Genomic DNA, 144,179 nt, shown 5'->3' with positions numbered 1-144,179 from the left:
AGTAATCTTAAGCAATCCATTGGGTCTTCACTGACAAAAAAGCTATTGGATCATTTCATGAACACGCAAAGCATAGTGAAAATATGTGTAGCCCTTTTGTCAGAGGACTAGCTTGTTATGCAGCTGGCAGATTTTCTTAGTTCAAGCTTTTCACAAGAATATGGGCTAATCTCTCCAGTGGATGGTCCAGTTGGCTACATTAATCCCCTAGTTTTAAACACAGAGAACCCATGGGTCTAAAGGGAATTTTAAAATATTAACAAAATTTAGTAAATATGTATCCCAAACACTGGGCCCTTTTTAAAAGATGTCTTCTGTCTCCTATTTTGCCTGTGACATTACCCAGGAGTGTTCACAACTCCAGAAATAGGAGACCAGGTGATTCTCCTTTCCTTCCATTTATAGTTTATTGCCTGGGAATACATAGCAGTCCCAAAATGTTTCCTCCCAACCTAAAACTTTCTCTTTTCCGAATTTCCCTAATGGCTCAGCTGTGGAAGAGTCTACAGCGCTGACTGTTTCTATTCAGAGTAGATGAAAACTCACTCCCAAACCTGAAGAGCTCCAGACTCTCAATAATAGGATCTGTGTGCCCTTTTTCACAACTTCCAAAATCAAGATGTCAGCAGAGTTGTACTTCCCCTGACACCTCTCACAAAGGATCCTTCCTCATCTCTTCCAGATTCTCATGGTCCCAGGCACTCCTGGCCTTGGGGCAGCAGAAGTCTAGTCTCTGTCTCTACCTTCACATAGCTGTATTCTCTCTGTGTCTATGTCTGTCTCTAAATCTCCCCCTTCTTGTAAGGATATCTCTCATATTGGATCAAAGGTCCATGCCAATGACCTCATCTTAACCTGATTTTATCTACAAAGACCTCATTTCCAAATAAGGTTACATTCACAGGTACCCAGGGTTAGAACTTCAAAATATCTTTTTAGGGGGACACAATTCTGTTCATAGTAAGAACCATCGTTGGTTAAAGATTTCTTCCTCCTGCCCCATCATCCTATATGCTTTCTTGGTTTTTGTCTTTCTATATCCTTTCCTATGGAATTTTGGTCCCCTCCCATAACTTCAAACTGCATCTTGATTCAGATGATCCCAGTGTGAATCCTTAGCTCAACTTCCCTCTGGAGCACTTTGTAACTACCTGCAAGAAATATCACCCGGATGACTCCCTATCACTTCAAACCCATTATTTCCAGAATGTTATTATTATGGAATATTCTTTTCTTATTCAGTCTAATTTTCATTCCGACTTTCCAATTTCAATTAGTATTGCCTTAATTGTCTCCCTTACTCTGGTCAGTAAATAGTCATTTTTGACTCCTATATTATTCATATTTTAAATTGCAGTCTTCTTGTCTCTTCCATAATGATCTACCTCTTAACTATCCAGTTTGTCACTTCCTTTCTCTTCATTCACATGACCCCTCCCTGGTTCCAGCTGCGTCACTTTTTGTATGATAATCAAATAGCTTTCTCTTCTTCATTCCAGTCTACCCTGGAGAACACTATAATCTCTGCTTTGATTGGTTTATTTACTAGATAAAACACCTTTAATGATTCCCCTTTGTCTATATGATGAAAATCAAAGAAATAAATGTATAAATGAGTGAATTAATTCAAAAAGAATAAAACTCTTAGCATGGTACAATAAATTGTGGCTGTTACTGTACTTGTTTTTTCCAGAAAGCTTGCTCATTTCTCATAGGATGACAGGGTGGGCATGTGATACAGGCCTGGCAATCATAATGGCAATTCCCATTGTTACGTGATTGGACTAGGGTGGTCATGTGACTGAAGTTAAGTAAATTAGAGTCCAATCACTTTGTTTCCTGATTTAGAGCAGAAGAAGAGGCAGCTTTGCCTCTAACATCATGACAGTAGAGGTATGTGAAGTGGGGGTTTATAGGTGGCCATTGTTTTTAACTCTATTCTGCAAAGATTTGTATAACAGAAAAGAATACAACTAAACAAAAGGGATAAAATAAAGCAAATGGAAGGGGGATTTGGAGTCCTGGAGTTACTGATTGCTGGTTATATCCCTTCTTCTGGTTCCTATAGTCTTCTCTTGATTCTTTGAAGTGCCACGGGGTATTTCCAACACCCTATTTTCCTGAAGCCTGGAATTGTATTAATTTTGAGTTCTTTTGTTTGTTTTCCTGAAGAGTTCTAAGTCATTTATTTATCTTGTATTTTGTTATTTACAAACTAATGAGTCCTGATACAGCTGCCATTCTTGACCTTTCTAGTGACTTTTGTCTACCTTGCAAATATTCCTCCTATTCCTTCTCAACATAAAAGCTCCGTTCTGGGTAAACAAGCCTGTATGCATTCCTGACACATTCCTATAATCTGTTAGCTCTGTCTCTTTGTTCCTTATTCATCTACCTTTTGGGAAGTTTCTCCCACCATATTTCTTTTACTCCATTGACAAAAATCCTGCCCATACTTCAAGGTTGAGTTCAAATTTCACCTCCTCCAAAGTCTTTCCAGCTCACTAGAGCCAGAAATGATCACTCTTTGTTTGTTGAACTCCATAAGGGGCATCATTTTCTGGTTTTGCTTGCATTTTGTATAATTGTATACAACCAGACTCTTATTTATCCAGAGCTTTGTTGTATCACTTTGCATTTTCCAGAATTCTTATCAGAGCCTTATGCACATAGTGCTCAAAAATGTTTGTTGAACAAACACTCTTGTAGGTATAAGTGATTGGTTTTAGGAACCAAATGAATCTCTCCAACAGAAACATATCTTATGAAAGAGGACCATATCCTAGAAATGAGGAAGGAAATCAGTGAAATCTTTTGAATAGTCAAACATAAACATTACTTTTCCACCTCACACACACGTGTGTGCCTATACACACATACACAAACACACAGACAAACTTCCTGTCTGAGAATAATGATGTAGGTTACTTGACTCATAAGGAGTATGTGTGGATTTAAGAAAACTGCATTATCTCCATGGGAAAATGTGGAAAGTTTTTAGATGGAAAATTGCACTGAAATATGGAGATGTATGTGATAGTACACAAATAGTTCAGGGCATCTTACCAGACACTTAGAAACAACAAACCCATAAGTATGCAATTGAGTTAGAGAAACTTTAACTTTGAAGGTGGACATACACACTTGCAGGCTTTTCTTACTCCAGACACATCCACTTGGAATTTTTTTAAATGTGCTTCCAAAAGTAATTTCTGGAATCCTTTGGGAATCGTTTTGGCTTTCCTGTTTTTCAAGTGCATCCACATGGCTCTAACACCTCAGGCAAAATATGAACTAACACCATGCTGCTATGTCCACATGGCAGTGAGTTTGGGAGCAGTTTTCTCACTTTGATAATGGGGATAAATTTAGGGAAACAGACTATGGGCAGAGAGAAGGCAAGCCATTGGATTGGGTAGTTGCCATGGCTGGTCAATTAAAAAAGTACATGGGGACAAGACCGAAACTTAGCTGGCCTGTCACTTAATGTGATATATCTGGAAAGCATGCCATCCAATTCTTTCTTTCCAAGTTTACAGGGATGCTGACAATGTGTTGTCCCAGACCTGGTAAGGAAAAACTTCTGTCTTTACCCAAACCCACTGCATACTTTTCATTTTTTAAAAAAGCAGCCAAACACATTTTCTAGCAGGGACACTTCAAAGCAATTTCTGACTCATCAATCCTTTCATTCAGCAAGCATTTATTGAGGATCTATTATGTGCCAAACATCATGGTAGACGTTCAGGGAAATTAATAGAAGTAAGATATGGCCACTACTCTCCAAACTTACTCATAATCTGGTAAGAGATGAACATAAATGAACAGTTAATTATAGTACAACTAATCAATAAAGTCAATGGTATTAATTATTAAAAATGTATAACATATGCCAAGCATCATGATAACTTCATTTACATATTATTTCATTCTTATCACACCCTATGAGTTTGATTATTATTATTCAACTTTACAGATGTGGAAATTGAGGCTTGGAGAAGTTAAGTAATTTGCTGAAAATCAGAGTTTTTTCTACATCCAGTATTTGAACCCAAGCTGATTTGCCTCTAGGGCTTACGATCTTAACTATTAGGTTAAAGGGAAAGGGCTATTGACCTTACAGACAATGGAAATAAGAGAGAATTTGTGTGTATAGTCAGAGAAAGCTGGGGTGAAGAAAATGGTGTGAATCTCCTTCTGCGGAGCTGTTTGGGGTGGGCCTTACAATAAACACCTGGTATAGCTGAGGACAGGCTATCTCTCAGCAGTGTGAATCCTCAGGCCAGAACAGGCAAGCTTCTGTACTGTCAGTCTTCATTCTTTGTGAAAACATGGATCATGTTCTCAAAGCCCCATGGGCCAGAGTATGAGCCCCAGCTCACTGCTTTCTAATCCCATTCCTTGGCCATGCTCAGATGTGGAATGAAAAATGGAGCAGGCTGCTTTTGAACTTAATACTTGGCTAGGGGTCTGTAGAACACACACAAAGCCTTGGATTATCTCTACAACCAAAGTGACAGAATAATTTTGGAGCTACTCCCTTGGTACCTTATATGTAGGCCCTTAATCCTCTCTATCTCTTCTACTTTAGGCCCCCAAACTGACTCCTTCTTTAGTTTTCAATCCCATTAAAGCTCACTTCTTTTAAAAACTCTTCCATGGTACCAAACGTGGGAAATCCTCTCCAAAAGGATGGCTTTCATATCTGGAAAATTAAGGGAGAGATTAAAAAAAAAAAAAAAAAAAGCAAAGAACAAACAATCTAGGATGGTTTCAACATCCATGCCTTGTTTCAAGCATTTTATTATAACACTTGTTTAAAACAAAAACAAAACAAAACAAAACAAAACCTTCCTGGCAATCGGATTTTTAATTACATCTGCAAAACCAGGGGAACTTCGACTTTGCAGTAAAACTCATCTTGTGTCTATCTTCCATTTGAAAATCAAGTTTTAAAATATATGTGAAGTGTACTGAAAACAAATGTAAATAAAGTCTATATCTATTTTCTCCTGCTGCGTAAGCACTACAAACATAGACGCTAATCACAATATCCATAATATAAGTTCACTATTCTGTAGATCCAAAGTCTAGATGGGCTCATCTGGGTACGATGTGCCGTTTGCCACAAAGCCAAAATCAAGGTATTAGATGGGCTGAGTTCTTATTTGGAGCATCTAGGAAAAAAATCCGTTGCCAAGCTCATTCACGTTTGGGCAGAATTCAGGTCCTTCAATTTTCCCATCTTCTAAGCTGCCCATACTCCTTATCATGTGGTCCCCCTCCATCTTCGAAGTCAGCCGTTGAGTGTAGAGACTTCACTTTGTCCCCACTTTGAATCTCTCTGATTTCTTCTTCTGCTCTCTTTTCTGTTCCCTCTTCCTCCATCATCCAGGGAAAGCTCTCTGCTTTTAAAAGCTTATTGGCTTAGATCAGGCTCACTGGAAAACCTTCCAATCTTAAGGTCAGTTGTGTTCTATAGAACTGTATATATCATCATCTAATCATGGGAGTGGAAATTCCTCGTGCTCACAGTTTCCAGAGATTAGGGTGTGGAGTCCTAGAGAGCCATTTTTAGAATTCTGTCTACCACATTAAGGTATTAGACTTAGCCCAAGGAAAAAAAAATAAAAAATAAAGTGTAGAATACCCACTTAAACTGAATTTTAGGAAAACAACAATATATATCTTTAGTCTATCTCATACTTATACTAAAGTATGAGAAACATACTTATACTAAAAATTTTTGTTGTTTATCTGAAATTCAAGTGTAATTGGGCATTCTGTATCTTACCTGGAAATCTTAACAAATATAAACCACTATTATCACTCTTTCTTTGCTTTATTATGCCAAAAAAGTAGGATTCCATATGAGTAGATACATTCACTTAATATATTATAACTCCTGGTTTGATGCAAAGTGATGTTCTAATGAATCTCCTCTCATGCAGAAACTAATTTATATCTACTAACTCAAGATTATTATTATATTTAAATATAAAAAGAAAAATGAATACCAAGCACCAAACTAGACGTATTAATAGGGGACAAAGAGAGAAAGAGAGAGAGAGAACAACATAAAATTATACACATATATTCTGCTGTATGCTTCACAGCACAACTATTACAAAACAACTTTATTACTCAGTCTATGTCCATTTCTCGAACTGTGTTAATCATTAATCATAGCTCTTTATTTTCTGTATTTTTGATGCTTTGATATCTTGAGGTCTTGCTGATGCTGGTTCTGACCAGCCAATTCCTAGAGATAGCAAACAGTTCACCTTTCAGTATGCCTTTCATTTGCAAACCAACAATTCTGAGCCCATATACCCAACCACCTGCTTCGTGGGCTCTCACACTCTGGGCCACTATCCACCTGCCCTAATCGCCCGAGGGTCAGGTACCAGACAACTCGGGACAGCTCCTTGGCCCCAGAGGCCACTGAAATAATTCAAAATAACTGATCCAAAACTCACTTAGCTTGTTTCATCCATTCCTTCCCATAGAAATCACAGTAAAGGCCCGTGCTCTTCCCCCACTTTCTCCACCTCCTGACTGACCTTGGTGTTTCCCCATGTGGCCCTGCATGACATGCTGTGGTTCTTGTTTCCAGAATCTGTGAGTGTAAAACACTTCTTTCTTCATGACAGTCTTTTCTGTGTCCACATATCTTACCATTTATAAGAAATATAAATCCCAGGTCCCCATAAAAAACAAACATTTAGTGAAAAGCCTACTTCACGCATGTTACTTTGAAAGTCACTGGGTAGTGGGAGGGATGGAGAACACAAGGAAGAGTAAGACCCCACCTCGGCTCTCAGAGGTATTGGTGTTCAGGATGGAGGGTGCACTCTTGTCTATACACACTTCTAGGCAGTGAATGGTTTACATGGGAGAAGAAGGACTGAGGGTACATTTCCTGTCTCAAGTTTCTGGATGGAAGCCTTGGTCTTGAAGCACTGCCTTGATATTGCACTATCATCTCATTGCCTCCTCTTCACTCAGATGCTGAAGACTGGACAGCAGGTCTGTTGTAGCATTTTCAAATCTTCCACCTCAGCCATTTTTAGGATTTTTTCAATAGAAATCATGGGAAGAAATCTAATTTTCTGAGTTATAATACATAAACATAATTCACATAGCGACTGTGTATACATATATAAATACGTAATCATGTACAAGTCTGAAACAAGTGAAACAAAAAGCTCACATAAGAAAATTTGTCCTTATTACGTGCACTTTGATATTTTCTCCTCATTTCTCTTTTCTATTTTGTCTTATTTTATTATTTTTAATCATGCAGGCCACAACCCACTAACTTGATTTCATGGCTCACTAATGAGTAAGGGCATAGAATTTAAAACCCATTCCTCTAAATACGGTGGGTGAGAAAAGTATGGTGGTGGCAGTTTTCTCTGTAAGTTAACAAATAGAACAATGTTCACTCGGGAAACACAGTTTTCAGAGTCTGGCACCCAGTTATAGATGTTTCTATCCTTGCTCCTTCACTAGCTATCAAGTAGAACTATTATTTGGGGGAAGAACTATTATTTCGTGCCCATTTTAATGTGGAATAATGATTCAAAATTTAAGATTTAAGGTGGAATAATGATTTAAGATTGAAGATCTAGAGGGAGAGAGAGGTTAAGGGCATTGTATAAAAACTTACAATAGGCTCCACTCGTGCTTTGTCACGTGTGAAGTCACGTTGGATTGTAGGTATGTGCTTATTCATTGTATTATTCTCCGTACTTTTTACATCACAGAATTATTTTATAATAATAAAATAGATGGCAAAAATTGGAAATATCAATAAGAGTGAGCTGTGAGAAGGGAGATTAGATCTCTGAACAAAAATTTTATATGTGACATATAAATTTGGAAACTTGGAAACTTAGCCCCCAAATAGCAGTTGCTTAATATGAACTAGAAGCTTATTTTTCAGCTATTTTCCCCATGTGCATTTTTTCCTCCTCCAAGACTTATTATATATTACGTGTAATTATATATTATATATATATTATATGTAACATAACTAGTTATATATATTAATAATAGCTAATATTTATTGAGTACATATTATATACCATAGACTATGCAACTCGTGCTACCTGCATTTTCTTAATACTCACAATAACCTTTAAGGGAAGTCACTACTATTACCTCTGTACAGGTAAGAAAAATAGGGTTAGGAAGATTAAAATCTGCACCAGGTTACAAAACCATTAACGGGCAGACAGAGCTAGGATCAAATTCAAGTGTATTTCCTTAACCTCTAAAGCCTACACCTCACAGAGGACGATGAAGGAAGAGTTGATATACTGTTTAATTCCTGATTAGAAAAGATCACCTGTGGGCTGCCTGGGTGGCTCAGTTGGCTGGGCATCCGACTTCGGCTCAGGTCATGATCTCGCAATCTGTGAGTTTGAGTCCCGTGTGGATTTCTGTGTTGACAGCTCAGAGCCTGGAGCCTGCTTCGGATTCTGTGTCTCTCCCTCTCTCTGCCTCTCCCATGCCCATCCTCTGTCTCTCAATAATGAATAAACATTAAAAAAAAAAAAAAAAGAATAGATCACCTGTTCAAAGTGAGTACATTATACTATTAGAATGCCCAATCATTAAATAGTAGGACAGAGATGGCTGTGCTACTTGAGACTTGATGATAGTTGTCCAGCAAACAGAGTAGTTGGGGAAATCTGGAATCTTCTAGGCAATCTGCAAGGCCAAAAGAGTTTATTAATAAGCTGGATATGACCACACTGACCACATCAGTCAGATACACATGTGGCACAGACTGCCTCAAAAGCGGCCATGGGGCCTGAGCTAGAGGATTCCAGTAATAGGTTTTACACGGAGTTGGTGGAGACTTCATGTAGCCACACAGTAGCAAGTTGCCTTCTTGGGACGGCCCTACCCAAGGGCTTTTTCGTATTTTTGTCTTTTACTCAATCTCTGTTGTAAAAGCGTCTAGTTCTCTGCCTTTTCCACCCTAATGGAATAAGAGCACTACTTAATCCAATATCTAAATAACGGAAGCTATAAGAATTGTTCTTACATATATAGAAGTATTCAGGCTTAGATGACATAAATAAGAGGCGCTGAGGAACAGAGGAGGGTCAAGTGTATAACAACATTGTGTTAGAACTTGGCAGAATTTGTTGCCACTTATCAGCTGTGTGAATTCAAGCAAACCAATTAATGACTGAGTTTTTTAGTTCTTCCTCTGGTGAAAAATTGTATCTGACTTAGTCCTTTAACACGCTTCCAAATTTCCCTCCCCAAAGGATAAAATGTAAAGTTTTTTTCAGTCAGATACACCTATTATGGGCTAAATTTTGTCCCTCCAAAATTCATACGTTGAAATCCTAACCCCAAGTACCTCAGAATATAACTATATTTGAGATAGGATCTTTTAAGAGTTAAAGTTAAAATGAAGTCATTAGGTTGAGCCCTACTCCAGTCTTACTGGCCTCCTTATAAGAGAGAAGTTAGACTCAGTCACACAGTAGAAAAACCATTTGAAGGCACAGGGAAAAGACAGCCATTTATAAGCCAAGGAGAGGGGCTTCAGGAAAGCCCAATTCTGCTATCATTTTCATTTTGGACTTCCAACCTCCAGAACTGTGAGAAAGTTCTGTTGGTAAAGCCTCCTGTTCTGTGTACTTTGTTATAGTAGCCTTAGCAAACTAATGTAACACTTGATAAAAAGTAGGAAATTCGTGTTATGGTAGCTAGGGGTCCTACTCAAAAGTGCATGGGGCCCAACTAACAAGAGTACCAGAGCCTTGTATGCTGCATTGTGCCCAGTGCTATCGTGAGCACTCGGTAAGGATTGAATAATTTCACCCTCAGAATGAATTCTGCAAGTATTACTATTACCCTCATCCTACAAATAAGCAAGTGGATAGTTAGAGCTTATGCTACTTGCTCTGAATTTCAAAACTAGTAAGTGGAATAGCTGAGATTTAGTCCAGAGGCTATTCTCCTAACAAACGCGAGGTGTTTTCGAACCTGCAAGAAAATAGTGGACCATCTCAAAAGGGCAGTTATGCTTCAACTGCCGCTCTTCCATGTTACTCTGCATTTCTTACCTATTCAGATCTGCTTTCAGATCTTACCACTTTGCAAAAACCATTCTTTCACGGGTCACATGTAACTTGTTCATCCCAAAATATTGGATAAGGTTAACTGATATTTGAATTTTTTTTCCAACGTTTTTATTTATTTTTGGGACAGAGAGAGACAGAGCATGAACGGGGGAGGGGCAGAGAGAGAGGGAGACACAGAATCGGAAGCAGGCTCCAAGCCATCAGCCCAGAACCCGACGCGGGGCTCGAACCCACGGACCGCGAGATCGTGACCTGGCTGAAGTCGGACGCCCAACCGACTGCGCCACCCAGGCGCCCCAAGGTTAACTGATATTTGGTATCTATTTTTCCTCAATCCTCATCCTCCTACTCAAGGTCGAAAGGGATGAAACGATAAAAACAATTTTCAGACTCCATTGCAAGTACAGTTCCAGGCACGGTTAGGTTTCACCAATGAGATGCATCCCTGTGAGACTCGGAAGTCTGAAGCGAGGTGATCACCATCTTCCTCCTGAAGTGGACAAGTGTGGTCAGCTCCCTGGGTAGAGGGGTGTGGTGACACCAGGAGGAACAAAAGCAGAACCATGCTGACCACCGATTTCCACGAGGACCATGTGAGTTTGAAACCAATCATCAGCCCCTGATTTTCACTATTCCTTCCCTGTCAACAACTTCATAAATACCTAATTTCATATAATAAGTCCCTTTCTGCTTGAAGTGCCCAAACAATGTCTATTCCTTGCCAAGAAATTTTACTCACATACATAGAATCTAATAGATTCTTCTCTGTCCTCATCACACTTGATTTCTGTGACATTTAACACTCACAACTTCCTCATCATCTTGATACTTATTTTTGCCCAAGTTTGCATATATTTTATTTTGTTCCATTCTTTTTTTTTTTTTTCTGGCATAACTTTCTCCCTCTCCTTCTCCATCTCTAATTTCTTTGTCTTTATCTCATTTGTTGGGTTCACTTCTTCTTTCCCGCCCTTAAGTGTTATCACCCAGGACTCTGGCCTTGATTCTCTTCTTTCTCTTCCGCATATTCTCCCTTGATCACATCTCCCATGGCTGTGTTTACAAATTTTAAGCAGATAATTTTCAAGTGTCACCCAAACTCTCTAGTCAAATGTTTTGTAACTGCTGGAATCTCCTCATAATGTACCCTGCTGTTACCGGACACCCAGTTGAGCTCAGCACCTAGCTTTCTGTGCTCTATCTTAACCTTTCTGTCATTTCGGTTTTTCCCAGCCTCCCACCATTTCCAGTAATGCCATCATCATTCATTTCCATCACGTGGGCTCAAAGTGCTCTTTGGCCTCTTTTTTCTCTTATTTTCTCTATCCAAACATGAGATAGATCTCTTTTATCTCTCTTCTATTTCCACAATTCTATTCACATAGTTTGAGCCTTATATAACATATAACATATAACAAATATTATATTTATGACAAATATTTATACATATTAATCACCCACTTTATACCTAATGGGGAAACAGTAAAACTTTCACTTATTACCATTCAAATCAGGAGAAAAACAACCATTCTGTTGATTAGTATCTATGTTACTATGAAAATTCCCATTAGCCAATAGGATCAGGACCATTATTTTGTTAGCGAAGGGCTGTTTAAGCAGAGAAATGGGTATATCATTTATACAAAATATAATCAATATAAAAAACATATATAATCTAACATACATACAAATATCTAGTCTAATATAAATTAGAAGTATTAGTTATTCACCAACCATGTCACCTTACACTATGTAATGAAATACATTTTACCTAACTTAAATTTAATTTACTTCATATTACTTAAAATTAACCTGTATTAATATATTATTCTTTGCCAAATTTTATAATTCAAATATAAATAAAAGCAAATATAGGAAAAAATTGACTTCACCCTTGGATGGGAAATAGATTTCAAATGTTGCAAAATAATGAAAGACCTAACAAAGAAATATATTAGTATATTGACAGAATATACTTTAAAACTTTTATGCTATATTTCTAAAATAGCATGGGTAAACGTATAGGGAAACAATATACTGTGGGAATATTTATGGTAAACATGGCAGATGATTAAGACTGTTGCTATATAAAGAACTACTTCATAGATTCAGAAAAATACATACTAAGATCTTAAAAGTTAAAGGAATACAGCATATACAAAGAAACAGTTTACAGAATACCAAGGCACATGGCTGTTGTAAACACTGGCTCCTACAGTGCAGATGAAAATAACACTTAATTTGGGTTGACTTGCCCAGGGTCTTCTCCTTGGTCAGGGTCTGCCAGTTCATGTGAACCCAGACTCACACTTGGCCACCATGCTCTACTGTCTCCTGGAAGCCAAGAGTGGATGGCAAGAGGCAACTGTAAGCAAATAAATTGGTTAACACACACTGATAATTTAAGACACACACACACACACCTAATTGTCCTGTCATTAAAAACAGGAAACAACAAAAGACAAATCCAAGATTGGACAAATGAGAAAAAAATGATTGATACCTATAATAAGAAACTAGCAATTTCATAGATTATGGAACAGCAGAGCATAGAAAGTTTTCAAGCAATTTTAGATATGTGTATGAGTAGCCTTTACCAGTATTATGTACTATAGACATTCCTTGAATTTATCACATATTTCTGAAAACCCACTCAAATGCCAAACATGGAAACGCTGACCAGTGGAAAAAGAAGTTTTAAGGGCAATTGTTTTCAAAATTTAAAGTGGTGAAGATTCTCCTGAGAAATGTATTAAAATGCCATTTCTTATTCCACCTCTCACTCCTGGTGGAAGCAGAGGAATTCACATTCTTCAAAAGGACCCCAGGTTATTCTAGCACAGACCATCCACAGGCCACAAACTAAGAAATCGTTCTAAAGAGAAGTTTCAATCCCCAAATTGCTAAAATCATTCTAATATCCCTAATTTCGCCTCACTGTTTAAGCACTATCTTTTACGTGCGTTTTCAACATTTCATATGTTTCTTAATTGTGTTTTCATTACTGAACATACACATAGTCAAATAACTGAAGGCTGGTGAGGGTCAAATGAGGATAAAAATTTGCCACTTTGGCTATACATGATAATTTCCATGTAGTTTTTGTCATTAGTTTTTGTAAAATAAATAGGATAAATACTATAAAATATTAAAATGATTGACAAATACCTGGTGTCATAGAAACAAATAAAAGTTCACTTAGAAATGTACTGGAACCTGGAAAATACCTGGAATTTCTTTTCTGGGAAAACAAGATGGAGACTGATGCACCACTCCGGGTCATAGAGGACCAAGGTACTCAGGCTTAGAAAGTGAGTTATATGAATTCCTTGCGGTTCACATGAAATTGGCTCTGTCTGGAATCCTCTCTGAGGGGTGTTAATCACCAATAAATAAGTGCACAAACAAATATTAAATTAAGGAAGATATTATCAGAATAGAAGAGCTTGGGGGTGCCTGGGTGGCGCAGTCGGTTAAGCGTCCGACTTCAGCCAGGTCACGATCTCGCGGTCCGTGAGTTCGAGCCCCGCATCAGGCTCTGGGCTGATGGCTCGGAGCCTGGAGCCTGTTTCCGATTCTGTGTCTCCCTCTCTCTCTGCCCCTCCCCCGCTCATGCTCTGTCTCTCTCTGTCCCCAAAATAAAAAAAAAATAATAAAAATAAAAAAAGAATTGAAGAGCTTGAAATATTTGTTAGTTAATGCACAGAATTCCAAATTTAGCAAGAATAGGTGGCTAAGGATGTCACAATGAGAAAATTACTGTTACTTAAAAGTTAAATGTACATAGGGCACCTGGATGGCTTAGTCGGTTAAGCGTGCTTCTTGGTTTCGGCTCAGGTCAAGATCTCACAGTTTATGGGTTTGAGCCCTGCATTGGGCTCTATGCTGAAAAGTGCAGAGCCTGCTTGGGATTCTCTCTCTCTCTCTCTCTCTCTCTCTCTGCTACTCCCCACTCGCATTCTCTCTCTCTCTGTCTCAAAATAAATAAACTTTAAAAAAAGCTGAATATACAAAAACCCAGAACCATCTCTCAGAATGTATCTTTTACGATATCCACAATGTATAGCTATTTTTATATAATAAAATGTATTTACAAATTTATTTATAATAGCAAATCTGATGATAATTCAAACGTCTGATAAGAAAAGTTGGTTTAATGTATTCATAACCTAGAATATTATGTAACCACAACATGCTTTATAAATAATTTTGTTTCATGGGGCGCCTGAGTAGCTCAGTCAGTTAAACATCTGACTTCAGCTCAGGTCATGATCTCATGGTTCGTGGGTTCAAGCCCTACATCATGCTCTGTGCTGACAGCTCAGAGCCTGGAGCCTGCCTGTTTCAGATTCTGTGTCTCCCTCTCTCTCTGCTGCTCCCCTGCTCACATTCTGTCTCTCTCTCTCTCTCAAATAAATAAACACTTAAATTTTTTTTTAAATAATCTTGTTTCAGATTTCAAATGTTCAAATATAATACTAAATAGAAACACAATATGGAAGTTTAATATAGAGTATGATCTCAACTGAGCAAAAAAATGAACAGTCAGAAAACAGAATACTAAAAAGTTAGTGATGGAATTATGGTTGATATGCTTTCTTTTAACCGTGCATTTAGAGCTTTACATTAGAGCTTTACAGTAAGAATGCATTATTTTTCTTATGGGCAAATATTTATTGCAAAACAGAAAGCATAAGTTGTGGAGTATGGAGAATTCAAATTCATATTTGAGGTCTTAAATTTGCTGGCTGGGGAAGCCTCTGATTTTTTTACCTGTAAAATGAGAACAATGCTATTTAAATTAAAGTATTATAGTTAAGCTTAAATGAATTAAACCACTGAAAGTACATAAAGCTTAATATACCCATAAGAGATGTTAGTTCTTTTAATTTATCCCAATTTGAGTGAAGATGTGGTAAGGAGTTATTCAGTAATGCAACCAACCATTCAAGAGGAGAACAGAGGGACAAGGTACTTCTGTTTGTAATGTGATTTGTATGAATGCCTTGGGGTCTCACACTAAACTCAACTCTGTCTTGCATCCTGTCTACAAGTGACTGTCAATACATACACGCATACATACATGCATAATGCAGGCACACACACGCACACATACATAAATATTAACTTAAAGAATATTTTTGATAATATGGAACCAAAGAATAAACTTTAGACCTATTTGCAAAGACACAGGGTATGTCTACTGGTTTTGATTTCTTTACCCACCCAAGGTCTAATTCCACTGCCTGAGTTAGAGATCAATGTTACCAATCAATTTGGTTCACTTTATTAACTCCTAATATGCTGACACTTGGGTACAGAAGTTTAATCAATATTTTCTTATGGTGACCACATGCATTTCTTCAATATTCATGAATTTCTGCATTCTTAAGACTAACAGAACATAATCCTATTGTTACCAAATCCCCATAGATCTGTGACTCCTTGACCCTGGTTCTGTAACTACCCTTGATGAGAAAGTCCATACAAAGGCACCAGCTGGGGAGGAGTCTGTTACCCTTGCTTTTCTAACAGGACAGCCCTGCAGCCCTTATGGGGCCAAGCTTGTTCTGAGGCTGGCCAGCTGTCCCCCTGTCACTGATCCCACAGGGAGATATGTCACTTTCGGAAATTCGTGTAGGGCAGCCTAAGATTCACATTAATATAAGACAGAGGTCAAATGCTGTTCCGTACTAATTTTTGTTCCCTTCCAAATATATCAGGAACATTTGCTTTGGGTCCTTTCAGACAGCAGGAATGTGTGTGTGGGAGAACAGAAGCGACAGTGATGACTGTTTTATTTTAATTCTGGCTCTGAACTGGAGAGGGGTGACCCGACCAATGTACATTTTAAATAACCCAGACTAGAGTTTAAAGAAATAATAATATTGTATATTGCCATTCTTAACAGAAATTAATTAAACATTAATACCTTCTACTATTATAAGCACAACCAAAGAAAATCACTTCAGAGTATTTAAGTTCTGGCTGTTCCCCCAGAAATTTTTCTGAGATGTAACCAATGGATGTTACACAGCAGTCATGGAACGTGTCTATTAAATAGAATAGACTAGAAGAGAGGGAAAAGTAGAGTTTCTTTCCACAATGGCACAAGCAGCCTCTTGTTCATTTAACAAACTTATTTGTATGTCTACTGCCAAGAAGTCTACCAGATACGTACATGAAGAAGGGTTATTGATATCCCTCTTATACATGGGGAACCGAGTCAGAGAGAGATTGAGACACTGATGGAGTGAAGGCTTGAACCTGGGCTGTCTGACTCCCAAATTCTTTGTCTTAATTGTGAAGTTAATCTGTCTGGGCAGTTTGCAGTAAAATATGGGCAACATATTATATTCACTAAGAATAACAAGACAAAGGGAGACTTTCTATAATGGGAATTTTAGAAGGAAAGGAATGTCTGATCCACTACAAAAAGAGGATGCTGAAGGACAAGGTGGCATCAGGCTGAGTCTACAAGGAATGGCAGGAATTTTCAAGGTGAAAAACTATTTCAAAAAGAAGAAAGTGCACATGAAAATCCACAGAGGTGTAAACACACATCACTGTTTGCTCAACACTTTGCTTATATTATGGATGGTTTTTACACAATGTCGGGTGATAAGTCTTAACATTCCCATCTTACAGATGTGGAAACTGACTTCTATAACAAAGTGTGATATATCAGTAAGTCTGGTAAGAATTAGAACAAACCTCCCCCCCCCTTTGCTATTGTCCTCCCTAGGAGAGTCACTGAAGAAGGGAAGGAGTGATCAAGACACATTCAGAGGTCCTGTTGGTGTGGATGTTCATTCCAGCATGGGCCCCTTCTGGAGCATCACAGTTGTCAACCCAATGTGTCCTCTGTGGCCTCATGTCAGGAAATGAGCTTCAGAAATATTCACCAAATGATTCCTGATTACACATGAGCCTTGTATTCAGAAAGTATATGGCACTGGGGTGAACAAAGCTTGAACACAGAAGGGAGAATTAGGTGCCAAATCTGATACTTCTTTATTAGCATTTCATTACATAGCATTTATATTAGTGTAATATCCAATGTAAGTAAGACAAGTGGATATTTGCCTATCAACAAGCATACTGGATCTTATCTATGCAAAAGAGCTCCGGTATCTTAAGTGACTTAAAAGTGTGTGGTATCAGTCAGCTGAAACTATGTTCTGTTACAGTCACTAGGTGATCACAATGTCACAGTGGTTTATGACAACTAAAGTTTATTTCTCATCCTCATATCTGTATCAATTTGGCTGTACTCATGCTGTCCTGATTCAGAGACCCAAGGACCTTGCTGGTCTCCTGGAAGAAAATCAGAGCCGGTGGGGAGCTGGGAGCCATGCGTAGCTCTAAAAGCGCTGTCGGGGAGGGGCGCCTGGGTGGCGCAGTCGATTAAGCGTCCGACCTCAGCCAGGTCACGATCTCGCGGCCCGTGAGTTCGAGCCCCGCGTCAGGCTCTGGGCTGATGGCTCAGAGCCTGGAGCCTGTTTCCGATTCTGTGTCTCCCTCTCTCTCTGCCCCTCCCCCATTCATGCTCTGTCTCTCTCTGTCCCAAAAATAAATAAACGTTGAAAAAAAAAGTTTTGTTTTGTTTTTAAATAAAAGCTCTGTTGGGGAAATAAAATGTAACCTATGACCAGAGTAAGCCAAATTGCCAAGTCTTAGTCAAGGAAGAGGACTTGCATAACTCTCTCTTAGGGATGGGTACAATAGAGTGGGGAAATTAGTATTTTGAACAATAATACAATCAAGCACCATTAACCACGTACTTCAAACAGTATTTCTCTTGGACAAAACCGATTGGAACCCCTTTTTTTAGAATTACATTCCAAGCCAATTTACAATCCATATAAAGAAGTTATCTTTCCATTAACAAACCAACTCATCAATCAGTCAATTTTCTCATAAAATTATTTATAAAATAAGTCATTCAACTAAACTTTAATGAGTGTCAGCTATGTACCAGGAACACTGGTAGGCACTGGATATAAAAAATCAAATGAGACATAGTCCCTGCCCTTAGGGAGTGTTGAGAGACTCATCATATAATTGTATTGTCTTAATTTATTCTAAAATAGAAATAGGCAGCCTAGTCTCTTCCCATATGGTACAGCTCTGAGTGATTTGGGATTATCTCTAAAAATCAAATCAGTAGACTACATTGTGGGTGTTAAAGGCAATCCCAGAGAGGACAACCTCTTCCCAATTCATTTTGAACATAGATTCTCCCATCCGCGTTCAAATGCTGGTTAGTGAATTTCTGCAGCTCTTGCTATCCATAGCATATGAAATGTCTGCTCTATTGAGTTTGGATTCCTTATCTTATTAAGTATTTTCTCTGGACCAAGCATTGTACAATCTCTCTGAAGCAAAATCTACTTTAATCTTCCTTGAAGTCTAGACTGTGGGTATTTTAACCTTATTTTATATATGTAAAAACCAAAACCCAAGAAGAAAAGCAGAAATCACAAACAGTAAGTGACTCAGCATTCACCCCTGTGTTGACATCAAAGTCCACATACCAAATGATAGTGCAGTCATGTCCATCGTCCAAAACTCAGCCTGCGGTTAATCTAAACTTTTCAGATTCTGGGAGCTTCCCCCATATTTCACTGCATTCTTTTCCTCTTGTAGTATCATTTCCAAGGAGGAGAAACTCACAAAACTTACCTCAAGCATTGGGAGATTTAGTATAAGAATGCATACAAACAAGAGAAATATAAATAGAGCCAGTGGAAGCTAAGAAAGATTGAACAGGACCTCATCTTGGCTTGCATTCTTGGTGCTGCATTCTTAGCCAAAACTTCATAAATGACCATTTTTAGCATGATCATAAGTAGGATATTCTCTTTTCTCTGATTTTCAGACTTTTTAACCTTATGTTATTGCTATCAATTGCCAACTATAAGTGGATAGATGGAAAGATATAGATAGATGGATAAATAGGTAGGTAGACAGAAAGAGAGATACATAAATAGCCTTAGTTCAAGATTCTCAAAAGAGGAAATCTCCTTGACAGTTTACCACCATTATCTTTGCATGGATTGGCTGCCATTGAGCCTAGTCCAGTCTGATATCTGTAGCGGTAGGGACATGAGTTTGATGCATTTACACTCATCTATGAAACTATCTAGTACTTCCTTAACTGGGCTGTGAGGTTGGGGAAAGAGCTGTGGGGTGGCAGGCACTATAATTGAGACTGTCCTGGCCATTATCTCAACTACATTTGTCATTACTAAATCTTATTTTAACTATCTCCTCTATTTGCCGTGTCATAAGCACATTGAAGTCAGAGGTGCTTCTATCTTCCCTTTACTCTGAATCTGCCCTCTTAGCTTCTTTCCATACATATCTCAGAACTAAGAGTACAGTGCAGAGGCCTTGCTGACATCTAATGAACAGGAACTAATGAATCAAAAACACCCACAGCCACCTGCTCCCTGGGTCTTAAGGGAAAATATAGAGCTTGAGCTGAATATGTGGTCATTCCCTTTCCTGTTAATTTCCCAAGCTCCTCTGTGGGTTGTGCTCTCTGCTCCATTGGGGTGACACAAACATGACAGATGGCACTCTCATGCTCAAGGAGTTTGTTCTGCAACCCAGTAAGGGCTATATTTTTTGCTATAAAACTCATATAAATCTTATAAATCACTTGTATGCATTTGGAGCAGGAAGATTGTGACACAAGAGAGATAAATGTTATTCCATACATGTAAACAGTAGAAATGTGTGAGTGGTAAAACTGTAGATTCATATATATCAGGGAATCATAAATATTATTTCATTTGGAGATTTTGATGAGAGTATACAACATTAATAAACAGAGTTTCTACCTTCTATAAAATGAAGATTTTTATCTGATGTATGACTATAAATTTAAATTGAAGAATTAAAATTTTTCACCTATAAAAATCATTTTAATAATTTCAAATTTAAACTGTCATAATAACCTAAGGGAAATTATTATAACAATAAAAGGACTAAACAGGCATTTATTTATACATTTATCAATAAATTGAGAGGTTAAAAGAAAGCTACTAAGATGAATATGAGATAAGCAAGAAAAAATATCAGCATTAAAAAGGTATCTAATATAAATTGGAAAGAAAATGATAAATAGGTATAGGAAACATCAAGTATGATGCTTATATTATTAGGAATGCAATCAGTCTTCAGTATGCTAGTTATGTGGAAATCTCATATCTTTGAATAGTAGAGAAAAATTGCAACCTCTTTTATTTTTCCCCATACATCATTTTTTATTTTTTTCCTATTATAAACTATACATATTATAATACCTGTAAAACGTTACAAGACTGCCTGTAGTCATTTTTAGCCCAGAAATATACTTAGATCATAATCAAAGCCTTTTTAAACTTCATAATATATCATGAAGATCATGTGGTGAAACTACAAGTTCTTTTATAATATCTAAAGGCCCATAACAGAATCAAAGATGCTGTCAAACTGAAATAGACCATGGATCATCCGGTTTGACCCTTTCTGTGATGCTTTAATCATCTCTTTCAATGAATGTGAGCCCTTTCTTGACTACTTCAGTCCTTGGCAAAGCATCGGTTTGCCAGGAAATCCTCACAATTAATTGCATCCCCTTATTATGAGAGATCTTACCCTATTTGGAACTTAGTTCACCTTCTTTACCTTCTCCCCAGAAGAGCCCTGGGCTTGGAATGTTTTTCAAGTTTTTCCCATCCTTTACTGGCTTAACCGTAACTAAATCATGTTAGTTTACTATCCTTTTCTATACAGACTTTATCTGTAACATCAGGCTAATACTACTTATCCTATATTCCTCATAGGGCTCTTAAAAGATTCAAGAAAATATTTGTGAAAATGACAATACATGTGAAGCATATATGGAAGATAAATATATTTCCTTTTTCACATATATTATTTGAAAATTGTTATCATGTTCACCTCAAGTCATTTCTTCAAGACAAGCTTCCCAATTCTCGCCATCATCTCTTATAAAGTATAATATCTAGAATCATTTGTCTTATTGACTCCTCTGGATACATGCCAATTTGTGAACGTCTCCTGTAAAAAGTGCCACACACAGTGACCTTAACAGGATGATCCTGATGTGGCTGAATGAGTGGAAAATAAAATAGGATTGTTCTGCCATTAATCTGCTGGCCGGTCTACTGTAGCGCACATTCTGAGATGCAGTTTTTCTTATTAGTGCCACCTATGTCATGTACAAAGAGCAAATTGGATTGCAGCATTTGAGAAAGGTATTCGAAAACTATCTTTTAAGAGTAGCAAAATGATCAAAAGAATAAAATGTAGAAAAATAAATACTAATTTATTTTCTCTTAATCACGTGACTAATTGGTTAGAAGAGGTGTCTCTTAACCATCCAGTTTTGCTCCTCATTAATGAAAAGAAAGAAGGCTTGAGTTATCACCTAGAATAAAGTTTAAGATTTCTCTGTGACTTTAAGTTATCCATGATTTTATTTACGCTGTCTTTTCAGGGATACAAAGAGTGATAGTGAACCCCCAATAACAAGCAGAAAATATAATAACCTGCTTGTTTTTATCAGTCAATTCTTTCTTTCTAGAAAGACAACTCTAAGAAACTACAAATTATTGGCAATTTATCAGAACATATCATGACATGTCCTGGAATAATGTGTAAAATAACTATTTACCAAGTTGATCATATGATTTCATGAATTGTTAGCTCTTCTTTGCAAAGGCACATGGGAATCCAAAATCTGCTGTATTAACACTTTACTTTCCTTTGAGTTGAATAATTTGTATAGAACAGTAATCTCAAAAGATAAGAAGGAAAGCAATCATTGAATCCCCCAGCTCTGTTTGCTGTCTACCTTCATAACCTAAGGCAAATCACTTTATCACTCTCTGACTCTGTTTCTCCACCTGGAAAATCTGGAAAGTCTTACCTATACCTCCTTTCTTTCTACATATGTTGAGACCTTTAGAGGAAATACACTTCACACATTCAAAGATTTATGACAGTGTTATTTTTTTAACTAAGGAAAAGGAACGGACTGGAGTTGTAAAAGTAATAAGGGGAGATGCCATTTCAAGTTGGATTGTGGTTGACAGAAACCAATGTGGATAAATGTGGTTTTGTTTTGTATTTCTTTTGTCAATTTCGGCTGGTTTCAGGTTGGCCTCTTCTGAAAATAAGGCTTCTTGGAACATGGCCAAGCAAGAAAAACAAGCAGGTAGTTTGTTTGGTGATAATAAATTTCAAAACTAATTTTTATTTCCTGTGACTTTGCAACAAAATGTGTTGCGAGCTGGGCTGAAACCAGAATATCAAATACTAAAATAGTATACAAAAGTCATAACATCGGGAAAAAAAATCTCAAGTCGAAAATCAAAATAGAGCTCAGTATTTCAGAAGCAATGTTTCTTATCAAAAATAACTGTCATTAAAATTTTCACAGGCACAAGTAAAAATGATTTTAGGGGGGACGGAAGCTAAGGGAAGGTCTGTTTGAGAAAACACAGTGAAATTTTATTTTATTCTTAATTTTCCAAGCCAAGTTTGTCGGACTCAGAAAATTCTTCTTGGGCTCCTTTTTTGCTGAGGGGCCCATTTCCTCACTATTGGCATATACAGATCGAAATTTTTAATTCAGGAAACTTTATCAGCAGAGTCTCACCAGCTTTCTTTGGCCAGTGAATCACACTAAGAGAGTGTCTGTCTTGAGACCGTCAGTGGACCGAAGACCAAAAAATAATCAGAGAAAGCATGCAGGCGTCACTGGAGCCTTCTGATACAACACACGGAGCCCACGCAGCACAAGAATTGGTCTGGCGTCATTGTTCATGTTCACTGGATGCTGTAAGAGTCTGATTTGCATTAAAAACCTCTGCAGTCAATAAACAAAAATAGGGATAATGACCAAAGCTCTATTTGGAGCAGAAAACAAACTCAAGCAATGAGTGTTTTCCACTGAATTCATTCAAGATTTTATTAGTTGAGCTCTCACTTAGGTTATTGGGCTCAGCTTGCCTTTAATTTCACTGACCTCAGTTATTCAAAACAAAAGGAGTCTGGTGTGTGTGTATGTGAGTGTGTGCGTGTGTGTGCGTGTGTGTGTTCGCGCGCGCGCACACACGGACGCATCACACACACACACACACACACACACACACACACACACACACAGGCTTTGTACATTCTTCACATTGCAAACCCATCAACAAAAGGAGGAAGATCTGAGGGGAATGAGTGGTTTTTGCGGGTTTGGAGGATGGAGAATTTCTCTACATAAACAAGAAGGTTTGGATTGGAAGTCTGCTAAAAAAAATGTTACAGCTGACCACAGGGTTGTAAATCCAGACTGGAAGGAGAAAAAGAGAAACACTGCAAGCGAGTGAAGTGTGTGTGGCTGCAACGTTTGTGGGTTAGATGAGAAACAAGCGCTGAGTGAAACCGAGAAGGGGGGTGGCGGGTGTGATTTGTTTGGTGCGCGGAGCCAATAGAAATCCCAGACCGCGGTAATACCCCGGTGCAGCGCCGCGCCGAGTCAGAGCTGAGTCTCGCGCCCGTGCACATCTGCGAGCCGCAGCCCAGCGCGCCCCGCGGAGCCGGCTGCCCGCGGCCCCCAAGCCCCGCGCGCCTCCGCATGCGCGTCCGCGGCACTCCGGCCCCCGAAGGCGGCAGAGGGAGAGCCAGCGCGCGGCCGGCAGTGGACTATATAGCTCAGAGGAGAGGGACCCGAGGAGGAGGCGTCCATCACGTCATTGCAGGTATGCAGCTTGTCACGACTAATGTGGCACAGACAAGGTTTCTGGTTTCTACGTTCGCCAGGCACTTAAAAGTAATGGACATCGTTGGTTCCACTGCCGGTCAGAGTAGAAAGCACTGAGTGAGTGGCTCGCTTGATTCACCCTGGATAATCAAAGCTGTTAACATGTGTTTGGGGGCCACAGGGTATATTCACCTATCGAATTATCCGTGAGTGTAAAACAAACACTTGTTTCAAACTTGACCGTCATCTCTTCCTTTAAAATAACATCAGTACCTGCATGTTGCCATGCTGCCCACTTCTGTATCTCGGTGACCTCCGTTGTAACTGTGACCTACAGCAACTCAAACACTATCTGATTGTTAGAAAGCAGGCTTTGAGCGTTCCCACCTACCTATCAGGTTAATAGCCTCCCCAGAGGAACAGGAACCAGAGCGGACTTGAGCATGGTTTTGATCTTTAAAGCGAATGGCCAACGTGGACTAAGCTCTTGAGTGAAATATCTCTGTATCGCTTTGCTGTGGTTGAAGAAGAAGCGAGAAGGGAGAAAGGGATTTCTCAGTGTAATGGTCAGTGACTCTTCTTGGGTACCTGATTTATTTTTACATCGTCTTATGAGTGGAAAATGCATTTGTATTCTGCACCCTCAGGCAGGATGAGTTTCAAGACCTCATATATTATTACTACATGAAAAAGTCGTGAATTGGAAATGTATTATAAATGTGATACTTGTGAGGAAATGCCCATTTTTGGTTTGATTTTATTTGATACTAAATTCGGTAGACATCTGGCCATTTCTTTTCCATTTTTTCTTCATTTCAGTTTGAGACATGAGTTTTGTTTTAAAAAAAAATCTATTCCCTGGGTTTTTACCATGTTTGATTTCAAAATTTGAAGATGGTTATATAACTTTTTTTTTCCTGTTGCTTACTTGTGATTAAATTAACATTGCTTAATGAGTTCAGTCTTGCCCTTCGAAAAGCCAATAGAGATTGAATGAAGCCTGAGTTAAAAGATTAGTCTTGCTTTGGGCGATCCTCAAATAACTGGTGTATAACTGCTCTGAATGCCTGGAAAACCAGCTTTTCCTGCAGTGAAGAACATATTCGGATTGAGGCTCTAGTTCAACAAGAGAATGTCACTGTAGCAGGTGCAGGAGCAATAGAATACCTTATCTTACTAGCACTGTTCTCTGTGGATTCTTGGTGGAACGTATTCAAACCATCTGTTGGTAATTCGCAATCAATTTCCCATTCTGTCATGGCTGGTTTTCAGGGCACTCCTTATCCAAGACATGTGCCTGCCCAAGGTAGATAAGGAAGTTATAAGAAAGGTATTTGTTTTACATATCACAATGGAGAATTTACATTGACCCGTGTGGTGTTGTTTTTTTTTTTTTTTTTTTTTATCAAATGAACATGTTCTTTTGTCATTAAGGAAAATGCAGGCATGTAGTCATGAAAAATGTCCATATTTTTGCCCATTGCCAAGTTTGAATGATTTAACAGGGTATTTTTGAAATCATGTCGAAGAATATACATGGCAAATGAATATTTTATTTAGGAGACAGCATTTTTATTTTATAGATGAATACTTTTCTCTTTTTACATCACAAAGGAAACTGACTGTGAAGAATTCACCTATTTAAATAAATACTAATTAATTGACCCAACTAAATTCTATTTACAGTTAAAAGTGTAGTCTTGTGTCACCATAAACATTTTCAATCTATAAATATAATATCTGAAATAAATTGAGGCCCATTTCCCTCTTGCCATTCAAACTCTAAAGCAACTTTGGTCATGTTGGTGGCGACAAAGTAAATTTGAGACTGAATGTATATACACACTTTGTCTGAACTAAGAGACACGATGGCTTTTTGAAGATAAATGTAAACAATGCTTTGATTACTCATTGTTTTGTGCTATCATTCTTCACTGAGAGAAGTAATCAAAAGTTCATTTCCCTGTGCCTTTTAGTATAGCCAGCCAGAGCTTTAGATGCCCGCAAGTTACCCGTTTGGTAAAGTTTAAACAAGGTACATGCCTTTAAATCTCTTTAGAGTAAACACCTCTTCCTTAGCCCTCTTCTTCTAAAGCAAAGGAATGGAATTAGGCTTCCAGTCTGGGCGCCCGAGTTCCTATTGATATGGAGAGGCCTGGCCGGCCTAGGTCAAGGACAAACATTGAGAGGCTGCGCGGTCACAGGCACACAACAGATTAGACCAGCCATGTTTGTACCCCAGGGTCGCTACAGCAATCATGCCAGATTGTAAGCATTTTCTCAGTATCAGGGTCCTTTAAGTATTTAGGAGAAAGTAATGGATTATTGCAACCAAACGTACCAAGTATTGGGCTTAAAACAAGTCACACAAAGGACCAGCACAAATAAGACAAATTGTTTCGAAGGGGAAAACATGCAATTATAAATTCGGCCTCCGGTGCCATCTATTCCTGTGTTCACTTAGCTGTTTCTCTTCCTACGACACAGTACTCCTTTATATGAATTGGACGTGCTGACTAATAATGCATAGAATTAATCTTGATCACGTGTCAGGCTGCAGTATGGTCCTCAAACCACTAATCTAAATACAGATATTTCCCATGGCCACCACTTTTTATTGGGAAGATGTCTTTGGCCAGCACATCCACAGGACCCAGCTCATGTGGAACACTGATTTGCAGAGCAGAGTCCCACATGGCAGTAAGAGGACGAATAAGGAGAGGGTCAAAGCACTAGGCTATGAGAGAAGATGGCATATAGATTGGCATCCTTAAATATGAATCCAAGAGTCAAAGCAATAATGAGTTTATTTCCTCAAATAAGCTTCAAGTATAAAGTTTAGTGAGATTTTCTGAGTATTCGAAACAGTCTCATGTGTACACAGGTACCTTGCACACAGGTATGGGATGAAAATCGATACACTTGATGAGCTGTTAACACTCCTGTATACACAGGCCAGGAGAGGGCAGCATACAAACTCCGAAAAGCGTTGCCTCCTATTGACCAGCGGGAGACTCCAATCCCCAAATAGCTGAACCTGTCTCCCTAATTGTCTGCACCTTCCTTCTTTTGGAAAGCAGAGTCTAGGGCCTTACTTAACAAGGGATACCACATTCAGAAAGGTTTGTTTCCACTTTTGCCTCCAGACTTGGAGCCGCCTGGCAAAATAAGGAAAGCAACATAGTTAAGAGAGAACTCAATTTCTCTTGCTTTGAATTAACTTCACTCTTTGAAGCTATTCAGTCTTTATCTTTGCTCTGCCCGCAGGTGGGTGGGGAAAAGGGAAGTAGAATGCAGAGAATAAAAGATAAAAAAAAGAATAAGGTTTCTTGAGTTGGTTCTCCAGGGGAAAGGCTTATGAGCTGCTTTAGCCATAAACCTAGCCTTTACATTAAGCATGTGTCAAAGGCAGGTTCAAGGCCACAAGAATACGTTTTATGTGCTGGCAATCAATAGTGTGTCTAGAATCCTCGCGAATTTGGTTTCAAAACAGAAGGGCTGGAATAGCGTCTCTTAGTGTTCCAGAGTTTAAGACCATGTGCTAAAAAATAAGAATTATGCATCCACCTCTTAGAATCTCAGAGATGGTCAAACCTAGTCCTTAGCACACCTGGTCCAGCCTTTTAAAAACTCAAGGCTCATAAGCCTCGCACTGTTGTCTCTTTCACGGATCAGCCAAATCATGGGGGCAAAGTATAAATGTGCATAGGAGAGATAATCACTCTTAAAGTGGGAAGCCTGTAACTGGCAGTGGTAATTTCTGCACATTTCGTCTCAATTTAGCTAGGTTGGTGATTTCAGCTACAGGATACTTTTGTCTCTTGGCCCTCTTTAGTTCAAATGCCACACAACTAATGCTACTAAGTATGAAGGCCCTAGGAGGCAGCTCAGGAAGGTGCTTTAAAACAAAGTCTGAGAGGCCCAGAAAAAAACATTCTCCGTGAAAAGCTGAGCTTCCTCCTGGGAGAAGAGGAGGCAGAAGGGACATTGGGCTGGGGACAGGCACATGAGGGTGAGGGAAGCCATGACCTCTGTGTCAAGAAAGGATGATTCTGAGGCTAATTCAGGAAAGTGAACCCTGGGACCTTCAGGGGCTGCCCAGCAAGGCTCAATTTGTGTGTACGAATGAGGCCTTGGAGGCTCTGATCGCTGCTTCTCTCTGGTGCCACTCTACTCTGCTAGGAGGTATGGTGTCCTTGAATCAGAGAAAAAGGTTTTTTCAAGGACAAAGTAAAGATTTCTTGGTGTCTGGGAAGAAAGGGAGGTCACTGTGTGTCCTCCGCATTTGCAGTCAGATTAGCCTCTGTAGCACTCACATGTACCGTCTGGAACTGTGCAGTGCCCCAGTGCTGAGAAAGCTTGGAAGCTTGGATGAAAGGGGAGGATTCATCCAGGGTCACCACAGAACCAAACACAATGCTTTTTAATAGTGGGGTGTTAGCAACAAGGGAGGAAGAGATAAATCCTAGAGGCTGAGAATCTCCACCGTGGCTTTTCAGTTATTGTATCGCTTCGAAGCTCCTTTCAGTCAGAGAAACTCTGGTTTCCGTCTCTTTTTTTTTAGGCTACTTTGCAATAAAGGAATCCCATGGCTGAAGGAGAAATCTCTTTGAAGGTACTTACCTGTTTGAGAGGCAAAACAGGGTAAGTAAGATCATCGTGTTCTGGCAGATGCAGGAACCCTCAGGAAAAGACATACTTGAGGGTATGTTACGCTAAGAAAACGTTTCTGAATTATGAATGCAAGGGAATTAGAAACAAAGGAAATACATGACTTAATGGAAAAATTCTCCTGAAATAGAGTTTTTGAAGGATATGATGCCAAGAGCACAAATATTCGCAAATATGACTTTCATGTTATGGATTAGTGGCAGTTCCAAGCTAAAATTCTCCTCTCCTATAATTTATTTAAACAGCAAGAGAGCGGAGAAAGAGCACACACTGAGCGGGCGAACACTTGACTAGCTCATGTGAAATGCTAAGCCAAATTGACTTTGTCTAGTACAAATACTGTCTGCATTAAAAATCATTCCACCCGGTTCTATGACCATGATTCTAAAAGCTGGAGGAAGCTAATCTTATCACCTGTGGGAAACTTGCCGCCTTCGCTCTGCTTTTATGCAATTACAACACAAACCCTGAGTAATGCATTATATTTTCTAATTGCAGTAGCGGCATTTGGGGAAAGTTGATAAATGTGTGGTATTGTACTTAGAGTTCATTTAACTTCAGCAGCTCTGTAATGAGATTTCATTGCCAACTGCTTTTTCTAGGAATCTAAGTTTCATCAAATTTTCAAGCTACCTTTAATTTTTCCTTATTAATCACTTTACAAGTTAAGATTCAGCTAACATTTCTTGAATGCTTAACACTTACCAGGTTATACTAGACACATTTCTGCATATTATGTAATTTAATCTTTACTACAACCTCAAGGATTTATCTTCTGCAAGTTTTATTGATTAAGGCACTTGATGATAACCACAACATTTGATAGCTAAGAACGTGGCCATTATGCAAGCATTCGTTCAACAAATAGCTCTTGAGCTTCTTGTTTGTATAGCAGTAACAACAGCAACAGTAATAAAATAGTATGGTTATTATCACCAGCACGACCCTTTATATTTCCACATAACATTGTTGCATTTAATTCCTAAATAAGCCATTTACTCATACGGTTAAAAACAACCTCAGCAAACTTCTTTCTATATCACCAACTCATCACTAAATGATTAAAATTACATATATGGAAATAATCTTGATTGACTGTGGCTTGATTTATATCTGTAGTCATAGGAGTGTCTCATTTGATAGACTATAAACAAATGAAAAATATTCATCCTCAAGCCTACTATCTGAGAGAAAAATAGATAGGTGTCAATTTTAACACTTTTGCTAAGGATGTGCTCGTGTCTCAGGGCCACATCCTCTAGCCTGCAGAGAGCATGCCTCATTGTTCCTCATTAAATATTTGGAGCAATAGAAATGCTTCAGGTATATATATCCAAGACTTCAACTTGACAAATAATATGGGAAAGGTACTTAAGGTATCTCACTTTTATGAATTCAGAGAATGTAAACTTTGGAGTAAACAGACAATAACATTACTTTGTTTTAGAGAACCAAATGGTATTAAGACTCTTTTGACCTAGAAGAGTGTTATCTGGTTATTATTAAAACTTACTAAGCTAGGAAACTCAGGAGAACTGGGATTTCACCTGTTCCTGTTTTTCACACTGGAAGTATGGCCTTAGGGAACAACCGACAATCTCTTGAGTTCACTCTTTAAAAGGAGAAGGTGGAAGTGGATCATCATATTTCATGCCAGCTCTGAGCATCAGTTCTACATGCTTCCTTCTGTGACGATAGCTGACATTCCTTGAAGGATGATTGTTTGTTAAACAGTTTGTAGGTATCGTATAATCTATACCAAAATCCTAGTATTCTTGTTATTATCCCCGTTTTACAGGAGAGATAACTAAGGTTTAGAGAGAGATTAAGAGCGTTCGAATTTAACACAGCCAAGCAAATTGCAGAACTGGGTTTCAAACCCCTGTCCTCCACCTTTCCCATAGTATGTTACACCTTCATTCACTTATTTATATTATGTATGGAGAGGATACCATGTGGGAGGTGCTTCAAGGTTATTTTGCCTTGTTAACAAAACCATTTGATTGACAACACAAGTCTACTGATTATTATCTTTTCTTTACATTATTTGGCTATTTCTTCCCCTCCAATAAACGATGGTTTTAGTCTCCCTTGTATAATTGGTTTTGTCATATGTTTACATCTTTCAATAAATTTTAGGTTCCCTTGTGGACAGAAGCCATTTCTTATTCATCTTTTTATTTCCCAGAGCAGAATTGGTGCTTAATTAATCGTACCTCTATTGAGATCCAATTATATCTAGTTGATGGCTAGGATCAGAGACTCCTGCTTATTATCTGTTGAAAGGTGCAGTCTTCAGAAACCTGTAAATACACACATGTAGCATAGGCCAAAAAAATGACACATTCAGTCATCTTGGGAAAAAAAACTTTCATTTTTTGCTTTGTGTTACTGATGCCTTGTGTTACACATTTGTTTAAAATGATCATTTCAGTAAGAAAATCAACTGTCATTAAAAGTCAATGACTCCTCTTTTTAAAAAAGTATTGCTTTGACTTTAAAATGCTTAATGACCATTTTGACAGATTTTTCTCCTGTGAGAGACAACTTCATTATGAGAGGGTGCCAGTGCAAGTTTATCCTTCATCCCTTTGGGGTTTTGTGGGCTAGTTGTAACACACTGGAATACTTGCTGACTTTCTGGTCTCAGTGCTTTAATTAGGAATTAGCAAACTATCTCATACAGACAAAGTGAGAAGGTTACTGACGAATATGGAAACAATGTCAGTTTTTGAATTGGAGGGCTTAATTTAGGAGAAGCAGGAGAGTTCAAGAGGACTTATTTGCTCTCTGTGGTTGCAAGGAACAGTTTTTTTTTTTAAATCTCTGTGAAAGAATTCTTTACTCTGGGGCAGTCTGTGAGAACTCAGGGGAGTCTGTGAATTTGGGTGGAAAAAAACTGCATCCTTGTTTCCACTACCCTGTGATTGTAATTTCCCATTTCTTTTAGTTATGAATGTGAGCAACAAACCACAGTAGTGTTAGCAGAACCATCACTTTGTCACCAATAGAAATCAGAGCTATTTTCATATCACATTACAGTTGATACAGATGTCTCAAAATATCACACATATCACTACTTCAAAATTATGGTAATTATTATACCTATTTCTAGATCTTATTATTAATAGGTTATAAAAAAGACCACATGAATCTATATCACACTTTGTTTTTAATATATGTTGTTATACTTTATTATATTACACACACACACACACACACACACACACACACACACACACACACAGTCTTCTATTAAGAGTATACATTTCTGAACTTAGAAACATTATCCTGAAAAGGAGATTCATCAGACCCAAAGGAAGTCGATGGGGGACAAAAATGTAAGACACCTCACTCTATAGGATGGTAAATTTGGCTTATTCGATGGCAGACTTTCTATCAGCTGAAGTTGCTTCAACTGGAATGGACCACCCTGTGAGCCAAGGAAGCTTTGCTGGCAGGTGGCAGTGAGGGGGGCACTGGATTGAGTTCAGTTGAGGGGAGTCATACATCAGATACAGAGTTGGCCCTTGATGCTTCCACATAACACTGAGGCTACATGGTCAAGACCAAAAGACAAAGACGTTGCTTTATTCAATTTGGATTTGCAAGGGTTTGAGCCAACCAGTTTCTATAAGGAGAGAAGAGTCCTGAAAGTCGTGCCTCATGCCACATATCTTTGCGAGTGTTTCTAGGCTAGTCTCAAACATCAGGAAGGACTTGTTGGATGAGTGAATTGGATGGCTGAAGGCCACAGTTGCTGATCAGGTCTGGAGAGTGCCCTAAAGAGTCAGAGATTCTCTGCATGGCTTTCCCAGTCAGTCATAGATAGCTCTGTGCTGCATTCTAACTGTCTTTTCATTTCTTTTCTCCCCTGCTGTCCTGTGAGATATCTAAGGGGCCATGCATTTTCATCCTTACATCTCTAGTCCAAGATACTTAATGTTTGGCAAATGAATCGATGAATACCCCTGTAGAGGTCACTGTTGTTGCAGAACCAGTGGCCGCATTTTTAAAAAATAAATTAAGGAGGAACATATGAGAAAGGATACTTGTGATTTTACTCAATATAAGTATCATCGTGAGATTGGTTCATGGAGAATATAGTTCTGGACCACGAAGTACTCAAATAAGACCCAAAAAAGAATCCTGTATATGGCAGGATGAGCAACTTCCATTCAACTCAATGGAAGTGTTGATAGCAAATGGCTTTCAGGATGGCTGGAGCCTTGGTGGCTTCCGGTAACTTCTCGGGAGGTAAAGCATTTTTTATTGTTACAGACTTTGTTTGGGAAGGCAGTGCCTATGCTGAAAGGCAGATTCGGGAGGGGAACAAAGAAGGACTTATCGAGCACATACTATGCATTTCAGGTATTTCGACATACAATATCTCATTGAATTTTTTTAAAAAACGGATTGAGATAAATGCTATTGTCCACATTTTACTGACAAAGAACTGAAGCTTATTAAGCTTCAGTAAATTTCCTAACGTTGTGAAGCCATCAGGGGACTAAGCGTTAAATTAAGAACTCCAAATAAAATTCACTGCCTTTTCACTACAACAAAGCTCTTACATACTGCCTTTTTCTTCAATGATGTTAGCTGTATTGCCTCACATTGATGTAGGGTTCCTACTAAAGACTCACAGAGACAACATTCTAGGTAGGTTGTGTTGGGTGGATAATCAAACACAGAGGGAGCATGCACTGGTAAGCATGAACTTTGGAATCAGATAAACCAGGCTCCATTCCTGTCTGAGTGGCACTATGACTTAGTAGCTACTTAGTAGCAATATTCCTCATTTAAAATTCCATAGTGTTGTTTTAAGAATTATTTAAGGTAATATGTTCAACCCAGGCACAAAAATCTAACTCTTGTTTTTATGTATGTATGTATGTATGTATGTATGTATGTATGTATGTATGTATTTAGCAGGCTTCTGGTATTAGTGCATTGGGGCAAAAAAGCAAAGGTTCTCAGAATGAGTACCTGTGAATGTTTAATCAAAGAACAACTCATTTCTGTGAATACTTTAGAATTGAGAGTTCAAATCCAATTTTATAAACTGAGATCAATGTTTGAGTCTTAATTTTATCTTTCAAATGTAATAACTTGTAGAAGAATTAAAGTTAATTAAAGAATTAAACATTAAATCCGAACCATTGATTCTTTGGACGATTATTCATGGGTCCAGAGCTAGAAGTGGCAGAATATCAGAGATGGACTATATTTTCAAGGAACTTATAGCTAATGGGGAAGACAGAACATATATTTCAATAATAAAAACACAAGATGAAAACTGGATGTAACTGGTAAGGATGTGGGCAGATAAGGTGCCAAGGGTGTTGGAGGACTGAGATGTCACTTCCATTGAAGAATGTCTGATGCTTTGGGCCTGGGCAAATCATACCGTGTGCCGTTTTTCATCATTACCTTTCTGTTTCCTCCACCCTATGACCTGTGTTATGTATTAGTCTTCTAACTTACAGTTTTAGAGATACAAAGAAACAACTCATTTAATCTTCTCATTTTACAGATAAGGAACTGATAGCCCAGAAAGTCATGTGATTTTTAAGACTGCTCACTGCCCCCCCCCCCCCCGGGGTGGCTCAATGGGTTAAGCGTCTGACTTCAGCTCAGGTCATGATCTCACAGTTTGTGGGTTCGAGCCCCACATTGGGCTCTGTGCTGACAACTCAGAGTCTGCTTTGGATTCTGTGGCTCCCTCTCTCTCTGCCCCTCTGTCTCTTGCACTCTGTCTCTCTCTTTCTCTCAAAAATAAATAAACCTTTTTCAAAAAAAAATTTTTTTTAAAGACACTTAACTAGCTTTTTGTAGAACTGGTAGTAGAATCCATGTTCCCTGTCTCCCTGTCTATTCCTCTTTCTACTACACCACGTTCCCCAGTGGACCTCCACCACTACGCTGAGCCTAAATCAACAGTACATGAAGTGCTGTAGGAGATTTCACAAAGGTCCAAGGTGCAGCCTTCAGGATATGTGCCAAAGTGGGGGAGAAATCACTTTGCTTTGGGGACAGTAGAAGGATTTTGTATAAATGCAGTGGAGTTTGTTGTTGTTTAATTTGGATGAACTTTTCTCCTGCTCTCTGTAATACTAAATAATCCCGGAGCTTGAACTCTCCAAGGCTGAGGTCCATTGAAATAGTCCCAGTCATTTTTAGAAGTCCAACAGTGTCTTCAATGCAAGTGATGAACAGATAGAAAATGGAATAAAGTAGGAGGAGGAGTAAAGTAGCCTTAAATTCTTCTTCTCAGGTCTCCAAGTGTCATAGTACATTTTGGCTTACTGAAATAATGGCAATGACTTTCCTTTCCTTCTGTTTGGATCAAGGATGCATCTTTCTTATGATGTATGTAGTCAGGTTTTTCCTCATCCCCAACAACTAGTGTCTTCTCTGGTTCAAATGCCCTAGTTAGACTGGTTTACTTGGTCATACTTAGAATTACTTTAACCAACAAATGCAGCCTCTGGACAGGATTTGGGAAAAGAAAAGAGTTGGTGTCAGAGTCCATCCAGAACCTTCTCCCTCTTGTTTGTCAGAGGAAGGTCACTCTCAGGAGGAAAACATTCTGCTCTTCCTTAGCCAAGTCATGTTGGCACAGTGCTTTTTTTCCTTCCTCTTTCCTTTTATTTCTGGAACCAGACATGCACAACCAGACGTCCACCTGGGACAGATCCCCCAGTAAATAGTGGGCACCTCCCTCCTTTACTGTCTATTGAATGAGTGAATGAGGCCCAGCAGTCCTTACTGTGGTGTCCCCAGATTACCATGAGAGTTGGCAACAGATGGACTGTTCAAGGTGGGAGAAGCATTATCCTTTGCAAAGTCAGGAAGATGTTTTACTCCAGGAGAGGAAGCAGCAGGAAGCAGGGCATAGATGAAGCAGGGTCTGTTCAAGGCAGGAAAGCCATACTCCTTGGCTACTTCATTCATGTTTGCTTCCCTACTCCAGTTGAGTTTACATGCCATTGACCTCAAGTAATTGGGCTGTGGGAGATGAAACAGCTAACTCTTCATAAAATGTCTTTTTATCCATATTTGGAGCAAAAATTGTGAACTCTATTCTTGGGGTTGAATTAGTATTGCTGATGACTGATGTCTGAATAGGCACCATATGGATTTGTACAAAGGGAAGAAAATAATCCTCAGTTGCAAAAATATCTTTGGTCTTCACAAGGGTGATATGCACCCACATGTTTCTGTCAGGTGGTTTTGCTATAAACGATTATTCTTGGACTAATAGGAAAATTTCCTTTTATAGTGATTGTACATTTTCCCAGATTATCAGTGTAGCATGCAAAATCCCACAACTTTAGAAACTCAAAAGATCAAAGGCAGAGAGGCCATTGGAGTCTTTAGACTCACCACACACCAGAACAATAGTTTGGCTACCAGAAAGCCCTTTTAATGACAACAAGAAAGTGTACTCCCATAATTGCCCCACTGCACTGTGAAAATCGATATGCATTCCTAATTCCTGCATTAGATATTCCTGTTGTTTCTCAATGGCAGTAAAATTCAGATTGTCTCCATATGATTAAAACATTGGCCAATTGAGGTTTGGAGCTGTTTAGTCAATAGTAACTGCTGTGGTGTTGAACTGATTTTCTGTTTCAAATGACAGCCAAGACTATCAAATAAACCCAAAAATATTTATTAGGGAGGCTTCTGAATATATAGACTGTGGCTCATGACACAGACTCAATAATCTCATTAAAGGAGGGGAAAAGATTTTTTCCATCTGTGTAAACCCCTTCAGTAGCTGGCCTGAAGGGTAGGTGCATTGAAAATGTTTTTAGGGGGCGCCTGGGTGGCGCAGTCGGTTGAGCGTCCGACTTCAGCCAGGTCACGATCTCGCGGTCCGTGAGTTTGAGCCCCGCGTCAGGCTCTGGGCTGATGGCTCAGAGCCTGGAGCTTGTTTCCGATTCTGTGTCTCCCTCTTTCTCTGCCCCTCCCCCGTTCATGCTCTGTCTCTCTCTGTCCCAAAAATTAAAAAAAACAAAACAAAACAAAAAAACGTTGAAAATGTTTTTAGGGTGCGTGAAAAAACGAGTAACTTGGAGCATGTGGAGTTGAAAGTAAGGATCTATAACTGTTTAAATGTAGAAAAAGTCACAGGTAATATTAGCAAATTGGCCATCAGTTTAGAACTTCTGCCCTGTTTCGTCAGGGTTCTGATTTACACACATACGATCAACACACATTATTGAGTGTTTACAGTGTGCCAGGCACTAGGAATGTAAAAAAGGACTAAGCTGTGCTCCGGGCCTCCTACAGCACCCGGTCCAGCAGGGGAGACACACGCCAAGCAGATAACAGCAGCATTCAATAGGGAGGGCTACCTCTGAGCTAAGTGAAGTGGGAACGGGGCAAAAGGGGCAAATGTGAATCACTAGTTTTGCTTTGTAGAGACTAGGAAGCACACATTGTACTGGAGGAGAGCGTGTGCCTGGTATGCTAAGCAGTTTACAACTCCCACACATCATCTGCTTAGCAGTTTCGTTTTTGTTGTTGTTCTGTTTTTGTGAGAGTACAATAGATGTGCTGTGCAACTTTTTCCTAGTTCTTTGAACTAAGAGTAGATGCAGACAGTCCGTGGCATCTAAAATGCCCTGCTGGTCTGCCTGCCCGTGGCTCGGGAGGCTCCCTCGGCACTCTGCTCTCGGAATGCTCTGGCTTCTGGGTTTTGCTGCACACCAGAGACAGGGGTCTCATTACTGGCTTTTTCCGAAAGGATCGTAACCACGATCATAAAAAAGGATTATTGGAATCCCAGCAAGTCACATTCAGGTGTAGCTCTGCGGAAAAACATGATCCGAGGAAGGCAATGTGCCTCAGTAGAGTAGTAATGCTCCTTGTTTCTGGTTTCATATCTGGCGTTGGCTGGATTTTAGTTCATGACGAAGAATGGCACAGCAGGCTTGTAGTTTCCAGCCTTTATTTACTTGTCCACTGGCCAGAACGCAGGATGGAGAAAGTGAATATCAAAAGGTCAGATCCTTTTCTTTTTTTTTCTTTTTTTCCCCCCTCTCCCCCAAGTACGCACAAGGAGATAACCAAATGTTTGTTTTTCTGTCAGAGCATAAGTTTGGGTACATCTACGTGACTAGAGGCAGCTGACCTGGAATCCTGTTTCATAACAGCGGCTTACCTGGAGTGCTCTAAACCGCTCTCCGCAGCCCAAGATGGCATTAAAGATAGATCCGGTCACCTTGTCATATCGGGTGGGTGCATGCCAATGACTGTGGTAAGTGGTGATGGGGCACAGAAAATAACAAGTGATCTGTATGTACTTTTGCATTTCCTTAGCTTCTCCTGGAAAAACATAATGGATTTCAAACACTGACTAAGTTGCCCCTACATAAGAAATGTTATTATATAAAATGATTGAGTAGATTCAGGGTTCTACCTTATGTTGAAATAAGGAAGATATCCATCTCTCAGACGAACTCAGAAATGCCAAAGATTTGATAATAACAATGACAAGAAAAATAATCTCTATCATTCATTGGGCCCGTCCATAGTAGAGCAATCTAATTATAGCTGTTATTATAATAGCCACACCTCATTTAGGACTTACTATGTTTCAAGGACTGGAGTCAGTCTTTTTTACATGCACTTAAGCCTTAATAACCATCCTGAGAAAAGCACCACTATCTCTGTGCTTCAGAAGCATGGGTGTCAAGTTATTTCCCCTTAAGCAAAAGTTAAGCCCTCTGTCTATCTACTTCCAAAGCTCTAACTCCTAACCTTCAGCAAGATTACAACCTACACACATATTATTAGGTGTTTTACAAAGACAATCCCATTTAATTTTCAAAGCAACCTTAGAGTCAAGTCTTATTGTTATTCCTTTCACACAAATGAAGACCCAAAGCCACACTTCCAGTAGCAAGGAGCCAGAATTCAGACCCAACTCGGCCGAACTCCAAAGCCCATGCTTTCCATCCACTCAATATGCTGCCTCCAGACGTGTTCCAGGATGCTATCCTCATCCTCAGATTGCCTTTCCTCCCAGTGGGTTTTCTGGTGCCTGAAATTCCCTTAATAGGAAATAACACCTTCCATTCCATAATTTGGAAAGTGACTTGGAAAGAAAAACACTGCTGGGGTATTTGAAGATTGACCAAAGAACTCTGGATTGCCAAGGCCAGTATACAGGTGCACAGGGGGAGAGAGACACAGGAAACAGGGTACACAGGGAGGGGATGGGGGCCTAGTGCTGAGAGAGCAAAATAAGTTAAGAAAAGGAACCTGAGGATTAATGAGGAAGCTAGTACTGCACCATTTTCCTGAGGGCTAGGCCAGTGAATCACACTGCCTAGAATCAAAAAACAAACAAGCAAACACCCAGAAAACTCTGAACTAAGTTTTTTCTTTCAATTTCATAGTAGTATTCCCTGAAAATATTATTCATAAGTAGATCTGAGGCCAGACATATATATAAGCATATATACCCTTAACTTGGGTTTTTCTTTGGTCTTGCCCTTATATCTCATTATGGATTTATTATTAAATGCTCTCATGTTCTACCCATGTAGGGTGATGCCACTTCTAATTCTAAATGGCAGAAAGAGTTTCTCAGTCCAATATTCCTGTCTTCCTAGACTCACATCCTGTATTTCACCCTATTTTATTTCCCCCCAAAAAAGGAAAATAATGACTCAATTTTCATCCGTTTATTTTTATCAACTATTTATTGAATATTTCCTCTGTAGGAAGGACTTTAGCTCCAGAAAGCAACTGATTGACTGTTCCCCACAATGTCAAATATAGTATGTGTTCTGTACGTCAAGGAACTTAGTTTCTGGGAATAAAGCTGATGAGATGCCTCTCAGAACTAGGTGACCATAAAACTTATTGTCCAAACCAGACATTTTTCAGAGGTTAAGTGGGTGCTGTTAATAATAAATATTCTGGGACAACAGGCAGAAGGCAGGCCATGGCAGGCAAACAAGGGCATGGAAGAAGAGTGGTCTGGCCCCTCGGGAAGTGTAAGCCCTTCAGGAAAACACAGTCCTGGAAAACCACATGTGACACTGAAGGCAATCACATATATTCATTGACAAGTACTAAGAACCTCCTGTGTGCCAGGGTGGGGCTGGGCACTATTAAGAAATCACTATTGGGGCACCTGGGCGGCTCAGTCAGTTGAGCATCCGACTTCGGCTCAGGTCGTGATCTTGTGATCCGGGTGTTTGAACCCCGCGTCGGGCTGTGTGCTGACAGCTTGGAGCCCAGAGCCTGCTTCGGATTCTGTGTCTCCCTCTCTCTCTGTCCCTCCCCACTCATGCTCTGTCTTTCTCTCTCTCTCTCTCTGTCAAGAATAAATAAACATTAAACAAAATTAAAAAAAAAAAAGAAATCACTGTTGACACTCACAATCTAGTGAAAAAAGTTACATGCATGACTTCTGTTAGTAATAGTAACAGTCCCAGCCAACATTCCCTGAGAACTGTCCATATGACACCCTCTCTGTTAATTGATTTTTTGTTCATTATCCCGTGTAATTCTCACTAAGTCCTATAAACTAAGTAGTATATTTATGCTGGCCTTTCAAACTGGGATACTGAGACTCAGCAAGGAGAACATGTCCAAGGTCTGTCAGCATACAACTGGTGGAAACAGGTTACAAGCCTCGATGCATGCAGGTTCCAGGCCTCAGCTCATAGCCACCATGCTTTTCTGCTTCCCAGTGGAGGACACTAAGACAGAGGTCATGGTGGACGTAGATGCCGAGTGATGGTGGAGCACAAAGAGGCCTCCCATTTCCTGTGGTGCATGTGGAGCATGAGGGGAGGGGAAGCATCACAAAGGAGGTAGCATTTGCGATGGGCCTTGAAGAAATCCTGGAATTTCATCAGGGAGTAGAGGAGTGGGATGGAGACATTCCAGGCAAAGGGCCAGCCAGGGAAGCAAATTTCTCCCATTCAGCATCATGGTGTAAGGGGCAGTGACAGGACCTGCGTCTTCAGAGTGCTTGTCTCTATGGTGGAGAGCAGGAGAAGGCCCAAAGTTGACAACATTTGGAAGGTGCATAAGCATATGATTTTAGGCAGTTTGCTGTAAGTTTGAGATCACTGTTAAGGCCAGAGATGGATGCAGAACCTCGGTCCCCACTGTACCTCGAGCATTTCCTTTCACATGACAAACTGAATCCAAATATACTGCCGTCACTAGAAAGTAGTTTCCGTCACATCTCAGAATTGTGATAGACTCCATGTTACACAGTAAATCAAGGAATAAATCAAGAACAGAAAGACTTCAGAAAACCCTATTTTATTTGTCAGATGACATCAGGTGTTGGACTTCCGTCCTATGTGAGTTTTGAAAATAATCACAATGTACCACTCTAACTGCTATTTTTTTTAAGTTTAAATGTTTTGTTTTCCCTGATGGAAATATTTTCAAAATTGCTTATTTTCCTGCCCTATTAAACATAATGTACTAAAAGCGATAAAACCCTCCTTTGTAAAATCATTATCATCCTAGAGAACATCAATTGTGCCGTAGGCCCTCATGTTTTATTAAGCACACATTTATTTATATTAATTTAATAAGTATCTATAGTGTGCTTGCTATGTGCCAGGTACTGTTCCAAATGCTTTATAACTAAGTCCTGTCATCTTGATGAGGCTGAGACATTTCTCATCTGTATGCTGTGTACTGAATCACATAAGAAGTCTATTCCTTTTCCTCCTTCCAATCTGTGGTTTCTTATTCCTTACTTTTAACCACGGTGAATTTGTTTTATTAGCAACAGAAAGCCAAATAACAGAGCTTAGTAAAATTAAGTATTAAATAAAGGTACACAAGCTTGTGGAAGATGGTCTTCTAAAAAAATGTAGAAGATTTTGTGCATGAATTTTGCACCACCTGTTTTTGTTATTCAGAGATCACTTTAACTTGGTTTCCAGTTCTTGACTGCATTCAAAGGTGTGAGATAAATAATATTTGTATATATGAGGAGCCACTTTAATCATACAGCTCTAGGAAATACAAACTTTTAACTTCCCTTCGAGCCATGGATACTTACCTACAACATAACTTCGAGCAATTCATATACATATGTTCCTTGGGTTATTCTAACGTTGAAATGTTGAGAATGAGTTGTGTTATGTTCGTGGAGCTACAGCAAGAAATCATGTGCTTGAAGAGGAAGAAATTCCACATGATAAACAAAGGTAGGGCTTCCCTTTAAATATCAAAACTGCCACTATTGTGATGATATCTCATTGTGTCCATTTATTGGCACAATAAAAATAATTATAAAACAAGTAATTTCTTTCCATGTGAACTCAGTTTAGGAATAAACTGTGTCTTACAGTTCTGATTGCCTTTCACTCTAGAGATCATTGGGTGTGTTAATTAATGTTCTTTCATTCAGCCTCCAGGTGAAACTTAATTTTAGAAGTAGTCTTAAATCAGGCCTACCAACCTTTATACATTGATTCTTTAGTTTGATGCATTTTTTTTATTCGAAAGCCAGGAAGAAGTGTCTCTCAGCTGTAGCCTCAGCTTTATGATTCTTCCAGTTGTAGCCTGGAGTAGAGGCTCCAATCACAGATTTTTATATCCTTGAAACAAGACTGTAAAATTTTATAGCCAATTGTAGAACCATGGTCTGAAAAACCTATTCAAACATTTCAGATATGAACTTCATCATACAGTGGAATTAAGAGTCATTTATTTTCTATCAAAAGCATCATAAACAGCTCCATACCTCATAGTAAATCAGGAAACCAGATTGCCAGGGAAGGTGCCGGGTCTACTAGTTTGGATGCTGGAGGTGTTTCAAAAGCTGCTGGATGACCTCCAAAGGCCCCCTCCACTTCAAAAAACTCCCTTTCTTTTCAGCAAGTCATGACTTATGACCAGGTCTTGGGCAACTCAGTCGATGGCCATCTGCAAGAGAGCAAGCCATTTCCAGATCATTAGGAAAATTACCAAGCCTAGCACTTAGTTGAAATAATGGCCAGAAAATGCTGGAGGTGGGAAATGTGGGGAAGAAGGAACAAATGTAGTGAAAGGAAATTCCACCTAGAAACGATGCATCAGCTAGCAAGGAAATCCAAAACTGTATGATATTCTACACACTTGAGCCAGTATGTTTCAGAGACCTTGATACAAACCTCCATAATCAGATGCCGAATACCTTATTTAGAGATATCTCAAAGCAGTGTAATGTCTTTACAGTTTTCTAACAATATTAATCCTACTTCATTCAATCTATTCTTTCAACAATTTTTTTTTTTTTTTAGATTCTTGTATGTGTTAGTCACCCTGCCGAGCTCTGGGGATGCCCCGAAAGACCGTGACTATAGGATCCGTGCCCTCACGAGCCAATTACAGTGGCAGAGAGGGTACAACAAACAAATCATAAATAACTTTGTTAGTTTCTATGTAGATAATTGCACAAATGTTACTTTAGACTGGGTGGGCAAGGGGATTTTCTTTGAAAAAATGTCAGTTAAGAAGAAGCCAGCGCAGAATTGGAGGAAGGGGGTCAGAAGGCATAAACTTGTGGTGCAAGACAAGTAAGCACCAGGGTGTGACATGCACCACGGTGACGACAGCTGACGCTGCTACAGGATGTACAGGAAAGTTGAGAAGAAAGTAGATCCTAAGAGTTCTCCTCACAGGGAAAAATGTCTCTTTCTTTTTTTTCTTTCTCTTTTTATTGTTTCTATATAGATGACGGATGCTCACTAAACTTACTGTGGTAACCACTTCACAATATATGTAGGTCACACCATTATGCTGTACACCTTAAATTTATGCAATGATCTGTCAGTCATACCTCAATAAAACTTGGGGGGTGGGGGAAGGAAGCCAGTGGAGGCTGGAAGGAGGAGCAGTGTGGAATCCCTGGGCCAGAGATGAGCAGAAGGAACTTCCAGGAACTTCTAGAAGCAAATGTGCTCAGAGCTAAGTGTACCAATGGCAGTGGCACGATTTGAGGTGGAAAAGCAGGCAAAGCCGGATACTACACAGTGTCAGAGTCATGGCAAAAGACTGATGTTATTCTGTGTGAACTTTATTCTATAGCAAAAAGATGACTGAGTACAACACAGTAGCATTTAATAAAAAAAAAAAAAAAACAACTGTGTCTTCAGATAAATATTCTTGAAATACACACTAAGTAAGACACTTGCTTGCTCACAGATCTGCTGCTCACCAAATAAAATGATACCCCCCAGGCACTAAGAGTAGAGTCCTTCGGCATGTAATGGTAAACACGCCTCTCCCATCTCTGACGATGTGCTCTGTGAACCCGTTACCCCACTCCACTTGACATTCCCTGAGCACATATTTCATTTTTCTTTGCTCATGCTACTCTTTTCTCCTTGCCCCTCCCCACCCTGACATCCGCCTGTTGAAATCCTACCCATCCTGCCAAGGCCAGCTTAAAGGCCACCTGTTCCATCGAGCCTTCCCTGCTCCCTCGGCCAGAATTTATCTTTCCTTCCTCTGTCCTCCCAAAGGACCTTCCACCTCTCTTAGAGTGCTTACCGCACACGGCCTTGAACTGTAACTATGCACATCACTGTCCCCCCTTGAGTCCAACCTACTAAGGTTCAGCTAAATGGCACTTATGAGTTTATGACCCCATAGAGTGCACGGCAGAGACAGTTTACCCTTAGGTGACAAAGGAAGTGAAAGAGGTGCTGCAGACGTAACATAAAGAGGATGGGAAGCGGAGATTATGATCGGGAATAAAGCAAATAACTATGCTTTTAAAATACTCTGTGGGGCGCCTGGGTGGCGCAGTCGGTTAAGCGTCCGACTTCAGCCAGGTCACGATCTCGCGGTCCGGGAGTTCGAGCCCCGCGTCGGGCTCTGGGCTGATGGCTCAGAGCCTGGAGCCTGTTTCCGATTCTGTGTCTCCCTCTCTCTCTGCCCCTCCCCCATTCATGCTCTGTCTCTCTCTGTCCCAAAAATAAATAAACGTTGAAAAAAAAATTAAAAAAAAAAATACTCTGAATAGACTGTACATTTCAAGGTTGAGACTTCATAAAAGATATTCAGGCCAACATATCCATCCCAAGCTAACCTCACTGTTGAAACACAACTGCTACTTAGTAAAGATGCAATTGTCTGATAAGAAAACAGATCCTCTGGTAACTAGCTGCATGACCTTGTACAAAATATTCTTAACCTCAGAGTCTACAGTTTTTCAATATGAAAAATAAACGTGGCCTTCACTGCTTTGCTTTTCTGTGAATACATCAAATGCTATACGGATGTGCAGTGAGGAGAGTATTCCTGTCTGGTGACTGGGTGAATTCCTACATTACTTCTGCAACAACACAGAGGGGGTGCCTTCAGCACCCTCCTGGTGAAGAGACCGTAACAGGTGTCTTAGTTTGGGTAATCCCAGAAGCAGACCCTGGGCCAAGGATTCAAGTGCAAGCAGTATATTGGGAAGTGCACAGAAGTGACCAGGGGAAGCAAGGCAGTCAGTAAGGAGTGCATTTTAAACCAGCAACCATGGTGAGCAGTTGGCTCTAAATCCTGTGGGACAACACCAAAGTACAGTGCAAAATTCAGCCTCAGAATTATCTTTGCCCAGAAGTGAAAGAGCTGAGATATTAATACATCTACATCTGTCAGTCAGTTACTGGTTGAGGGTTGCCCCAGGGAGAACATGGACTCCCAGGCACTGCCAGCTGCCTGTGCATGCAGGCACAGTGAGCTCGGTGTGGCGGTGTGATGGCAGTCTTCCATCAAAGAGGAAGGCGTTAGTTCCTGAGAACCAGGTTGGAGTGCACCGAAGTGGTAAGGAGACTGAGGGAACATGGTGGGGCTCTGGCAGGCTTTACTCTTGTGGCCTGCACATCAGGTCGAAGATTAGAGATTACACCACATACGTGAGTTCCTAGTAAAGACCATATCTAACATAGGGGTTTTTTTTCATAATTAAAAAAAAAAAAAAAAAAAAAGAAAACCAAGCATTTGTGGTCTCTCTGGACTAATGAGGATGCCATTCATTATAGTATATTTCAGTCTAATCTAAATTTAGCATTCATAACTTCTATGATGTCTACACAGTGGAACACAATTCAGTGGGTAAGAATAATGTATGAAAGCTTATTTATTTACATGAAAAAATGCTCATTAAAGTGACAAGTTAAAAATTTTTGAACATATGTATGAACATATGCATATGTATATAAGTACGCATAAAAGTCTGGAAGGAAATATTTATACACAGTGTACATTTTAGCAGAGATTATTTTTGGGTGACAGGTTTCTCAGGGATTTTAGTCTCCATTTATCTCTGCCTTTTTATTTTTCTCTGACATATTGCTTAGAACAATTTAACTTTAGAATAGCAAAATTAATCATACCCAAGAGTAGGTCAAATAATCAGATTAGAGAGAGAGTAAAATCAATTTAATCCAGAAGTATCTATAATGTATGTCATATCTATTTCCAGAATTCTCCACTGACGGCTTTAATGACTGATATGTATTCAGCCCTTTTCTGCAGTCTCTGATTTTGTCCAATTTAATTCACTTTCAGTAGACGAGTGGGTTGCATGGAACCCTGGGAGGATATTTTCAAACATGTTTCTTTGCCTGAAGCATCTTTAGAGATTGAGTAAATCCCTGAAATCAACACTTTTGAACTTCATTCTTTAAAAGCCATCTTATTTATAGTGAGGTAAATGCTTTTGCAGCTCTCTTTGAGAGGCAACATATGAAGGTTGAAGGCTGCCTAACTCCGTATTCTCTGGAAAATCGCCTTGAATGTGTAGGGTTTCGTTATTATTTTCCTTTGGGATTGGGGGCCTGGATCGTGGGTCTTTCCTGGGCCTTTCTCCCCAGGCCCCCCTCCTTCCTTACATGCCAGCCATTGGGCACTAGATATCTTTTATGCTAGTAATCATAGCCCTGGACAATTTTCTGCACTTGGAGAACTCACTGAACATAGACAGGGTATGATAGAGAGAACTATGCTGTAAGGTTACTCGGCGAGAAGTGTAAAGGTCTACTTGTTCTTTACAGAGAAGGGAGTCAGCATCCATTTCTGCTAAGCAGCAATCAGGAGAAAGTCAAATTAGATTAATTACCTAGAATAAAAATGGACTTGTACTTTTGCTAGTAATGGATTCCTAGTCCAGAGAACTTTGCAAGTATTAATAGCATGCTAGTTCTTGGCACACGATAATCGTTAGTGAGCAAGGAACTCTATCCTCCTGAGATGATTTAGCTTTGTCACTATGTAGTAATCTTTGTCTTAATGTTATGTTGAGGCAGGGAGAAATTTCCCTTCAATCTGCTTGTGAAGCATAACAGTTTCTAGGATAAGTCAGAGAGAGGGCTTCCTGCTCTAATTATGTGTGGGTTTTGTTTGTTTTTAATGTGGGTTCTGAATTAAATATAGTAAAATTCTTCTAAATTCTTTTCTTTGAGGACCCAAGTGGGAAAATTGTTCTGAGAAGGCACTCAGTCAATGCAAATTCTTTTTAAAAGTGCAAGCTTCCTCCCTGCTAGTACTCTTAAATCAGTGTTTTTGAAACCCAGGATTAGCCTTATTCGTGGCTAGAGTATGTTGCCATGTATCCATTGCGAATTTTTGAGGGGTCTTTCACCAGCTAGGAGCTTTATTTCTTTTTCTTTAATCCCCAAACTGTTGTCTCTGTTAATTACATCTCCCCTGGGAAAAAGAATAGTGTTTAATCTATTTAATGCCAGTTTTTCATTCTGATTTTAACCCCTTAATCACAGCTGAGTTGCATGTGACAACAACAGTTAAGGGTGGAACATTGCAGGCAGCCTTCACACTCTGCGTTGGCACAACCCTGAGAGTGAGCACCTCCCTAAATGTTGCACCCAGGCAATTCACCTGCTTTACCCTAGTCCCAGCCCTGTCATGTAGGTTTTGCTTACATAGCATACAAAGAAACTTACCTGGATTATCTAGTTTGATTCTCACTGCCATCTCATGAGATCAAACAAATATGATCAGGAACCTAAATTTGTAGGTGAAGGTATTGCAGTTAATGGATAGACTGGAGCCTACAGCTTCATTTTAATGCCACACTGTGTGTACTAAACCACACTCTTTTTTCCAAATGGAAAGGAAACTACAAAAATGGGAGGGTGGCAGCAGTGACCAACTCTGCAGTACTCCTTGCACATTCTTGTTCAGGCACCAGGAAGGGAAGGAGATAGCCGTGTGTCTAGAAGATTCAGGTTCAAAACTAGATGTGATGCAGAATCAGATGGACAAAAACAGGATGAGGGAAGAAAGCAGGAGGAAGGGGATAGAAGAAGGTGATTTAGAAGTCTGAAATCACGTAGAGCATATTTTGGTCATCAGAGCAAAATTATAGAAGGCAATGCAAGCCCTGTTGTTTGAATGGAGCACTTGCCTCAAAAAAAAAGGCACCGACTTCAGGCATATTTGGTGCAGCACCTGCAAGGAAAGTTCCTGGTATGAATGTTTGGTGAAATAGGAAAATTGGCAACTTCTTATTAGCTATTTGTCACATCTCTTTATGTTTCCTAAATGACATCTGCATTTTTTGTGGTCGGATACTTCTGAGGTTTACTCAGGCTTGAACATATTCTTATCCTCTCTTGCCCCTTTATCCTCCATGAAATTAGTGCACGTTATGCTGAATAAGCAACATTTTCTGCAATTAAGGATTATTTCCAAAGTGTCACCTTCCAGAAATTGTACTTCCAGGTGGCAATTCAACGTAACTATAGATTATAGGACAATGTACAGGTAGATACACGGAAATATTTTTTTTAGGACTTAGGTAAAGAAAAATCCTAAAATCCCATAAAGGGAGATTGTCATTATCACTAAAATAAAGTATGGTGAGGAGGAGAAATAAAATACAAAGAGGTCTTAGTAGAGCATATCTAAAGTGGAAAAAAAAGGGGCGCCTGGGTGGCGCAGTCGGTTAAGCGTCCGACTTCAGCCAGGTCACGATCTCGCGGTCCGTGAGTTCGAGCCCCGCATCTGGCTCTGGGCTGATGGCTCGGAGCCTGGAGCCTGTTTCCGATCCCTCTCTCTCTGACCCTCCCCCGTTCATGCTCTGTCTCTCTCTGTCCCAAAAATAAATAAAAACGTTGAAAAAAAATTAAAAAAAAAATGAGTTATTAAATGTTAAAAAAAAAAAAAAATAAAGTGGAAAAAAAAAATGTCAGCAATGGAATCCAGAAATCGTTTTCCAAGAAACAGATTTTCCTAGATTTTATTTACTCTTTGAATTCAAGAACAAATATATAGAGAAGTTCAATCACTATGTTGTGCACCTGAAACTAATGTAACATTGTGTGTCAACTGTACTCAAAGAAAAAAAAATCTAAAGAGAAAAAAAAGAAAGACAAAAGAAAAATACACAAATAATTGGTCCTTAGTTCAAAGAAGAGAAAAATAATATAACAGATTTCTTAATAAAGTTTTGTTCATATGAGACAATAAGAATCCAACATTTTTAATTCTTGGAGTGAATTATAGCAGTGGTTTTCAAAGTGTGGTTCTCTGACCAGCATCATCAGTATCACCTGAAAACTTGTTATAAAGGCAATTCTCACCTCCACCCAGACCTCCTGAATCAGAGATCTGGGGATAAAGCCCAGAAATCAGTGCTTTAATGAGCCTTCACATGATTCTGAAGTTTGAGGACTACTTTATTACAGAATCTCCTTACAGGTTCCAAATAGATATCTATTGAAGAGTTTATTTGAATTATTAATATTAATGCTTTACTTTGGTGAACCACCATAATCAATTATATATGCGTATTAGTTTATTTTGTAATTAATATCTTTTTAAAAATTAAAGGCAGAAATCTTTGTATTGACAATTTGATGTCAGAACCCTTATTTAGTCAATAGCTATTTATATATGTAAATTAACAGGCATTAGAAATGCTCAATTCCAAGTTTAATTCTTTACCTAGAAAATATTTCAGGGGCGCCTGGGTGGCGCAGTCGGTTAAGCGTCCGACTTCAGCCAGGTCACGATCTCGCGGTCCGTGAGTTCGAGCCCCGCGTCGGGCTCTGGGCTGACGGCTCGGAGCCTGGAGCCTGTTTCCGAGTCTGTGTCTCCCTCTCTCTCTGCCCCTCCCCCGTTCATGCTCTGTCTCTCTCTGTCCCAAAAATAAATAAACGTTGGAAAAAAAAAAATTTTTAGAAAATATTTCATGCCCAAAAATGCTTCTGGAAATCTAAAGCAATACAATTGAGAAAGAGAATTCATTTTTAATAAAATGTCAATGAATTATTCTTTTATATATGTATTATTTATTATATAATACATTAATATAATTATATAAATAATATGTAACACTTACATATATTATGTTTATGTTTATATTGTTTATTTTTATTTATGTTATATTTATTATAATATCACTGTATATATTCACATTAATGTAAAATATAATTATATAAATCACATATAATATATATGTGTTATATATTACATTATTATAAGATGCATTACTTTTGTAAATAATAAAAACGTAAATTAAGTAAAATTATTAATTTTTATAACTTAATTTAACTAAAATGTTATTTGATTTAATATATTTTATTAACATTTTTATGAGGCTATAAAACTCTCTTTAAGCTTTTTGATAAGAGTCAATTTGATTTAACATATTTGGACTTAATATTAGCTACAATCCATTCAGAATTTACTACATATAGGGTCCTCCTAGTCTTTATAGCAATTGTAAAAGATGGATACTATTAGCTGTATGTTGCACATGGTAACTGACAGCTAGAGGCTGAGTAACTGGTTTGAGATCAGAGGGCTACTGAAATCTCAGAGCTGTGTTACAAACTCAGGCCGTCTGACTCCAAGTTCATGCTCCTTTTTTTTTTTAATGTTTATTTATTTATTTTGAGAAAGAGGGTACTAGCAGGGAAGGGGCAGAGAGAGAAGGAGAGAGAATCCCAAGCAGGCTCCGTGCTGTCAGCATGGGGCCCAACGCAGGACTCAAACTCACAAACTATGACATCATGACCTGAGTCAAAATCGAGAGTCAGATGCTTAACCAACCAAATCACTCAGTTGTCCCAGAGTTCATGCTCTTAACTAGCTGGCTCCCCCCTCCATTATTTCAGGTTTTTAAATGCAAATATTTATATAATATATACAACATCTTGAATATTTTACAACTAAATTTTGCATAGAAGATGAAGCATGTAGTAGTGATTAACAAGTTAAGACAAGTGTCTCCATAAACATTTTGTCAAAGAGAGTTATCAATTTTTTAAACAAGAACTATATATTGATTAAGCATGCCAACAAATGAAAATACTTGTTGATGATTAGTATGAAGAGAAAGCTTGTGAAAATTCAAACAATTTTTATTTCCAATAAGCTAAGAAGAGAAATTTAACAAAAGCCCAATTTATCTATTCATGTTCCACCCTTGCATACATATTACTGTGAACCATTTGAGCATTGACATGAACTTTTGATAAGGTTTTACAGTTGTCCAAATTTCAAACATCTTAGAGACAAATCTCCATTTTTAGAGACATACTGGCTTAGGTTTCTTTGAGTCTCATGAAGAGCAACGCATATATGGCTGACCCTACCTAGCTACTCTACTTTTATAGCTGTTCTCTGTACTGCCACATGGAAGAGTATGGTCCCAAGGTGGAGATGGACTTAGAGGCAAAGTGTATCTTCTCCCAAGCACATCTTCCATCCTTGAAAGCCTACATTGTTCCTCATGTCCTTCCCTTTCTGAGAAATGACCATCTAGTTACTCGTCATTTGAGATCCTAACCACACTTCAAAGCCCAAATAATATGCCATTATGCACTGCAACAAAACTTTCCATGTGATCCCAGACAAAATCCTCCAGAACTTTAGCATTTCATCCACTCCCATGACATTCACACTATAGCTGCTCGTGTAGATGTCAATACCTTATGACACTGCAGTTACTCTGAGGGGGGAGAAAACATGTCTTCAACATCCTTGCATTCCTGTAACCTCTACTGCAGCATCTTGCATATGGGAAAAAGAATGCTTGCTCTGCATTAGAGTTTATTTATAAGGTGCCTTCACCCCAGATACCACTTCATCCTCACATCTACCCTGTAAAGTAGGCATAATCATGATTCTCTTACGGTACATGATGAATCTGAGAGTAATAGAAAGTATTTGGCTTAGTGTCACTCTGACTCTGTGCTCCTTCTAATGCACATCTGTCCTCAAATATTTGTTGAATGAACTGACAAATTTAAAAATAAATTAATCAATTCTGGGGTAGTTGGGATCCTCCTGTAAAGTTGATGTTATGGCCTTCCATTGCTTCCCCACAATTTGTCGACTTCTCTACAAATCTCTACGCTTCTCCACAGAGAGTAGTGGCAGAGAGAATTTGGTATGGATGTAATTGCTATGTGGAATCTGGCAGCTATGGCTTAGGGAATTCATCTCTCCTCCCTGAAGGTTTTCGAGAAATGCCCTCACAACAAGTGTCTGAACAGGAGGGAGAAGATCTTCTAGTCTCAAAAGTGCCAAATACCAGATGAATTCCTACCTGAGTGTGAAGATTGTTCCCTTTCAATCAATTTCCTTCTTATGAGACTCAATATATACTATTTATTGTATTCTGGATAAGTATCATTCCAGTAAACAATTGCCTACCATCCCTTCCAAATCATTTCAGTTGGGAATCTCAATGAGAACTGTAAACTAGGAGTCTAACCAGGGGAAGGAGGAAGCTGAGAGTAGCAGTGAATGACAGCAGCCGCCCTGATTTCAGCTGATATTCAGCTCAAGCTTGTTCTCCATGCCCCATTGTGTAAAGAAAGCCTGAGATATAAAATTCTCAAATAAGATTCACCAACTCCCTAATCTTGAGATTTTTTAAGAATGCAGATTTTCAATCTCTGCTCTAGGACTTCTGATTCATTAGTGTCTACCAAAGTCTTGTAATCTACGTTTTAACGTAATTCTAATAAAAGTGATTAGTAGATCACAATTTGGGAAACAAGGGAATATAATGTGCCCCTGTGAGCCCAGCATGTGGATTACTTGTGTGATCATTTTAACTTGCTGTTTCCTCCCAAGAGCCCTTCATAGATGTTAATCTTATTAACCCTCATAAGCAGCCGTAAAGCTTGCCATGCATTTGGCTGAAACCCGTAAGAATTTATGGCGAAGCATCTGTTAAGAATTCCAATTTCATTTATTTTACCATCAGTGAATTTGAGATCTCAGAACCTGGGTGGAGGCAGGTTGGAAACAAATAAAAACAAAATAATTGGGAAATATGACATACAAACCAGAAGCATTGTTCAGAAAGCCTCTGTCAGGCTAAATAGTAGAGTAGCAAGTGCTTTTATACCCATTGTTTAGAAGAGCACACTGGAGAAAGAGAATTGCTTTGCCAAGGGTCATGGAGTGAGAAACCAGAAAGAAAAGAATAAGCCAACACCCTACAGTCTTCAGACCACACACCTTCAGCTTCTTGCTCTTTGAATTTAACGCCACATGTATACAAAGATTCATGACTTGCTCTCAAGAAATGATGGCCTCAAATTCTTGGATATTTTATTTTTAGAAAATAAGTTGTTTAGTCAGCTCAATTATTCTAAAAAATGTAGATTTGCTTGCATGGATTTTATTTGTACTTGATTAATATTCATTGTGAATTTTCCATAAACCTATAGCTAAAATCACAAAATATTATATAGGACATACACATAGGTAACCATAAGCTTATGATTTAGAAATTGCTAATATCATTAACCAGGTAATTTAATAATTTGTGAATTAATCAAGCTATCTAAAAACTTGGCATTCAGACTAATATCCCAAACTATAATTTCTCAAAGAAATATGTTTCATGATGATCTGGTTTTCAAGTTAGGACTAACACCCTATTTAAAAAAAAACATACGTGTAAATAAATAGTAGACCCACCTCTCATTATCATCCATGTATATAAACTTTATTTTTTAATGCTGTGTCCAAATGGTGGGAACCAAACATAAAAAAAGAAATTCCTTCAATACTCAAGAGTAGCACAACATATTTGTGTGTCGTTGTCGGAGAAAGTTATGTTTATAGTAGAGAAGAGGAATCTAAATTAGGAACACACTGAGTTTTCCTTTATTTCCAATTTTTTTCTTGTATGACACATGACAGAAGAAACATGTTTTTAATTTTAGAACTTCTCTTTGTTGAAATAAGTTGCGACAACATCACTTTTATAGCCGACTCAGTTCCATGTTAGTTTTCAGGAATGGAACTTCTATTTATTTTGATACTGACACTGCCAGGAATGTTTTTAAAACTCACTTAAAGAAGAGATCCTGGCTTTGCATGACTTTGTAAAGGAAAATAAGAAAGACCCACTATAAGCCAAAGACGAATTTTGAAGCCTACTATAAATAGAGACAAAATAATTCATTTGGAAATTTTGTATAAATATTTCAAATATAAATCTGTTGATTTGTTTATTAGATGAATACTGAGACTGAGCAAGGAAACCATGTAGCACTTTACTAAGAAATATACATCAGAAACAGAATAAAAAATATTACCAAGTATTCTTATGTATTCTTTTCTGAAATATTGATTATGTGGTTGTTTTAAAAATAAAATACTTGGGGGCGCCTGGGTGGCGCAGTCGGTTAAGCGTCCGACTTCAGCCAGGTCACGATCTCGCGGTCCCTGAGTTCGATCCCTGCGTCAGGCTCTGTTCTGATGGCTCAGAGCCTGGAGCCTGCTTCCGATTCTGTGTCTCCCTCTCTCTCTGCCCCTCCCCCGTTCATGCTCTGTCTCTCTCTCTGTCTCAGAAATAAATAAATGTTAAAAAAAAATTAAAAAAATAAAAAAATAAAATAAAATACTGGAAGCAAACGTAAAAAGAACTAGCAGAGCTCAATGAATCTCAGTTTATAGTTCCCGTTGGGATACTTGCAATTTTTAGAAAAAAATGTTATAATTCCTGATATATTCTTTATCACATCCAAATGCTTAGTTGTTTTTACTCTAAAGAGTTCAGTTTAAAATTTTTGAAAGCCTTCTGAATATTTTAATTAGAGTTGTATTCTTTAAGTTTCACCCCTCCCCCATTTCCACTACGGTACTAACTAAGTCAACCAGGGATGCTTGGAAGCCTTTGGGGCTATGGACTCGTGTGGTTTCATGGTTTCTTAAAAAATATTTTGTAACCAAACCAAACCAAAGCTATGATTCTCCAGAATTTGTGGCTTGCCTAATATCTGAACAGAAAATATGGAAGGGTGATGCTAGTAATGTGACCAGCTGTCACAAATGCTGCATTACATTCCCTAGAAGAAAGCAGGAAGCTCAGTCAAGAAAGGGAAGGCAGATCCATTTACAAGATTGGAAAAACACTACATTTGGGAGGAGGGGGGTGGAGGAGCTAAACCAAGGTGCAGAGAGAACATAGCCAATTCTATTGCTGGCCCCAGTAATTCAAAGTGAGTAATCTGTGAATTCAGACTTCTAGTTCAGCTTTCATGCCTGCCTTTATGGATTAGCTGGTGTACATCATTGAGCTCATAGGTTTTCTTTCTTCATTGTCTGTTTTCTCCAGAGAATTCATTTCTATAAGATATGCGGTTGTTTGCCATGAGGAGTTGGAAGAAATGTTTTTAAAAGTTACTTCCGTGGGACACATAGCAATTTGATTAATTTTGCTTCTTACTTTGGGAAAATAGCCTTTCTTTCTTGGGTTTACCATTGATAATGCTCTATGATTTTACAGAAGTGATTTTGTTCTTTCCTCTTTTTTTCCCAGGATAGCATGTATCACCCATGTTATTCATTCTCCTTCTGTATAATCTTTTTTTTTTTTTTTTTAATGAACAATCTTGCTGTGATGGTACTTGGAATGAGCAACATGTTAATAATATAAATGCAACAACACACTAAATGGAAGAGAAGAGTTACCCTTTAGGAAAATGTCCTAAATGAAAAATGAAATGTTATTGAAAACTAAGTTTCAGTTAAGTAAATCTTAGGTTCGTATTCTCTTCCACCATGTAATCTTAGATTTGTTCCCATTGGAGTATGATCTTGTGGTCTTATTTTTTGTGAAAAAATTAGAATAGCTCTCACCACACTACCACAAAGAGTCTTCCAAAACTGTCCACCTCTTTGCCCTCTCCTTCCACATTCTCACCACCCCCATCTGCCCACCAATAGTTCCAGTGTTCTACTTCACTGACTTCCAAGCTGGCTGTCTGGAGCAACTTTAACTTTACTAGTTCTACCTGCAAATATCTGATATTCCTCTTCTGTTCTGCAAGTAAGCATTTTCCCTTATTTTTAACCATTGACATCTTCTGTCCTATCTCGGAGGAAAGCACCCCTTCCTCTTCCAAGGGCTTACTTTTGTGTACCAGAGCTCTTGCTTGCATGAAATAAATGCACAGGTGAGGTAACATCAGAAAAGCACCAGGACTATGTTAGAGAAGTTATTGTTTCATCATTAGGCTATATAAAACTGGATTCTTCTCTGAGAAATTACTCCTTAGATGTTACCATTTTGCATTACCAGTTCCTTTTTTTTTTTTTTTTTTGTCTTTTTAGGGTTGAATCCTGTCCAATAACAATAACAAAAAAAAAAATGTAAAAGATTCCTCTGACATGAGATAATTGGTTCTTAACTCATTCCTGGATCCCTGTCAAAGTTCAATCTCATCTCTGAGATTGTTAGCTCTGGATTTACTATCCCAGTCTGGAAAGAAACAAAGCTGGTTTCTCCAGAGCCGTTAGACTGCACAGCCACTTTAGGAAGTATTAGACCACAGTTCTCAACAGAAGGCCTGATGAGGCCTAATGTTGAATCCAGACTTCACCACTTATTGACTGTGTGACCTTGGAATATCAATCCCTGACCTTGGGCATTGAGGTAGAAAGCCAGGGCTGGGACAAGGGCAAGACAAGAACACCTCTGGTACAACATTCAAGAGGGTGCCAAAAACCTAAGTAATCAAGATAAATAATATTTTAATGCAATATTTTAAATAATAAAAATTAGTGCAAAAAAATCCATGATGAACAAAATATCAAAGTTTTAAATATAGATGGTGTCAGCAATGATACTGTGTGAAGTTATATATATTGAAGCTCAAACCACAAGGGATAAAAATCCAAATAATATTGATTTTATCTTTATTAAAATTTTGATATTTTTATTCATCATGGAAGTTTTGCATGGACTTGGTGTTTGGCTTGGTTTTGGGTTTTCTTTTTAGCATCTTTTAAAAATGTTGTTTATCTTAATTACTGAGTTTTTTTGCTCCTACTTAAATTTTGATTTGAGGGAAGCACCTTACTTGCTTCACCCTAGTCCCAGCTCTGCCCACATGTTAGCACTATTTTGATAGATTCACTTCCAAAGGCAGGTGACTAACTCTAATACAAGATTAAAGACTCTATGATTCAAATGAAAGATACATCATTTTATTTTGCCAGTAAAGCAAGTTGAGAATTAGTGTCAGCTGTGTTATCACAACAAAACTCCTTTTTCATATCATTTCCCTCCTTATACCTCAATGTGTGGTGCCAGTCTAGACACTTGGGTAAAACAAATGCTTAATTTAATGATTATGCAACTAGTCACCCTATTTGACTGCTTGCCTGAAATAGTTAGGGTTTTCAGTCAACATTTTTGAATTGATGATATCCCATACAACCAATCCACCAAGAAAAACAGGGCCTTATCTATACGAAACAAGACTTATGGGGAGATTACTTCAAAACTGTAAGAAAATTGATTTTTAACTCTCTATAATCATTAGTCAAAGGCAGAGTCCACCTGGGGATAAAATAAACCAGATGTTGTCAATGTCTCTCCTTTGTTGACATAGGGATGTAACTTGTCAGCTGCTGGAGAAGACTTAACTCTTTAAGGTAATTTGAGTTAACGGTGGTGTGTCTAATTATATAGAAAAATAAGGTTTAGAAAAGTCATTGTATGTCTCATCTGTCAAGTACTTTCGTTATTGTTCCCATGCTACTGATTCATTCTATTACCTTATAGACAGTTAAAGCGATGGGAACACACCAGTGCGATAAACTCAATTCCCTCATTAGCTACTGCTTGAAATTCTTCTACAAACGGTGTGCAATGTAAAAGATTTGTCTGGATGCACCAGAACACAAATATCTTTTTAAGTTATAAAATAAAAGACTCCTAATAAATTTATTGGAATATTCCAGCTGTACTTAAAACTAGAGAAGACAAGAGAAAGAGAAGAATAAGCTTATTTATCATTATCTCGGCATCAATTACATCTTGGCTCAAAAGGTGCCAAAATTCTCGTGGGGCCCTGTGGGTGTAATTAGACTCCCTCTTGCAATCAGCCAATTCTCACTGGTGATGCTGACGTCGATGCCTGATTCTGACAGTCAGAATGTCTCCGGAACTAGAGAATTGATGATGAACCCAGCACTTGCATTTGGCTTCATTATTTCCTCAGTGCTCAAACACAGTAATTCGGATTCTTCAATTAGAAAACTGAGAAGTAATTGGTAGTGGAACTTGAGGACCCATGTAGCACCCCTAAAAAGTTCATTGCATGGCAGAGACTACCATAAATACCAGATATGAAACTGACCTGAATCCTTCTCTAAAGATATGTCCTAATCAGGTATGTAACACTGGGAGGGGTCTTGGAAATCAGTCAATCCAAACAGCTCTCATTCTACAGGTGATAAAACTTCTTCAAGGCTACCCACTTTTTAGAATAGAATACAGATTTATGGAATTTGTTATCCAATGTTCCTTCTACTAGTCAGTTCTGCTTGATCATAAGGATTGCCAGTTTTAAGCTGAATATAATTAGAATATCATGGAGTAGAATCAATTTTTTTTCACGAAGTAGAAAAATACATTCACGTGAAATTTCAGTTTAAAAAATCTGGATGTGTCTTTTATAGACATACCAGTTTGTTTTTTTTTTTAGATGTACTGGTTCTATATCAAAATTAATGATAACATTTTAAAGGTGTTCCAAATGTTGAAATATTATATGAATGAAATTGGTAATACGCAGATGTTTAACCTGGATAGGCCAGGTCTCTCCTATATGCACTGTTTCCTACTTAAATCATAAGATTCACTAATTGTATGCCCATAGGGTATGGGGCACTTGGCTCAGAACAGTAATGATTAATATCAAAAGAGCAAGGAATTTAACATAGAATTATATGCAGATGATTACATCTTGTACATTTTACTAATATACTCACTCAAAAACAATGTGGCACATGACCTACAAATACATGATTACTTAGGTTACCCGGCACTGTCATTTTCGGAATGACTTTATTGGTGGTAATAAATGAAGAAGTGAAACTACAAAACAGAATTATCAGTACTACATTGACTTTTCCAGGAAGACACTTTGAAAATCCCTGATACAGAACGCAATTCCATCAGTAGAGTATTGCTGTCTAGACAATAAGTGTTTCAGGCATTTTATTAAAATGAGGCATATTTGTCCTTTACTAAAGCTTCCTCAACTTTCTGCAACTTATTCACAAAACCTTCATATCCTAATTAATTTAGCTTTAAAAAGGTAGTATCAGAGACCTAACACTAAACCCAGGGAAAGTATTTCAATGCCTATGAAAATCAAACAAGCAATTCCATCTGTACATCTGCAACTTGAAGCTTCTGAAGAATACAAGAGATTTCCAACCAAATTGTAAGAACATAATGGATCAGAAGTCCACATGACCACCAGGAAACCAGCGGGAAGCAAACAACAGCCAATACAGAATTAACACACATTTTCAATTTCATTTTTAGAAAGCTTTAGGAAGGTATAATTGTACAATAAACTATGCTTAGTTAAAATGTAGGATTTTGACATATATCACCACCATCAGGACAGTGAGCTATCCATCACCCTCAGAAGCTTCCTCTAGCCCTTTGGAATCCCTCTACCACCCAGTGCATTTTCTAGAGTTTTGTATAAATGGAAACATTAAGTGTGTCTGGCTTTTAACTTGGGTGATTGTTTTGATATTCATCTATGTTGTTGTATGTATCCTTTTGTTCAATGTATCCTTATGTTCAGTCTTTTTTTCCTCTGTTTGGCTCTACCACAATTTGTTTATCCATTTACTTTGTTGATGTGCATTTGAGTTGTTATAAATACAGCTACTACAAACATTTTTGTGCAAGTCTAGATACAGAAATACTTTCTTTTCACTTGGTTAAAGCCTAGAAATGGAAAGACTGTATCAAATGGTAGGTGCAGGTTTAAGTTTTTTATTTTAACTGCCAAATTGTCTTTTAAAGTGGAGGTACCATTTTACATTTGCACCAACAGTGAAATAGTTCCAGTTGCTAACACTTGATATGGTCACCCTTTTTAGCATTTTCACAAGTATGCAGCAGTATTATTATGAGCTTAATTTGCATTTCCCTAATGACTAATGATGTTGAGTATCTTTTCATGTGCTTATTTGCCATCTGTATATCTTCTTTAATGAAGTGGTGACTCCGTTCTTTTGCCCATGTATTAGTTTATTTTCTTATTAATGAATTTGGAGACTTTAGGATATACTGGGTCTGGATACAAGTCCCTTATCTGATATCTGTTCTACAAATATTGTTTCCAAGTCTGTGGCTCTTGTCTTCATTTTTTAAATAACATCTTTCACAGTTTATTTTGAAGAGCAGACATTTTAAATTTTGATCATAAAATCCAATTTATCAGGCTTTTTAAAAAAATACATTTTACCTTGGGTACCATAGCTAAGAAATATTTGCCTGGCCTACAGTCACAAAGATTTCTTCTGTTTTCTTAAAGGAGTTTTTATTTTAAGTTTTACATTTATATCTATCACAAATAAATTTATCACAAATAAATTTATATCTATCACAAATTTGTGATTTTATACGTGATTTTATATCTATCACAACATTTTTGCATACAGTGCAAAAGTATGGATCAAAGTCCACTTTTTCAAATATGGATATTCGGTTGCTTCAGCACCATTTGCTGAATAGTTTGTCCTTTCTCCACTGAATTACCCTTACATGCTTGTCAAAAATCATGTGTGGATACATGTGTGGATCTATTTCTGGACAATCTATTCTTTTTCTTTGATTAATTTGTCTATCTTGATGCTACACCACACTATCTTTTTTTTTAAGTTCATTTATTTATTTTGACAGAGAGAGAGAGAGAGAGAAGGAGGGAAGGCAGAGCAGAGAGAGAGAGAGGGAGAGAATCCCAAGCAAGCTACATGCTGTCAGCACAGAGCTCAATGCGGGGCTTGATCTCACAAACCGTGAGATCATGACCCAAGTTGAAATCAAGAGTGGGATGCTTAACCAACTGAGCCACTCAGGCACCCCTACACTATCTTGATTACAATAAATTCATAAAAGGTTTTAATGTCAGGAAGTGTTCACCTACAAATATTGTTCTTCTTTTTCAAAATTGTTTTGGCTATTCCAGGTTCTTTTCATTTTCATTTGAACTTTAGACTCAGCTCAGTATCTACAAAAAATAGCCTGTTTGGGTTTTTATTGAAATTGAATTAAATCAGTGGCTCTACTTAAGCATAGTTATCATCCTAACAATATTGAGTATTTTAATCCATAGACAAGATGTCTCTCCATTTACTTAAGTCTTCTTTAGTTTATGTCAGCAATGTTCTGTAGTGTATAGTGTACCTTTTGTTAGTTTTATTCCTAAATATTTCATATTTTTGTTATTATTATGATATCACTTTTTAATTTCAATTTACAAATGTTTCTTCCCATTAAAAGTAAAATTGATTGTACATATTCACCTTGTATTCTGTAATCTTTCTAAGCTCATGTGTTAGTTCTAGTACCTTTTAATAGATTCCATCATGTTTTCTACATAGACAGTTATGTCATTTGAGAATAAAGTTCCTTCCTTTCCATCTGGAACCTTCTCTAGCTTTCTTTTGATTGGTGTTAGCATGGTGTACCATTTTGCACCCATTTACTTTTAATCTATTTTCTTATTTATTTTAATCTAACTTCATATTTAAAGGGTCTTTATTATAGATATAGCTGCTTTTTCATCCAATCTGGCAATATCTTCCTTTAATGGACTGTTTAAACCATTTACACTTAATGCAATTATTGATATCGTTAGGTTTAAGTCCGTCATCTAACAATTTATTTTATATCTGTTCTCCTTTACTTCTTTTTTGCCTTCTTTTGAAATAAGAATTTTTTATGAATATATCTTACATAACTGCTTTGTTGGCTTATATCTATAATTCTTTGTTGTTATTTTAGTGTTTGATGTAACATTTTCTTTTAATAGTTTAAAGATGTTCCCTTGTCTTCTCGCTTGCATTCTTTCAGAAGTGAAATCTCTTCCTATCCTTACCTTTGTTTCTTTGTACATATGTCTCTTTTATATTGCTGCTTTCGTAATTTTTGTATTTCCTCACTGTTTTTGAGCAATTCAATTATGATGGTCCTTGACATAATTTTCTCATATTTCTTTGCTTGGTGTTCACTGAAATTCTCAGGTCTGTTGGTTTATAGTTTTCACCAAATTTGGGAAATTTAGACTATTTTTTTCAAATATTTTTTTTCTATTTCAGCCCCTCCCTTGGGGATTTCAACTGTACATATTAGACCAAATGAAGTTATGCCTCAGTTCACTGATGCTCTTTTCATTTTTTAAGTTCTTTTTTTAAGGTGACTCTTGGACAACACAAGTTTGAACGGCACAGGTCCACTTACATAGGGTTTTTTTTTTTTTTATAATAAACACAATGCACGACTGTAAATGTATTTTCTCTTCTTAATGATTTCCTTAACAGCATTTTCTTTTCTCTAGCTATGCTATAAGAATACAGTATATGATACATATAACATACACAATATGTTTTGATCAACTGCTCATGTTATTGGTAAAGCTTCTGGTCAGCAGTAGGCTGTTAGTAAAGTTTTTGAGGATCCAGAAGTTATGTGTGGATTTTCAACTACACAAGGGGTCAGCACCTTTAATTCCTGTGTTGTTCAAGTGTCAACTGCAGTTCCTATTGCTGTGTCTTCAAGTTCATTAATCTTTTATTCTGCAATATATAATCTTCCTTTAATCCTTACCCAATGTATTTTTAATCTCAGATATTGTAATTTCCATTTCTAGAAGTTGTTTGGGTCTTTTTATATTTTTTGGTGTCTCAACTTTCTGAACATATAGCTATAATATAATAACCTTTTAGTATAATTCTTTGCTAATTTTATCATTTGTGTCCATTCTTGGTTGGTTTCAATTAATTGCTTTTCCTCTTCATTGTGGTTTATAGTTTCCCAATTCTTTGCATTCCTGGTCATCTTGGATTGGATGCCAGACATTGTGACTTTTACCTTGTTGGGCACTGGATAATTCTATAATGCTTTAAAAATTCTTGGGTTTTGTTCTGGGGAGTAGTCAAGTTACATGGAAGCAGTTTGATCCTTTTGGATCTCTAATCCATTTAGATCATTCTTTTCCTGGCCCTGGGTAGTTTCTTCACATGAATTCTGTGATCAGTACTCAGCTGAACGCTATAAGAGGACCCACGAAAGACATCTGAAATTCTCTCCCTGTGCTGTTCTTTCCACTTATAGACTCTCTTTTGAGAACTCTAGCTACCTTGATCTCCCCAGACTTTCAGCTTTATCTCTTCAATTCAGGAGGTCTAGGGCTCCACCTGTGCTCCCTCTCCCTGCAGTACAACCTAGAAACTCTCAAAGCAGTAAGCTGGGGCAATCATAAGGTTCATCTTTCTTGTTCTCCATCTCTCAAGGATCAGTGTCTTTTGTTTCCTTGGGTTCATTGTTTTGAAAACCACAGTTTCAAATATTTTGTCTGTTTTATTTGGTTTGATTTTGGTTTTGGGGTTTGGTTATTTGAGGCAGGAGCACAAATTCATTCCCCTCTTTTCTAACTTGGCCAGAAACAGAGGTCCTCAATTTAATTTGTAACCTGTTATAAAACAAATCTACATTTTTTTTGAAGGATGTTGTGTTTTTATATTTCTCAGAATCTTTAACTAATACTTTAAAGTTTGATGCTGAAATATCAAAGTAAGAAATGTCCCCCGGTTTCAAAGAAAAACACAAAAGCTCAAAGATTAAATGATTTAGTGTCCATCTGTGGCTTTGATGCAAAACACTGCAAATAAAAAATCTTACATGAGCATTCAGAGTTAAAGATGACTATTCCCTACACTGTCAAATAATTCAGTGACATTAAGTTTATGGAGGAAACAATAAATAGGAATAACTTCAGGTAACCAACAGGTAAACGTTAGGTATGTACTGCCTAAAACATTGCTTTAATTGATGACACTCACTGCACTTAGTAAAAACATAGTCCACAAAGCCATATGTAAAATATTCATATCTCAAACCTTTCTCAAAAGTAAATACACTATGGCATTAGAACATATAGAGGCTATGCATAACCCTGAATAGAACACTGTCCTGAACTAAATTTTTAAAAGTGTAATAAGGATTCCACAATCGTACATTTAACAACAGGAAATCTTCTATCCATAGAGAATAAAATATTAACATAAGGCAAACACCAAGAGACGCATAAAAGAAAGTCAAGGGAAGATCCAGGTTTCGTGGGGCTTAAAAATTAATTTGAGGAACCTCTTCAAGGAACAGAATCTAAAATTACAAATATATAGCTCTGACAAAAAGAAAGTCAATGCACTATTCCTAAAAGGCATCAGTTACTGGAAGTTCATTCAGCCATGTACGGGAGTGACTGTGAACCACATAAATACATCCTACCAAACCCAGAATGAATATATTTCCAACTCTGCTTCTCCTAGAGATGAAAAGTGCAAAGTAGGCCCCTGGCCATGCCAGTAGTACCTGACGAGGGAAAGTATGCAGAAGGGCAGGTTGAAATGGAAAGATTTTCAGTATTAACCAATTGCAGCTAATAGACCTTACCTTTGCAAATGTTACAAAACCATATGACCATGTGAGTATATTGCTAGCCTCTAGGGGACCCTGAGGTTACACGTCATTAGCTTTATCCTAGATTCAGCTCAGAGAAGGAAGGGCAAGAGACATGGCAGTAGCACATACTGATAATAGGGCTTAAAATTGTCACACCTTCACCTCTCTCCAAAGTAGTTTTAGAAAATTCAACTCTGGGTGCTCCTATGGATCTTCTTTTTATGTATCCCTAAACCCTGAAAGTTCAAAAGCCATTGGGAACGAGTCTGTCTTATTTTTTTTATTCGGCCAGGACCATAAAGTGGAAGGAAGGTTAATGGAAAAAAGTGGGTAAGGGATGGGAAGGTGGGCGAGGCAAGGCCATCTAGGTAATGTGGTCCTGCCAACACAGACATTTGCAAAATGATGTGGGATTCCAGGTTGCCCCGATCATGCTAGCAGTTGCTATGGAGACTACCTAAGTTACACATGGGTCCCCTTGACTAACATCCTGGGAAACTCAGACAAAAGGTAGCAATCCTATCCCATACTTGGATTAATAGCTGGGCACAGAACATTTTTTTCCATCCTCGGCTATTTTGTTCTTGTCTAAATCAATTTGTTATGCCATTATACGACAGAATGTATTCATACAGGGAACTTTGCTAACTTGCTTCTTACTCTTTAATGTACAGCAACAAACAGAAGTGCATCCTCCCTGAATTTAGCCCAAGGAGCATTGTGTTCTCCAGACACAGGACTTCATACTTTTTGGCATATGCCGTGGGTGTGTAAAGAGATGTTAAATTCAAAACAAATATGTTTCTGCACACATACACTACAAACTCTGTAGTTCTACAAATGTCTATATAGGAAATTCTAAAGGGAAAGCCCTACGTCAGATATAAATAATTTCCTCTAGAGATATTGGAAATCCCGGGACATTCTCCAGGATCCTGTCTCTTGGTGTCTTTCCCACAGAGAAATATTAAACTAATGGCATGGATTACACCTACAGTGAAAGGCGAAACTGAACACCAAGGCAGCCCCTGGAGGATTAGGTTCTGCTTTCTGACACCACCTGTTAGCGTAGGAATCGTAATCCCTCAGAGCACAAAATGGCTGTGTCTCAGAGGCAGGGCTGCTTCTAAAGGTTACAGCAGCTCTGTCATTTTTCAGTTTCAGTTATTTCATTAGACTGACAAGGTAAAATGATGTAGTAGAAGGGCATCCAGTGCCACAACTGGAGATTTGTTGAGCTGGCGTCACCTAGTTCACAAAAGGAATGGGACCTTGGGACCATCTGTTTATGTTTACAATCGCTTTGCCCTTCTGAGTCAGCAACAAGCAGGCGATTGCATCACCTGCCTCTAAACAACTACCATCACCCCAAATGCACACCTCATCCAAAAAAGTTTATGTTTTTTTCTTTTGGTAGGGCATCTTTCAACTAGCAAGAAGAAGCGTAGTATTGCATTGAGTAGTCACAGAGTAGCTTATGATACATTTAATTAGTCAATATTTCATCAGGCTATTTTACATCTTATTAAAACAAGAAATCCCTTTATGGGATAGAGAGAAAAGAACATGGGTTCAGACTCTAGTGCCCAACACTGAAGCCACACTTAGCCGTTCTGTGACTTTGGTCACGTTTCTTACTCTTTCTAAGTGTCAGTGACTTTTTCTCTAAATGAGGATAAAAATACCTATTTTGAAGACATGGTGGGAGGACTAAATAAGTGATATCCACGTATCTGACAAATAATAAATATACAATAAATATTTCCATTTCACAGTTTCTTTGGTGTTTTTTTTAAGTGCTGCATTATTTTGTGAGATTGATGACCAAATCTCAGTTTTAAGCAAGTGTCTCAAGAAAATTTTTTCAGTAAAAACCTTGTATCAGGACACAAAAATGACTGATTCTGTGAAAATTTTATCTTATTATTATTGAAAGAGCTATTTTATGTAAAGTAATCTATTTATAGAACCAAAAGGCTTTATTCTTTTTAACTGCATTCTTCTTTTCCACTCTTGCCTGGGCCTATTACGGTGGACAAATAAAATATAATGAAAATCAGTTGGAAAACTGGAATCTACCAACTTTACTTGGTTTTGCTGCGTTCAAACTTACCACATACAACCCTTCAAGTCTTTTAACTCCCTTGTGGATAATCTTTCTCCCAAATAGCAACCCTTGCTTTCTGCATTCAATTAATCTACAAGTATTTATTGAAGACCTATAATAAGCCTGTATCATATTAACACTATGGAGTCTGCAAGAAAAATAAATGACAGATTATGTAATAATTATTGGTTCACAAGCCACTCATTGAACTTGTCTCCTTCCTTCTTGGGCTCATCTTGAAAGAGATGATTTCCACACTTCGAGAGCTTGATGTCTAGGGAGATAAGATTAATACCCATGAATCAATTAGCAAGAAATTGACTGCTTACTTATAAAATCTTAAGTCATGTGATCTAAACCTAACCTAAATCATTGGCCAGGGATGGCATATGTCACTAGGGTCAGGTGACCAGGAAATACATCATAAAAATGTTTGGATTTTAGCCAGATATGAAAGACCAGGGAAAACGTAGAGACGTTAGGAAATAGTAGAAGGCTATTGCCTGTAGGGGGACAGAACAATCAGCTCTTGGAAAGAAACCAAGTAATTTATTAGGCATCAGGGAAAAGAAGCTATAAAGGCATTGGTTTCAGCTGGATGGAGAAGTCTTGGATGCAAGGCTTGGCGCAAGGCTGATTTGTTCTATAGGCCAATATAGTGCCAGTTGGGAAGCAGTAGGGGAGGTGGAGGATGAGTGGAGGGCAAGGTTTAAGGAAAATAGTAAGCAGTAATATCATACAGAAGTTTAAATTTGTTATTTGAGGGTCTGTGTCTTGTTACATTCTCCCATTAATTTACTATTTTCCACATAAATGTTGCATTCAACTATCTTCATTCAAGTCATTATATTTTTGACCATATATTATAGAAACAAAGAAGAGTAAGTAAGGATTAATCACCACTTTCCAGGAGCATACTATTTAGCCCAGAATGAGTCCCTGAAACAGTTTCTGGCAGTCCAAAAGGTCATAATAATACTAAGACATTATTGGTCTTTTTAACTGTGTTGACATTGGCAATTATGGTACAAAAGCAGTGGCGGCTAAAACTTAAAGTGTCTCAGCACCAGTCAGGGCAGTGTCTCCAAACTGTATCATAGTCGTATTTGACCATGCAATCACAGAAAAAGAAAAAAAAAAAAAAAAAAAAAAAAAGAACCCTGCCAGTTTCAGTTTCACCTAAAGACATTCTCAACAGAGTGGTAAAAATTCCTAATTTTATTAAATATCAACCCTTGAGTAGATGTCTTTTTAATACTGTATGTGGCAAATGAGAAGCACACAAAAAATATTCTTGCTGCACACTGAAACACCACGACTGTTTCAAGGCAAAGCACTTGGGTGACTGAGTTGAACACCATTGAGTACCAACAAACATCAGGAAAACTAGGGTTACTCCAACATGTATATCTGGAAGAATTTAACAAAATGGAACCAAATGAGTCTGTCACTTCAAGGAGAGCAACTGACAGTATTTATTGCCAATGGAAAACTCCGAGCTTCCAAGAAAATACTAGAAGTTTGGAAAATTTTATCTGCCACAGTAGTTTGACAGCTTGTCAAAGACTTTCTTGATGAGACTGGCAGTGATATAATGGCTGATTTCTTTCATATTGTATAAGTGTGTCAGCATTTTCAGGATCTTTGCATTTCAGGAAGCCAGTGCATGATGTTGATAAAATCCCGTTTGAATACAAGATCCATTTGAAGTGAATGGTAGACCGATGAGTTTTAATGTAACAGAGTTCAGGAAGTTAATTGATATCATTTTAAATTCCACATTTCAACTAACCCTTAGAAACAATTTTATGTCAGGTTTTGGTGCACTACCAAAGAACATTCACAATAAGTATCTAGAAAGGGTACATAATTACATATCTTTGTAAGGCCAGATTTTCTTCATGTACTTCAACACAACAGTTTGAATGCAAAAGCAGATATGAAAACCCAGGTGTTTTCTGTTAAGCCAGATATTAAAGAGATTTACCAAAGATCCAAAAGAATGTTACTCTGCTCCCTATTGACAAATATACCTTTCATAAAACACATAGTGAATCTATTATAATTATTTGTAAATGAATTACTAAGTTAATTTAAAAATTTCTAAGTTTTAATTGCTGATATGATTAATACGATAGATACAACCCACAGAAGCAAAAGCTCTTCATGATTCTCAATAATTTTTTTAAGAGTAAAAAAGGTTCTAAGACCAAGTTCAAGAATTGCTGGAGTAGCCAGTTGTGGAGTGCCCAAGGAAGACTTTATCCACTTTTCAGTTGTTCCCTTATCTTTTCAATTAGTAGAAATCAGTGTAGAAAAAAAGAAAAAGAAATCAAAGTACTTCACTAATTATCAGAGTTTAAATTATAATCCAGGACTTGCTGAACTTCTTCGATCTGCTTTTACTTGTTATGTATTTTCTTTCCATAGTTACTATTTTATTTATTTATTGGAACCCTTTATATACTTTTAGGCTTTTTTTCTTCTTGAGTTTATTTTTTTAATTCATCAAAGTTGCATTCTCATAGTTTGGAGGCAAATTTTTCTACAAAGCTTAATTAAGAAATCAGAAACCCCTCAGATGCTAGTCCATCACCAAATTTTCAACTTTTGAAAGGCAATTCTTTCCAATGTCAACAGCTAATCTTTTGGGTATTTACCTCTATTTCTGTGTATAACTTGCTTATATTTTGAGATCTTAATTTTTCAGCCGTTAGCATCCGTGGAAGATGAGGATTGAGATTTGTCACCTCATGGCACCAAAACCATCACTGCCATCTCCCAAATACACACACGTGTTCCCTAATACACATCCTCCTAATACTAAAGATTTGGTTAGGTAAAATATTAACTCCATATACCATTATAAATATGTAAACACAATTCACTATGGAGCTATGCAGTGCACTAGTATTAATTTCCCTTTCCTGCATCTTTTATTTTCCCTGAGTTAATAATTGGTTGTTATTTTTATATTCTTTCTATTTATTGCTTCTCCAGCCACAAACTTTCCATAGTTGCATCATCTCCTGTTGATATTTTAATCACATTAGCTGTTCTCTGATTTTCATCTTACTGAGGTAGTGTTTGTGAGTGCCCTCTGACCTGGTCCAGTCCGGAAGCTGCTCTGGGGCCAGCTGCACAGCAGCCATCTTTGGGATCTCTCACACCAGCACAGCTCACTAAATACTGCATCTGTTTCTGAGCCCATGTCTTTCCCTTTATTATGTTTCTCCTTAATTTGATGTGGCACAGTCTGGTAACTTCATCAAAAAAGACACATGGGAGATTGAACTTCCTACAATGTGCATGTTTGAAAATACGTGTATTAATTTAATTGTTAATGAATAAATAAAAATGGGTTTATTAATTTGAAAGAGAATTGCAGTTTGAAATCATTTTGCCTCAGAATTTTGAAACCCTTGTTCCATTATGCTCTGTCTTTTAGTAGAGCTGTTGAGAAGTCCAATGCTATTTTCACCCTTGGTTATTTATGTAAAAACTATTCTTGTTTTTTGTTTGTTTTCCTTTCTGGAAGAATTTGGGATTTTCACCTTGCCTCACTTTTGAAAATTCTTAACAATGTATTTAGGTATGTAGTTTTCATTCATTTTCTTAGATAATGGTGGATTCTTCTATTGCTTGAACATTTTCTTCAATTATTTTCTTGATAATTTCTTCCCTTCTACTGCTTCTGAAATTCCTTTTATTCAGATAAATCTTGGACAGGTCCTTTAATTTTTTTTAATCATCTCTCTCCTGTTTTCCATTTTTTATTGTTTTGTTTTCAGTTTGTAAAGATTCCCTCAACTTTATCTCCCCATTTTATTACGTTTTTCTAATTTTTTGCGTTATTATTATTATTATTAATTATTTTGCTATAGAATTCCTTAGCTTTTATTCCCTGAAGAGTCCTTTCTTGGTGGTGTTTTCTTTTTTCCCAAAGGTTCCATTGAGGATGTCTTACTTGAGGATGTCAAGATTTTTTCTCCCTGAATAGTTCTTTCCTCTGAATTGTTTCTGCTCATTGGTTGGCTGATTTGGGGCTTTCTTTAATACTAAAGGCTTTCCTCAGATGCCTACCACACATCCTCACAGTTTTTGGTACAAATTTAAAATTGAACTAAAAAACTGATTGGCAGTGCAGTACTGCTGAATAGACTTGCTAATAGTAAAATGTACTATGAGTGATCTATGTTAGTTCTTTATTTGGGGAGACCCCAAAGGCAATATCACTAGGCCGTTTCCACTGCACATTGGGTTAACAGATTTCCCTGGGAAGGCTCTTCCTATCCTGTCTAGGAGATGGCTGCCAGAGTTGTGGTTGCTGAGTTAGGAGGGTGTCTGGAGACTTCCTGTTCCAACATTCCCTCAATCACCCTCTTTTTAACAAGTGTCCTCACTTTATAGCTGTCTTTTAGTCCAGAGACCTTCTGCTCTGACCATCTCCAAAGAATGAATGTACATGTGTGTGTTCAAAAAATAAACATATACATCACACTCTGGGGCAAGATGATCTCTTTCTACATAGAGCAGTAGAGGTGCTAAAGTCTGACTCTGTCCTAAACAGACCTTAAACCAACTTTCCTGTTTTTAGCCCCCAATTCACCCCTATTTGTGAGATTCCTTGTGTACTTAACGACTTTTTGACTGCTTCCCTGCTGGCTTATGTTCTTTAGAGAATTACCAACCATCCTTCCAGCCTCCAACATTTTGTTGCTACTGTCTGTCCTCCTGTTTGGATTTGTATGCATTTTGATTTATATCTCTTTTTTAACCTAATACTTTCATCCTTTTCTTTAAAAATTTTTTAATGTTTATTTATTTTTGGGAGAGAGAAACAGAATGCAAGCAGGATAGGGCAGAGAGAGAGGGAGACACAGAATCCGAAGCAGGCTCCAGACGCTGAGTTGTCAGCACAGAGCCTGACGCAGGACTCAAAACTCACAAACTGTGGGATCATGACCTGAGCCAAAATTGGACATTTAACTGACTGAGCCACCCAGGTGCTCATCCTTCATCCTTTTCTTAATATCCTGTCATTTAAGCAGTTTTTATCCACCCTTCATCCTTTTCTTAATATCCTGTCATTTAAGCAGTTTTTTGGGGAGGCATTGGCAGTTTTTGTATGTGTTCAACTTGCTACCTTTAAATAAAAGCCTACTTTGATTTTTATTACTTATTGCTCAGCAAAATTTCCCAAACTTGTCAGAGATTTTATATTCCAGGATTTGCAAAGACTAAGAAAATTTTAAAGATTTTGTTAAATTTTGAACTAATTTATAACACTAACTGAAGATTTATTCATTTTCAAACATCAAACATAACTTAAATGAATATAGTATGTAAAGCTGCATACAGATACTGGAATCTGATGACAGGAAAAACTATAGCTCGTTAACAAATGGTGACTAAAGTCAGTCTCTCAGCATTTGCAACAAGTATTTATTGAATAAACACTTTTAGGATATGTTCTACTAGAAACTCATATAAACTGTAAAGAGATGTCACAAAGCTAATTTTTGTCCCACCTTGGAAAAATAAATTTGACAGAGAAAAGAAAACCCAAGGACTATTACACCAAAGGTGACTAAAATGTCCTGGCAACTAAAATCTATCTATTCTGTGGGAATTATGAATTGACTGCAGGTTTTGCATCTGTTTCAAATAACATCATTCTCCAAGGATAGCTGGGGTGAGTAGTTAATGAATAACATGCTTTGAATATCTTCCCAGTACAAATATCTTAAACTCAAATCATTGAAGATCTATTTTGTACTTATCTCTTGATCTGCCGATAAATTACTCCTAAAAAGATCATCTGCAACCAAAATAAGGGTGACATCAACATTCCCTGAGGTATATACACTCAATCCTAGTTTATGTACAGCTTTCTTTTCCATCCTCAGAGACGGTAGGAGGGCACACCAAATACTGTCACAGTGTCATTTTGCATCATTTGCACCAATCATTTCTGCTTGATCTTGGTACTAATCCTCTTTATTTAAAATGATATTTGAGGTATACACCCCACTTTAGAAACCAACATGTACTCATTTTCACATTGGCAATAGTCATAGCTATTTCTTCCTTTTTTAAAACTTTATTCATTTGGGGGGGGGGGGGGAGAGAGAGAATCCCAAGCAGGCTCTGCACTGCTAGTGCCGATCGAGGAGAGGCTTGATCTCATGAATCACGAGATCATGAACTGAACCTAAATCAAGAATAGGGCACTTAACCAAGCCAACCAGGATCCCCAATCGTAGCTGTTTCTAATGCTTTTTAGGCTATGTTTTTCACATATAAACTGTATCCCGTCCTTATAACAACTCGTTATTATAAATGTAGAACCAAAGCACAGTGAGGCCTGAACTTGGATACAGATTCTGCATTATTTAACATGACAAAATATGGCCTCCTAGTTATGTGGCCACGATTCTTAAATTATGATTGATTCCTTTTTTAAAATTTTGTAATTCTATTTTAGGGGTGCCTGCGTGGCTCAGTCAATTAGTGACTGACTCTTGATTTCAGTTCAGGTCATGATGGCACAGTTTGTGGGATTGAGCCCCACATTGGGCTCTGCACTGACAGCACGGAAGGAAGTGAGAGGGAGGGGACAAGATATGCCAACATCAACTCTAAAAGGGGAAAACATGCTGTGGTTATGGGAATGAGATAAAACTGTGAAGAATAAAGGAAATGCAGGGCACAAACGATGAAACTTAAATCCCGATTCTGTTTTCTGTGACAACGTGAAATTTTTATAACAATTTAGTAATCACTGCTGCTCTGCTTATGCAAATGTGTTTGTCCATGTCAACATTTACTCGTGGACATCAGTGCTTACTTGGACAGCTTGGTTAGGAGATATCACTACTGCAACCAAATACTATCGGCTCTATGGGAAAAAAAAAATCTCATACTGTACCTATGTTCCTGGTGGTACCATTCTGGAATAGATTTAAGCACTCTGAACTAATGCAACATTTGTGTATTTACCAGCTTTTCTGTCTAGGATTCCTGGGCTGAAGTCTGAAAATTTTTAGCATTATACCAAAAGGACTATCAGAATTAAATAAGTACCACTCAGGAACTATGTAGTATCTGAAAATTATACACCATGAAACATTTCAGCTTATTCAGTTCTAACTTTTCTTTTGAAACTAATTAGGGATCTCTAAAATCTGAACTTTAAGTTTAGGTGCTGAAACCTTCCAAATTAAAAAACACACTTTTTCTAGAAATTATAGGCTAACATCCCTGATGAATATAGATGTAAAAATCATCAACAAAACATTAGCACACCAAATTTAACCATACATTAAAAGGATCATACACCACAATTAAGTGAGTTTTACTCCTGGGATGCAAAGATGTTTCACCATACACAAGTTAATACATGTGATACACCACATTCACAAAATGAAGCATAAAAATCACATGATCATCTCAGCCTAAGGGTTGGTCAGCAGATGAATGAATGAAGAAAATATGGTATATATGTACACGGTGGAATATTATTCAACCCTTAAAAAGAAGGACATGCTGCTATTTGCAACAACCTGGATGAACCTAGAGGGCATTATGCTAAGTGAAATAAGCCAGGCAAAGACAAATAATGCATAGTATTAAAAAAAAAAAAAGTCAAATCTGTAGAAAGAAGAGTAGAATGGTGGTTGCCAGGAGCTGGAGAGTGAGGGAAATGGAGAAGTTGGTAAAAGGATACAAGCTTTCTGTGATAAGGTCTGAAACTGAATGTATAGCATGGTGACTATAGTTGATAACGCTGTATTGTGTAATTGACATTTCCTGAGAGAGTAGAACTTAAGTATTCTCATTTTAAAAAAGAAAATGAAAAAAATAAAGAAGGTAAATAAACAAAAAATTTCTGCCTTCTATTTGTTCTTGATCATTCTTCTGAACCAGAAGAAAACAAATTAAATTTCTTAAAAATATTCTATGGAGCTATAGTTATTGTAAATAATGTAAAGACAAATAAGACCCTGTTTCTGTTCTCAAAAGAACCTAAAACCAAGTGAAAGAAAAATAAAGTGGAGAATGGCTGAAACATGTTTATAAATTATTATAACAAGAAGCATGAGATGATGTACTTCAAATGAGATGGACAGTGCAAGAGAATCGCTTATGTGACTGGAGAGGAGGCAATTATCTCTAATTTCCATGGGTTTCTCAGGGTAGAGAAATACTTTGCTATCCTGGCATTATTGGTCATCTATAGACTGTGTGTCATGAATCTATGAGCCATATATGCTTTGTTCTTTTTAGTAGTTCCAGTGCCTGGAACATAGAAGATGTTCAAAAAATATGTTTTGAATTTTCCAATTCATTCATTTTTGTATTAATCCATTCAGTCTTTTGTATCTTCCCCACTGCTCTTCCAGAGTCATTAAATTCTCATTTTTTAACGTCAAAGAATTATATTTTTAAATTTTTTCTCATATTTCTGAGACAGACAGAGACAGAGCATGAGTGGGGTAAGGGCAGAGGGAGAAGGAGACACAGAATCCGAAGCAGGCTCCAGGCTCCGAACTGTCAGCACAGAGCCCGACGCAGGGCTGGAACTCACAGCTAGCGAGATCATGACCTGAGCCAAAGTCCGACGCTCAACCGACTGAATCACCCAGGCATCCCAAGGAATTATTTTTAAAAATCTAAGTGTGCTACCAAAAAGGACACACTTAGCAGAAGGGAATGATCTACCCCAAAGGAACCTGGGCAGATTCATTTTTATTTGGAAAAGGGAAGGGAAGATGGCAGCAGAATCAGATAGGCATTCATGAGTTGGTTTATTTTTTGTCTGTTTATCAAAAGTTTAAGCTCCAAGGACTACTGCAGGGTGCAACTCTAGGTGTCCAATAAATTATATTTTTTTGAAAGGAGGATTTTAGATAGTGACTTCAAAGAGAAAACACCTAAAAGACAGCTTCCCTAATGTATAATTTTCTTTAGATTATTTCCATATTTATGCATTTATTTCTAACTCTAACTTATATGTCAAGTGTCTTTGAAGACTCATGTTAGAGAAAAAAAATTTTTTTTCATTTTCTACCTTCCTCATTTTCAAAGTGAAAATCAAACGAACACATTACTTTTTTCTGAATTTAATTTGAATTGGAATAAGTGAATTTTTAAACTTCCAACTCACAACTCCATTTTACTGTGTTATGTGGCTTTCCTGAGTGTGTAGGCAGAGTTAAAGGCAGTGATAGTCCTCTGCTCAAGAAGTTATTTCTCACTAGTTGCAAAGAACATCTCCTTCCTTCTTGGGTTATAAGTAGTATTTGAGAAAGAGGTGCTGACTCTAGAAACTGTTCCAAAAAACCTGGAAAGTGATAGATCATAGGTCACTGCTTTCTTCCAGGATAAAGAAGAAAGAAATGATGCAAAAAGGAAGACAAGACATTAATGCATTTAGCATCCAAGTCTGGAGTTGATGATTCAAGCAACTCTAGAGGCTGGGGACTTTCTAGACTCATGGGACACTGGCAAGCCCCTCAACCAGGGATGATTGTTCATTCTTGGAGAAGAGTTCATCCACCTATACCTGGAATTTGTTTTTCTTCACTTTTTTCTCTAGGTCAGTGTATTCTAAAGCAGATTCACATTGTCTGTAAATCTGTGGAGTATTTTCCATGGAATTTTAGGAGAGGAATTAAGAAAGCCAAAGTCTGTAAGAGTTCAGATGTTATCTGTTGAGGAACTGAATTCTACTTAGATTATTTATAGACCTGTGCACAGCATTTCTTTATACTTCTCCATATACATCTCATTTCAATTGGTCTCAAAAGTATTCATTGTGTAAATAAACGGTGGCAAGCCTGAGACCTCATACTGCCTTAAACATGAAGTGTTAACTGTTTAAAGTGTGTGAGCTCCTCTATGATTGTTCATTGGGAACGTGTGCCCAATTAAATGTGGAGTCCTGTCAGATTGTGTCAATGTCCATATTTCGTGTTGAATTTAGGGGATTTTTACACGTCTGACAGATTGGCCAGTATGTAGAGAGCCCTCGTGAAGACATCAAAAGAAAACCATGTAATTTAACTCCTAGAGAATGGGGAAATGACAATACAAATGCCATTTGCCCTGTGGCCATGAAAGCTGCAACATACCAACCGCAAGAGAATTGAAACATAGTTTAGCCTTCCACCCTCTGGCTAGATTCTCCTTTTAGGCCCTATCGTGGTCAAGATGGAAAGTACCTTTACTTTTACAATGTATAAGCTTAAGATGTACAACATAATGTTTTATATGCATATGTTATAAACGAATTATCACAATTAGTTAACATTCATCACCTCATCTAGTTACAATTTTTTTCCGTGTGATAAGAATTTTTAATATATACTTACTTAGAAACTATCAAATATACAACACATTATTATTAATTATAATTATCATGTTGCACATTATCTCCCCATAAGTTAATTATCTAATTAGCATAAATTTGTGCCTTTTGCCCATCTTTACAAAATTCTTCCACCCCCTCACCCCTCCACCCCTTCCACCTCCACCTCTGGCAACCACAAGTCTGATCTTTGCTTCTAATGAATATGGTCTTTTTAGATTCTACAAATAAGTGAGATCATATAGTATTTGTCCTCTGTCTGACTTATGTCACTTAACATTTGCCTTCAAGGTCCATCCACATTGTCACAAGTGACAAGATTTTGATTCAGGGATCACTTTAGCTCAGTGGTCAGGATGCAGACACTTCAAAGCCTCTGTGATTTCCCGTAGACTTCTAACATTCTTTGGCATCTCAGCATGCTGAAATCAGGTTGCCATATACTATTTCCCATACAGAGTCTCTTGCAGAAATACCACTGAATTTCTTTCTTATAAGATGTTTTCCAGGTACCTAGACAAGAATGTAATTGATAGAAGAGAAATGTTTAAAATGAGATTGAGAATCTTCAAATATATAGAAAGTGGTCACCAACTACTCTTAATATCCATGGAATACTACATAAGAGAAGAGCTTAATAATTAGGAAAAGGTGTTATCAGTTTACATAGGCATTTTTCAAGAACTTTAAAATATAACATCTTATAAGATTCATCCCTATATCAAAGTGGGCTAGAAGAACTTTATCATTCTTCATTTACAGCCAATGAACATGAGCTCAAGAAGGCTGGATCTTGCATCACACGGCTTGTAGACAGCAGATCCATGACAAGACCAAATCTACTGATGCCTGTCCTGGGACTCTTTATGCTTCACCAAAAACTGTTTTCCTATGTACAAATACATTTTTTTTTTTAAATAAAGCCTACTGCCAAAGAAGACATACAAATGGCAAATAAGCATATGAAAAGATGCTCCACATGATATATCATCAAGGAAATGCAAATTAAAACAATGATAAGATGCCACACACCTATAAGAATGGCCACAACCCAGAGCACTGATGACACCAAATGCTGGAGAGGATGTGGAGCAACAGGAATGCTCATTCACTGCTGGTGGGAGTGCAACATGGCACAGCCACCTTGGAAACAAGTTTAGCAGTTTCTTATAAAACTTAACATACTGTTACCTTATGATCCAGCAATCATACTCCTTGGTATTTACTCAAAGGAATTGAAAAGTTATACCTATACAAAAACCTGCATAAGGATGTTTATAGTAGCTTTATTCTTAATTGCCAAAACTTGGGAGCAATTAAGATGTCATTTAATAGATTAATGGATAAATAAACTGTGATATATCTAAACAATAGAGTATTTTTCAGCACTGGAAAGAAATGAGCTAACGGACCATTAAAAGACATAGAGGAGGGGCGCCTGGGTGGCGCAGTTGGTTAAGCGTCAGACTTCAGCCAGGTCACGATCTCCCGGTCCGCGAGTTCGAGCCCCGCGTCAGGCTCTGGGCTGATGGCTCAGAGCCTGGAGCCTGTTTCCGATTCTGTGTCTCCCTCTCTCTCTGCCCCTCCCCCGTTCATGCTCTGTCTCTCTCTGTCCCAAAAATAAATAAACGTTGAAAAAAAAAAAAAGACATAGAGGAACCTTAATGCACGTTATGAAGTGATAAAAGCCAAACTAAAAAGGCTACATACTATGTGGTTACAACTATATGGCATTGTGAAAAACAAAAAGCCATGAAGACAATAAAAAGATCAGTGGTTGCCAACAAGGGGTGGGGGTGGGGGGATAAACAGGCAGAACACAGAGGATTTTTAGGGCACTGAAAATATTCTGTATGATATTATAATGATAAGAGACACATCATTATACATTTCTCCAAACCCACATGATTTACATCACCAAGAGTGAACCTTATGGTAAACTATGGACTTTGGGTGATTATGATATGTTCATGTTGGTTCATCTTTAGCTAAAAAAAAAAAGATACCATTCTGGTGAGTGATGTTAATAATGGGAGAGACTATGAGTGTGTGGGGACAGGTGGCATATGGAAAATCTTTCTACCTTCCTCTCAAAAATTTTGTCAACCTAAAACTTCTCTAAAAACATAAAAATCTCTTTTAAAACTATGAAGACTACGAAAAACTGGAATCTCTTTCAAAGATAACTATTAGAAATTATTTTAGTTGAATACTTTAAATGTAGCTGATTCCTATAGGGAGAGAAATAAATTACCTTAGAATCCTAATGCTATTGCTACAAGAAAAATCTATACTCTCTATGGAAAGTTATCCAATTAATAAATTATTTGGGTTAAGAGAAACTTCTAAGAGGCAGCATGATGCAATGGAAAGTTAGCTAACTAAACTGACAGTTCTGGTGGATTGTCCTGGATTATTCAGTAAATAGGTGTGTAAACCTAGACATATCATGTTATTTTTGAAGTCACAGTTTTCCTGATATACAAAATTCATAAGGAATGGTGACATAATCTGTAGGATCCTTTCTGGCTCTAAGAACCTCTGATTTTCTAAATGATTTTCCTCCTGTCTCCATTAATTCAACAAAGATTTGTCTTCAATAGCCTCAACTAGTCTGAACTCAGCATTCAAGGAGGGAAAAAGAAAGAGAACACACATCTGATTTCTATGTGTGTTTTTCACTCTTATTTGTGCTTAAACTTCGCACCTCATTCAACTGTTCATTTAAAAAAATGTATAATGACAAGGAGGCCCCAATACTCAAAATATGTATTCGTCACTGAACTCAGATCTCAACACGAATCAACCAGATTTTTTTTCAAATGTCAGGGACTTAAGATCCACAGTCATTTCATTTCAAAGAACCAGTGTTCCATCTAGCTTTGAATCCTTGTGGATGAGATCCAAATGCAAAGTCCCTTCCAATGTTAAAGAAGACTCTGTGCTTGGATCAGCTCCACTGAAAGCATGGGGAAGATGAGAAACCAGCCCAATTCAGAATACAACAGAATAAATCAAATGGAAGAACATTTTGCAATATTTAGCTCATTATAGAACACTTTTAGTAGGTTCTTGAGGCCATGGAAGATTATTTTTTTCAAAATCAGTATTTTAAATTCTAAGTTTCCATTCTAATTGATCTTCATGGTCTTGTCATACTATTTGCAATATGTCCAGATATATGAAAGACCTAATTTAAAGAATATAGTCTGGGAATGTTTGAAAATGCCCATTTATCGCATACGTCAGCACAATATCTGCTTTTGATCAATCAAAACATTGCAATTTGCAATGAAAACCATTTTAATTAGCATATAAGAAAAGTATCATTAAAATCTTTTCAGACTGACCAAAAAGGAAATACCATTATAAAGCTAGAAAATTAAAGATCAGAAACTGGGTGTTGACAATGTTTAAAAGAATTCTATTTTCATCTGTCATTTTAACAGAAAGCAATCCTTTCTAGCTTTTGAGTTAATGCCATTTTTGGCCTTATTCCATTTCCTCTTACTCCCCAACCCCCCACACCAAATCTCACTGGGGCCTTTAATTATGCTGCACCCCACATCCTGAGTCACATCCACATTCACTCAGTCTTCTGAGCATTGCTGGAGAAAGCAAAAAATTGTGCCATGCGTTTAAAACTTACTCATTTATAAGCTCATTATAAGGTCTTCATGGTTTAAATTTGCCCCTAATCCTGTTTTATCTTGCCTCCAGAGTCTTTTCTCACAGTTCTATCCTTCTCAAGGGCTAACTTCTTTCCATAAATGGAACTCTACCTTTCTTTTTATTCCTTGCCACCTCTGCACAACTCAGAGCCACATCTTTTTCACATGCTCAAAGCACATATTCATAGCTTGCCGGACCATCTTATCTCAGAAAGAGCCGCATCTCCTCTTTTACAAGACTAGTCCCCCTCTAGTCTTTCTGTACTATAAATTTCCATATCCTCTTGAACATTCTGCTGCTCTGATGCACAGTATTTCCTGTTCCATCTTTAATCTTTTACCTCTTATGGATTCTTTACCTTGTAAATCTGCTCAGATCTCCTAACACCTAGGCACACCCTAACTTCTTTTTTAACCCTATGGTAACTTATCTCTTTCTAAATTTGACTCAGTCATTAACATATTACCTTCAAGCTCCTTCCATTTTCTATCTCTGCTTCTTGCTTTACTTCTTAAGTCTGATCCGACTTTGGTTGCTACTTGGACTGGGTCTTCTTTTTTTTCAACAGTTAGCAGTGACCTTTTAAATACCAAAACCAAAGATCTTTCTTTCAGTCATTATTCTCCTGGATAACTCTTATCTTCTTCCAAAATTCCTTTCCTCCTTTAGTTTCTGTGATTCCACATGGGCCTAGTTCTTATTTTACTTTAGAAATTTTCTTTTAAAGGAAATTCACTGGCTTCATTTTTCTTCATTCCCTCCCTGAACGTGGACATTCATTTTGTATAACCTTTTTCCTTTTCTCTCAGGAATCTCAACTGAATGTTTTCATGGCTCAAAGGGACACTTTTGTCAAATCCTCACTCTTGAACTCTTTATCTTTGCCTATCGATTAGACACCCCTTACTAAAAGTCCTACAATTACTTCAAACTCTCAATATCTTAAACTAGACTCATGCATTTTTTTTTTTGGCAAAACTAGTTATTCTTTATAAGTTATTGGAAACACTATTTTCTTATCAACCCAAACCCAAAGCTTTTGAGTCTTATACTAAAATAATACAATATAGACCATAGCATGAGAGCTTTAAGAGGACTGCTTACAAAGTTCTAAGGACTAGGATGGAGAAATTAAATCTGAGCAATTGGGAAAGATTTGGAAGTTTCAAAAGAAAGTCTTGGATATTTTATGAGATTAAATAACCTAAATCCTATTTCTATGTTTTTTTATATAAACATTAAAAAATCCATATAAAATCTTCCCTTTTTAAAAGAGCAAATGTTGATCACTAAATCTTATTGTCTTTCTTTACAGTAACTTAACAGTCCCTTCTCTTTCTCCTATCATATAACATATTTGTGATTCTCAAATCTATTTACTCATTTATTCCATAACTTGTCAGTCAGCATTTAAGGTGCCATAACCTGACTTCTTGTTGTTTTTTTTTTTAATATAATAAGTAGATGATTATCATTTTCTCCCAAAGACTTCCTGTTCCCAGAATTTTCCCTTAAGTGCCATGTTAATCCTCCAAAAACAGCTCTTAATTCATTGACTACTTTGTTAAAGATCTTTTCAGGTATCAAGACCAATCTAAATTTCTTTGGTATCTGACATTCTTGGTCTAATGCACCACTCGGTCTTCTTAGAGACACCTTCCTAACCTTCTTCCACATAAAAATACTCCTCTCCCATCTCTCCTTTGTAACCATGCTAAATGCATTCCAGCTTCCAAGGCATTTCGTCACATTTTTTTGCCAAGAATACCTTCCATCGTTCCCTGCCCTGTATTTTTTATTTACAAAAATTTTTTAATGTTTATCTATTTTTGGCAGAGAGAGAGAGAGAGAGAGAGACAGAGCGTGAGCGGGGAGGGGCAGAGAGAGAGGGAGACGCAGAATCGGAAGCAGGCTCCAGGCTCTGAGCTGTCAGCACAGTGCCCGACACGGGGCTCGAACTCACAGACCATGAGATCATGGCCTGAGCCGAGGTAGGATGTTCAACTCACTGAGCCACCCAGGCGCCCCAATCCCCTCCCCTTTAAATCTCTTTCTTCCTTTTAAGGTCAGGCCAATTTTCACCTCCTTCATTAGGGCATCTACAGGGACCTTACTGTTCAGTGTCTTCTCTCTTGTGAACTCTGGTGTCACTATTTCCTTCCTTCCATTGGCATTTTCCACATGATAACCTGTGTTGCTGTGCATTTTTTGACATTGTGTGTGTGCATTTTACTTTCCTAACTGTATTTATTATAAACCCACAAAGGACAAGTTGCTTCTTTGTGTTGCCAGCATCTAAAATGGTACTTTAAAATATTAAGCAGACAAGGCAGGTGATTAATATTTATGAGCTGACAACTACTTCTTTCAATTAAATACAAATCTTACTTTATCTCTCATTTCCAAAAGGTACCATGGACAGTGCCAACACATTGCAGTACATTTTCCTAATTTCTGAGAAGCCTACCTTTGAAGCGCAGATGCAAGGAGTATTGTTTGCAAGCTTCTCTGTAGTGCATACCTCCATTGAATTTAGTGAGTTATGTGCAGAACTCTGTGATAGGTACTGTGGGAGGGCAAGATAAATGTGATGAGACACATGCACATGTCCCTACCTTTTGGCTCTGGCAGTGAGCGGTTTTGTGAGACATACATAAAGTGGACAAATTATGAAGTGACAAATTCTTCCTAGAGAAATTGGAAACAACTGTGAAGAGATGGGGATAAGTTGGGAGTAGTTAATTAGTTAGTTTTGTTTTAAACATAATTTATGGGGCACCTACCTGGCTGGCTCAGTCAGTAGGGCATGCAACTCTTAATTTTTTTTTTTTAATATTTATTTTATTTTTGAGACAGAGGGAGACAGAGCGCGAGTTGGGGAGAGGCAGAGAGAGAGGGAGACACAGAATCTGAAACAGACTCCAGGCGCTGAGCTGTCAGCACAGAGTCCGATGTGGGGCTCGAAACCAGGAACCGTGAGATCATGAACTGAGCCGAAGTCGGACGCTTAACTGACTGAGCCACCCAGGCGCCCCTATAGGACATGCAACTCATGATCTCAGGGTTGTGAGTTCAAGCTCCATGTTGGGCATAGAGATTACTTAAAAATAAAATCTTAAAAATAAATAATAACATATATTTTGACTTAAGTGATAACTAATTAATAAGTATTACTTGGTTAATTAAGCAACTGTCATTGGTTTTTTTTTGTATAGTTTTATGCAAAACTGTCTTTTGATTGTATTATGTTTTAGTGGTCTGTCATATTCAATCTAATTTTGTCTATGAAATGAATTGGTGTGGGTAATGTGAAGTCTTGAATTTTGAGAATTGTAAAACTTTTCGTGGGCCAGAGAGATGAGAAGATTTAGAGTGGTCTGATAGTTTAGTTCTTTACAACACATACACAAATCATACATAAAACAACATTAGCAATTAAGATAAGAAAAGGAAAAGAGTATAGCACTCAGTATGCCAAAATCACATATTTCAAACTACAAAGATCATAAAATAAAAGAGATGTGTGAAAGGGCATAGATGAACTTGAAAATGCTTAAAAACATGGGAGTGGAATCATTTTTCTAATAATAATAGAAACCACATAGCTGTGATTGATACAAAGAGTTTTTCAAGTCACAGTTGGGGCATTTTGAATATATGAACCTTAGTTCTATTCTTGGTTCCATAGCAAAGGGTATAATATGCTTTTAAAATTATAATAGTCTTATATATAGTTTTTCTCTTAAAATGTCAAATTTCAGAAATAGTGCTAAGCCTATGTATCAACCCTTTTAAAATGTAATTATTTACTTATTGCTAGGAAAGATCAATGTCAAGGTAGGTTTACTATTATAGCAAGTTACCTTTGATGATATATTTTGTGTTTATGTCAAATATTTAAAAAAAATTTTTTTTTCAACATTTATTTATTTTGGGGACAGAGAGAGACAGAGCATGAACGGGGGAGGGGCAGAGAGAGAGGGAGACACAGAATCGGAAACAGGCTCCAGGCTCTGAGCCATCAGCCCAGAGCCCGACGCGGGGCTCCAACTCACGGACCGCGAGATCGTGACCTGGCTGAAGTCGGACGCTTAACCGACTGCGCCACCCAGGAGCCCCTGTCAAATATTTTTTAAAGGTGTACTCTGTTCCTAAAACTGACATGAAATATTTGTGATAATTTCTAGACTAATTATCTGACACATTTTACTGAGCACTTTCTCTGTTTACTCTGCTGGGTTGTAGAGTCATCCTAACGTGAAGCAAGCTTGGCCCCAACCTTAGGTAATTCATAATCTGATGGGGGGATACAATTACAGACAAATAAACATGATATAGTGATCTAGAAAATTCAGCCTAGGACATTTAGGGATGCTTCACAGAGGAATTGATGTTTTAATGAGATCTTGAGAATGTGCTGGAAAGAAAGTAGGAGGCTTCAAAAAGAAGGTGATTTTTTTGTGGGATTTTATAGAATTTGTATAAATGGAAGGAACTTTTTCTTCCAGTTGGTGGTGAATAATTTTATAAGAACCTCTAATTTACTAGGAAAAAATCTAGATAAAAGTCTACCAGGCATAAAAAAATATGACACCTTTATCCCAAATCAGAAGCATTAACAAAGTTTTATAGCAGATTAGCTTGGTGTTAATTTCTTACGCCAAAGCTTCTTATGATTCCAGTTCCATTAAAACTGAGTGAAAAAATCCAAAGAGTTATCCAGCATTATAGAAAAAACGGAGCAGCTCCTAAGAAAGTAAAATGCTGAATCAGTTGCCATAGAGTGACGAGAGATAGCTCTAAATTCCATCGCATCTGGAAAGATGTGAGAGAGCAGCAAATTGTCAATTTGTCAATCGGAAAGGTTTGTCAATCTGGAAAGATGTGAGAGAATAGAAAATTGTCAGTTTAATTCATGATTCCTCATGAATTAAATTTCTTGATACTATTGACATCAGGGACAAGATAATTCTTTCTTGTGGAGGATGGTCCTGAGCACCATAGGATGTTTAGCATTATCCCTGGAGCCTATCCTTCTAGATTCCAGTAACACTCCACTCCGCAGTAGTGACAACCAAAAATGACTCCAAACATTGACAGACATCCCCTGGGGAGCAAAGTCACGTCTGGCTAAAAACCACCAATCTAATCAATATCTAATTATCACTCCTAGAAATGGGACACAGAGATTACTCTATAATAAATGTAATAAATTAGTCTGTAATAAGTTACTCTGGATAAATGAGTGACAAAGCCCGCAGCAGCACCGTTCACTTCCAAGTGTGTAGCTGCCCAGCCCAAATTACCTACGCCTATCCTAGAGCCAGTGACCCAAGACACATCTGGGACCTTCACAACAATGGTGCCCTCAGACTTAGAAAGAGAAACTCAAGCTATTTCCTGGTTCTGCTAGGAAAAACACAGCATCGGTTCTTCAATTTACACCTAGTTTGAGGATTTATCAGTATATTTAATCCAGAAAAATATCTTTATCATGCACAATTTATGAAGATGCAAAAACAAACCTCTGAAAACAAAAATAAAAACTGAATTTTTGGTCCCCTGAAAGTTCATTTAACCTAGCTCAAAAGTAGATCAATCAAGGGAAACATAATGGAGACACAAGATAGCAGTAAAATGAAACCCATCATCATATCCTAGGAAACCAATAAGTCTTTGCTTATGGCAAATGGAAATACATGTAATGTTCCCAACAGAGGAGAGGTGGGAAGTCAGTTAACCAGCAGGCCTTAAGAATTTGGCTAAAGAGAATGTCTCACAGGAAAGGAGTTTCTAGGGCTCCCAGCCAGGACTAATGTTCCCATGGCCTTGGCCTGTTGACAACCAAAGGGGCAGCTGCAGCCCAGGAAGAGCCAGCCTTGCCCTTTGGCCTTTCAGTTCACTGTGGCAATCTATGAGCACCTCTCGTGCTCCTCTTCCTAGCCTTAAAGCCATACGATCTGTAAATATCAATATTTGTTTTCATCTCTAGCTTTTAAGGATGGTGAAAATGCAGCCCGAGTTACTTGAGCTGATCCAACCGCTTTATCTACGAAAAAAAGTTTTCAAAATGGCTTACAGCTGAGACATTAAATTTCTCTTAGTGTTCCCCAGAAGAATGAGCCAAAGAGAAGCCAGGTTATTCCACACAAACCCATTTACTTTCAGTCTGAAAAGACAAACTGGGAAAATGTCAAGAAAGCAGACCAAAACAGAATTTTCATTATTGCTGGTGATGTAGGAATTGACACTCATCAGAGTGTCATTTTCCTGCTTAGTGGCTGTTTTCTCTTATGAAACACCTTTCTTCTTTGGGTTTATATATTGTTTAATGTGTTTTCTGATGTAGTGATTCCAGTCTTCCTAGATCACAGACTCCCAGATCAATTTTACATCAGCATGTGCTCTAGGAAACAGTCCATTCAAGGGCAAATCTTCTGGTTCTGTTCTCTTTGTTTTCTTGGTTCTATTCATGTCTTTCTCTCCTCTTTACTTGGCAGGAATTGAAGGACTAACGATGTCCCTTTCACTCCCACCCGCACTCCTTTAGAAAAGGAGCTTTTCAATGCAATAAGTTAGTCTAGACAAAGAAAATTAAGGTAATTAGTAGAAAGCTTGCAAATGTGCTGTGTAGGAGGCCCTGTCATTACAGACCCTCACCCAGGCTCCTGTGGTTTGGTGTGTGTACAGAATAATAGTTCTGGGTTTCCTCTCTGTAGAGAGGACTCAAATAATTTTGGCTTTCAATTAGAGACATAAGTGCAGTTTAGTCAGGGGCATGGAACAGGGTAGCTGACTACTATGCCAAGCTAATGTCATAAGACATGAAATCCCAGCACATAGCAAGAGACCCTGAGGCATCTGAGTTACCACAGCCCTCATACACAATAAGACACCAAGACTAGCAATTAGGATGCAGACAGAACAAATATTTACATTTGGAGAAAACAGAAGAGGAGGCATCAACAACAGAATGAATCGAAAGCCACAAGATCTCAGATGTGGGTAAGCAAAGTGTCGCCGTCAGTGTGAAGCAGGAAAGCAGAACTGGTTTCCAGTATTTGCAATTCAGAAATCTAGATTACTGGAAAATTTACAATAACATTGCAGTTTAAAATCTCCACTTCCTCCGTGTTACACAGAGTTTCACATGACAAGTCAATTGCCCTTTCCTCCTTCTACCCTCCAAAGCCTACTGTTAGCTCCGAGTCATTTCTTCATCATGTGTGTATGGATTATGTGTTCCAGCGAGTCTGACTACATTATTTCAGGAGGTCTTTCAAAGTCCTGGAAGTATTCGAGCACATTTTAAAACTATGCATCAATTCATAAATGTATTTTGTTAAAGAGCCTGATGTGAACGAGCGACCAGAGAATGTGGTCTAATAGAAGAAAATTGGGCCCTTGGGTGGGGGTCCAGAAAAGGAGAGCGGTGTTTGACTTTTCCCTTCTCTAGGAGTATTAGAGTTTTTTTTTTTTTCTAAGTACCTTTAGATGGTTCACTCATGCACACTTATCTGGAGAGGGAGAAAGATTCTGGCTTATCAGGCACATAGAGAGGAGACCTATCACCAACAGGAAGACCCTAAGTCAGCCTTTGTTGTAACTGGAGCGAGGCACTTAGTTTTGACTAATTCTGGATTCACTGGCTATTATAAGAAACCCAGAGGGGGCGGTAAATAAGGATGGAAGGAATGGGTCCTGCCTAGTGAGGAAATGCAGCTCAGTGCACATGGCTTGGCTTTCACGTGGCAAATGATGCTAACTTTTCCCTTCCAAGTGTCTCTAATTCTGAAATTCTATAAGCATGAGATGGTGTCTCAGCCCCTTTTGATCTACATCAACCCATAATGGATGTCTGCCATGTGCTTGGCATCGGTACTTGGGAAAATGACTTTGCTGCCAATTATCTGATACCGTTATTTCATTTCTAAAATGTAATATCTAAAAATTGTTCATTTGAGAGATGTTTCAAAGCACTTTTAGCCAGTGTGCCAAGTTTCAGATTCATTTTGGGAGAGACACATACACATAGTATTCCACTGGATTTAATATTTTATAAATAGGCAACATTAATTGAGTATATGCTGGCTGCCAAACTTTGTTCTAAAAAGTTCTTACATGTCCTTAATACAGACGTGGATGGAAGGATAATTTGATGATTCCATACTCCTGTAAACCTTTTCCCAGGTTATTGAAGTTAAGGAAGCTACTTTATGTTATTTCTACTTAAATGGGTTGACATTGTTAGGGGAATAATAAATCAAGAAAGAGCTAAGAAAAACCATTCTCAAGATGATTTTTAAAAAATCTCTTTTAATTAAGACAGTCAAGACATAGGCACAGACCTTGGCATTTGGGGACACACTAAAGCTTAACCCCTGGACATTTTAAGTTAGTACAGAGGTAATAGGAGTAATTAAATTTAAAGCCCCTGTGGCCAAGAAATTTTACTTTCTAGACAATCTTATTTGACTTTTTCCTCTCTCTATTGACTTTTGTTAGTTTTAAATTCTATTGTTTCAAATATATGAAATCTATTGAGGTTTCATGATTTAATAAGGCAGAACTCAGTCTTTTTATTGGAGGAAATGGAGTCTTTTGATCATTTCAGGGCTCAATGTCTGACACAAAGTTCCATAGGACATTATGGAAGTTATTGAGTAAATCATGTGTATTTTTCAGAATTTATATCATTGATTTTTTTCATTTTTATAATGAACAATATCAGATAATTGGCAGCAAAGTCATCTTCCCAAGTCATCCCATGTTCACAGTCATGTCAACACAGTAGACAGCTTCACAGAATGGAGAGGCGACCAGACATGAATCTCCTCCCCTAGAGAACTTACTTCCATCCACAAGTCACCATTCTTTTCTCCCTACTTTCCATCTTAGAGAATGCAATGTCCCATCTTGCCCAGTCTTTTCTCTATTTCCTCTATTTTCACACTCCATTTTTTGCTCTCAATTTAAAATACATTGAAATAGCTTTCGCTTAAAATTGAAATTTAAAAAAGAGTAAAGAAAGAAAGGAGGAAGGAAGGAAGGAAGGAAGGAAGGAAGGAAGGAACCAGAAGAGAAGAAGGGAGGGAGGAAGGAAGGTTGTAATTTCTAAGGTCTGTTCTAGTTCTATATTTATTTTCTCTCCCACAGCATAAACAAAACTGCTTTAACTAAGGTACCCACTTTGTTAGGAATTAACTGGTCATTTCCATCCTATCTTCTCTAACATGGTGGGGCAGTATGCTTTGTTCAGCACTCAGCTCTTTGGTACTCTTGCCTTTCTTGGATTCTGCGTGATGCTCCTTCCAAACTCCTCCATCTCCTTTGAAGGAATTTTATCCTCTGCTCGTCCCAGATATCATTTTTCTCCAAGGTTCAATGTTTACCTATTTTAAACCTCACATCACTCCTGGAAGATCTTATCCTCATGCACATAACAGATGGCTTCCAGATCTACAACCCATGCTGGAACTTTGTGTTATACATGAAACCCGTATTTTCAATATTTCATACTAGGAAAAAAATTGCCATACCCCCTCCTGGATTGAGAAAATTAAATGGCTCAGGCACAAGCATCAACTTCTCACTCCTCTTTATACAAATGTACCAATTTACTCTTCCATCATTACATATTTTCCCTGGAGTCAAAGGCAAATTACCCATTGATCATTTCAAGGTCAGCACATCTACCTGTGCATTTGGCTGAATGCCCCTTCATTCTCATTTCATTACAGATCTTGTTCCAGGATTCATTATAGTCTCTTACTGTATGATTTGGCTATGACTATTATAATTTAAACCTCTTGCTTCCTTCTACTTTTTCCCTTTCTGCTTTGAAAATACATGTACTTATTTTGTACATGTAATCTAGCAAAATAAATTAATGGATAAATAATAAACTACCTCCTTTGGAGCTGCCTTTCTTTTAACCACTCTAGTTGAGTGCTGATCTTTTGCCTTCTCTCTCTCTCTTTCTCTCTCTTATGTTTCAAGTCAATTTTTTATTTAAGGAATTTCACATGTGATTTCTTCCACTGTCAAATACCTTAGTTCCTCAAAAATCTGAGTCATGATCTTCAAGGTAGCACTTTCACTTTTTTAATGTTTATTTTGAGAGAGAGAGAGAGAGAGAGAGAGAGAGAGAGAGAGAGAGAGCATGAGCAGGGAAGGGGCAGAGAGAGAGGGAGAGAGAGAATCCCAAGCAGCTTCTGCACTCTAAGTGCAGAGCCTGATGTGGGGCTTGAAATCATGAACTGTTAGATCATAACATGAGCCAAGAGCAATAGTAGGATACTTAATTGATGAGCCACCCAGACACCTCAAGAGAGCTCATTTAAAAAGAACTCTTCAGGGGCACCTGGGTGACTTGGTTAAGCGTCCAACTTCAGCTCGGGTCATGATCTCACAATTTGTGGGTTTGAGCCCCAAGTCAGGGTCTATGCTCACAACTCAGAGCCTGGAGCCTGTTTCAGATTCTATTCTCCTTCTCTCTGCCCCTCCCCTGCTTGTGCTCTGTCTCTGTCTCTCAACAATAAATAAATGTTAAAAAGGTTTCTTTTAAGAATTTTTACTCAAACCCCAGTCATCATCGTTAGCCCAAAATTCCCTTGGTTTGTTTGGGCTTCTTTGATCTCTGCTTGAATATGGATATACTTCAAAAATTCTCTATCTGCAATCTTTAAGATCCAATGTCTTCAAGCAATTTACTTTAGGGCCCTAGAAGGCAAATTGTAGGAAATACATTGATTGCTATTTTGGCAAATCATCTAAGATACATTATTCCTTAATAGTTTCTAATATTGAAAAGTCTAGTTGCATCCACTGTTTACTCATGAACCTAGCAAAAATTGTTACAGGTCTTATTGTCACTGTTGTGATGGAAACATAACCTGTGTCTCAGTGTAGCCACTTTTGCCTTCCCTTCTTAATCACTTTTCTTGAAAGACTAGTCTGTACTGGCAGCCAGGCTAGGCACCAGCCCTACCCACCCTTGCACCATGGATGTGGCCTCAAAACAACAAATGCATGTATGCATCTCACACAGGGATGACGCTTGAGCCCTAGCTCTAGTAGTCAGAGGGAATTGTGCTTTGAGCTCCACATGACATCTCTTACAAATGGCCACTCCTTCAAGACTGGGAAAGTTAGTTGGTTTACCTAATACAGAGAGTCAGGCAAAGTGAGGAGACAGAGGAATACATTCCAAACAAAAGAAAAAAAGAACAGAAAAAGACATTAGTGAAATTGGAATAAGCAATCTATCTGACTGAGTTCAAAGCAATGGCCATAAAGATGCTCACTAAACTCACGAGAAGAATGGATAAATACAGTGAAACAGAAAATATAAGAAAGATCCAAAAAGAAGTTACAGAGCTGAAGAATAAAACAACTGAATTGAAAAATATAGTAGAGGGGTTCAACAACAGACTGGAGGATCTGAAGATCAGATTAGTGACCTGGAAAAACAAAGTAATAGAACTCACCCGGGTAGAGACACAAAAGGGAAAAAGAGTTTTAAAAATGAAGATAACGGGCTCTCTCGGACAACATCAAGTGGAATGACATTGGCATTATAGGGGTCCCAGAAAGAGAAAAGAAAGAGGAAAAAGCCAGAAAACTTACTTGAAGAAACAATGGCCGAAAAATTCCTTAATTCTGGAAAAGAAACAGACATACAGATCCAGGAAGCACAGAAAGTCTCATATAAAATGAACCCAAAGAGAGTCACACCAAGACACATTATAGTGAAAAAGGTAAAAGTTAAAGATAAAGAGAGAATCTTAAAATCAGCAAGAGAAAAACAGCATAATACACAGAAGAAAAACCCTACAAGGCTAACAGTAGATTTCTCAGCAGAAATCTTTCTTTGCAAGACAGAGTGGCACAACATATGTAAAGTCCTGAAAGGAAAAAAAAAAACAAGTGCAACGAAGACTTCTACCCAGTAAGATTATCATTCATTATTGCAGGAGAGATTGACTTTTTTTTTTAGATAATCAAAAGCTAAGGTAGTTCATGAACACTACATTGTCCTTATAAGAAATATTATAGGAACCTCTCTAAACTGAAATGACACTAATTAATAACAGAAAACATACAAAAGTAAAAATCTCACTGGAAAAGGTAAATGCATAGTAACGGTATGCACTTTTAAAGCAACTAGTTTAATCTTCATAGTAAAATAGTAAGAATCGTAAAAATAATTAAAAATGCAATAATTATTTAAAAGATGCATAAAATAAGAAAATTTGAAGTGTGACAACAAAAAGGCAAAACATGGGTTCATCTATCAATAGACACTTGGGTTGCTTCCATATCTTGGTCATTGTAAATAATACTGCAATAAACATAGAGGTGCATATATTTTTTTAATTAGTGTTTTTATTTTCTTTAGTTAAATACCCAGTAGTGGAATTACTGGATCAGATGGTAATTCTATTTTTAATTTTTTGAGGAACTTCCATACTTTTTTCCACAGTGATTGTACAAATTTGCATTTCCATCAGCAGTGCAGGAGGGCTCCTGGTGGAATTTGAGAAACAAACAAACAAAAAGAGACAAACAACAGCAAACAGACTGTTAAATACAGAGAACAAACATGGTTACCAGAGGAGAGGCAGGTAGAGGATGGGTAAAATAGATAAACGGGATTAAGAGTACACTTAATGAGCACCAACAAGTGTACAGAATTATTGAATCATTACATGGTACCCCTGAAACTAATGTAATACCGTATGTTAATTATACTTGAATTAAAAAATATAAAAATAAAAAATGCAAAATATTCAGGGAGAAAAAGAAATAAAGTGAATCAACATCAGAAAGGAAGGAGTAGGGGCGCCTGGGTGGCTCAGTCGGTTGAGCGTCCGACTTCGGCTCAGGTCACGATCTCACAGTCCGTGAGTTCGAGCCCCGTGTCGGGCTCTGTGCTGACAGCTCAGAGCCTGGAGCCTGCTTCGGATTCTGTCTCCCTCTCTCTCTGCCCCTCCCAACCTCATGCTCTGTCTCTCTGTCTCAGAAATAAACATTAAAAAAAAATTTTTTTTTAAAAAGAAAAGAAAGGAAGGAGTAAAACTGTCACTATTTGCAGATGACAAATAAAGAAAACCCAGAAGACTCCACCAAAAAACTGTTAGAGCTAATAAATGAATTCAACAAAGTAGCAGCATGCATAATCAACATACAGAAATCTGTGGCTTTCCATACACTAGTAAACTGTCAGAGAAATTAAGGAAATAATTTCATTTAAAATTGCATCAAAAAGAATAAAATACCTAGGAATAGATTTAATCAGGGAAGAGAAAGATCTGAAAATTATGACACTGATGAAAGGAATTGAAGAAGACATAAATAAATGGAAATATATTCTATGCTCAGGGACTGGAAGAATTAATATTATTAAAATTGTCCATACTACCCAAAGAAATCTATAGATTTAATGCAATCTCTATCAAAATTCCAATGACATTTTTCAAAGAAGTAGAGCAAACAATTCCAAAATTTTTATGGAACCACAAAAGATCTTGAAGAGTCAAAGAAATCTTCAGAAAGGATAACAGACCTGGGGGTATCATGCTTCCTGATTTCAAATGATACAACAGAGCTATGGTAATCAAAACAGCATGATATTGGCATAAAAAAAGACACACATATCAGTGGAATAAAAGTGAGAGCCCAGAGTTAAATCCACACATATATGGACAATTAATTTATGACAAAGGAACCCAGAACATCCAAAGTACAGTCTCTCAGTGAGAGGTGATGGTGAAAGTGTGCAACCACATGCAAAAGAATGACACCAGACCACTATCTTACAATATACACAAAAATTAACTCAAAATGTATTAAAGACTTGAATGTAAAACCTGAAACCGTAAAATTCCTAGAAGAAAATGTAGGTAGTAATCTTTATATTGGTCTCAGCAATACTTTTATGGATATGACTACAAAGGCAAGGGATCATGCTTCCTCAAGCAAAGCAAACAAGGAGGATTGCATCAAACTAAAAAGCTTCTGCACAAGTGAAAGAAACCATTGTCAAAACAAAAGGAGACCTATTAAATGGGAAAAGTGTTTTGCAAATCATATATCTGAGAAGGGCTCAATTCCAAAATATATGAACAATTCATACCAGTCAACAACAATAAAACACCCAATTAAAAATGAGCAAAAGATCTGAATAGACAGTTATTTCTCCAAAGACATACAGATGGCCATCAAGCACATGAAAAGATGCTCAGCACCACTAATTATGGAAATACCAAAATCAAAACCACGATGATATATCACCCCATAGCTGTTAGAATGGCGATATCAAAAGACAAGAAATAACAAGTATTGGAGAGGATATGGTGAAAAGGGAAACCTACACATTGTTGGTGAGAATGTAAATTGGTTAAGCCACTACGGAAAGCAGTATGAAGATTCCTCAGAAAATTAAGAATAAAACTACCATATGACACAGCTATTTCACTTCTGGGTGTATTACAAAGAATACAAAAATGCTAATTCAAAAAGATACATGCATTCCAATATTTATTGCAGCATTATTACAATGGCCAAGAAATGGAAAAATGGAAACAACCATTGGAAATAGCCATTGATGGATGCATGAATGATAAAGATGTCACACACACATACACACACACACACACACACACACACACACTGGAATATTACACAGCCACTAAAAAGAATGAAATCTTGTCATTTACAATATTGATGTACCTTGAAGATATGCTAAATTAAATATGTTGGAGAAAAACACTTACTGTATAGTCTTATACGTAGAATCTAAAAAACAAATAAAACCAAACTTATGGGTACAGAAAATAGATTGGTGGTTACCAGAAGGCAAGCGGGGTGGGGAATGGGTTAAACGGGTGAAGGGGTCAATTGTATGATGATGAATGGTAGCTGGATTTTAAGACTGAACACTCGGTAGTGCATACAAATATTGGATAATAATATTTGACACCTGAAACTTCTACAATGTTATAAACCAATTTTACCTAAAACGAAGAGCAAATAGTCTGCACTGTGGTGCCAAGTTCTCACATCCTTGTCAGTTTTCAGCCTTATGCAATTTGGTCTCTGTGACACCTGCTACAGTAAAATTGCTCTGACAAATATCATTCATACCTTGCATATCTCCAAATTCAAAGGATTCACTTGAATCCTTATCTTATTCCTCCTGGCCATGGCTAACATGGTACATTACTGCCTATTTCTTGATATTATCTTTCTGTTGGTTTATATGAAAGCCTTGGCTGAACTTTGCTTTCTATCTTTTTACCCAAAATTTGCTGTACAAATGCTTCTTTTTCACATTTGTTCTTTAGACGTCGTCATTCTTGGCTCTTTGTTCTTTTTATGATCTCTCCTTTTTATAATCTTCCCTCTTTACAAACTCAAAGAAGTGTTGTGGCTAAGAAAACAAACAAAACACTGGTTTTGAAGACAGAGACAAACCTGAGTTTGTAAGTGTCAGCTCTTACACTTAATTTCACTAACAGCATAACCCTGGATAAGTTACATTATCTTATCCATATTTCTCGTCTCTATAAAAAGGATTCATATCCAGATGTTTACATCCAAACTGTTATCAGGGTATTAATGGGGTAATGTATGCATCAATATAAAGTATACACTACTCAATTCCTGTACATAGGGATTAAAATTATAGTTTTATAGTTTTATTAATATTATTGCCATTATAATAATTTTTAGCTAATACCTATGCCTAATACACATTTGACACTGTTATTTGTTTATAATCTGTCCTTTTCTCAAATATATATGACCCAAGGTAAGCACACCATGTCTTATTTGATATGTGGTAGGAACATTTACCTACCTGAATGAAACTTCACAGGCAACTCAAAAATATCATGTTCCAGACTCAACTGTGTGTCTCTTCAAGTCTTTCCTCCTTCTGCTGAATAGTTTCCCAAGAATAGAGCCAGCTACCATCCATTTTGTCAGCTGAACCAGAAATTTGGAGACACAGCCACTAGTATCTCCTTCTCTTCTACTTCCAATATCTGTGCCATCACCAAAATCCTTTCCATCCTGCTTCCCCGCCTCCAAACATCACTCATATTCAACTGCTTCTCTGTATTCCACCAGTTGAATCCTTTGTTTGAGTTTTGGGTGGGGGCTGCATATTCTGAAACATTTTAAAATCTTCTTCCTACCTCTAGACAGGGCCACCCACACCCTCCATCCTACTCATGCCTTATCGCTGCTTCTGAAGAGACTTCCCTATTACATAAATATATTTAAAATTCTAGAGGGACTCTCGAATGTTTTCAGGCTGGAGTTCCATACAGTCATAGAGTTTTACGGAGTCATCTCCCGGTATTTATCATTCACACAGTGCCTCAGTTATGGAGAGGCACTGTGTGTATGATAAATACAGTCTTCAGAAAATGTGATACCCTCACAAACCCTTGAACTCATCTGTTCTCTTTGCCTGGAATGCCTTTCCCTTTCCTAGCCTTTTCAGCTAGCACATTTCTATTGGTTCTTAAAGTGCCTATTCAGATATCCCTTCACTTCTTGTTCTCTGAAGAACTGATTCTTATTTCCCTGATCTCTACTTTCAGGTACCATGCACACCTGTCTCATATATCTCATAGTACCTACTACATTTTATTTTAAACACAACCTTTCTTGCCCAACTCCTTAACAAAACTAGAACTCTCCCTACATAGGTTTAATGCTGTAGTCACCCCTGTATTGTAATATCAATCATAATGCCTATGGTATATAAGCACTCGAATGCTGCTGGTTGAATGAATGAATGCACCAATACAAATAAAGTTCAGAAAAGTTAAAAAGCTTGAAAAGTATGAGGGAACCAGTGTACAATTCAAAGCAGAATTCTAGGGGCAGTAAACTGCATTGGTTGTGAGCATGACTTTGGAGGATAAAGAACCTGGGTTTGAATTCCACTTTGGCTAGTCACTAGCTATCTATTTTTGATAGGTACTTCAACGCTCAAAGCATTATTCCTTACCTGTGAAGTGGTAACAGTGAGGTTCTTGCACGGATCAATTCATGTAACTTCTATGATATGGTTATTACAGTACCTGACATAGATTGGCCCTTAACAAATGTCATTTACCATTTTTATTACTTGTGTCTGGCAATTTGCTTTAAATTGTACTTTTTAATTTAGTAGTCCTTTAATTAAAATTTGTTGTAAGAATGAAAATAAATTGTATAACTCTGGTTTATTTTGGAAAATTTTCTTTAAGTTCAAGACTCGTAGATGTTTGGGATGGAAGGGACGATAAAGACCATTTAGTTCAAAACCCTCATTTTTTATAACAGGAAATAGGGGCTAAAAAAGAGGAAGAACTAATAGATCGATCACATGGCTTGTTAGAGGCTAGTTAGTGAAGATCCAGGACTAGAACCAAAGCATATATCAATGCCTATTATTCCCAGTTGTTTGGATTGATGAAATTTGTGACTGTTAGATCTGAAGAACAATGAGAGCACCTTAAGATTCTTGAGTCAATGTCAGGGAGGAGAAAGATGTCAAAAGGGTGGAAAAGGGACTGGCCTTGCTGCATAACCACACACCAACTATACTATTCTGTTTCTTTATTTCCTTTGTTTGGGAGGGTTTTTTTTTCCCAAAGAAAGGAAAAAGAGCTCTGTGGAAAATTATGAAATGCTATTATATACAAATCTGATTAAAACTCCAGTGACTGTAAACCATGAGTTGAGATGGACACATTCCCCAGGGCTGGCACGCAGATCTGATCATGTTTAATCTCACCACTTCTGTCTAGCTCTAACTATGTTGCCTTCCCCTATTAACTTATCTCCCAGAAAAATCAAAATTGTAATTATACCATCAATTTGTTTGAGGTACTCCAGAAGGGTAGGGTAAAGAAAGAAAATCTCTATAAATGGAGATTGAGAGGACATACAAGAAAAATATCAGTTTGTGCCAGAAAGAGAAAAAAAATTGCTAAATAGTTGAGACTATTTCTTCCTCTTGTGGGAATCTAAACGGGAGCTTTTAAAAAAATTTTTTTTCAACGTTTATTTATTTTTGGGACAGAGAGAGACAGAGCATGAACGGGGGAGGGGCAGAGAGAAAGGGAGACACAGAATCGGAAACCGGCTCCAGGCTCTGAGCCATCAGCCCAGAGCCCGACGCGGGGCTCGAACTCCCGGACCGCGAGATCGTGACCTCGAACTCCTGGATGGCGAGATCGTGACCTGGCTGAAGTCGGACTCTTAACCGACTGCGCCACCCAGGCGCCCCTAAACGGGAGCTTTTAAATGAGTCTTCCTTGGTTAAGCAAGTTTCTTAATCCCACAAACTTCTTGGGAATAAGTTCAGTTATCCAAATTATTTGTCAACAAATCTGACTGAGAACTCAATAGAATAAAATAAAGCCCTTAATAGCACAGGCTTCTACATGTCTGTCTGCATTTCAAAGTGTACAGGATTGTCTATTTTTCTTCTGAAATCTCTTTAAAACAGCAAAAGTTAGCTCTAGGAACAACTGTCTCTCCATCCAGCTTATTGGTTCACTTCGTACTATTGTTCACAAGCATTTGGTTGTGAGACAAAATGAATGATTCCCTCAAAGTGTGAGGCCCAATTTTTATAATTTATATGCAAGGAAAAATATGAGAGACATAACATTCAACTTGGAGTCCTTTATACATACATGTCCACTGCAGAAAGACTCTCTGGCTTTTTGGTAATAGCTGCTCTCCATAGAGCTTATCATTTCCTTGCCTGGTATACATTGATCTTTTCATTTTTTAAAAGAGTGATTTCATTTAGTATTGTTCCATGTCAGAATGGTTAGTGATGATAACATTATTTAAAACTATGTGTAAAGTTCCCCTTGAATTGTATGTTTTTTTTTTATGCACTACAATTTCAAAATACCTTTCTTTTCATGGAAGCCACATGTGATCCTTTTGATCCTTACACTCTAAAGGAGTCATATATTTTAGAAAGGAATGTTGAAAGCTGGGCGTATAGGAAGTATCTGGAGAATAGCTTGGTTTTTCGTGTGAACCAAAGATTATCAGAGAATTTAGAGCAGGAAAAACTTTTAGAAATCATCTTGTCTGGAAGGTCCCAAAATATGTCCCTAGCTTGTAACACTAGTCCGGTGAGATACTTCTCCAAAGTTTCCATTGTCTGAGAAGTCAGGAAATACTTCACACTATAACTCTCTTTTAGAGACTCACATATCACATTAGTCACATTTAAGTCTTTCAGAAAAGGAGGCTGTATAGCCATGTTAACCCTAGTCTCCATAATTCATTTGGTCACAGAACTCTATTATTCCATGGAATGAACATTCTGAGATTCATGTTTTAGGAAACATTGAACTACTCCCTTTTCTTAAGAAACTTGGGGCCCAATCACGTTGTCAGTGGTCAGTTATTATCTAAAACCAGAATCTTGGAACTGAAACATTAACTAGCATTTAGAGATAACCTATGTTCTAAGATTACTTTATCAAAGTCCTTGGGTAGTAAATGTAAGGACTTGCTTTGTGTTTGCTTATTAATAAAATACATTGTTTTTATCTAAGCAACAACGGTATGGTCAGTGTCTTAGTGTCTGTGGAAATGAACCTGAGAAAGCCCAGCCTAAGGGAGATCAATAGTACACTGACATCATTTGGGAAGTACATCACCAAAGCATCTACTCTCCAGGAGCATAGGGAAATGTATACAACTTAATATACTCACTGCACTACCATTTTTCTAAGTCATTAAATATATTCGGGACTTTTTGACAATCCTGGAATTTAGTGAATAAAACAGAGCTGTGAGCAGACTTAAGTTGTTTCTGTTTTTTTTTTTTTTTGTTTGTTTGTTTTTCTTTGTTTTTTATTTATCTGATATTTTCATTTCTAACCATTTTGTATAATAGACATATCAGGTAGATATTTACACTAGCTTGCTTTAGGGTAGAAGCCCCGTGGGTTAGGCTGCTGGGAAGTCATGTCGAGATGAGGCAGTGCTTTCACCCTGGGCCATGAGATCAGCAATTTGGGAGGATATGCCATTTTGCTAAATGAGCTGTCACTTTCCTATGTTCATTCTGGTTCTGACTTTCTATGCCTTGTTGTCATTTCCTAAATTCTTTGATGCCAGCATGCTGTCACAAGCTTAACAAACTGTAAGAAAACCAAAGTCGTAGGCGATTTTTAAGGAGAAGCCTATCCAGTGGCTCAAATGAGTCAATCAAAAAGGCACAATATAAATGACCATGCCATCTCTGGGACACGACTTTGTAAGAACCCATCCATTTTGACTTCCCCCACCTCACAAGAAAGCTCTGCAGAAAAACGTCTTCCCCAACACCCTCACATACCTACTGAACTAAGGCTAAAAGTTTCTTGTCATCTTAAGTGGTCAGATAATAAAGGAAACTGAATCCAAACAGTTTTGGTCCTGTTTCACCTTAGGGCAACTCTGGCTGCTGATATAGGGATTCATCAAATGCTCCCTTTAAAAAATCCCCAAGAGTCCTTTCACTGGGGTGTCAGAATCGGAGATGTAAAACAATTCAAGTTAAATGATCCTCCTTGATGTGGCTTTGGCAAAACTTGATGCTAAGTCTAAAGCTCTACTTGGATACAAAGAGCTGTTCTAAGGCTAGAAAGTCATAAAACCCCAGCAGGCAGGCTGTTTATCATTTCCCTGGCAAGGCCCTGGGTAATGTTGGAACTGAGGAGTCAGAACACTTGGACATGCATGGAGGGGGCCTGTGAGATGTGTTTTCAAGTCAGACTTGCCTAAGGAACTCACTGAACGTGTTGAGAATGGGTTTAGCACTAATTATTTATTTAATGAACTTGATGTAGTTGTTTTGTGGTTCTAGGTTGGTTTTTTGTTTGTTTGTTTGTTTTTTTGTCTGTTTTTTGTAAAGAAAACAATTCTTACCATTTCCAAAATATTTCTTTTTCAATCCAGATACAGCTTTCTCCTTATGGCCAATTATGTTTCTGAAATTTTAGGAATTGGAGATAGATGAATAAAGAAAGAGTGAGTAGCCAGTGAGAATCATGGTTATTTGGGACGTAGAATTTACCAATTGAACAAACATTGTTGAGCACCTACTTCCCTAAATTCACATAGTAGATCCAATATCAGAAATTTCAAAATCCCGTAGGAAATCTCATTATTTAAAAGGCAATTGTATCCTTCTGAGTAAAATTTAATATTCAAATAAATTTTTAAATAGAGTTCCAACTTCCAGAGCCCCTGCTTCCTCAAATACAACAGAGGAGTAAGGAGCCTACTATGCCCCTAAAGGTCCCTGGAGGGACTAAATAAGATGTGTGTTCATTACCTGGAACATACCATCAAGGATTCTATTGTAAGTGCATTTTTTAAAGACCTATTTTTTTGTATCTGTCTGAAAATTATTTTTGGGCATTTCCACATTAACCCACTTTCTATAATTTCATATTCCTCTGCTAAGAAAGCAGAATCAGTCATGGGTGATTTCTATAATCTTACATATTGCATGATGGGATACGCAAAGACAGAATTCAGACACTAGTGGATTTGCTTTTGTCTCCACATCTTAGTGGCTATGTGATCTTGGACAAGTAATTAAGGCCTTACTCTGTGTATCTATGAGGTTGGGAAAACAGTATCACATGTGGGGGCCTGCATTAAGGATGAGAGATTATAAATATTTATTCCACCTCTACAATAAGCACTAACTAAATGACAGTTTGGTGCAGCTAGAGTCCTTCTCCTCTTCCTTTTCTGCCACACCTTACTCCTTTTTCTTTCACCTTCTAAATGGCTTTCCCAAACCCACCAACACACATATTCAAAACACTTCCTACTGTCAACAGCAGAAATGGCATTATAAAATATTTTTATTTTCTTTCTAGTTCTATTGGGTTGTCGTAAACAAGGTATTTTCTGTAAAATCTGAGTATACCCTAAGAAGTTGGTCCAAAACCATAAACACTAAAATTAATTCTAATGTTCTTTAATGATTTAAAACCGCTGCAATTATCTTTATTTTAAAGACTCTTAGTGACACCTATAAATGGCTTCAAGTTACAAATAGAGAGTGATCTATGAAGATAAACAACTGTACATATTGTTAAACCTATCGGGATAAAATTTCCCTTTCTTTAATAAAAATTAATGCCATTTCGTATATGGGCTCCTGAGACAGTGGTAGAAAATGCCAACAGACTTTGAACAAGATTAATCAACATGCCGTGGATACCAATGAATGTATTGAAGAAGTACCCTCTCCCCAGAGTTGACTTAATTCGGGCTTCCGGTTCACCAGCTCGCTTTCTGTTTCCCTTCCTTGACTTCTCAAACTGTCTTGTCACTAGTCTGGGCTTTGAGGATCGCTATTAGTGAGTACTGCTTAGCTAGTGGAACATCAGCTAATAGGGTTAAAAGGTAACAAGATAACTGACCCCATCCTAGGGGCTCAAGTTTCTCTCCAGCCAGTGCACTTAGGCCATCTCTTCATAGGCCCAGAAAAACAGTTTAGAAATGCAATTTTTAATCTGGCAACATTAACTTTTTGTGCTGTGTGTCAATATTAAGAGACTTTCATTATAGCCCAGTTTTTTGGAAGCAATGAAAGAAGTGTGCATCTGCCCAATAGATGCTCTTAAAGACACGTTCATATAAGCATGGAAATTTGGAATTGCCAAAAAGATGGACGGGGGTCAGAGAGTGCCTGGTAGATCAGTAATAGAATATTTAAATCAAAGTACTTCTTGGGAGGGAGCCAAGTTAGAGAAGAAGGCCAAAGTAACCTGATCCAGGCCATGGCACGGATGATAGCCTGAGCAGCTGCACCCAGGGCCTTTCGGACTGCTTGCCTGGATGGCCAAGCAAGCCAGGGAGAACACGGGTTTAAATGCTTGCTGGATTAATGCTAGAGGCAGAGAGGAGATTGAGTTGCTTTGATTTCTACAGAAACCAGCATATTAATATCATGTGCTGGTTATACAAAGGGCCTTAATTTTGATAAAATCATCACCCCAAACGACCCAGCCAATGTATTTATCGTGACGACATAATTATAAAATATGATTCCCAATGTCTCATGGATGGTTTGCCCACCACCCAGATCGTGCACAGCATCCAGATCATGTTATAAAGGTATGGTAGACCAAATAATGTCTTCTCAAGGGTGTGTACAACCTAATTTCTGGAACCTGTGAATATGTTACCTCACGTGGCAAAGGAGCTTTGCAGTGGTAATTAAGTTAATGACCTTGAGATGGGGAGATGCTCTAGGTGGGCCCAAAATAAACACAAGGGTACTTAGAGGAGAACCCTTCCAGATTGGGTCAGAAGGATATGTGAGTACAAAACAATAGTCAAAGAGATGCAACCTTGCTGGCTTTCAAGATGGAGAAAGGGAACCATGAGCCAATGAATGTGGGCAGCCTCTGGAACCTGGAAAGGGCAGGAAGTGGATTCCTTCCTAGAGCCTCCAGAAAGGAACATATCCCCGTAGACACCTTTATTTCAGTTTACTGAATTCCATGTCTACAGAAGTGTAAGATAATAAATCTGTGTTGATTTAAGGCATCAAATGTGTGGTAATTTGCTATGACAGTAGAAAATGAATACAGGAGGATTACAGATTCCAGGGCAGGATCCTCCCCTGTCCTTTCAATCTCAAAAATTCCCTTGTAGCTCCAGGCTCACAGCCAGGAGAGCCTTAAGAAACATACTTGGGGCTTGCTGTTCATCTCTCCAAAGGAGGTACTTTGGAGAGAAGACAAGGAGCCATAGTCCTACCTACAACACTGCCTCTAAAAGGAGACTCAGCACCAGGGTACAGCTAAGTAATCTTGAGCCAAGAAATCATGACATTTCCTACTCAGTAAGTGTGTAATTGGAGATGACATGGGGATATAGGAAGAAGCTTGTACAGAATCTGATGTTACAGGGAGAAGGGAGAGTAGGGGAATGAGCATCAGTCATTTAGCACCTACACCCTCTGGGCGCTTCACATGCCTTATAACATTTAATTCAGCTGAGGTTATGAGAAAGTGAAGACAACTAAGACTCAGAGCAGTTGTGTGAATTGCCCAAGGTTCTATAGAGTCTCTCCACAGCAGGAATACAAGGTGAGAACCAGGTGTGCCTGGTCCAAAAGCCCACAGACTCTCCACAGTCCTGAGCTGCTCCTGGTGTGGCTGTTAACGCCCAATGCTTCAACATCATTATCCTGAGGTCACTTGAGGCTTGTTCTAAAGGGGCTGAGGCCCTGCTGATATGTCTGTTTTGGTCTTGGAACGAGTTCAGAAAATTATGGTAGGAAAAAAGGGTACAAAAGAAAGGGCCTCAAAAAGGAAATGTATTTCAACCTAGTATGTTTTGTTTGTTTGTTTGTTTGTTTGTTTTGTGATACTTGGGAACACCTTCTCTATACCTAGATTATTAAAAAACACTTCTCTGGCTTCTTCTGATTCTTTACTCGTTTAGTTAAATCTTTGATCCATGGGAATTTATACTGGTATAATGTAAGCTACTGACTCAACTTTATATTTCACACATGACTTTTCAGTGGTCCCAACACCATTTATTGTATATCCTATTAATTCCTCACTTATTCAAAATACCAACATAATCACTTTCTAAATATCCATATGTATCTGAGTCTTTTTCCAAACCCTATATTCTGTCCTATAAGCCAATCAGAAAACAAAGAACTGGATAAAAAAAATATTGCAATACATATCACAAAGAATGTATGTAAAGGATTTCTAAAAGTCAGTTAAAATAAGTGAAGGATATGAACAGACATTCGTAAAAGGGGATATATAAATAGATCTTCAAATAAATGAAAAGCTACTTAATCTCTCTCCTAATGTGGGAATGACAATTAGAAGCACATTGGAACACCACTTTTTAACCTATGACATTGGCAAAAATCGAAATGTTAACAACACACTATGTTTGCAAAAAAAATCTCGTCACCAAGAATGTAAGTTGATTGGCCTCTAAAAGGGGCTGTTGAGAAATACCTATCAAAATTAAAAACACACATAACCTTTGACCAAGCAATTTACTTCTAGCAATTTATATTAAAGGTGAAATTACATATATTGAAATAATCCATGTGTGAAACTTTTCACTGGCATCCCGAATATATATGCACCCTGCATATAACGTTTCACTGGCACCTTTTTTATATAAAAAAAAAATCTAAAGGAATATCAATAAGTTACTAGTTAAATAAATTCTCATAATGCACTTAATGAATTATGGTGTGGATCTCCCAAATAGTGAGACCTCTCTTTATGGAGAGTTACCGTTATAGAGGTTTTTTTAGGTATATTGTTAAATGTCTCCCCAAAGAACATTTGGGACTATCTGGGGGACATTTTTTGGTGTTGTGTCTGTGAGGGAGAGAAGGGCTGCAACTCGTATCCAGTGGGTAGAAGCCAGGGATGCTACTAAACATCCTACAATATACAGGATAACTTCCCCCCGCACAGAGTTATCCAGTCTAAAATGTCAATAGCGCCAAGAAGGAGAAATCCTGCTCTAGAATAACGATCAGAAACTGATGATATTATATGCCTATTAGGCTAAGAGAGGGATGACAGAAACTCTCCACTCTGTTCCATTTTATTACATGCTTGTATACGTACTATTTATTTTAAAAGAGTCATTGTTGGGGCGCCTGGGTGGCGCAGTCGGTTAAGCGTCCGACTTCATCCAGGTCACGATCTCGCGGTCCGTGGGTTCGAGCCCCGCGTCAGGCTCTGGGCTGATGGCTCAGAGCCTGGAGCCTGTTTCCGATTCTGTGTCTCCCTCTCTCTCTGCCCCTCCCCCGTTCATGCTCTGTCTCTGTCCCACAAATAAATAAAAACGTTGAAAAAAAAATTAAAAAAAAAAAAGTCATTGTTGGATCTCCAAAAAAAAAATCTGTAGGGGGTGTGAAAAAATTTTGGATTTTACTCATTTGGTGTTTTGTTCTTGAGTCCTCTTGTCCCTTGGAAAGTTTCAAGGACATATGTATTGATTGTTTCAACATAGATGGAATGTTCACTCCTGGAAAGGTACTTCAAACAATAGAGTGAAACAAGAGAATGAAGTTACAGTGTATTGTATCTGGCCAAACAGGCTTTGGTCTTAGCAAACACCAGAGAAAATTGTAACCTAAATTACTAGAAGTTACAAATGTGTAAGTCAATGTTTTCTCAGGGGCAAGGACAAACATTCCTATACAAGGGAACTGATAGGGCAGAGGTGCCTTTTGATTAGAACTCCTGACAATGGTGCCTTTAGAGGTTAAAGGACCTATAAAATTTTCTCTGGAATCATTTCATAAATCTACTGTAAATTTTCATTAGTAGTCATTCCCGCTCCATGTCACTGCTAGATACTGACAGAAAGGTGTTAAAATTGTATTTCCCATTAAAACTCTACCTTCCCGTTTTAATTACTACTGTTCCAAAACTGCTTTATCAAAGTAAAGCATTCAACAGAGCCTTGAATGTGTCAGAAGCCAAATTCACTGTGATCAAGGTAAGACTCTGCCCAGAGTATTATTTATGGCTTTCCTTGACAAAGATGTTCCACAAGTCTGTGCTTTATATTTACTTTTTATTTTAGTTTCAACACTTTCTCAATCCCTCTCTCCCCACCTCAGGATTTTCTGTGACATTTCAATTATTGTTGTAGGATTAAAATTATATTCAAAAACACATATCACACACAAATATATATATATATATCACTTATATGAACAACCCAAGGTCTAATAAATATTACCAGTCTTATCAGTTTGTTTTCTGTATTTATGAGTCTATTTCTGGTTTTGTTGGTTTATTTGTTCAGAAGGGGTTAAGAGTTACAAACTTCCAGCTATACAATAAATAAATCACAAAGATGAAAAGTATAGCATAGGGGATATAGTCAATAATATTGTAAATATCTTTATATGGTGAAGATATGACTATACTTATTGTGGTGAGAATTTCATAATGTATAGAATTGTTGAATCAATAGTTGTACACCTGAAACTAAAATAATACTATATGCCAACTAAACTTCAATTTAAAAAATCCAGTCCTCCACTTTTATTTGTAAGAAACCTGATTGAATTGCAATACATATACTTCCTTAAGGATATATCGTCTATCCTTGAGGATAGAAAGAGTTGGCCATTGTAAGCACAATATGAGAGATCTAAAGAAAACTCTCCATTGTGAATAGATAATATTCTAACAGATGTCATTAATACATGATATCCTGTCATTTGTGCTTCCTTTGGGATACTTTCTTTTTCTGTTTCATATTTAAAATATATAGAAATAAGAAATCCTAAGCAAAAGCACACTAATGACATTTATAAACTGCTTCCATCACTCACAAGACAGAGTCAGGAAAATATGAAGCCTTTGTAACTCAGAGCAGAGAAACCAGAAGAGACTAAGGGACTCAAAGACAGAACTTAGTGGGATCATAAACAAAGTTTACCCAAACTACAGTTATATTAGGAGTCTATTTTGGTACTTTATTCTACTTTTCCTGCTTTCCAAAAAAAATATGAAAGACAGGATGCTGAAGCAGATTGTTGATTCTAAGCTAAATTGGAAAAAAAAACTTTTTTGTTCACTAATACAAAATATTATACAAAAAAAAAACCTTTAAAAGAAATATATATGTGAAAAAATAATTCCTCCTCTCAATGAATTTAAAATCTAGATGGAAAAACAAAACAAAACACTTTCATGAAAGTGTTTTGTTTTCCATCTAAATATCCATCCATGAAATATCTGCTTCATGGCTGTACCTCGAAGCAGCTAATCTGCAAGCAGAGTGTACATTTCACCCTGTCCCAGAGTCTCACCCGAGTGTCTCTGCTTTTGAAAACAAAGTCAAAAGCAAGGTAGGTATTCTGTAGCTTGGATTCCTGTGTCTGAAGAATGAACAAGAAGACCACTAGGACCCATTCCAGTTTTAAGACATGACACCTATACTCAAAGACTTTAAGAGCAAATTAGGGAAACTGGACATAAGGAAAATGCAGAAATGGTGATGAGATGAGTTGCCCGCCCTCCAAAAAAAGAGAGTAGGAGAACCATGATCTTGGGATATACACAAAAAATGTTTTCAGAAGCAGGTGAGTTCGAGCTGGCTTTTACAAATTAGAAAGCAACTTCTGACAACCTGTTGCTGACCTTTTCATAAAACATTTTTAACTCTTTTTCATTTTGCTTTAAATTTATTTTATGGGGAAATGGAAATACTTCGATTATATCATCAAAAACAAGAAGTGTGCCTTTCTGTTTCCAGAACGTACTAGACAAACACTAGGATTAACTTTAGGAGACCAAGAGAAATTGAAAGGTAAAGGAAGAAAGACCAAATGTGGCTTCACTTTTTTTTAAGTGTCAGGTGAATACCATATATGCTAATACCCAGCTTATCTTGGCCTAAAGTCCAAAAATAAAGAAACTTAGTATGATTGGTTGGTTTACCAATGAGAACAAAGAAATTCTATTTTTGGAAATGGTGATCATAAAAGCTAGGTCCTATTACGAGGAAAAATAAGAAAGTGAGAAAATAAAGATGGCAACTAAAATGAAAAGGAAGGAAAATAAAAAATGAAGAATCTAGAAGAGAGACATGATAGAAGAATCCATCCAGAGTGACACAAGCAAAAAGCTATTATTTTGGTCACGGAGAGAAAAAAATACCAATTACAATTATAGCCCCAACCTAAGAGCATTGAGTGTATGACCAAATGTATTGAGTATTCACATCACTAACTTTTGTTTTTCACATACTCCTAATATGTGAAATGTACATTTGGAAAACTTAAGGGGTGGTCCTTCAATTTCCAAAAATATCTGCTTTTTAAAAGAATGCATTGCAAGAGTCTTTCATGTAGTGATGAACTTTTAGCGTTAACACATTTAAAATGAATCAATTTCTAAAATGTGGTTTCGACCAAGACAATTATCTCTTGAAGCTGACAACCAGTTCTCTTCCTTCCCCAAACCCAGGAAACTTGAAAAAGCAAAACACCATCAACACCACCACTTTGTTGCACTCCGAAAACCCACAACAACACTGGTCTTTAGAAGTAACTGACGTTCTATCAAGAAATAAATTAATCAGGGGGGCACCTGGGTGGCTCAGTCAGTTGGGTGTCTGACTTCGCATAGTTGGTGAGTTCAAGCCCCGCATTGGGCTCTGTGCTGACCGCTCAGAACCTGGAGCCTGCTTCGGATCCTGTGTCTTTCCCCCCTTCTCTTTTTGTCCCTCCCCTACTTGTGCTCTCTCTCTCTCTCTCTCGCTCTCGCTCGCTCTCAAAAATAAATAAATAAATAAATGTTAAAAAAAAAAAAAGGTAAATTAATCAAGAAATAAAAACATGCTGTCCTAACATAAAGACAGTCTCTACTTTGAGAGTTTTTATTTTCCAATTACCATCCAGTAATGCTGTGCAATCCATGCAATTTTTTTTTTTTAATCCAAAGCCTCTTTTGACCAAAAGCACAAATTTGGGGCAGGATCAGAGTGAAATATGTTGCTACACAGAAGGATGTTTCTCTTCGTGAAGTGGATGTTTCTGAATGTGATATACTTCTTTGGTCAAAACATAATTTTTGAACAGAGCTAGTTCTTATAAATTCATCTAGTTAGCAATCTAGAAACTCTCACACTTCAATAGTTGACGTTGACCTTCAGACATGGGAAGAATTAATAGCTAAAAAGTGAGAAAAAGGAAAGGACACATTTCTCTCTACGTAACATAGACCTTTCAGAATTGTTGCCGAACCTTTAGAGAAAAAGCAAGTACATCTAGCAAAATTATTCACATTTTTCACCATGAGTTAATTAGCCATGTCTCTCTGATGGCTGAATTTGACAGGTGATGCTACTTCAAAACTGCAGTTTTCATTCCTTCAAGAGCATCTCTCTAGTCCCTTGCCTTCCAAGAATGTATAGTCCTTTGAAAAGCACAAGTAAGTCAACTACAGCCTGAATTAACTGGGAAAAACTGACATCTTTAGATACGTGAAAAACAACTCTTTGGCTTATGTGAAAGGAGTTTAACAGGCATGTTTTGCAGGAATGATGATATTTTGTTCTCAACACTGTGAAAGGGAATAGAAAAAACATTGATGACAAAACCTGCTGTCTCATAAGGTATCACCTTCACTGTCTTGGCATCTCTGAAGTATCTTTGAATGATGCTACATAGGATTTGGGTTTTTTAAGGTAAGGGTTTATGTAGTGGGTCTAGGTCACAAGACTCTTATTTTCTGCTGGCACTAGGTATACTCCTAGCTATAATGTGGTATTTCAGGATTTAAATTGCTTTCAACAAATTCATAATTAAAAATAAATCAAAGAATTTATCTTGAAGAAACAGTTGCCATCCAGTGTTAACCAAGGGCACACAAATGGGCCCCAGCAGATTATAAATGTGCTGGAATAATCCCCTTGGAAATAGAGGGCATCCAGGAGAGGCCTGGAGCAGACAGTTCCTGAATTCTTTGCCTCTAAGTGTGAACACTCAGAGAAAATTAAACATATGGGTCTCCTTATACAAAATTTACGAAGAATTTCAAAATAGCACAATAAGTTCCTTCCATTTTTAAATATCATTTTGTGGTTTTTTTTAATATTTAAATGATAGAATTAGAAGGACACATTGTTAAACTATACATAGGTAAAGGACATTTTCATTTTTTAGTAATTGTGGTATATTTGGCAAGAGCAAGGAACATTTTGTCAGACATAAATTTGAACCCTGGCTCTTAATAATGATGGAGTTTCAGTTTCCTTAGCTGGTCATAGATGAAGAAACTGTGGTACAAAGAGAGTTCAAAACTTGCTCAAGATTTTACCAATGGAAAGTGTTGGAAATGGCATTGCAACCCAGACAGCTTGGTTCCAGGGCAACCGTATCACTGCTTACCCATCATCTTCCCATATATGTTGCATAACTGGATCATATTGGACACTTGATCATCATAAGAACAAAAATAAAACCCACAATTCAGGCCCAGATTTGAGGCTCAGTCACTATACGATGACTCTTCTATGCCTACAGTTTTCTAGGCCTCTGACATTCAAACCTTGAAACTTTTGCATTTTTGGAAAATAATATAAACCAATTGTTTTTATTTTTATTGCTAAATCTAGACATATGATTCCTAGAAGCAATGAAAGCAATAAATAAAATAAATAGATCAATCAATAAGCAAATCAAACAAATTAATCAACAAATCTTTTGAGCACAGTAGATGGTACTATATCTAATTGAAATCCTTACGAAAAATATTTTCTGCCAAGATGACCCCAAATGTATTTTTTCAATTTCTTCATAGATGCTCTTCTGATGCCACCGTTTTAAAAAATAAAAACAAAAATCAAGTCCAATGAAATCCCTAAGGAAGATAAGTAAACTTAGGGAACAACAGTATAAAAATAAAATCTTTCTCTGTATGGCTTATTTCACTTAGCATCACACTCTCCAGTTCCATCCACGTTGCTACAAAAGGCCATATTTCATTTTTTCTCATTGCCACGTAGTATTCCATAGTGTATATAAACCACAATTTCTTTATCCATTCATCAGTTGATGGACATTTAGGCTCTTTCCATAATTTGGCTATTGTTGAGAGTGCTGCTATGAACATTGGGGTACGGATCCTGAGAAACTTAACAGGAACCCATGGGGGAGGGGAAGGGAAAAAAAAAAAGAGGTTAGAGTGGGAGAGAGCCAAAGCATAAGAGACTGTTGAGAACTGAGAGCAAACTGAGGGTTGATGGGGGGTGGGAGGGAGGAGAGGGTGGGTGATGGGTATTGAGGAGGGCACCTTTTGGGATGAGCACTGGGTGTTTATGGAAACCAATTTGACAATAAATTTCATATATAAATAAAAAAAATAATAATAAAAAGAAAAAAAAAAGAAAAAGAAAAATAAATAAATAAATAAATAAAATAAAAATAAAAATAAAATCACCACTATCCACTTAATGCCTCATTTTGATAATGAGAAAACAGACTAGATTTTCGTTATCAAACATATTGATTTATTATACAATTGCTGATAATTGTGAATTTGCAGATTTGACCTGGGAATACTTTGTAGCTCCCAAAGAATTGCTATTAAGAGTCAGGGTTGGAGAGAACTCAACGACCTTGATTCTAAAGCAAACTTCTCAGAAGTCCATGGAGCACACTGGGGGCAGGAGTGGGGAGACTGCATGGGAGGTCTACCATAAAGGCTTAGATCTTTCTCATTAGAAGAAAGATCCATGATTTCAGGGACTGAGATCTAGAAACCTTTAGGAGTCAGAAGAGTCATCACCTAGTAATTTAGCATCAACTCTGTGGTTCAGTGGTGGTCTTTTTCATGTTTAAGAGGGGGAATTGTTCAAACAATATAGTTGGTTTGAAATACATCCAGGACCAATGCAAACACCAAGTGGGCTGCCCAGAAACCACACATTGTTTCCTTCAGACAAAAGATAATGATGCACTAATGAGTTTTACCCTTTATTGCCCTCTCTGGAACACAGCCTCAGGAAGAAAACCCACAAGACAAAATTGTTAGTCCCAAAATTTACAATATTATGCAATGACCCCTATCCCTTTTTCTTTAAGTGCTAGTAGTTGTGTTGTTAAGTATTTGTGTTGTTTAACTCATAAATCCCAACCTCATATAATCTCAAAAGTGCCCTCCCAGAGAGAGAAAGGAAATGAGTAAATGAGGAAAAATAATAAAAGCCTTGCTGATATAGAGTACCTCCAAGGGACTTAAAGCGCTTCTGAGATATTATCTTATACTAATGTCTTTTGACCTCATCAAAGGAGGGGTAACAACAATTAATACTTTAAATTATTCAGGGGGAAAGTGAGGCAAAAAGACATTGGACTAATAGGTCCATTTAATAAAAAGCATTTAATAAATAATCAAAACTGTGAGTGAAGAAAAAGTTAAAATTCAGTTGGTTAGACCTGAAGATTTATAGGATAAGTTGGAGTCATTCGTTGTTGTTTCAGTGAAGTACAAGCTTAATGGCATCACTGCACACACATACACTGAAACAATCCATAACCTTTCCATAACCTCATTCCAACTACCATCTCCTTCCTATGTGCTCATGCACAGCAAAATTCCAAAAAGTGTTGTCTATAGCCACTGTTCCTACTTCCTCATCTCTCATTTTCTCCTCATCCCTGTGTAATGTGGCCTCCTTTTAAAGCATCTCCACTGAAATAGCTCTTGTTCAGTTGACAGTGGCCTCCATGTTGTCAAATCCATGGACCATTTGTTGTTGTTGTTGTTTTTCTTTTCACCTACTTGATTTCAGTAGCATTCCAAAGAGTTAACCACTCCCTCTTGAAACATCTTCTTCTCTTGGCTTATGTGACATTTACTCCTCGTTTACTTTATTCACCTCTGGCTGCTCCATTTCAATCTTTCTTGCTGGTCTCTCCTTCTCTGCATACCTTTGTAAGGCAGGAAGGCCCCAGAGCCGTTCTTAGCACTCACTCTTCTCTAGTGTCTGCCTAAATATGCTTATCTGTGTGCCTGGCTTTGAACACCATCTCCCCTTCACTGTCACATCTCACCTTTAGACTCATTAACAACTTAACTGATCCTTTCCATTTGGTTGTCTACTAGACGTCTCACTTCACATGGCCAAAATCAAATCCTTGATTTCTGACCTAAAACCAGTTTTCCCTTAGTCTTGTTTATTTCAAGAAATTTGCTTCACTCTCAAATCTAGCCAAATATATGTTGTGTTGTTCTCATTCTCAAAACATGTCTCAAAACCATTTCCTTCTCTTTTTCTCTACCACCATGATTTCTCATCTAGATTATCCCAGTAGCCCCCCAAATGGTCTCCAAATTGCTCTCATACTAATGTACTCTCCTGTCTTCACAGAGCAGTTTTTAAGGCATGAAATTATAGCATACCACTTTGCTACTTTAAACCTTGTACTGGCGGGGCGCCTGGGTGGCGCAGTCGGTTAAGCGTCCGACTTCAGCCAGGTCACGATCTCGCGGTCCGTGACTTCGAGCCCCGCGTCGGGCTCTGGGCTGATGGCTCAGAGCCTGGAGCCTGTTTCCGATTCTGTGTCTCCCTCTCTCTCTGCCCCTCCCCCGTTCATGCTCTGTCTCTCTCTGTCCCAAAAATAAATAAATGTTGAAAAAAAAAATTTAAAAAAAAAAAAAAAAAAAAAAAAACCTTGTACTGGCTTCTCACTGAACATACAATAAAGTCCAAACATTCATTGTAGTCCAAAAGATCATACATGATCTGGTCCCACTTGCCTCTTCCCCATGACTCGATACTGTCCCCCAGCTCACTAATCACTAGCCACACTGGCATTTCTCTTGCAAGAGCATGACAAGCTGTCCTCACCCCAGGCTGTTCCCATGCTAGCTCTTCCCTCTTTCCAGAAATCAGAGTATCATTCCTTCTTGGGCTCAGGTTGTATGGCCTCCTCAGACAGGCCTTCCCTAACCACTCGATCTAAGGACACCACAGCCAAACCATTTTTTCTCCCATCATTCTGGTGTTCATTCTTCATAGGACCTCCTGCTGTCTGAAACTTAGTTTTGTGTCACTTACTGTGTCACTGTGCACTTACCTGTGCACCTTCACTAAATGTAACTTCCAGGAAAAGTGGAACTATGAAATAACAAATGAACTATGAATTTTTATTTTTATTTATTTTATTTTATTTTATTTTTTTATTTATATATGAAATTTATTGTCAAATTGGTTTCCATACAACACCCAGTGCTCATCCCAAATGGTGCCCTCCTCAATACCCATCACCCACCCTCTCCTCCCTCCCACCCCCCATCAACCCTCAGTTTGCTCTCAGTTCTCAACAGTCTCTTATGCTTTGGCTCTCTCCCACTCTATGAATTTTTAGATGAGCATTTTAGTGAGTATTTTACTAAGTATTTCAAATGAAAACTTTATAGGGAATGATTAAGAGTCAGTGGGGGAGGGGCAGAGAGAGAGGGAGACACAGAATCTGAAGCAGGCTCCAGGCTCTGAACTGACAGCACAGAGCCCGATGCGGGGCTCGAACTCACGGACCGTGAGATCATGACCTGAGCCGAAGTCAGACGCTTAACCAACTGAGCCTCCCAAGCACCCCAAGACACTTTATATACAGCACTTGCATTGCTTTTTAAATCAATGTGTCAGGTAAGAAATGTAGTGCCATTAGTAAGGAGCAAAGTAATTGCAATTGTTAGAAATTCTTATTATTAAAGCCCTCTACCTATAACTTTCGTAATAGAAAGCTTATGTACAAAAAAACCAGAATCATCAGTAAGGCTTGTTAAAAGGTGGATTATTGGACCCCAAAACATCCCATCTCCTCCCCCAGAGTTTCTGAGTCAATAGATCTGGGGGATGGAAGTGAGGGACAAGTTCTAGAACATCCCCAGGTGATATAAATGTGGCTAATCAGGGAACCGCATTTTACGAAACTCTGATCAAAATGTATCTGTAATTAACTGTGACAAGAGGAAAAGGGCCCTAAGGAAGAAAATAGGAAATTTTATCCATAATTTCCGGAATTCTTCTACTAACCTATTATTGAGTTACCCAGAGAAATCATTTTTAAAATATTTTACATTTATTTTAATATAAAAGGATATTGTCCCATTTGATGTCAAGACTCCTCCTTTTATTTTTTATAATTTTTTAGTTGTAGTTTTGGGAGAGAAAGAGAGAGAGAACATGAGCAGGGGAGAAGAAGAGAGAGGGAGAGAGAGAGAGACTCAAGCAGGCTCCATGCAGAGCCTGCCACAGGACTTGATGGCATAGCCCTGGGATCATGACCTCAGCTGAAATCTAGTCACACGCTCAACTAAGCCCCCCAGGCACCCCAAGACCCCTCCTTTTATTACTAGATATTTATTGAGCACACATCTAGACGCTTCATACTGATACTCTGCTCACATGTTTCCTTTATTCTTCACCAGCAAAGTCTTCTCCTGTACTTATTTGAAGAGAACCTCCCCCAAATAATGTTTTCTTCTCACTGTTCTCCTGTGTAGGATCTTCAAAAATGTCTATTATATTTAAAAATCTTTGACATGGTAAACTGAGAAGATAGTAAGCCTATCAAAGGTCATTCCTTCTATCAAAGGTCATTCCTCTGCTTCTGCTCAGCCCCTGTCACTTCTGTGGGCTCTTTCACTGGTCAGGAGTTCTGAACTATTGGTTTCCACACTCGTTCTTATCAAGGCCTGCAGCAGCTACCTCAACCATCTGTCCCTGGACCAAGACACTTGATTTCCTAAATAAATGCTCAAACCCATTAAATTTTAGAGTCCAGAGATCTCTGTGTGATACTCCAAACTTCACATACACAGGTAAATACTTACAGCAGTAATACTTACAAAGTTGAAAATTGGGACACAATCTAAACGGAAGCATAATTAAGTACACTGAACACATATGTATTAGAAAATTCTATAGTCATTGAAATTTATTTGTATTTCTCTTTACTGTTTTCTGAATTATCCAAATTTTCTAGAAGTATAAAACAGAATTTTTGCCACCATATGAAAATATTATTCTAAAGACAAAAACATTGTTTAAAAAGAAAAGCAAATTAACATGGGTTATACATAATGCTATTTTTCACCCAAGGCAGACATCTCTTTTATAATGTGCTTGAAGGGCAATCATGGACCTTTTATTGACGTATGTTCTCAGAGATAAAGTATTTTTTTTAATTTTTTTTTTAACGTTTATTTATTTTTTGGGGACAGAGAGAGACAGAGCATGAACGGGGGAGGGGCAGAGAGAGAGGGAGACACAGAATCAGAAACAGGCTCCAGGCTCTGAGCCATCAGCCCAGAGCCCGACGCGGGGCTCGAACTCACGGACCGCGAGATCGTGACCTGGCTGAAGTCGGACGCTTAACCGACTGCGCCACCCAGGCGCCCCTCAGAGATAAAGTATTTAATGTGCTATAAACCTATTCATGTACTTTTTTTTAAATTTCTCTGCTATTTTTTAAAATTAGGACAAAATTCACGTACTATAAAATTAACCATTTTAAAATGCACAAGTCGATGACATTTTAGTACATTCACAAAGTTGTGCAACCACAAGCTCAATCTAGTTTCGAAACATTTTCATTACCCCGAAAAGAAATCTTGTTCCCATGAATTAATAGTCCCCCATTCCCCATGCCACTTCCAGCCTCTGGAAACCTCCAATCTGTGCTCTGTCTCTGTGGATTTATGTATTCCAGACACCAGTTCACTTTTTAAAGAGCTATAGTTGTTATCTTTTAAAATAACATACATTCAGTAAGAATACTTCGCTTTGGCCTACCTGCTTTGGAGCAGCCAGGAGCCCTCTAAATACTGATGGTAGCTCGTAGGGATTACTCTCCCTTAACACCCACCACTGCCATTGCCAGTACCCCTACCAAATACCTATGGTTTTCTAAATATTAAATGTACAGATTTCCTTATGTGGCCCTTTTTACCATAGTTGATACCTGCTACGGATTCTCTTTAGCTTTTTAAGCTCCCACCCCATGTGTGTTACCTGAAAGAGACCCAAGCTTCATGGAAAAGTAGAAGAGAAGGGCAGGCAGGTCATGAGAATCAAATGAGTTGGTTCCTTTGCAGGCCTCTGCATGCATGTGAAAGCCAACATCCACTACAGCTGAATTGCACTGGCCGGGTCCCTGGTCCAGACCCTCTCACCTGGGCCCCATGCAGGGATTTCTCCCAACATTAAGATCCATGGAGCTGCAGAGGCCACAGTACACAGGCGTGAGAGAAAGGCATCCTAAATGGAAACATACAGCACAATTACTTGCCAATCATCTCCCTCACATCTTCCTGTCACAAACCATTAAAGAAATCCTCTACTCTAAACATGGGGAAATTGCTCACAGAACGAAGAGATGTTAGATCTGAATTTCAATTAACGTTAACACTGATTGCTCCATATCACTGGATTAGTCTCTAGTCCTTATTAATGAAGATATAATTAATGAAGTTTGCCCTGGGCAATGGACCAGAACCTAGATAATTATATTTTAGACAAATAACTTAGGCTGTGTTTTTCAGAATATGGAGTGCTTATTACAAATGCTATTTCTCAGATTCCAGCCCAAATCTTGAGAATCAGAACTCCTGCAGTATGAGGTCCTGGGATCTGCATTTTTAACAAGTTCCCAGGTGTGTCTCATTTATAGTGAAGTTTGAGGACCACTTATTAAAGAAAAAGAGTCCTATGTTGAATCTGTATTGAATGCAGATAGTAGATATTGTCAATAGAACTTGCTCTATAGAAATATGTGCCAATACTTGTGTTTGGAAACAATACACTAGAAAATATTCGATAAGCTTGACGTAAGGTATAACTGGCTTTATTTGACGTTAACGAGAAACATTCTCTAGAATTACTTCAAAAGTTCAGTAGAAGTCTTTTTATTTACATTATTTATAATTAGGGTGATCCAAGAAAAGATCTAAACAGAGAGTTATAAAAAGCAGAATGGACACCAAACATATCATGAGCACATGTGCACTCGGTAAATATTTGCTGCCTAAATGGTACACTTAAAGTTACTTTATTTCCTAAATGAAAGGCAAAGGACTGATTCCTAATCTCTCAGGCTTTCTTCTTTCTCAAATATCAGTTGTATTATGGCTGTTTGAATATTAGCAATTATGACATCTATAATTTCTCTAAAATATTACCTATTTGTTCATTTAGTCAATAAATATTTATTGGTCATTTTCTATATGCCAGGACCCATGCTAAGTTCCAGGGATATGGTAGTGATCAAAACAGACTTGATATATATTCTGATGGAGTCTTCCACTGAAGAGGACTAGCAGCTTAGGTGTTTGGGGAGAAGATTATCTGAACATCAAGGAAACCTTAGGAAAAGTACCAGGAACCTCAGTCACAGGCATCAGCTTGGCACTTGCCTCATTTTGTTCAGCTTCTCGGGTGATATTGGTTGGGTTGCTGATGTGGTTCAGAAAGTAATTTCTGTCTTTCCCAGTTGGTCCTTTTACTCCATTTGGAGTACACTGTTAAATATTTGGACGGTTAGATGAATTCCTGCTTACCAACAACATTTCAATGTACAGAAACCAGAATCTATTACCTATTATGCTCACTGCAATCTTGCTCCCACCCTATCAAGTCTCTAAAACTCCTCCAGCCAACGCTGATGAAACATCAATCCAGTGAACACTTCTCAATCTTCTCTCATCTGACTTCTTGAAGCCTAGCTCTACCCTTCCTCTGCCTCCTTTGTAGGTTTCCTCTCCTCAGTGTCTGGAAAAGCTTATATCCCAGAGTTCCACCTGCAGCCCACTTCACGTCTTGCTCTACCCCTGAGTGATCTTATTACCCCCACATAATGATATCACTTCAGATCTACACTGTGAGGCCCATCTACCAGATTGCTCTTTTGAGCCATGGAGGCTCCTTTATCATTGCCAGCCAGCTCTTCCTCTCCTATTCTCTGTCATGGGAAAGGCAGCCTTTCATCATCTTCCTGTTGCCTGAGGCAGATACCTGGGTTTCCCAATCTTCCTCATCCACATGTCCATTCAATTACGACAACAGGCTAAAGTTGAAATATCTGAAATGTTTCCTTCTCTTCTAACTTCATTGCCCCTTCATTCTGTCCCGCTTGGTTTCTTTCATGGATTACTCCAACAGCTCACTAATTAGTCTCCTACTTCCAGAGTCAATGTGACTTTATCTTTATTTATCTCATTTCTATCATGAAATTGATATCTTATTCATCTTTATATCCCAGCCCCTAGGAAAGGGCATAGAACATGCACAATGTGCAATGAATGAACAAACCAATTAATGTTTATACCGTTAGTAAAAGTATTGCCTATTATAGGTGTATAGAGATGGGTTTGCGTATTAGTATTCATTTTAAAAAAGCTTTTCAGGGGCGCCTGGGTGGCGCAGTCGGTTAAGCGTCCGGCTTCCGCTCAGGTCACGATCTCGCGGTCCGTGACTTCGAGCCCCGCGTCGGGCTCTGGGCGGATGGCTCGGAGCCTGGAGCCTGTTTCCGATTCTGTGTCTCCCTCTCTCTCTGCCCCTCCCCCGTTCATGCTCTGTCTCTGTCCCAAAAATAAATAAACGTTGAAAAAAAAATTTTTTTTTAAATAAGTTTTTCATACTTTTTTTTTTTTTTTTTTTTTACTTTTCCCATGACTCCACGTCCATTGGCATAAGTCTTTTGGTTGTCTTGGTTGTGTTTGTTTTCTTTGGTCAAAAGCCTTAAATTTACCCTTTCATTGGTCCGAATTCACTATCAGTTGTCAATAGGAGCTAACATGAAAAAGGCAAGGTGCGTAAGATTTAACAGCAACTGAACCAGACTTCTTGTTTCCATGAAATTACTTAATACGGGACTTTCCAGTCCTCTGTGGACCCACTAGCCAACAGAGTGTTTTGAAAAACCATCAGAAAAGAGAGGCTGCAGAATTCAAGAGGCTGAGCGTGTGAATAGAAGAGGAACAAAGTCTGAGATCTTTCTTCATAACATTTACTTGTGGACATAAAATTTTTATGTATCACAGAATTCAAGAATAACTTATTCTTCTTGCCCAGTATCATTAACACAATTCTAATGTTTAGAAGTAGTAATATAATAATATACTTAGTGTACCAGCCTATAAACATTTTTAGTTCTAAATCTATGTAAGCTCTCACAGTCTTTAACTGACATCTAAAATTTGCAGGGAATATCATTTAAAGAATATTGCAACACTGATGTTTTAAAATTAGATTGTTACAATACTTTTTAATGTCTCCAGAGGAGTGTAAATACTATCATAGCTAATTACCATAGCTATATTTTATGCCCACTATTACACATTTTAAAAAAATACATGTAGACACACTTCCTGAAAGGAAATTTTACATCATTTTTCCTTAAATTCATATGTCTTTCTAGTTTTCCCCCTAGAATTTATCCTGTTATAACACGCTTTATGTTTAAAAGTCTTTTCTTTTCACATTGTCCCTCCTTTTCTGTCACCAAAAAGTATATATACAAATTTTAATTCTCTTGTTGTAAGCTTTAATTATTTAAATATTTCCTGCTGATTGTTTACTCATTAGAGTATAGAATAGTATTTGATCAAAATAGCGTAAGTCACAAATTAGTAAACGAATTATTAAATACAAAAAGGTAAATTTTAATTATTTACCTCTGTTAAAAAGATGCCCCATACATGGAGACTTACTATTGTTATTTATAACTTCATGAATAAATACTAGTTATTGCCAGGAAGAAACAAGATTCAGCAAATCAGCAGAAAAATTTCTACCATATAGTGTGTGTGTGTGTGTGTGTGTGTGTGTGTGTGTATGGTTATATTATGTGTACAATTTATGCTAAAGAAATATGTTCACAAGAAAAGGTTGTAATAGAAATGTGTTTTCTAATAACAATGTCTCAATTTCTTAAAACCTTTCAAACTTATTTACATGTAAAATATCACATCAACGAAAAATTATTTTTGGTGACAGATCACCCAACAATTTAGGTCTTCCTTCAGGGTTGATTGAAAGCAAATTATTGGAAACAATCTGGCATGGAAAAGGATCTATGAAAATGACTTTTACTTTTTAGTGAGAGCACCAATATTTAGAATTGTCTTTTCACTTTGTACCCTGGAATCTTTGTTATACCCCAAGCAATACAACACAGTAGAAGCAGGGTGGATGAAAGCTGCCATTCCCTTTTGTCAAGTGGGGGAAGGGACACTGATAGAGGCAGGAAGCAGCGGACTTGCCTGTCCCATTGCAGACACCTTCAGTGTAAAGACAACTTCTAGGGCAGATCTCTGAGAAGAGAAGGAACAAATGGAGGTTGAGAATTTGAAAACTGCTTCCTTCAAAGCCACCCTTGAAACACATACCTCTTGGAAAGACCTTCTGTAACCCCCAGGACTGTACTTCTGCCAGTTGGAAGAGGAGAGATGCCAAAAATGTTAGGTCAGTGGTAGAAAGTACAAACAGAAGTGGGCAACAGCTTGAAATAAAAAGAGCATAAGGACCCCAAAAAATATAACTACTGAAATGTAAGCAACAGTTTATTAGATTGTAAAAAAAATTATTCTACTTTAAAAAGTTATGTTGACTTCTGATTTTGATAGCCTAATATGCATTAAATCATCATGATTAGACTCTTGCATAAAAAGGATCATTACTACTGAAAAGGTAACCCAGTTTCAAGTTCTTCTTTATAGTTTTTGAAAATAAGGGCACCTTGGGGCACATGGGTGGCTCAGTCGGTTAAGCATCTGACTTCGGCTCAGGTCATGATCTTGTAGTTCTTGAGTTTGAGCCCCACGTCAGGTTCCATGCTGACAGCTAAGAGCCTGGAGCCTGCTTCAGATTCTGTGTCTCCCTCTCTCTCTGCCCCTCCTGAACTTGTTCTTTGTATTTGTCTCTCTCTCAAAAAATGAATAAACATTAAACATTTTTAAAAAAATAAGGACACGTCGGTGGCTCGGTTGGTTGAACATCCAACTCTTGATTTGGGCTCAGGTCCTGATCCCATGGATGGTGAGACTGAGTACCACATCGAGCTCTAAGCTGACAATTTGGAGCCTGCTTGGAATCCTCTCTCCCCCTCTGTTTCTCTGCACCCCCCACCCTTTCTCTCTTTTTCAAAATAAATACACCAAAAAAAAAATCAAAATAAAAACATTCACATCTATACCAGTGTAGCTAAAACCTACAAAATCATTCAATCTTTCATTCATTCATACGTAAATAGGCATTTAAAACTATTCTGCAGACCCACCACAAGTCAGTATGGAAACAAAGATTAAATATCTTATCTTCCAATAACGTACACTCTAGTGAGGGAAAGTGTGCAGCAAATAGCCATCCAGTGCCCTGTGGTTGTAATGAGACAGGTATGATGGTGGCAGAAATGAAGAATACAGGAAACACAGATGGTGCCACAAGGGAAGTGGCATTTGAATGAAACTTAAATGCCCAGTGGTGGTCAGAGAAACAAAAGAAATAACTGTGCAAATGTTTGCAGGTGGAAAACAGCCTTGCATGTGGTAGGACACAGAGTTTTGTGTGTTTCAAGCATAAGGCCATATTGTGAGGAGATAATGTGATAAGATGGGAGGAGACAAAGATCACAGAAGTTGTATACACTGTGCCAAAGACTTTGAATTTGCACATGATGGGAAATCTGAAAAGGGTTTAACTGAAAGGGATAGACAGATTTGCATGTTAGGATGTTCGTGCTGATAGGATTCTGGAAGGTGTATGTGAGTGTGAAGGCAGGAGGCCAATGAGGAGACTGGTGTAATATTCAGCACCCAGACCAAGATGAGCACCCAGACCAAGGTAGTAACAGCAAGGTTTAGCAGTGAGGCAAGAAAGACAATAAGGTCTTATTAATGGATTTAATATGGGAGAAGATAGGATACTCTCCATACCCAAATAAAAGTGATTTAAATACTAAAGAGTTTATTAACTAACAACATTGAAGTCCAGAGAAGCAGCTCTAGGGATAATTAACTCAATGGCTTTCCAACATAATCAAGAATCCAGCAGCTTTCCATTTTGTGCTTTATAGGGCAAAGGTTTGACGTTCATCCCATGCTGTATCTTCATGGTGGCTGCCGAAGCACCAGTTATCAGATCCTTGTGTCACCACAACCCAGACCAGAATAAGTTCTTCCAGCATGTCTCTTTTTACTGGGGAGTAAAACTCTTTCCCAGGGGGTTGTTTCTCACATTTTGTTACTCATTGACTTAGACCTATCAACTCTGTGCTCCATGGTATGTGGAAGCATCCATGAAAAACCTGGGCTCCAGCACCTGAACAGCATCGTGCCTCTGGCTCTCAGGCGGTAAATCAACGAGAGCCTGCCCTAACTCTCATCTCTCTGGCCTGGCTGAAAGGACAAGTGTTGTGCTCTTCACTGAGATGGTAACTTTCCGAAGAGATGAGTGAGAAAATAGGATGAGATTTGGAACACATAAAATTTGAGGTGCCTACAGAGCATCCAGGGAATATTTGGTGGAGTCTGGGAATCATAAGCAGATAGCAGCTGGTGGCTGAAGTCGGCACAGATGAAATTCTTAGTAGGAAGGCGAGGAAAGAGAAAACAGGAAAAATCCTTGGGGAACACTAACCTCTAAGAGGAAGCCAGAGAGAGAAAAATCAGTAAAACACATCAAAAGACTAAAGAGAAAGAATAAAAATACTCTTGTCGTGAATTCCAGGGGAAGTGAGCAGGGGGTACACAGTTTTGTGAGGCTTCGGTATATGCTATGCCCCACTGTCATGCACTGTCACACTACAAGTGAAGCAAAGTAGCTGGAATTAGAGAGTGAACAAGAAAAGTTGTTGGGGTGCTTGGGCAACATGCTTTTTATTTTGCTCAAAGCATTTTGGACAGGCCACTCTGTTTTTATGTGTACGCTGATGGAAAATCTTTACCCTGCTGTCGAAGACGTGGAAGCCTGTTGTTCTAGAAGCTCATCCTGAACACACAAGGCTGTCCCACAAGGGCTTGGGAGTGCATAATTACTGAAGTATGACGGAATCCTTGAACCACAGCCTAAAATCTTCATCTGAAAATGATAATAATAATAATAATAATAACTATGATGATGATGATGATGATGACGATGAAGGTTCTGCTTAACGGCTGCAGAGAATAATGTCACTGGTTATAAAATCTTTAATAGATTGCTCATAATTTCTTCCTTCCTTTCAAATAAAACTCATGGTCCTTTCGTTCAGAGAGTTCTTGGACTATGACTGGATCTCAGTTCCACATTCCTCATAACAGAAACATGGAGCGGGGGGTGGCAAGTGCCTTTAACACCATTTTACAGGGGAGAACCCAGAGAAGCTTAGGAGTGAGTCACATAAGGTCATGAGATGGGCAGCCTCAGGCCCAGAAACCATGTTCTCACTCCCATCCCCAAGTGACTCTGCTCTAGAGAAAAGCAACCGTGTGTGGATAAGCTTACAGCTTTCAAAGAGCTTTCCCATCCGTTTCCTTACTTAACTTAATGCTTTGCCGCCATCTTGCCTCAGCGTTACATTTCCCAGGCTGAGTTCGTCCCAACAATTTTTTCAACGATTAAGAACCCTGATTACAAATTCCTAAATGATACACTTGCTCTCCAGAAGTCAAAGTAAGTAATGACAGTATCATTTCTTCTTTGGTTGAAAACCTTTTTTAAAAAACATAATTTTTCCAGATGAAATTAAACTTCTCCTGGAACAAAATGATAGTCAGTGTTCCATTCAGGCAATTTCACTTGGAAAAGTAAATGAATCCATTTGGATTTGAAACTTCTTTTTTTTTTTTTTTAAGATTTTTTTAATCTATAATTATTTCTTTTTGAGAGAGAGAGAAAGTGACAGACAGAGCGTGAGCGGGGGAGGGGCAGAGATGGAGAGAGACACAGAATCTGAAGCAGGCTCCAGGCTCTGAGCTATCAGCACAGAACCCGATGCAGGACTCGAACTCATGGACTGTTGAGCCAAAGTCTGACGCTTAACTGACAAAGCCACCCCGGTGCCCCTGGACTTCAAACTTCTGAGTCATGTGGGTTTCCCTGATCATTCTGCTCTGAAATCATAAGCCACTTCCTATTCTTCTCATGACAGTTCAGATTTATTTGACAATAAATTTCATATTAAAAAAATAAAAATAAGTAAAAAATAAAAAATTCAAAACAAGAAGATTTATAGTTACTACTTCTTATTTCTCCTTTCCTAAAATTTTAATTTTCCTCCTTTACTTAGAATAAGTTGCAATCACTCCCTTTCAGTGTACAACTACAGTATTTGAGCTCGGTGATCAACTCCCTTATAATGGGAAGAATGCAACTTGAAATAATAATAAGACATCATTTCAAATTTTTCGGATAGGCAAAAGGAACTAAATAGTTAGCACCAGGTGTTAGCAAGTGTGTGTAGGAGCAGGGACTCACATATTACTCAGGGGAAAGAACACTGGTGTAAGCACTTGAAAAGTAACTTAGCAAAACTTAGTCAAGCTCAAGTTGTACATATCCCATGACCCAGGATCTCCACTTCTCGGTGTCTCCTCTAGAAAAACTGTGACAGGTGGGCACAAATAAACATACACAAAACTGTTCAGTGCAGCATTGTTGGTCATAGTGACAAAACAGAGGCAACCTCACTGTCCTTCAATAAGGTGAATTTATAAACTGTTATTTAAGATTCAGCAGTGGAGGTGAATAGATTCCTCCTAAAAACGTCTACATGTGTAAAATCTCAAACACCTATTGTTGAATTTAAAAGTTGCTCAGAAATTTTTAAAAATTAAAATAAAATAAAGTTGCTCAAGAAGAGTATAGCTATATATATGTGAAGTACATATATATATATATATATATATATATATACTTGATATGCGAAGGTCAAACGTGCACAAAAACCTGCCCTCATACACAAAACATAACCCGTAAACACGGAAAAGCATTACTAGGAATGACATAACCAACTTTAGGATTCTGGTCCTTTCAATGAGTGTAGAAGGATAGGAGGACAACACTTTACTATCACTCGTATTGCTTTATTTCTTTCGAAATTGAAAGCGATAGCAAAATAAAGAGGGGAAATATTAATACTGTTTTAGTCTTGGTGGTGGGTAGAGAGGGTTTATTATATGTTCTAGCTTGCCCTATGTTTGAAATATTTCACAGTTAGAAATTTTAAAATTCAGAGCTACTTTTCTTGCAGAAGAGAACAAAGATAAAAAGAAAGCAAAGACTGAATTGGGAGAAAAAAAATTGGAACAGGATTTGGCAAAACTTTTCTGTGAAAGGCCAGGCAGTAAATATTTTTGACTGGTGGGCTCTACCACCTCCGTCCCCACTGCTCACTCTGTTTTTGTGACACAAAAGCAGCCATAAAGGAAATGTAGCTAATAGGCATGGGTGTATTCAACGTGACCTTGTTTACAGAAACAGACCTCAGGTTGGGGTAGGCCCACGGGCCATCGTGAGCTGCAGATTACAGTTGCTGAAAGCAAGTGGTTTTAGCAGACAAGCGATCTAGGCTAGGAGGAGGAGGCCTGAGCCAAGGAATATCCACCACTAGTTGGAGAGCTCAAGCACAGCCTCCCAGCCCAAGAATCCATGTCGAGATGAAGTACATTTGGCTGTTGAGGTGCTAGTAGTAAGACTCACAAAAATAATCTCTAAATGCTACCCCTGTTGGGGGTTTTGTTTGGAGTTTCCTGTTTGATTTGGATTCTGTTTTCACTTGGGCCATGGGAGCAACTTTGTCTCAGATGTGTGTGCTGACATTCAGCCTTGGGTGCTTCCCTTCAACCTTCCAAGGAGATCCTAGAATTCTCAGGTCACAGAAAACGTTCGGGCCGCATCCTACCTTCCACTAATGCACAGCTCTGTACTGTCTTGACTCGACCTCTAAAACTCAATAAGGTCACTCTGGGAGTGAGTTAATCAGCTTAACTGAACCCTTGGCCTTTGGTCACTTGCATACACCTTTTGGCAGGGAGGATTCAGCACTGCCACGGCCTTTCCTAGAAATTAGGAAGCATTATTGTTCAAGCTCTTATCGTAGAACCCCTGGACACTTCTAGGAAAGGCTGACAGAAGGGGCCAGTTACTCTTTAGCTGCCCACATACTACCCTGGTCTGTGTAGCCCCTGTTCTGATATCAACAAAGGCCAGGCCCGGGGGGTGTTACTTAAGAAGAAAGTGCTTCTGGGGCGCCTGGGTGACTCAGTCGGTTAAATGTCCAACTTCGGCTCAGGTCATGACCTTGAGGTTTGTGAGTTCGAGCCCAGCGTCGGGCTCTGTGCTGACAGCTCGGAGCCTGAAGCCTGCTTCAGATTCTGTGTGTCTCCATCTCTCGGCCCCTCCCCTGTCTCTCTGCCTCTCAATAATAAATAAACGTTAAAAAATTTTTTAAAAAGTCAAAATAAAAAAAAAAAGAAGAAAGTGCTTTTGCTACCTCTCTCTCCCCACAGCCTACTTTGACCAACCCCGCTGCTTAGCATATCAACATTTATGGTCCTGGCACCCCTTGCAAATTTATAACTTTGTCAGGCCACAAGGATGGTTAATAAAACCAACAAGATTTATTTACGAGTTTCTTCTGAGACAAGCCAAACACAAGATGTGAGGGTAAGATGAAAGATGTTCGATGCAAACAACGAAAGGCAAATTGTATGCATTTCTCTGAGTAGCAAAGTGCTCCAAGGCAAAGCTGGACTCTGGAGTGCTAAATTCAGGACCTGGTGGGGCCACCGACATGTGTGTGCAAGTGTGTGTGAAACAGTGAACTGAAGAAAGAGGCATGCCTGTTCTCTCCTGAGGAACCCCACTGTAGTATCGGCCATGAGCAAAACCTGGCTCAGAGCCTTTAGTGTGCCCTTGAAGTGAAGAGGATACAGCCTAACAGTGGCTGCAGCAAATACCTCTTGCCTACTTACCTGTCCTGACACTGAGATTCCAGATCCTTGACAACCTTCCTGTTGCTATGTGTGAAGGAGTATAAAGATATGAGATGGAGGAAAGGAAAGAGAGGAGCTTGGGCTGATCCCAGTCACCTAGCTCTCATCAGCCTCTTTTCTTGGTCTTGAAAATGGGAGATTTGCTTTTCTTCTTAGGTTCTTATGAGGCATAACTTCTAAGGGTGATCGCCAGATGTTTTGAAAATGTTTCCAAGTGTTCAAAGAATGCATGTTGTTAGTCATCACATCGAATACTGTGACTCTAAGGGGTTTTGCCCCAAATTGATCAGAACATGTTTTAGTTCTGTTCTCCCTGACAACAGCTAGGACCTGTTGAGTGAAAGCATGCATTTTTTAGCCTATCAGAGATGCATGTGAAGCTGTTCCTGGAACTAGGTATGGAGGACCAGGGTGACTCTGTAAATCTTTCCTGGCCGGGACTTACAAACTTTTGGTTGTGTTTACTCAGAATGTTAATAATTTTGGAAGTTATTAAAATGGAACCAACATACTTTCTTTTTAAGAGACTATTGAGATCACAAATCATTCTGCAAATATAATAAGCTGTGTAAGTTGAATGAGTCCAATGCTCGATTGCTTGCCATGAGTCTGCTAGAAGCATGGCCATTTTAATATGACAATTCATGTTGGAACTAAGGAGGCATGAGGAAAGTCCTTTAAAAATTCGGCCTCATAATTTCAGTAATTGCATTGCACAAAATGTTTTTACAAAAAAAGAAAATCTTCCCTTTTTCCCCTGTCTGCTCTAAATGTTTTTACTTCCCTTGCCTCTTGTCATTACACTTATCTACCTCTGCCCTCTTGTCAGTGTCACTGCCCGGAAGAATGTTCTTTGGAATTTAAGCCACCCATTTACCTGTTACTTCCTGGGCATCTCCTGCTCCCTCTCCAGGAGGAACTGATGCTCTTTCCTTGTGCCCCTACCCCCTGGGGGCACTGGTGCCAATGGAAATCACCCAAAGCATTTTTTTTTAAATACAGATCTCAAACACCACCTAACTCTTACTGATTCAGAATGTTTTGGGGTGGAGGTGAGGAATCCACATTCTAAAGCATCCCAGTGATTCAGATGTTCTCCGTCCCAGGATCACCACCATGGAAACCTATGCCATTGTGTCTCTAAAACTATAGCACTGTCAACTGCATGCCTTTCTCTAACTTCTAAATTGCAAGCTCAGGGGCGCCTGGGTGGCTCAGTCGGTTAAGCGTCCGACTTCAGCTCAGGTCACGATCTCGCGGGCCGTGAGTTTGAGCCCCGCATCGGGCTCTCGGCTGATGGCTCAGAGCCTGGAGCCTGTTTCCGATTCTGTGTCTCCCTCTCCCTCTCTGCCCCTCCCCCGTTCATGCTCTGTCTCTCTCTGTCTCAAAAATAAATAAACGTTAAAAAAAATTAAAAAAAAAATAAATTGCAATGAAATGCATGGCATTCATGGTTCCTTCAGCACATATTTATTGAGTACCTACAATGTACTAGGCATTGTTCTGAATGCAAGACGTATAATAATGGAAAATAGGCGGTCCTTCCTTCTTGGACCTTAAATCGAGTTGGAAAAGTCAGACAATGCAAAAATCAGTAAGATTATTCAATTCTATAGGATGCTAAGTGCCATGGAGAAAACCAAGGCAGGGATGAAGGAGACAATGAATGCCAGGGTTATGGTGAAGTTACCTATTAAGGCCTCACTGGGGAGGCGATAATTGAGCAAAGACTTGAAGGCTGGAGGAGAAGGCCATGCAGATATCTGGGAGAAAGGAAAACATAAGGCTTTAGAGCAGAAAAATGCCACATATGTTCTGGAAACAGAGTGAGTGTTGCTGGAGCAGAATGAGCAAGGGGGACAGTGTAGGTGACGAGGCCCGTGAGGTAACGATGGGGACGGCAGATCTTGTCAGGGCTCATCTGACACTGGAGGAATTTTAGCTTTGTCTCTGTGGGAGGTGCTGGAATTCACAAGGCTTATTAAAGTTTATTCCAGAATAAATACTCAACAAAACTCGATGAATGAAGGAATTCTCTGCTAGACGATTTGCAAAAGCCTCTTGTGGCTTACACTTAGACTAATAATAATGACATAAAGAAATATTTTAGCATAGATATTTTAACACCACTATTTTTAACAATGAGATAGGTATACTCACCTAGAGCTAGCATGCCTGGAGCCAGGATTCAAATACTTCACATACTGGCCATGTGATCTTGATAAGTTGTGAAGCCTCTCAATGCCTCAGTTTCCTCATCTATAAAATGGGAGAAATAATAATAGCTATTTCATAGAATGTTGATGATTAAATGTGCTTATGCGTGAAAGGAAAATGTAAGAGCAATGTTGTTGTTTTTTTTAATGTTTATTTATTTTTGAGGGAGAGGCAGAGAGAGCCCACAAGAGCAGAGGAGGGGTAGGGAGCAAAGGAGACAGGAGCCGAAGTGGACTGTCCTCTGTGCTGACAGTGGAAAGCACAATGCGGGGCTCCAACTCACGAACCCTGAGATCATGACCTGAGCCACCTAGGCGCCCGGAGAGTGATAGGTTTTGAGCACCAGTAAATATGAACTATTAGCATTAGCAGAAATATATTTAAGACGTTGATAATACTTCAGAGAGTTAATATACTTACTATAAATATTAGCCATGATGTTTATGCCTGTTATGTAATTAGTATACACTCTACAACTATATAGTTTTTATATACATATAACCACATGCCATTTTGTACATGTTAAAAGGGTGTGCGTGTTAAAGGGATGAGCGTCTCATGCAGTTCTACAAATGCTAAAATACCCAGGGAGGCAATGAACACATGTGAGTATGACAAGGGTGAAAAAGGAACTACAGGTGTCGGGATATAAGAATCATCTCTACTGAGAGGTAGTGCTGTCCCTTGAGGGTATCAATGTAAGTATTACAATGGAAACTGTGACTTAAACTTCAGAGACATCAGTTTGCTTTCTACAAAACATGTTTCAAAGGAAGTTTTCTTCCAGCTCCGATCCCTGCACACTTGTGTCACCAGGCGGAAGATATAATCTATTGCCTTGTCTAAGGCAGTTTTAACACAGCCTTCGTTTCTTAATTCACAACTGGGAAGTGGTTTCCACTATAAGAAACGAACTCATGACTCACTTGAATTAACTCGGATATCTTCGTGCAGATGTGAAATGTGATTTTTTTATTCATAGCAATTAACAGAGCTGTAAATACTACTTTTCCTAATCTGTGGCCATTCCTAAGTTTAGTACTCATTATTTATTTATTTATTTTATTTATTTATTAAATAAATATTTATTTATTTATTATATTTATTTATTATTTATTTATTTATTTATTTATTTATTTATTTTGGGGAGAGCACAAGCTGGAGAGGGGCAGAAAGATGGGGACACAGGATCCCAAGCAGGCTCCAGGCTCTGAACTGTCAGCACAGAGCCCGAAGGGGGCTTGAACTCACGAACTGTGAGAGCATGACCTGAGAGGAAGACTGACCGCTTAACCGACTGAGCCCACCCAGGCGCCTCCCCGCCCCACCCCGCACCAGTACCCGTTGTTAAGAAACTTGTGTCACCATACCCACCTTTCCTTTCCTTTTGGTTAATTTTCTTGATCATATCCATGCCTAGGCGGTTACTTTCGGTGGCTCTGGAGGCAGATGCCTGGCTCGAGATCCTGGGACATTCGTAGCCATTGTGTGACGTTGGGCAAATTACGCAATGTCTATGGGCCTCAACTGCCTTCATGACAAAGTAGGGCTAATATATGCCACCTCCAATCCACTGTTGTTTTGAGAATCAAATGAGGTAGACGCGTGATGCGCCTAGGGTAGCACTGAGCAAGTACTAAGTGAAAATGCAGTGACATTTCTTGACTATTACCGGCGCTCCAGCAAACTGGCTTGGGCTATTTTGGACAACATTTGCTTTTTAATTCTTCTGTAGTTGTCCAACGTGTGTTCGTGTTCCAACTGTACTGCCACTGTCTCGCCCCCGTCTTGCCTGCGGGGCAGTATTTAGGACAGCGTCCTTGCACTCTCCCCTCCAGCGGCCCCACCTGACTGCGGCCCTTCTTCATGAAACCACGAAGGCCGGCTGCCCGCCAGCACCCGCCCAGACGGCCCCTCTAACTCTTCTCTCGTTGCAGGATGTTCTGGAAGCTCTCCCTGTCCTTGTGCCTGGTGGCCGTGCTGGTGAAGGTGGCGGGGGCCCGGAAGAACCGGCCGGCGGGCGCCATCCCCTCGCCCTACAAGGACGGCAGCAGCAACCACTCGGAGAGATGGCAGCACCAGATCAAGGAGGCGTTGGCCTCCAGCCAGGAGGCCCTGGTGGTCACCGAGCGCAAGTACCTCAAGAGTGACTGGTGCAAGACGCAGCCGCTGCGGCAGACGGTGAGCGAGGACGGCTGCCGCAGCCGCACGATCCTCAACCGCTTCTGCTACGGCCAGTGCAACTCCTTCTACATCCCGCGCCACGTCCGCAAGGAGGAGGAGTCCTTCCAGTCGTGCGCCTTCTGCAAGCCCCAGCGCGTCACCTCGGTCCTGGTGGAGCTCGAATGTCCCGGGCTGGACCCTCCCTTCCGACTCAAAAAGATCCAGAAGGTGAAGCAGTGTCGGTGCATGTCGGTGAACCTGAGCGACTCGGACAAGCAGTGAGCACCTGCGGCGGGACGCAGCTCGCCCCGCGCGCCCGTTGGCTGGGCCGCCGCCGCCTGCGTCCCCGTCCTCTGAGCCCACGCACGCGCTGCCCGGTGGCCCCTTCCGCAGCAAGCACGTTTCCCGGGGCCCACGGGGCCCACGGCGCCCTTGTCACACGCGCGGGCCACAAGCGGAGCTTCGCTGCGATGTGTTCCTGACCGACCGCGGGCCTCTCTTACGCGTCCCAAACGGGCTGCGTTTCAGGCCCGAGGGACGAGGCTGGAAACCCACCGTCCACCAGTCAGCGGCCGGAGAGGGCCTTTCCCGGGCTGCCCTGCCAATCCGGCATTGATGTTTCCACCATGTGGAAAAGCGAGTCTTTCCCTGGCCTCACCCTACACTCCAGCTCCCCCTTCCCAGGAAGTGAAGGATGCGGCCCTCACGCCTCTCCCGCTGGGCCAGGGCCCTCCAGCTGAGAGGTTCCCTAGGGAAGGGAGGGCTGCCCTCGCGCTGCTGTGATGCGGTTCTGGACAATGTCCGGACACAGGGAGGTTCTTCTAAAAACCCAATACTGAGAAGACGACTTGAGCCACTGGGATCATGAAATGGGCTTCCCTGGGGACCTTGCTCAGCAGGCCACACTCTCCCCTACCCCCGGCCCGCACCACCTCTTCCTCACTTCCCCCACCCCTCCGCCCCCATCTGTGGACTCAGATGAACCCTGATGTGCATGCTATTATTGCTGCAATTAGAATATTATTACACACAAAGGTCTCCATATTAACGCTGGTTTTGTAATTGACCTGTATTGTAAAGAGCTGTTAAAAAGCACTATAGACCTATCCATGTATTGTTTCACGTGTTTGGACTCTGGCTTTGCAGCACTATTCTGAGTCAGGCCCACAAGGTGTTTCACTCAGAAATAATGGCTAGTCAGCAGTTCATTGTCATGCACCTATTCTTAGATTGGGCAGGGAGACGCCAGGTGATTTTACATTGTGATTTGACAATGAATAATATTTGACTGAAGGTCCTAAGGCATGCAGCACAATATAGGAAGTGGATCGGGATGGAAGAGTGTAGGGAGGGGACTCACTGGGAAGTCATTAAGGGGGAACTTAAAAGCCCTATGATATTTAATATGCATATGTGGTGTGAGACGTTATACTACTTTACTGCCATGACACTAAACAAAAGAGATTTCCTGGTGAAAGAAATATTTAAAAGTATAAGGAGTCCATTCACTTTGTGGTGTAGGAGGAAATAAAAAATAAAATACATAGAACGGAAAGCTAGTTAAACTATCCTACAGAAGCTTCCTTTTCAAAGAATGGAATTTTTGAAAAAACAAAAAGATGACCAACTCATTTTTCATTTTTATGAATCATTGAGGTTTTCATGTTGTGAACTCTTGGCATAAGAAAGTTGACATAATTTATCATCCTGAAAACTTATACTTACATTGAGTCCCTTTGCTAGATTGCCCCGCAAAGACTTCCCTGTGAGTAACGTTTATGGAATCTGTAAATGTGAATTAGATGCCATGGGCGGGAAGCAGCACACTTTGAAGACCTTTCATTGGTAAGTCCCCCGAGCACTCAGTCTCAAGTGCTGTTGCCAAAGGCACTCAGAAAAACCCATTTCCAAGTTTGTGAGACCCTCTACAAGCTGCTCGGAGAGCTGAGGCTTCCTGACCTTTGACAGTGATGGGGGATCTGGAGGTGTTCACCTGGAGAGCAAGATGTGGCATGACGGTGAATCCATCTCCTGCCTCTATGCTGCGGGTTTCATTTCTATCACTTCTGTAACTCCATGAGACCTGAGCAGAATGTGCTGTTGCACAAGAGGGCATTGGTTTTAGAAATGGTTATACACAGCCCTAAATCAGGAGGCAGAACTCAACAGAAATCCTTGAAGGCTGGAACCTTGGGATAGAGAGAAAGAGTGGAGAGTGTGTCCAGCTTTAGAATTTATTTTTCCATTTAATGGAAAACCTCAAGCCAGACTCCGTGCAGGACCCACAGCAGAAACTCTGTGAAGGAAGGAAGTCCACATGACTGTACCTGAGGTCAATGGAGTAGAGTAGGGTAGGGGTGGATGGGAGTCTCTGGCTGACCACAGAGCCAACCCTGTCATTTTATTAACACAGAACCCAAGTAGATAGGGGAAGGATTAAGCTATGAACTCACGGAATACAAACATGAGCACACACTCTTTGAACCCAACTGTGGGAGTAGCAATGGAAGCAATATGATATGCTGCAGTGTGAAGCTCCTTCTGGGGGTATGTACAAAGTTTACCTTACAATGGCTCAAATTGTATTTAATTGGTTTTTTTTTTGTCTGTTTATAAATGAAGAAAAGCTATAAGTATAATGTAATTATTTTATAGGTGTACTATTAAATTATAGAGCAAATAAAGATACTCTAGGATTATATGTGATCCTGGTGTGATGTGCCATAAAAAATGGGATTCAGAACTTGTTTCAGTGGGCAATGAAGGAGCACTGTGTTCAGAGTGCTTTTGTCCAGTCATGGTGAATTCAATCCTTAGTCTACATCACGCAACCAATCCCTTTGGGGCCTGGCACCATCAAAGAGAATCAGAATCAGGCATTCAAGGATCAGAGGTGAAGGGGATGGCTCTCAGTCCTGGTCTTGGGGAGTTTCCAAGCCTCTTACAGATTGGTCAGCAGCTGAAGACAGAATTCTTGAGCTCTTCTCATTGTGTTCTTTGAATAAGAAATACAGAAGTTCATCTTCCTTGTAGTGACCAGGGTACCGCATTTGTCTCTTCAACAAGCCAGAATTTGTCCTGAGTTTTGTCCGTTTTCACAATCACCTTTCAAACATTTCAACATTTCTTGATATCACAGTGTTTCTGTTTTTCAACTAATTGACTTATATGACATTCACGTAACTCAATTACCAATAAAAAATAAACACTATAATAAAATTGCATATGGTTGATTTACTCTATGGATTTCGAAGGAATGATGTTTAACTTAATAAATAATTTATCTTAGTTTATTAAATGGGGCAGAATATTCCACTTAAATGAGGATAAGATATTTCAATTCACTTGTTTCTGAAGTTGGCTGATAGATTTTTAAGTTATAAAGTCAATGAAAATGAATTTTTGCTATTGAGTGAACAACATAAGAATGTATGTATCCCTAGAAAGTTCCTTTGATGATTGATCTACACCACTGATGATTAGCTCTACATCATCGATAACCAATAAGACAAAATCATAAATAATACAGTTAAACCTTGTTTATCATTGGATTATCATTTGAATCCTTCTTTTTTTAATTAAAAAATGTTTATTTATTTTTGAGAGAGAGAAAGAGAGATATAGAGTGCAAGCGGGGAGGAGTAGAAAGGCAGACACAATCTAAAGCAGGCTCCGGGCTCTGAGCTGTCAGCACAGAGCCCAACGCAGGGCTTGAACTCATGAACTGCAAGATCATGACCTGAGCTGAAGTTGGATGCTTAACTGACTAGGCCATCCAGGCACCCCACATTTAAATCCTTCTTAACCTCTACCCACCCTTGCCTCTTCCCCCAATCCCACTGCTGCTACTTCTCAGGCACAGCAGTCAGTGATGCCATTTACTATAAGGGAAAAGTGGGAAAACAAGTAGTTTCTGTTGTGGTGGTGGTGGTTGTACCTGTTGGCATTTCTGGGTTGTTGGTCTCTCTATTACTTAGTCTGGGATACATAAGGGAGGAGGGCGGAAGCAAGGGAAATCCCTGTAATGTCATTCCTTAGATCCCAAGTTTCCTCCTTGATCTGCCTTTTTTTCTCCACCTCTTAGAGCCTTATTATATTGGATATATCTATCAAATATATATATATATATATATACATACACATATACATATGTATATATATATGTGTGTATATATATATATATGTATATATATATATATATTTTTTTTTTTTCCAGAGTCTATAGTGGGAGAAGTAGGCAGATTGTGTCTACTCCATGTTGTCTGGAGCCAGAAATCCTATAAATCTTTGTAGATGTACTACCTATTCTCGAAGGTTTATGGTGTGTAAACCTTATAATTTGGTGTTTATATTATGTATAAACAAAGGCCTCCAACATACTTGCCTTATATCTCTCATCTGTTACTATTACATGATGTCAATCATATGGTGAATAAATATGACATTTTACAGAATGTCCATAAAATCCAGGCTATTTCAGATTACATCTTGGTAAAGGATGTAAGAACTTGCATAGACTTGGGGCACCTGGGCGGTTCAGTCAGTTACGCGTCCGACTTCAATTCAGGTGATGATCTCGTGGTTCATAAATTCGAGTCCCGCGTGGGCACTGTGCTGACAGCTCAGAGCCTGGAGCCTGCTTCAGATTCTGTGTCTCCTTCTCTCTTGGCCCCTCCCCTGCTCACTCTCTGTCTCTCTCTCTCAAAAATAAATAAACATTTAAAAAAAAAGAAACAAAGAACTTGCATAGACTTGAGGGCAAGACCATAAACATAAACCACTGTTCATCCCATGGGAACACCAATGAAATCCACTTCTCTTTCCTGATAGTTACAGCTAAAAATATATTTCCTATATCAAGTGATGAGTGGTGTTTTAACCTGCTCTAGCAAAACAAAAACAAGCAAACAAAAAAACACATTGAGCAAAGTAACTACAACTGGGGCTACTGTCCTATCACCTGCCGTGTTCTGTTTAATTTTTGCAGGAAATGGTCTGATGAAATACATGGGGATATGATAGGAGTTACCATGATATTCAAGTCTTTGAAAGTTTCATTAATTTACTCCATTCCCTTTGGGATTCAGCATTGTTTTTCATTTACTCTTTTTGCTGAGGTAGGAAGCTTTAGAATCCCTACTTGCCCCTCCCTACTACATTCGTGCTTACTCAAGAAGTCAAGGAATTAATGTGAAGGTTCTTCAAACTACCATGGGTGTCCCTACCAGTTAGGCATTTGGAGATTAGGGGAAGGACCAATAGACGAGTGGGCCCTCTGAGAACCAGACCTTGGCTAGGACTCTGATGGCCCTTATATATCCCTCACTTTAATATGGAGCCATGTTGGCTTACTGGGTCTCCAAGTATTTGTGTAAATTCAGAACCAGTGTTCAATAATCTTCAAAAGTTCTGAGTATTCCCCTTTATCACCATAGCACATTTACCTTAGTAAGTAGTTCTAAATTCTCTGGTTAAGTACTAGGGGAAATAACAAATGAATATATATGCCTTGGTATTGAAGAGTCCTTACTTCTAAAGAATCAGCCCCTCCTTCAGCCAATGGGTTCCTTTCTGATCTGGAAACTGAGCAAGGAATTGTGATTTTTACTGAGATACTGCCCTGTCTCTGATAATCCATCATTGATTTTTTTGGCTGTATAAATTAAATAATATCCTTGTTGGTAGCCCATCTATATCATATCCAGGAACACCATGTTCTATTATCCAACTCCAAGCTGGGATTTTCTGGATATCACTCCAATCCCATCAGTCTTTGCAATAATTTTGCCCACAATACTCCTGAAAGTTAAGCACTGGCATCTGGCTTATATTATTTTGAGATCTTGCTCAAAATAATATAAGATCCATCAGGGAGCCTAGTTTTGTAGCATCTCTTCCTACCACTAGCTCTGGGCTACAGACGACAGGCATGGCTGAGCTTCTCAATGCTGCTGCTCTTCCTGACACAAACATAGGCAACATTGCTTTGGTGAATGTAGGCTCTCCTGGGACCTTCACTGGCTGTTGGGTTTTTTTAGCTTCACATAGCAGACACATAGAGAAGCATGCCCACTTCTCTAAGCCTATGAATACTTTCCTCCACCATACACCATGGAAGCTCTTGCAATTTTATTTCATTGAATATGGATCAGTTTTTGTGATACCCTGAGAATCAGGCTAGTACCTTATCATCATTCCTGGGGTGTTTGCCACAACGTTAAATCCTTAATCATGGGAAAGTGTTCCCATGGTTATGTCCAGCTTAATGTTCTGCTCTCCATCCCTGATCCGGTACCCTCAGGACATGATCCCACACTTACTTTCCTGGTTCCTGCAGTGACTTCACTCTCATCCCTTACCTGACCCAGCACATCTTGAGTAGGGGTGGGTGCCTAACAAGAGGCCTATCAGGTTCAAGGGAATCGGGGAATCTGAGATTCTTGACCACATTTACCAAGGTATTCCCATCCCAATTTCAGGGGTTAGTCCTTCCTTATTAGGCCTAACCTTGGCACAGAAGACTTGCTGGAGCTAAGAATCCAAACTTTTCTAAGCAGCACCATTTGTACAATTGAGTCTGCCTGACTGTAGGAGACTAATTAAACTCTGTCAGACCATATTGCTTTTGTATTCTGAATGAATTGGTCATAAATCACCCTGAGTCTTCAACAAATCAATGCCAGTTGGAAGTTGTTCCCCAATTCCAAAGTCCTTAAAGTCACACTGTACCTTATAATTCTTTTTTTTTTATGTTTATCTATTTCTTTCAAAAGAGAGAGACAGAGAGAGCAGGGGAGAGACAGAGAGAGATGGAGACAGAGAATCCCAAGCAGGCTCCATGATGTCAGTGCAGAGCTCCACATGGGGCTCAAACTCATGAACCCTGAGATCATGACTTGAGCCAAAATCAAAAGTCAGACATTTAACCGACTGAAGCACCCAAGTGTCCCATGTACCTTCTAATTCTTAAGCACCAAAAGTATTGCACTGTCTAGGAGTCCCCACACCAACATCCCACCTCAGTTTATGCCTGGGAAAAAATATTAACAGTTCATGCTACAGCATGTCAGGGCCCTGTCAACTGACTGGCAAGTGATCCATCTCCAAATCCTGTGTTAGAGTACACTTCCTGGGACCACTCCTGGAACTATCTTAGATTGGTTTCCCAAACTCTGAGACCAAGTGTTTTGTGCAGAAGATTTATTGGGGAGTGGTCTCAGAACATAGACCTGTAAGGAAGTGAGGAAATAGGGTTGTGTAGCAGGAAGATCAAACTGGTTGCAACTGAGGTCTCATCTGATCCTATGTGGAGTTCTGGGGCTGTGATAGTGATTAGAGTTGTCCCAAATGGGAGCAAGGAGGACAGGGGTTTGGATCCCACATTAGCCAGTCACTGGCTTCAGGCATCCCCTGGAGGAAGCAGGCATTCTCTTTCATTAAGGTCCCCTCTTGGTGAAGGATCCAGCTTTGAGCCATCAGCAGCTGATATTCATTGGGGTCAGGGGGTGAGGTGAGATGGGATGGGTACCTCATACTCTCATTCTCTGAAGAGAGCATCTGAGTAGATACCATAATTTCCACCTTTGCATGTGTGTGTGTTAGGGGAGAGAGGACAGAGTATGGGAGGAGCGGGGAGACAGTAAAGAATGTGGGTGACCTTGAAAGAGAGGCAAAGGAGGTTCCACTTGATTGGATAGGAAATAGAAAATTGCTGACAAATTTGATTGAGGATCATTCCAGTCACAATATGCAAGATGACTGGAGGGAACAGAATCCATATCCAGACAGGCCAACTCAGTAGCTCTTATAAGAAGTTAGACTGAAGATTAGGGCCAAAGTAATAGAACTGAATCTGAAAGAGAAAAGTACATGAGATATTTGCAGAATTTGGTGACTGAGGAGGGGTCTGTTAGTGTAAAAGATGGGGAACCCCACACAAGTGAGGTGATGATGAGGGTTTTTAGAGATGTTAGGTCTGCAGTGATGGTGAAATATTCTATTTTTAATGTTTTTTAACGTGTATTTATTTTTGAGACAGAGAGAGACAGAGCATGAACGGGCGAGGGGCAGAGAGAGAGGGAGACACAGAATCGGAAGCAGGCTCCAGGCTCTGAGCCATCAGCCCAGAGCCCGACGCGGGGCTCGAACTCACGGACCGCGAGATCGTGACCTGAGCCGAAGTCGGCCGCTTAACCGACTGAGCCACCCAGGCGCCCCTGATAGTGAAATATTCTAAATAAATCTGTCCCATTTGAAGAAATAGGACTGGAATAGAGCAACAAGCTACACCTGGACAAAACTAGTAAAGAAGCGAAATCATTATTAAACCCATGAACACAGGTGAGACTTCCAAAAGAGAGTGAGAGAATAAGGAAAGAGAGAACAAAGTTACATTTGGAAATACAGATGACTCTTGAACACAACACAGGTTTGAACTGTGCAGGCCCACTTCTACACTTTCTTTTTTCAATAAATACAGAACAGTGCTATAAATGTATTTTTTCTTTACTCCTGATTTACTTAATAACATTTTCTTCTCTCTAGCTTACTTTATTGTAAGAAAGCCATATATAATACACATAACATAAAAAATATGCTTTGAGCCCCTTGGGAATATGGCAGAGGAGGAGAACTCTAAGCTCACTTGTTCCACATTTGCAACCAGATATTACTCACATCTAAGAAAGAAAGAAAGAAAGAAAGAAAGAGAAAGAAACCAGAGAGTGATCCAAAGACTGGCAAAAAAAACTCCACAACTAAATGTAGGGAAGCTGCATCTGAGAATTTAGAAAGGACAGAAAGTGTGGTTGGGAGCTGCCCGCAGGAGGGAGGGCATTGTGGGTGCAGCGAGGGGAAAGCACCAGAGAGACCACACAGGAAAACAAATCTCTAGAACGTCTGGCCTGGCAAACCAGAGGAGCTGAATTCCATGAGTTTGTATAACCAGTAGGACTGGAGCCTGGAGCTTCAGAAGTCAGCTGACTCAGCACTGAGTGATCCCGGAGAGCCAGTGATAGCCCAGTCCCTGCCCTTAAAAAGACAACAACCCATGGAGAGGCAACAAAGAAGTGGCAGTTTGTACAACAGGAGGGAGATGTGTTTATACTGATTTTGGAGTGTGTTTGGGGACCTTTCTGGGAAAAAAAGGAGCTGGCAGATTCTATTTTCCTCCCCTGCCCCCTAGCATAAACACAAAGCCATCTGCAGGAAGCGGTGTTGCAAAAACACTTGCTACCTAACAGCTAAAAGTGCACCCTAGGGGCACGATGAGGACTTGCCTATTCCAAGCCTGTTGGCCTCAGCCCTGGACTCGGTGTAAATTTTGTTAATGTTGTGTTGCACCCTACCCAGCTACCACCTCCACACACCATGCCTTTGCAGGCACCATGCTTTGGGATATCTATGTTAGGACTAATGGCTCAGTGCAAATTTGCCCTGCCCAGGTACCCCACACACAGACACTGAGTGCCCCCAGCCATCACCACCACTGTCATGTGCCCACCAGGCAGTAGAGGATATGACCCAGGATTAGTAGCTCAGTGCAAAATTTCTAATACTTGATGGTTACCAGAGGGGAGGTTGGTGGGAAAGATGGATAAAATAGGTGATGGGGATTAAGGATAGCACTTGTGATGAGCACCAGGTGTGGTATGGAAGTGCTGAATCACTATATTGTGCACCTGAAACTAATCTTACACTGTATGTTAACTAAATGAAATTTAAATAAAAACTTTAAGTTTTTTTTTCTAATATTGCTGCCTCACACCGTCTCAGTGCTGGTTGGCCTGGGTTTCAATAACATCACAGAAAGCAAGCACAGTCCACAATAGGCAGAGAGTCAGTGCAGATATCTGGATTGAAAGGAAAAAGCAACCCAGACAAAATAGCAGGATGTAAGCAACACACATAGGAGATTCCCCTGAAGGGTCAGGTCCTGGTGAACAGGGGACACTCCACCACAGGGCACTACAGGGCTTCTTTAAAAAGCCCCTACTTTTAAGAGCAGAAGATGTACCTGACTTTCCTAACACAGAGAAACAGACACAGAGAGGTAGACAATGTGAGGAGATAAATATGTCCCAATTAAAAGAACAGGAAATATCACAGTAGAAGATCTAAAAAAACAGAAATAAGTAATATGTCTGATAGAGAATTTAAAGTAATTATTTTAAAGACACTTACTGGAGTCAAGAAAAGGGTAGAGGACACCAGTGAGATCCTTGGCAAAGAGATTCAAAAAAACATATCAGAGATTTAAGAAAAAAGCTCAGTAAATGAAATTAAAAATATGATAGATGGAATAAATAGTAGGCTACAGGACTGTATCAGTGACCTGGAGAATAGAGTAAGAGTCAAGCTGAACAGGTGAGAAACAAACATTACATCATGAGAATAGATTTAGAGAGCTCAGTGACTCCATCAAGCATGATAACATTCCCATTACAGGGATCTAAGAAAAAAAGAAGAGAGAAAGTAGTGCAGAAAATGTAGCTGAGCAAATAATAGCTTCCCAAAACTAAGAAGGGAAACAGAATCCAGACTCAGGAGGCACAGAGAGCCCCC

The 144,179-nt window shown here is 38.6% G+C and overlaps 1 protein-coding gene and 1 long non-coding RNA gene across 3 annotated transcripts; one reads left to right on the top strand and one right to left on the bottom strand.

Annotated features, from left to right (window-relative positions):
* The first annotated feature begins 23,333 nt into the window (after positions 1-23,333).
* Positions 23,334-136,840, top strand: GREM2 (gremlin 2, DAN family BMP antagonist). 2 transcript variants are annotated; one of them, XM_040451786.1, is made up of 3 exons: positions 23,336-23,881; positions 28,448-28,527; positions 133,391-136,840. In XM_040451786.1, the coding sequence occupies exons 2-3, from the start codon at positions 28,472-28,474 to the stop codon at positions 133,896-133,898; spliced, it is 564 nt and encodes a 187-aa protein (XP_040307720.1). In that variant the 5' UTR covers positions 23,336-23,881; positions 28,448-28,471; the 3' UTR covers positions 133,899-136,840. The 2 variants fall into 2 exon arrangements, with proteins under 2 accessions (XP_040307721.1, XP_040307720.1); XM_040451787.1 differs by lacking the exon at positions 28,448-28,527 and having other exon boundaries at positions 23,334-23,881.
* Positions 130,905-133,377, bottom strand: LOC121015092 (uncharacterized). Its single transcript, XR_005783619.1, has 3 exons — positions 132,828-133,377; positions 131,397-131,495; positions 130,905-130,999 (listed from the first exon to the last, which is right to left on the bottom strand). It is a non-coding gene; the product is annotated as an uncharacterized LOC121015092 (long non-coding RNA).
* Positions 136,841-144,179: the final 7,339 nt, after the last annotated feature.

This window comes from Herpailurus yagouaroundi, unplaced genomic scaffold (genome assembly GCF_014898765.1).
Source record: "Herpailurus yagouaroundi ecotype Mexico unplaced genomic scaffold, PumYag 205, whole genome shotgun sequence".
Classification (NCBI taxonomy): Eukaryota; Metazoa; Chordata; class Mammalia; order Carnivora; family Felidae; genus Herpailurus; species Herpailurus yagouaroundi.
This window is presented reverse-complemented; position numbering and strand designations above follow the sequence as displayed.

Bases quoted from the DNA above. Each gene is read 5' to 3' on its own strand.
- GREM2 (XM_040451786.1), top strand. From the start codon at position 28,472: ATGGCTGAAGGAGAAATCTCTTTGAAGGTACTTACCTGTTTGAGAGGC. The intron at 28,528-133,390 runs GTAAGTAAGATC...CTCTCGTTGCAG, and splicing joins TGTTTGAGAGGCAAAACAGG to GATGTTCTGGAAGCTCTCCC.